Source organism: Schistocerca gregaria, chromosome 10, assembly GCF_023897955.1.
Source record: "Schistocerca gregaria isolate iqSchGreg1 chromosome 10, iqSchGreg1.2, whole genome shotgun sequence".
NCBI lineage: Eukaryota > Metazoa > Arthropoda > Insecta > Orthoptera > Acrididae > Schistocerca > Schistocerca gregaria.
In genome coordinates, this window is record NC_064929.1 from 86,928,277 (window position 1) to 87,064,328 (window position 136,052).

Sequence of the window (136,052 nt, forward strand, 5' to 3'; positions counted from 1 at the left end):
GAGGAGTTTTCTTTGCTTTAGGTGGAGTTGTTTCCTCTCCTGATCCCTACGCTTATCTGCCCTTTGTTCCCTACGTTTCTCCGTCCTAATTACTCTTGCCATGATTTTTCTCTCCTCTTTGGGGTCCAAGTGTGGGAGGATGTTGTGGATGAGTGGGTTGTTTAGGATGGAACCTACACCTTTGCGGTCGGTTCGCCCTATGGTGAACGCTGTCCCTGTTTGCGTGACTTCAATTTCGACGGTGTCTTCCATGTCCGAACGGGAAAGAAAAGCAAAGTCAAGAGCTGCCAAAGATTGTCGGGCGTCACCTTCGTTGGCACCGTTATACGTATCCGGTGCCGCACCGACCCTATCGCCTACCACGCGCGGGTATCTGGCCAATGACCAGGCCCTGGCGTGTGAATACCCTACACCTCGGGGGAGCAGGTGAAGCACCTGCGGCAGCGAAGACGCTCGAGCCGGCCGGAAAAGCGGCCGACGGCAGCGAGAAGACGCGCGCCAAAACGCGCCCGCCCGCAACTCGCAACACGCAACGACGATTTTGCCCACAAGCTGCCGGAAAACCAGCCGCCTGTGTCCAATTCTTCTCGCAACTCCGCTCCCGATTTGAGAAAATCGGAAGCTCGGAAGCCTCAGTGCCCGTAAATGTCAGGCCTAAGCGCAGACAAACGAGCGACTGTTCCCGCAAGCGGGTTCCTATGGCTTGGTGCAGTACCGTACGCGCTCCTGCAGCCCAGCACGCGATCACCGCACAGTACGGCTGTCACCAAGCGAGTGACTGGCTACCAAGCCGCGGAGGTCCTGTATATATAGAGCGGGTAGAGGGCACCACCACTCGTCACGTGATGTCAACAGTAAAACTACCTCTGACTGGCGTCATTACTCTCGATCGAAGGTAATCGATTGTCACATCTTTGATGCAAGGTTGATCGCCATATTTTATCTAACTTCAAACCTTCTTCTTTCTTGTTAAAATTATTGTGGTGTTTAAAAATCTCTATCGCCTCTCTATACATACGTGTATGATAATGCGATGTCTTAGCTAACACGCTTGTCTCGCTAAATTTTATCTCATGGTCTCCGTCTTCGAAAACATGTTCTGCTACAGCTGACTTATCCGTGTGTCCCAATCGGCAGTTCCTCTTGTGTTCAGTCAGGCGAGTATTGATACTTCTTTTAGTTGTTGAAGTACAATGTTGGGTTGCAAGTCTTGTACCTGAGGGTACACAAACTGCTCTAACATGTCCAGATACACTGACCCATTCACTGTTTGTTTCCCAAACAACGGTCCAGCAATACTGTCATGAGATCCCCAAATCCGAACATTATACCCCTTAATTCTACCTGATAAACGAAAGGTTGTCTCACCTGAGAATAAACATCTTTCCAGGAAGCTGACATCCATACCAATACACTGCAGCAGATTGTTGTCAGCGTGGTTTGTTGTTCGTCGCCAGATGTTGCAGAATTTGCACTTTGTAAGCACACAGACGAAGACACTGGTGAACTACACGATGTAATGTTGATCGAGGTACATCAAGTTGCCTACATGCTTCACGAATTGGCTTACATGTGCTTCTGAGTAACGTTTGTCTGATGTACACCACTGTGTCTTCTGAAACTCTGTAACGTGCACCGCAAGAATGTTTCAGAACACTTCCTGTTTCCAGAAATTTCCTATACTATTCCTTGTTTTCAAATCAGGTGGATCACGTTCATACACTGGACGATAATTTCTTTGCTCAGTAATCGGCGATTTTATTTCTGCAAACCACGCTACTGCTTCCGCGCGCTGCTGTGGAGTCGCCATTCTCATTCCATACGACCATGCTGCACTTGGCGCTTGTAACGTGGGGATATAAATTCTTTGAGATGCTCTACAATGTGGTGCATTTTTCATTGTCGTATCTACTGTGCTTTTCTCTCCTGTGCCCTTGAAATCAGGGAGGTTTGAGTGGGACACCCTGTATTTTGACTGGAGAACGCCTGTTCACCCTACCCCATACTATGTCTTTCTCGTACTGTCCAGATTTAACTTCCTCGGATTTTCATTTATATGGTCCCCTCAAGGAGGCATTAAGTGGGATAAAAATTAATCAATAAAAAGGTTGTCAACGTATCTGTGGGGAAAATGGCTCAGCAGCAAGACAAATAGTGCCTTGAATCAGGTTTTGTGTGTGTGTGTGTGTGTGTGTGTGTGTGTGTGTGTGTGTGTGTGTGTGTGTAAAAAATTAGTTCTTCCTTGGAACAAGTATATTTATATTTGTGGGAATTACGTTTTTCCTAAATAGCCACGAATTTGATTTCTCAGGAATACCGTTTGTTGCTTTAATACAGATCCTCCAGCACACTCCTTGTTCTTTCTTCATTTTACTCTTTTCATTTCCTTGCGGAAAGTCGTTCAGGGCGAATGAACTTTTATTGGGCAATATTACCCGTACATGTTACAATATACTGAGCGGGCGTCAATATTTTTAAAGCTCAGCAGTATCCTTCAACATTCTGCACGCAAACCATCAGTACCATTCTCAGAGTGTTTGTATTATTCCGCAATACTCAGTATTGGAAACCATTTAGAGACAAGGACTGAGGAAGACATGGCACAAACAAGTTAAGGCGACCACACCGTGGCTCATGTCGAAAAAAAATGGATTTTCATTCTATTTTGATAGATCAAGGTTTTATTTAAGTACTCTGAAAGGATTTTGATGAAAAATTTTTTTTCGAGCATTTAAAGAACATTTCCCTACCAAGTGTGTTTATTTGCCACGTACAATCCATTGGCAAGGGCATGGCTGCAGGGAGAACATTTTGTTCAGTGATCAACTTACATCAAACACCAAATAAATTTGAAAAACTGACTGCACCGTCTTTCTCTTTGTGCTGCTGTTATTACAGCAATTAAAACTATTTTCAGAGACTTGGCTCATCATGACCTAATGAGATGTATGCATCAGCAGACACACAACCCAAATGAATGTTTCGACAGCATAATTTCGAACTGCCTTCCTAAAACTGTATTTGTAGGCATGCATAGAATGAAACTAGGAGTTCATGATGCTGTTATTACATTTAACTGTGGTACTATTGGAAGGTGTAGTGTACTGAAAAAGCTGGGAATTAATCCTGGTGAAAATATGATCACTGGGCTGCAATGTTGCGATAAAATGAGGATAGCTGATGTAGACAGGTCTGCATCTAATATGGCCAAGAAAGCAAGACAAACATCCAGGAAGGTGAAAAAGAAGCTGGAAGACCTGCTGGAGGCCAAAGAAGGGCCATCATATGCAGCAAGACAGTTTTAATTAACTGTAAGTAACAAATTTCAAAAGTTTTTTTCTTTGAAGTCAATTTGCCACAAATTAAGTTTTCAGTACATATGCCCCTTTATATCAGAAACTATCATAGATAAATGAATGAAATTTTCAGTCCTCACATAACATAAAAAGCCACCTCTGGTACTACATTCATTAACATTCCCCATTAGCAAGTTCGCAAAAAAAAAATTTCTGCAGAAAAAAATATTTTTGTTAGTAAATTTAAAAAAGTATTTCTTAAAAACTATAAAATGGATGAAGTAGATTTTAGTACAGTTGACTATTAGCATCATGTAACCTACAGTAAAAAATATTAAGGTCTTGCATCAAATAATTTTTTTTCAGAAATGGGACAAATACTTGCCTAAATTAACATGGGTTAAATAGGCAGGGTGTGGTCCCCTTAAACAGTCTCCTCCTCCTGTTGGCAAAACCAGCAACACCTCAGCAAGACATCAGCAACTGCTTGCAACAGTCTGTTCGATCTAAAATATTGCCCAGTCATCCCGCAGTAATAGCGTTTATTGAAGCAAAATTGATGACAGCGCTATTGCTGCTACACATTTCCGTGAAATATGGCCCTTGAAAACCCACCTTGAGACCTGTTGTGCGATGACTAGAAACGCCCAATGCTTAGAGCGAGCTACACCACTGCAGATTTGCGAAGCAGCAGAGCCATCTGTGCGCGCAAAGACGTATTACGTTGCGATTGTAAGCGAGTGCAACGAAAACTTATAGATTTCAAAAGAAAAGATTGTTTCCTGAAATTAGCAGTAGCTGGAACAGAGAGAAACAAAATGCCTATCGTATGGCAAAACGTGTAGTGAGCCCAAGTCTGCTAAAAGTATAGAATGGTAAGATTGCGCTCACATGTAGTGTGTGAACAAGATCGCGATATACAAAGGAAATCCCAACATCTTGGAGTGTTTGTAATATGTGAAGCATGACGTGCTGCACCAGGAGTGATTAAAGTAATCAGCGCAATTCTGTGAACAAAATTGATGTTTGTTGGCACCTTGAAATATCGAAAAAAAGTCGTTGAAAATATATCCCAAAGTTAAAAACGTAGTTAAGCTCATATACTTCCCAAACTACAAGCAATTTATAATGAGGAAAGTGTTGCTGCTCTTTACTACCTTCACTGTAGTGATGGGCTTAACTGTGATTTTCCGATATCAGTGATTTCTGTGAATGCTACTTTTAAGTATCTGTTATTCTTAACTGTGATTTGTCGCAGTTAAGGAACGTAGGTCGTGTATCCCTCCGCCACTGCTATTTCTGTGACTCCTGCTACTTCGGCGACTTACCACCGTATGAAAAAGTTACATCTGCCCACACAGAAAATTGCATCTCAACAAACCTGTCATTGGTAAGTAAGTTTTACATTTGTTCTTCCGTTGGCTTTAATTATGTATTAAAGAAACAACTGTGAAAATATTAATAGTGTAATTAACATGTAAGTAGCCATACAGTAGCGTAATAGTTCACGTTTAGAAAATGAATTCTAACATATTGTTATGTTCACAGGTACCCGAACTACATTCCAGTTACTCAGTAAATTGATAACTCAAAATATCATTGTCACCAGATCTGGAGAAATTGCCACTGCGTCTTTAGACCGTTTTCGTCAGATGAGAGGTAAGTTTCTAAGTGTTTCGATGGACTTAATTACTTCAGTGACATCGTTCTTGCAAATGTGAAATATACCCCATTGAGTGCCTTTCATTACAGCAAATACTATTAATCTACTCTGTCAATTAAATTTTTTGTAATTAGTGACAGCAAAAATCGCTTAATAATCCTTGTGATTTTGCAGACACAGTTCTGACTCTTGATTACTGGCTGCTTTACGTATTTATCCACATCAAGGCTTTTGAGAGAGACTTGTGAAGATTCAAGACAGCTCTTAGAGGATTTGCAGTTTAAAAGTGACATAATTGTGAAATAAGTGTGCAGATGAGTGATTAAACTGTGTTTTATTGAAGTTGTTATGCAGTTTTAAAGGAATAATAAATGTTAAATACAGTGAGTGAATAATGAAAATCTCATTTTCCACATGTTTAAGCCGTCCTATACCCGTAATTTTCCGCCACTTATTTACTGGTAAACACTAGTTGGAGAGTGACATGCCCCCCCCCCCCCCCCCCCCTTCTCCACAATCTTGGTGTGACACTGACCTGTAACATGCATTTTGAGGCTGTTGATACGAAGATGGGAAGTACAGATCTTCCAGTTAAATCAGTAATAGCTTAAGTGCAGTACTTGAAAGTAACACAGGAAAAGCTTACTTGTGTAGGTGGTAGTAGTGTCGGCAAAAAGTTCGTGTGTGTGAAGTTGCCCTGTAGAACATCAGGTGTAAAACTTTTATCCCGAGTCTTGAACTGTGTTGGAATAAAAGTGAGGCATTCATATGACTCAATAATGCTGTTTTCATTTCGCTACACTTATACAGATGTCTGAGTTCTGCTGTGTTAACATTGGAAAGTCCTGTAGGCATGTGGAGTATTAACCAAAACTGTCATATTGGAAGCAGAATCACATTTGTTACGTTATTGATATTTTCAGGAGAAAAAGGCAATGTTGCTTCTTATTAATATAATACATTCAGAGTCACAGCTGTGTTTGACCAACCATAACTGATGCTGAATGTGCATGTCATCATATAATGTGAGGGGCTTATTTCAATAGTGGCACAATTCCATTTCCTCCACTTTTCTGTCATAATGCTTCTGAAATTAATGATCCAAACAAACATTAATAAAGGTTCATTTCTGGTATCTCAACTGCAGATTTTTCAGCGCTCATTTAACTTTACGACTCCGTATCTCAAAATGAACAAAAATGGACTTGTGCCACTAATGAAATAAGTCATTCATATGCACACACAGCACACTGATCTCGTGAGGCACAAGGCTCTCATGACGAAGTACGTACGTCGTTCAACAGATGGCACTAGGAAAAGAATGTTAACTACGCTTTTTAGTTGCTACTTGCGACTCTTAGTTGCGACTTGTCACTGAAGTCGCAGAAACCAGTACGGAATTCGGCCAACAGATGGCTCGTGGCGTTGAATGTGAAATGCTACTTGCGACTGAAATCGCAGTTAGATTTTGTAAAGTTGTTATTGTGATATCTGTGACTTCTCAATCACTGTGATTTCTAACAGATACGTGATTTCTAACAGATACGCGATTTCCTGCACACCACTACTTCACTGACTAATCCTATTCGTTTCTGAGTGTAGAGGTATATGCAGATTTGTCTAAATCTCGTGTTTATCGCTAATGTTCGCACCAACATCATGGACACTTTTTTTCTTCTTTTTCATTAACCTGGAACTGAATTCGAATAGCGGAGCTTTATATACTTCTCCCGAGAAGTTCATATTCAACTGCAGCAGCTTACCATAGCTATATGTTTCTACATACATTCAATTGAATAGACTGGATTAGACCATAGCACCAAACGCTGTGGTAATTATATTTCACAGCCCTGGAGATGGGGGAATATATGCTAATGTTCTGGACTGGAATAGAGAATCAGAAGCAGCCAACAGATTTTGTGATGTAAGCTAGTTAGCTTCATGACTCTTACTGAATCAAATTCTTCAGAATACCCGTGTTTACGTACTTTTTACAAGTGTTGGAAATGTTTCGAAAATTGGACGAACTGTATACAATCCACAGTCTCAGTAGTAGTGACGAACAGTTTCCTTGTCAAAGCATATTTTTTATGGGGACAACTATGATAACACAGATGTCAGTACGTTTCTCAGGTACGATCTGTAAACTTAGAAAGTCTGTAAAAATATATTTAAACATAAGGAAAATGAGGCATTCTATATCAGATTCTTCGAATAAATATATTTTTTTATGTAATCAATTTCCATTTTGCTGAACTTTGAATAAATCACACACATCAGAAGCCTAACAATAGGTATGTGGGGAGAAACACGTTATGGCATCATTATGTCTATAATTTTCAGGGCTAGCGAGGTTTGAGACATTCAAAATTACAAGTCATGGAGACTGACCCCGAAATGTAATCTTGGAGCAAGGCCTTTAAAGTTAAAGACAAACTGGTGTTGCTTAGCCTCTCTGACGATGTTAACTCTAGTAAAGCAAAGAAAAAGGTCTGGAAGTATTGTTAATGCTTTGGGTATGACCACATTTGCTGATGTTGCGCGTTATTTAAAAACACACCATTTCAAAATAGACAACTGCGAACGGGACATTACATGTCCCGTGTGTATTTTGGTAGGACAAAAGGACACACAATATAAATGCGATATGTCAGGTCACCTTACACTACGTCATCTTCCAATTTAGCTCCTTCGGATTTTCATTTCTTTGGCTCCCTCGGGGAGGCATTACGTGGGAAAAACTACAGAGACAATACGGTGCTGAAAGTATTTGTGCGAATATGGCTCAACAGCACGACAAAGATTTCCTTGCATCAGGTTTTGAGAAGTTACATCACTGGAACATGAATATTTACATTCGTGGGAGTTCTGCTGAGAAGTAGTAAAAATTCAGCTTTGTCAGTTTGTCTGCAATTTCTCAATGTTCCTTGCAGCTGGTAATGTATATGAGGAATGAGCTTTTAGGTTTGGAGATGGTGGGACTTACAGGGAGTAGGTAGTGTTCTACAGCACAATGCACATAAAGCAGGTTGCCACATTGAACGTGTGGTTTTATACTGCCAGATTCACTTTGATGTATGCAAACTTATTACCGAAATGCCACAAACGACGTTTGTATTTACCGAATAAACTGAGGCTGTTTCCATTTCTGAAAACAGAATAGCTATGCGAGAAATTATTTTACACGTGTGTTTGCATGCGACAACAGTAACACAATAAAATATTTACTCGATTAGTACTGCAGGGTAGTTTGATGTTTAATTAGCGCTAGTTAAAAAATGTATGATGATCTATGTAGTTATAGCTTAAAGCAGGCAAAACACATACATATATGGATAAAGTAATAACGAAAGTTTCTAAAAAATGTTTGCTCTACTGTTGTGGGCAACGAGATATGTAGCGTTCCCACAACAGTAAGGAATTTGATTTCTCAAAGTACCACTTTGTGCTTTAATGCATATCCTCCAGCACACTCATTTCCCTTTGGTAATTTTACTGTTTTTCAGTTCGTTGCAGATGTTGTTCAGAGAGAATGAACTTTTGGTCTTGGCAGAAACTACCTTTTTCTTCCCCTTCTTCAAATACTGCTCTTACACGGGACAATAGGCAATATAAAGAGTGCAAGATTCTCCTTCAATATGCTGTGCCCAGTCCGTCAACATCTGTCTCAGACCGTCTGCATTATTGCACAGAACTCACTATTGGTAAGCATTTACAGATAAGGACAGCGTAAGTTATGGCCCGACCATGCACAGTGTGGAAAAAACCAACAGCACATCTGCAATACGTCGCATTACTTGCAACAAGTCGTTCAGTTAGCAATACTGCCCAGTCATCCCGCAATATTGCCATTTACTGCAGCAACACTAAAGGCAACATTATTGCGAACACAAGTTACCATACAATACGGCACGAGTAGACACACCCATGGGCGTGTCTAGAGCAAGCTCCGCCACTGCATATATGCATACCAGCAGAGCCATCTGTGCATGCCAAGATGTATTACTTTGCAACTTTGGGCTTGTATTGTATTAATGCCACCCAGAGGCTTGAAGAAAGCATTTAGGAAAGAAACTACATTTATGAAAGTCCTGGTAATAGAGAGAGAGAGAGAGAGAGAGAGAGAGAGAGAGAGAGAGAGAGAGAGAGAGAGAGAGGCCTGTCCATCGTATGGCAGAAAGCTAGAGTCTGAAACAGGTAATAGACTTCGCTCACATACTGTATGAAGAAGCTTGCTGCATCAATCAGGACAACATGCACAATTATTTTATTGTCCCTGCCTTCTAGTGATTGCGGGTATTCCATAATAACCTTCGTCCCTCGCAGTCCCAATCCTTTCCCGAACTATAAATGATCGATGCAAAGGAAATACAGTACAAGGGACATGGAATGCGTCTTGATGATGTAGTGTCTTTAGTCGGACATGACTTCATGGTAGCGTTAATACCGACCCGGGCGATACTTCGTGAATAAGATTACTGAGTGCATAGAAATGTTGCAATCATACTAACAGCTGAAAAACTTCTAAAATAGTACATCATTCAATTTACTTAATCAAAGAGCATATTTTCTTTATTCTTTTGGAACGACCACATTTCTTCTACATTTGCTTGTGTTACATGTTACTTAGAAACACACCAGTTCAATATAAACAGTGGTCACTGAAAGACAGGACATAATATGTCACATATAATTTCGCGGGACAAAAAGTGACGCACTATAAATATACAGGACAATCCCCTAAAATATGGGACGTCTGGTCACCCTACAGTACGTCATCCCACTACAGTCCAGATTTGGCATCCTTGGATTTTCATTTATTTGGTCCCCTTGAGAAGGGGCCTTGCATCAGGTAGTTCTTTTAAGGACAAAAAACAACTAATTCATGAATAGGACAAATATATTTGTGGGGATTACGTTTTCATAAACAATCAGGAATTTGATTTTTTTAAGTACTGCTTGGTGCTTTAATACACGTCCTCCAGCACACTTTTTTTTCTCCTGTCATTTTACTATTTTCATTTCTTTGTGGAAAGTCGTTTGGAGCGAATGAACTATTCTCGGTCTCGGCAGAAACTGCCTTTTATTGTGCAAATATTGCCTGTACACTGTACGATATGCTGTGAGCTAGCGGAATTATTTTGAAAGCTCTGCAGTTTCCTTCGCTATATTGTTCACTAACTGTCAATGACACCCTCAGACGGGCTGTATTGTTGTGCAGTACTCAGTACCATTTACAGATAAGGTGGTGGTGGTGGTTAGTGTTTAACGTCCCGACGACAACGAAGTCATTAGAGATGGAGCGCAAGCTCGGGTTAGGGAAGGATTGGGAAGGAAATCGACCTTGCCCTTTCAAAGGAACCATCCCGGCATTTGCCTGAAACGATTTAGGGAAATCACGGAAAACCTAAATCAGGATGGCCGGAGACGGGATTGAACCGTCGTCCTCCCGAATGCGAGTCCAGTGTGTTAACCACTGCGCCACCTCACTCGGTTTACAGATAAGGACCGAGGAAGATATGGCCCGAACATGTTAAACAGTCTCCACTTTTGGTGGACATAATCAGCAAAAACCCAACAATACGTCGGCAACTACTTGCAACAACCCATCCTATCTGCAATATTGCCCAGTCATCCCCCAATAATGGCGTTTATTGTAGCAACATTGATGGCAGCACTGTTACGGCTACACATTGCTGTAAAATATGGCCCTTGAAAAACGCACCTCGAGGCCTGTTGTGCGATGACTAGTAACGCCAAATGCACAGGGTGAGTTACGCCACTGCAGATGTGCTAAGCAGCAGAGCCATCTGTGCGCGTGTACACGTATTACATTGCGACTGTGAGCGAGGGCAACAAAAGCTGAAAGATTAAGAAAAAAAGATGGCTTCCTGAAAGTAGTAGTAACTCGAACAGAGAGAGAGAGAAACAAAATGTCTATCCTATGGCAAAACGTATAGCGAGCTGAAGTCTGACAAAGGCATCAATTGCTAAGAATGCGCTCACACTTACTGTGTGAACAAGATCAGCATATAGAAGGGGACGACGTAACTAATTTTCTCCTCCTCTACACTGGATTTTACCCCAACCTGTGGAAGACTTTCCATGTCCTGCTGTTCCCTAAACCTAACAAACCCCCCTCTGATACCTCTTCCTATCGTCCAATCTGCCTCATCTCCATGTTCAGTAAGGTCTTCAAGGCCATCCTACCGCAACCTTAACCAGCACCGCCTCCTTCTTCTTACCCAATGTGGCTTCTGGCCTTCCTTCTCCGCCAACAACCAGCTACTTAACCTTACCAATCTTCTTTCCCTCCAATTTAACTCCCGTCACTCTTCTATCTTTGTTTCCCTTGATCTCCAGAACGCCTATGACCATGTCTTCAAACTTCAGACCTATGCTCTCCCCATCAACTTCGTCCGTCATGTTGCTTCCTTCCTCTCCCATCGTCCCTCCTATGTGACTATCCACAATTCCAACTCCCGTACTTACTACCCTTCTGCCGGTGTGCCCCAAGGTTCTGTCCTTTCCCCTCTCCTCTAACTCCTGTACACTGCTGACACGCCCAAACCTCCCCCTCCCGTTCATCTTCTCCAGTTCGCTGATGACACCACCTTCCTAGCCCTTTATCGTACCCTTCAACGGTCCCAACGTACCCTCCAAACGCACCTTGACCAATTCACCGCTTGGTGCAACCAGTGGTTCCTCCATGTTAATCCCTCCAAGACCCAGGCGATCATCATTGGCTGCACCACCCGCTGCTTACCCCTCCACGATTTCTACCTCACCATTTATTGCCGTCCTATCCACCTCACTCCTATCCTCAAATACCTTAGCCTCACACTCGACCGCCGTCTCACCTGGACTCCCTATCTCCTTACCATCCAAAACCAAGCTTACAACCGCCTCCGCCTCCTAAAACTGCTGTCCGGCCAGACTTGGGGTCTGCATCTTTCCACCGTGCTTCACACCTACAAATCCTTGATCTGTCCCATCCTCTGTTATACCAGCATCGCTTGGATTTCCGCCCCTCCCCGGTTCTATAAAGCCCTCCAAATCCTCGAACGCCATGCACTTTGCCTCGCCTTCCACATCCGCCTTCCATCCCCCATGCACATCTCTACGATCTCATCTCCTTCCCCCACATTCTCCTTTTCCTTTAACACATCCGCACACAATATATTGTCCGCCGCCTTGATCCCCCTCATCCCCTGGTTTCTCCCATTCTCTCCACCGCCAACCAGTTGCCGCACCTTTACCATTGTGTCCCACCCTCTGTCCATCTCCACACCCTCCACCTCCTTTCCCAGCACAACTTCCACCGTCTACACCTCCTGGATGATGAGCTTCGCCCTGACATCTACCCTTCCTACCAACTCTAGCCCCATCATCCTGCCTCCTCCTCAGGGCTCCCTCTCCTCCCCTCCCTATTCCTGAGTGGCTTCCCCCCCTACTCCCCCTCCATCTTTTGTGCCTCCTTTCAGTGTCTCTGCACTCCATCCTGCCCTGTCTCACCTCTTCCTTTCCTGCCCCACATGTCTCCTGCCTCTTCCTTAACCCACTGATGCCCCTCATCTCTTCATCCTGCTGCTTCCCCAGCTGCCCCATGCTCTCCCCTCCTTTTCCATCTGCTGGCCTTTTTCCATGGCAAGTCCCACCTGGCAGTTTTATTCTTCATCGTGTATACTCCAATTGGGTTTTAAGTGTGTTGTTCTGGAGTGTTTTTACTACTGTGGCCGACTTTTAACCTGTGCCTGCGCATTCAGTGTCTTCTCTGTGTTTTAAGAATCGCCAACTGTCTTTTTAACTTTCTGGTGACATTTTTACCTGTCCCCCATGAACGTCTACTTGTCAGTGTATATTTTACCTCCATTTTCTCCCCTTACTCTGTTTTATGTTCTCCTTTTTTATCTCCTTACACTCCTGGAAATGGAAAAAAGAACACATTGACACCGGTGTGTCAGACCCACCATACTTGCTCCGGACACTGCGAGAGGCCTGTACAAGCAATGATCACACGCACGGCACAGCGGACACACCAGCAAATGCAGTGTTGGCCGTCGAATGGCGCTAGCTGTGCGGCATTTGTGCACCGCCGCCGTCAGTGTCAGCCAGTTTGCCGTGGCAGACGGAGCTCCATCGCAGTCTTTAACACTGGTAGCATGCCGCGACAGCGTGGACGTGAACCGTATGTGCAGTTGACGGACTTTGAGCGAGGGCGTATAGTGGGCATGCGGGAGGCCGGGTGGACGTACCGCCGAATTGCTCAACATGTGGGGCGTGAGGTCTCCACAGTACATCGATGTTGTCGCCAGTGGTCGGCGGAAGGTGCACGTGCCCGTCGACCTGGGACCGGACCGCAGCGACGCACGGATGCACGCCAAGACCGTAGGATCCTACGCAGTGCCGTAGGGGACCGCACCGCCACTTCCCAGCAAATTAGGGACACTGTTGCTCCTGGGGTATCGGCGAGGACCATTCGCAACCGTCTCCATGAAGCTGGGCTACGGTCCCGCACACCGTTAGGCCGTCTTCCGCTCACGCCCCAACATCCTGCAGCCCGCCTCCAGTGGTGTCCCGACAGGCGTGAATGGAGGGACGAATGGAGACGTGTCGTCTTCAGCGATGAGAGTCGCTTCTGCCTTGGTGCCAATGATGGTCGTATGCGTGTTTGGCGCAGTGCAGGTGAGCGCCACAATCAGGACTGCATACGACCGAGGCACACAGGGCCAACACCCGGCATCATGGTGTGGCGAGCGATCTCCTACACTGGCCGTACACCTCTGGTGATCGTCGAGGGGACACTGAATAGTGCACGGTACAGCCAAACCGTCATCGAATCCATCGTTTTACCATTCCTAGACCGGCAAGGGAACTTGCTGTTCAAACAGGACAATGCACGTCCGCATGTATCCCGTGCCACCCAACGTGCTCTAGAAGGTGTAAGTCAACTACCCTGGCCAGCAAGACCTCCGGATCTGTCCCCCATTGAGCATGTTTGGGACTGGATGAAGCGTTGTCTCACGAGGTCTGCACGTCCAGCACGAACGCTGGTCCAACTGAGGCGCCAGGTGGAAATGGCATGGCAAGCCGTTCCACAGGACTACATCCAGCATCTCTACGATCGTCTCCATGGGAGAATAGCAGCCTGCATTGCTGCGAAAGGTGGATATACACTGTACTAGTGTCGACATTGTGCATGCTCTGTTGCCTGTGTCTATGTGCCTGTGGTTCTGTCAGTGTGATCATGTGATGTATCTGACCCTAGGAATGTGTCAATAAAGTTTCCCCTTCCTGGGACAATGATTCACGGTGTTCTTATTTCAATTTCCAGGAGTGTATATATGTATCATTTTATTCGTGTTTTAGTTGTAGTGTCACTAGGCTGAAGAGCGGCGGATTGTGCCGCTGACAGTCCTCCGCTGCCCATATGGGGCAGGGGAATAAAATCCCAATTTAAAAAATACGAATTTTCCATTCGAGTGTTGGATTCACTCACTTCCTCATTGAGGACTCGCACTGCCTGGGCTACTCTCAGTGAGTATCTTCGACGTGCAAGTGGCCCGCCCTTTCCTTGCTGTGTTGTCTGCACGTTGTCAATACCGCTCGCTGTCCAGTCGTCCAGGCCTTCGCCTCCGCCTCCGCCTCCGACTCCGCCTCCGCCTCTGCCTCCGCCTCCGCCTCCGCCTCCTCTCCCCCCTTGCTCCAACCACCATCATATGGAGCTCATCTCCACACCCCTTCCCATCCTTCCTTCTCTCCCTGTTCACCCTACCCCTCTACCATTTTCAGCTGTAACCACCCCCAACTTGCCCTGTCCTATCAATGTCGCCCCATCGACATCTACCGATTTTCCGCCGCTACCTGTACTGCCTCCGACAGGCTGCAAGCCAGCACGGATTTCGGCTCGACGTTCCACAGTCTCTGACACCCACGCCCGATCCCTCTGCGTCATCCGCTGCTCAGGGTGATACTGCACCCCGCCATCTCCTCCTCCCCCAGCCCCCTCCCCACCCTCTCGTGACCACGAAACCTTAGAATTGCCCAAATGTCGAACCTTCCCCCAACATCTCCTCAAAGAAAACCCCCAATCCCTGTGACCCACCCAACCCCATGGACATGACCCCAACCCCCACCTCTGCGACGCCTGCCACCCACACCTTTGTCCTCTCCAATCCAGACCCTCAATTCCTTGATGCCTGCTCCGTCACCCTAACCATCTGCAAATACTACCCCAATGACCCAATCTCCCTTCTGATTCCTTGCAAGGACTCGATCCTCATTAAATCCCCCAATACTTCATTCCACGACGATCTCCTCTCTCACATCACCCATATCCAATTTGGCTAATGTGCAAATCCTCACCCTCTACCACACCCTGTCCTCTCCCCATCATCCTCAACCCCCCCGACGTCCGCCAACCTTCACTGCTGTGATCATGAAGCTTAGCCCGGTGGTCACGGACACTGAAGTGTTGGCAGAACTCAACTCCTGGCCCAATATCGAAACCCACTCGGCCCGTCGCATCTTCAATGATGCCGGGCCAACTTATCTCATGTGGATATTCACTGAATCCTCCTCCTCCATTGACCGCCTCCTCACTGAGGGAGCCCTCATCTACAATTGCCGTCATAAGGTAGACCCCTCCCGTTTCCCAGTCTAATCCTACCTTTTGCAACGCTGCCTCAGACACAACGACCATGTTACCTCTGCCTGCAAGAACCCTGCTACTTGTCTCCACTGCAAAGCTTCTCACTTCCTCAAGAACTGCCCCAACCTCACCTCTCCCCCCTCCTGCAACACCTGTAATGAACCACATCCTACCTACTCCTTTGAAGTGTAAAGCGAAACCACCTCACCATCCCTGTCCATCCTGTTGATAACCCCATCCATCTCAACAACTCGCTCCGCCCTCCACCTACTGCAGAGGACATCATCCGTTTCATCACCATTGTGCTCCAAAACATCCACCCCTTCCAGCGCTCCCACACCCTTTCCCAAATCGCCCTCGCTGCCCATTCCATTTTCCATCTTACCACCTATGCCACAACCAGACCACTTCACCTTCACCCCTCTCACCACCATAGTCTCCCTCCCATGGCACAACCATATCCTATACCACAATATTCGCTCCCTGACCACCCACAAACTCCTCTTCCTCCACACCCTCTGTCAGCACCGCATGGATGCCTTCGTCCTCAATGAAACCTTCCTTCAACCCCATATCTCCGTTTCCACAGCTCCTTACACCCTTCACTGCACCAATAACCCATACCTTCTGGCGCATGGTGGAGCCGCTATACGCCACCTCAAACACCTCCCTGTCTGACCCCAAACTCTCCTTAACAATCCTGCTGAGCATCTCACTCACAGCCTCTTCTTCCCCACCCTTACCATCACCTGTGCCACCATTTATGTTCGCCATCACACCCCGATCCTATATGATTTCCTGGCCAACATTGACCACACCTTCTCCACCTACGTGGTTGCCGCCAACCTCAATATCCACAGCCATGATCCTGCCGAACTCCAGCGGTGGCATCAGTTTCTCACCATCCTCCCCTGCCTTAGCACACCTGACCCAAATCCAACACCACTCCCAATGTGGTTCTTGCCACTCCCAACCTCCTTGGGCGCATCACCGCAGATATCCATGACCTCATTGGCAGTGATCATGCTCCTGTTCTCCTCACTATCTCTAATGGTCGCCATCCTCACAACACTCCTCGCCCCGACCTCCCTCCTAAACTTGTCCACGATTACACCTGTGCCAACTGGGATGCCTACCGGGACTTCGTTCACACCCAGGTTGATGCCCACGACCTTACCCTCCAATCTCCTGATGACATCTCTCGCACTGCTGCACCAGATCTTGTCTGACGCCATCGCCACCCACATCCCCAGCCAAGCCATCCACCCTCACCACCCTGCCCTGCCTCCACAGTCCGTCCTCCTTCGAGAGTCCCGCCACCTCTACCGCTCTTTTCTCTGCACTCAAGACCGAGATACACTTACCTGCCACTGGCAATTACAATGACACATCCACAACCTGCTTACTGCGAAGAAACGACGTGTCTGGCACCAGACATGTACACAACTCAACACCACGCTCCCCATAAACTCTTCCAAGTACTGGTCTGCTTTCCACCGCCTTACTGGGAACCGCCCCACCCCCAGTACCCTCTCCTCCTTGATGACCGTCCCTTTCCTGACAACCTCTGTAATGCCAACCACTTTGCCTCTCACCTCTCAGATGTTCTTTTTTCCATCCCAGATGATCCTCACTTTGATTACTCCCTCTTCCCTGACGTCATGGACTGTATGAATACCTCTGTTCCTCCCCTTGCTCCTAGCTTCCAGTACTTGGGCCATACGCCACCATCTGAACTGAACACTCCCATCACAACACAGGACATCAGCCTCACACTCCGCAGTAAACGCAACACTGTTCCCAGCCATGACTGCATTACCTACCACCACCTCAAACACTGCCCTCCCTCCTTCCTATCAGTCCTTGCCACACACTACAATGTCATCCTTGCCACTGGCATCTATCCCGACCTGTGGAAAACCTCCCGTATCCTGATGTTCTCCAAACCCAACAAGCCTCCAACTGATGCCTCTTCCTATCGTCCTATCTGTCTGTCATCGATGTTCAGCAAGCTCTTGGAATCCCTCCTTTCCCGGTGTATCCAACAACATCTTCGCCAAAACCACCTCCTTCCCAACACCCAATGTGGCTTTCGACCTTCCTTCTCTGCTGATGACCAACTCCTCCGCCTCACTCATCTCCTCTCCCTCCAGCTTAACTTCCGTCGCACCGCCCTCTCTCACTCCATTTACCCCTCCTATCAACTCTGATCCTCAACCACCTCCTTTCCTCTGTCCTTTTCCCAGGCACCCTCAGCCCCGCTTCCATCCTCCTTTTTCCCCACCTCCCCTCTCTCTGCCCACTTCTCTCCCCCACATCCTTTTGCATTTCCCTCCTCTACCTTTTCCCATTCCCTCTCGCTGCTGCCCTGCCCCTACCCCCTTATGAGTCCTCTCCCTCCTTTGGTACCCCCTTTTTTGTTTTTTCCTCTCCTCCCTCCTTGTTTTCCCCCTCCTCCAGGTCGCCCCCCACCATCTACCTTTGGCTCAAGAGTGTCATCTTTGTGCCGCCATTTTCATGCAGCGTTTGACAGAGCCTGCTAGTAGGAGCCTGCTTGACAGAGACAGCTTGACAGAGACAGCTTGACAGAGACAGCTTGACAGAGACAGCTTGACAGAGACAGCTTGACAGAGACAGCTTGACAGAGACAGCTTGACAGAGACAGCTTGACAGAGACAGCTTGACAGAGACAGCTTGACAGAGACAGCTTGACAGAGACTGCTTGACAGAGACTGCTTGACAGAGACTGCTTTACAGAGACTGCTTTACAGTGACTGCTTTACAGTGACTGCTTTACAGTGACTGCTTTACAGTGACTGCTTTACAGTGACTGCTTGTTTTACATACAGCGAGTGTGTGTTTCACATACAGCGAGTGTGTGTTTCACATAGAGCGAGTGTTGGTTTTACAGCGAGTGTTGGTCTTACAGCGAGTGTTTTACAGTGAGCGAGTGTTTTACAGTGAGCGAGTGTTTTACAGTGAGCGAGTGTTTTACAGTGAGCGAGTGTTTTACAGTGAGCGAGTGTTTTACAGTGAGCGAGTGTTTTACAGTGAGCGAGTGTTTTACAGTGAGCGAGTGTTTTACAGTGAGCGAGTGTTTTACAGTGAGCGAGTGTTTTACAGTGAGCGAGTGTTTTACAGTGAGCGAGTGTTTTACAGTGAGCGAGTGTTTTACAGTGAGTGTTCCATGTTGTGTCTTTTGGGAAGTGTTGGGAATGGCCATCATACTGTCGCTGGGTGTGATTTTTTATCTCTTGCAAACAGAAACCAGACTGTCGCCATGTTTTTTGAATCGTGTGTCTACTATGTTCCTTGTCTGATTCCTGTGTATTTTATGAATATTGCCGACCCCTTTGCTTTCTGTTTTAACTTTCTGCACTTTTCCACCATTTTACACTTTATGTCACCGTTTTATCGCCTGTTTTTCTTGTTTCATTTCTTCTTCCGTTTTTAAAAATGTCTGTAGGCTGCAGAGCAACGTACTAAGCTGCTGCCAGCCTGCTCCCTTCAGGGGGAATGAAAAACCAATAAAGGAAAAAATAAAGATGAATCTTCATGAAAACATGTACATTTTTCCTCATATATCCCTGCCTGCCATTGGTTGCAGGTAATCCTCAATTCCTATTTCCTTCCCTCTCCTCTTCTCATCCACTATTTAAAATACAAACTATAGATACAGATCAAATGGTTCACTGTTCAAAAATAGCAGTGGCTTGACATATTATATAAGAAATAGCACTGCCACCATTTACTTTAAACAACTCTATTTGAAGCGACGAGTTTACATTTTCTTTCATTGTCGGGCTTCTTACAGTCAGTACATTTGTTGTATGTGCCTTGGCATTTTGTCAAAGTCCTCATGTTGGCAAATAGTACATTGACTCCAGTTTAGCGTTTCCATCAGGAACCAGCTCATTTCGATTATGATATAGAACTTCACTACTTCTGGAAAGGCACAGTGAATAACCCATAAGGTACTAGTTTTATAAATGTGAGAGTAACTGTCCGTCACCATTTCACACCTAACACACTGAATCAAATGTGATAGTGATTGGTGTGGAAGAAGCTTAAACCGTGAGGAGGACAATACGCTACTTCAAAACAACTAAATAGGTAGGTAGAAGTGATAACACTCGATAGCGATATTTTACTATAAAAATACAGCGACCAGCCATTTTTTTAATTCGTTTTATTTAAGCCAATAAGCATTTCGGGATTGCACCCATCTTCAACTGGCAAATTACATGTATCTTCAGTGGTACTATATCGACAGCAGTTTGGCTGCTGCAGCTGGCCTGTGCAAAAGCAAGGACTCCACTCGTTTACTTCAATTTCGCGAGTTTAAAGAATTAATAGTAGGCACCAAAATAGCCTGTGATACTGCAAAACTAACTCAGAATGATCAGATTAACCTAGGCCACAAAGTTAACAATTTTATCACCAAACAAATGGAGAAAGCAAATAATAGTAGTATAAAGCACCATGACAGTACAATACTTATAAGTGATAACAAGAAACTAACTGACAAAGCTTTAGTAGTAAAAGCAGATAAATGCAATGCTATTATTGTAATGTATGAACATGAATACGTAAACAAAACCATTGAATTTTTCAGTAACAATAATATAGTAGAAATTTAGTCTGAACCTACTCCTAAGTTACAGAATAAACTTAAAAATATGATGAAAAAAGTAATTTCCTCTTAAATGCAAAAGATGTACATGAATGCAATGTTATGAACCCTTATGCACCATGCCTATGAGCAGCACAACCTAAGACCCATAGAGTCAACTGCCCATACATCCAATTGCTAATTCTTAGAGCAGCCCAACTTATAAATTCAGCAAGAAACTGGATAAGATCCTTAGCAACACATTCAAATTCGAAGAGAGATACTCAGTAAAGAACAGTTATGAACTTATCAATTGTCTAAAGGTAATTCAGATTTCTGATACTGCTAGGTTTGCATCACTTGACAACACAAACCTCTACAAAAACTTACCAGTCAAAGAAACAATAGAAATAATTAAAAACAATTTACTTAAACATAAAAATTTGGAATTACCAGAAATATATGAATTCATTGATCTATTAACACTAGTACTATCACGGAACTACTTTTCTTTTAGTAACAAAATGTACCAGCAGAAAGAGGGCCTGACTATGGGTAGCTGCCTTGCCAGTTTGCTTGCTGATATTTTCATCAATAACTTAGAATGTAAATTTTTTAAAGAAATCCCCCAGATATTAAACAAGATAATTTATTACAAAAGTTATGTTGATGAAATAATGTTATTTGATAACCTTGCAAAAGAAATGAATAAAATAAATCGAAACATCATCATCACTGTAGAACACCAAACAGAAGTAGGTTTAAATTTTCTGGATCTCTGCATAAGTAGCTCCAACAACAAACACAAATTTCAAGTATACAGGAAACCGACATACACAGATAACACAATTAATAAATAATCCTGGCACCCAGATAAACATAAGATGGCTTCATACACAGCAATGCTAAACAAATGCACAAAATACCACTAGAACCAGCTGACCAAATAGAGGAATTAAAACACCATCAAATCAATTATTTACAACAATGGTTACCATCGAAAATTAACAGATGATCTAAACTTTAAGATAAATCCCCACATAACCTAATACAATAACAAAACACCATTGAAGAATACCACAACGAAGCCAAAAGAAAATATCTAAACTTGCCAGTTGTAAGAAAACTGTCATATAAAATAGTAAACCTGTTCTAAGGAACAGATATCAGAATCAGCTACTGTACAAATAAAATAAAGGACAAAGCTATCCATAACATTAAAAATAATACCAAACGCACAACCAATCAGGAATATACAAACTTAACTGCAACTCATGTCCAAAAATATACATAGGCCAAACAGGCAGAAGGTTCAACATATGTTTTGAGAACACATGGATGCTCTTCGTTTAAAAACCTTAAATAAATCCATATTTGCCCGACATGTAGCAGAAGAAGAACATCAAGTAACAGACATATCCCATAACCTACAAGTTCTCCACCTGGGCAACAAAGGAAAAACCTCCTAGAAGAAATCAAAATTTATTCACATAAATATGCATCTGCTTCTGACATACTTAACGACCAAACAGAGTTACCAAACCGAATATTTCTGAAAAACTTCCACACACTATTTATTAAACCACTTACTAAGCACAATCAAGAAATAATCTAATATAAACCCAACAAATTCATGTAATAATATACAACATAAAATCTTAATTCTATCTTTTTTACATTGTAAATGCAGGAATTACTGCTTTGTATAAATGTCTTATGTTAGTTTATTGTCCTCAATACAGCCTAAGTAACAAAACAAAACTTAGTATACATCGTAATTAGAATACTTCTATCACCCAAGTAATGTTTAGTAGTTTAGCTAGAACCTCAAAACATTCGTAAAATATAACTCTGTCCATAAATAAACTGCTTGTATGAAGAAGAAAAAAGAAAAAAAAAGAGTCAATCCACAACATGGCGGGTAACGCAGTGAGCCTGCGTAAAATACGAGACAAAAAGTGTTTGTGGTGTTACAAAAAAGAAGAAAAGCCAAGAAAAAACGAGGACAGGAGAATGTAAGTAAAATGAACAAATTATAGTGTGTAATTTTAAACTCGCGAAATTGAAGAATTGAAGTAAATGATTGAAATCGTTGCTTTTGCACAGGCCAGCTGCAGCATCCAAACTGCTGTCGATATTGTACCACTGTAGAAACTGAAGATACATGTAATTTTCCAGCTGAAGATGGGTGCAAACCCGAAATGCATATTGGCTTAAATAAAACGCATTAAAAAAAGTGGCAGGTCGCTGTATTTTTATAGTAAAATATCATTATCTACGGCCCATGGAACTGAACAGTCCAAATAAAACGGACAAATTGTTATTGTGAATCAAGGCCGCAAAAAGTTTGTTCGCAATGTGTTCTTTTAAGAGGGCTGTTCAAATAGTAAAGTGATTTTTCAAATTGCGCGGGCAAGTTACATTAGATTATCGATCTTTTTTGTAATGTCCCCAACATATGTTCACAGTTTGAAGCACAGTCTAACATAACAGTCGCGACACTCACTGCTGCAGAACTTGTTACCGTTTAACAGCTCGAACGACGCTAGCGCTCCAAGTGGCAAGGAAGGAGAATCAGATGCGTCGTAAGCATAGTGTGTGTTTTCCTTCCTTTCCTTTGTGATTTACGAAATATTTGAATTATTTTATTGCCTCCAAGTGTTTGTGTAATATTACAACCCATAAATGGTTCTAAAATAAGTGCAAGTAGGGATAAAACTAATGAAACCAGTGGCAAGTTACAACACATTCGCTAAGAAATACTTGTGATACTAAATAGAACTGTGTTAGACTGTGGTATTAAGTATACAGCATACTTCTTGTTTCTGACATAAAAATTTAGACATGTTTCAGTCTGATCGGCGATTTTCGATTATTATAAAAAATGGAGCACAGAATTTGCAACAAATTTTGTGTAAAAAATGAAATGAATTCCTCTAAAACACCAGGGAATAAAGAAATGTTTACAAGACGAACCTCGCACTGGACATCTCAACACATCGACAACAGGTGATAATGTCGAAGCTGTGAAGATAATTGTTTTGGAAAATCGTCGAATTACCTTAAGAGAAGTTCCTCAGGATGTTGGCATATCGGTCAGATCGTGCCATGCAATATATTCGGATTTTATAGGCAGAAGATGTACGTCAGCGAAGTTTGTTCCAAAACTTCTCAATTTTGATCAGAAGAACCGTCGCATCAGCATCGCTCAGGATCTTTTGAATAACGTCAATGATGATCCTGATTTGCTCAAAAGCGACGTAACTGGTGAGGAAATGTGAGTTTACAATTATGACGTCGAAATCAATGCCCAATAATCCCAATGGAAGCATCCCGGAGACCCAAGACCGACAATGCAACCCAAGTTTGTCGAAGTTTGGTTCACTTATTTTCTTTTTTTTTCAATTAACGGGGCGCAGTACATCATGAATATTTGTCTCAAAGTCATACGGTCAATAAGGAGTATCACCTTGACGTTATATGCAGTTTTCGAGAAGCAATATGCTAAAAACGTCCGAAATTGTGGGAAAACAATTCATGGCTTTTGCATCACGACAATGCAACTGCTCAATTCATCGTTGCTTCTGAGAGAAGTTTTAACCACGAACAACACATCATTCCACAGCCACCATATTCACCGGATTTGGACTCCTGCGACTTTTTCCTGTTCCCAAAACTAAGGATTCCTATGAAAGGACGAAGATTTTCAACGACCGAGGAAATAAAAACTGTGTCACTGGAAGTACTCAAGGCTGCACCAAAAAGTGTTTAAGAGAACTGCTTCGAGGATTGGAAGGAGCGTTGGCAGAAGTGTGTTGTATCTCAGGTGGATTACTTTGAAAGGGCAACATGAATATTGGTGAATGAATAAATATTTTCTCATAAAAATATAAAGTAACCTTACTCTTTGAACACACACTGTACAATTCGTTGCACGGGCAGTCGGAGCTACTACAAATTGTAAAGTAGGAAACAGCAGCTCTCAGAAAGATCTACACAGAAGTCCACAACAGCATAGGATTATCTTTTACAGTTATCATATAATCACTTTTTTTGTCTTAATTGCACCTGGTGTAGCAAGCCCGAAAGACATTACAAAAATGGTGATTGTTTATGAACCATGGAACGTGTGTTCTAGCAGAGTTCTTTATATAATTTTTTGTATCTATATTTTAGTATGATATCGAAATTTGTACTACATGTTAATTAGGCAGCGGGTTGCTGCCTGAAAACTTTTCTTTATATAGCACTGTAAAGGTAAACAGATGAACAAAATTCCATCAAACTTATGTCACGACAATTCTGACTGAATTAACCTTCAAATAAATATTTAAATCGATGCGTTCTTGGTCTAAGTTGTGATGACATAGACATACAAAGACGTTGTTCAACTTTTAACGCCTGATTTTGTACGACGGGTCAGCAGTGGGGACAGCGCTAATCACAACCCGTGCTTCTCCGATACTCACTCGAAACGAAATCACACATAAAAAAAACAGTACTAGTAATCGATGAAGAGCTTTCGGAAGTAACTAAAGGTTGCAATCTGTCTACGTAGTAACATACAGTTATGCTCTGCACAGACTAACGGACCAGATTTTCATCCGCAGTCGGTAGAAGAGTATTGATTGGTTGGTTTGTGGGATTAAAGGGACCAGACTACTATGGTCATTGGTCCCTTGTTCCATAGAAAACTAAAACCACCCGAAGAGAATAAAAAACGAACAACAGGGAAGACAGCAGACAAAACAGAACATGAAATACTCTTACAGAGACCAGACAAAACAAATTAAAACTCACAGAGTGACGGTGGTTGGCCGACCGTAGAGAAAAAGAGGAAAAGCCAACCACCAAGAACACTTTAAAAACTCAGTTTAAAATCAGAGGCTAAAAGCCAGAATCAACACTAAATAACAAATACGCAGATTAAAGGATAAAAACCCCCTGCCCGAATAAAACACAAAACCAAGTCCACAATGGCAGAGTCATCTGATAAAAGAGCAGAGAGCGTGTCAGGCATTGCAAAAGTCTGCCTGAGCACGGTTAAAAGGGCGCACTCCGACAGAATATGGACCACCGTCAAGGACGCCCCACAACGACAAAGAGGGGGATCCTCACGACACAGTAAATAACTGTGCGTGAGTCGGGTGTGGCCAATGCGGAGCCGACAAAGGACGACTGAGTCCCTGCGGTTGGCTCGCATGGATGACCGCCACACAGTCGTCGTGTCCTTGACGGCATGGAGTTTTTTAGGGGTGGTCAGACCGCGCCATTCAGCATCCCAAAACAAGAGAACTTTGCGGCGTAAGACTGCCCGCAAATCAGCCGCCAGGAGGCCAATCTCCAGAGATGGTGCACTTGTGGCCTCTTTCGCCAGGCGGTCAACAGTTTCATTGCCGGGTATACCAACATGGCCTGGGATCCAAACAAAGACCACAGACCTGCCGCTACGGGCGAGAGTATGCAGGGACTCCTGGATAGCCATCACCAGACGAGAACGAGGGAAACACTGGTCGAGAGCTCGTAAACCGCTCAGGGAATCGCTACAGATAACGAAGGACTCACCTGAGCAGGAGCGGATATACTCCAGGGCACGAAAGATGGCGACCAGCTCAGCAGTGTAAACACTGCAGCCAGCCGGCAACGAACGTTGTTTAGAATGGTCCCCTAGAGTTAGTGCATAACCGACGAGACCAGCAACCATCGAACCGTCGGTGTAGACAACGCCAGAGCCCTGATACGTGGCCAGGATGGAATAAAAGCGGCGTCGGAAGGCCTCCGGAGGGACTGAGTCCTTCGGGCCATGTGCCAAGTCGAGCCGAAGGCAAGGGCGAGGCACACACCACGGGGGTGTACGCAGAGGGGCCCGGAAAGGAGGTGGAACAGGGAAACACCCAAGCCAGGAAAGAAGCTGTTTGACACGTACGGCAATCAGACAACCCAACCGGAGCCGACGTTCTGGCAGATAAACGACTGACTGCGGGAAGAGGACACGATAATTTGGATGCCCGGGCAAGCTAAAACCATGGGCAGCATAAGCAGCCAGTAATTGTTGGCGTCGTAACCGCAATGGAGGGACACCTGCCTCCACAAGTATGCTGTCTACAGGGCTGGTTCGGAAGGCACCAGTGGCAAGGCGTATCCCGCTGTGGAGGATTGGGTCCAGCACCCGCAACACAGATGGGGTTGCTGAGCCATAAGCCAGACTCCCGTAGTCCAGACGGGACTGGATTAACGCCTGGTAAAGCCGTAGGAGAGTAGATCGGTCGGCGCCCTACCTGGTGTGGCTCAGGCATCGCATAGCATTTGGATGTCGCCAACACGCCTGTTTAAGCTGCCGAATATGAGGCAGCCAAGTCAACCGGGCATCAAAAAACCTTCCCCAAATACCTATGTGACTCCACCACTTTAAGAAGCTCGCTGTCAAGTTACAGCCACGGCTCCGGGTGAACAGTGCGTCGCCGGCAGAAATGCATAACGCAGGTCTTGGCTGCGGAAAACTGAAAACCATGCGCTACAGCCCAAAACTGCGCCTTGCAGATTGCGCCCTGTAGCTGACGTTCAGCAGCTGCAATGCCAATAGAGCTGTAGTAAAGGCATAAGTCGTCAGCATACAGGGAAGCGGAGACAGTATTTCCCACGGCCGCAGATAGCCCGTTAATAGCTATTAAAAACAGACACACACTGAGAACAGAACCCTGTGGCACACCGTTCTCCTGGACTTGGGAGGAACTATATGAGGCCGCGACGTGCACGTGGAAGGTACGATACGACAGAAAATTGCGGATATAGATCGGCAGAGGGCCCCGAAGACCCACTCCATGAAGCGTAGAAAGGATGTGATGACGCCATGGCGTATCATACGCCTTCTGCATGTCGAAAAAGACAGCAACCAGATGCTGACGGCGGGCAAAGGCAGTACAGATGGCCGACTCCAGGCTCACCAGATTGTCGGCGGCGGAGCGGCCTTAACGGAACCCACCCTGAGATGGAGCCAGCAGGCCTCGAGACTCCAGTACCCAATTCAAGCGCCGGCTCACCGTCCGTTCTAGCAACTTGCAAAGAACGTTGGAGAGGCTAATGGGACGGTAGCTGTCCACCTCCAAAGGGTTCATCCCTGGTTTCAGAATGGGGATAACAAGACTTTCCCGCCATTGCGACGGAAACTCAACCTCAACACAAATGCGGTTGTAAAGATCGAGGAAGCGTCGCTGGCAGTCCACTGAAAGGTGTTTCAGCATCTGAGAGTGGATGCTATCTGGCCCAGGAGCGGTATCAGGACAAGCGGCGAGGGCACTTCGAAATTCCCACTCACTGAATGGAACATTGTACAATTCAGGATGGTGAGTGCGAAAAGAAAGACTCCGACGTTCTATCCGCTCCTTAATGGAGCGGAAGCCCAAGGGGTAGTTGGCAGAAGCGGAATTCATAGCAAAGTGCTCTGCCAAGCTGTTTGCAATGACGTCGGAGTCAGTACAAACTGCTCCATTCAGTGAGAGCGCAGGGACACTGACAGGGGTCCGATAGCCATAGAGGCGGCGAATCTTGGCCCAGACCTGCGATGGAGTGACATGGAGGCCAATGATGGACACATACCGCTCCCAGCACTCCTGCTTGCGTTGGCGGATAATGCAGCGGGCTCGCGCACGCAGCCGTTTGAAGGCGCTAAGGTGGTCGATTGAGGGATGTCGCTTGTGACGCTGGAGCGCCCGCCGGCGAGCTTTAATCGCTTCAGCGATCTCAGGCGACCACCAAGGCACAGTCCGCCGCCGAAGGAACCCAGAAGAACGGGCAATAGCAGATTCGGCGGCAGTAACGATGCCGGTGGTGACCGATTGAACCACTGCATCAATGGCATCGGTAGAGAGAGGCTCAATAGCGGCAGTTGAGGAGAGCAAGTCCCAGTCAGCCTTATTCAGGGCCCATCTGCTAGGGCGCCCAGAAGACTGAAGCTGTGGCAGTGACAGAAAGATCGGAAAGTGGTCACTGCCACAAAGGTCGTCATGCACTCTCCATTGTACAGACGGTAAGAGGCTAGGGCTACAGATCGAAAGGTCAATGGCGGAGTATGTGCCATGCGCCACACTGAAGTGTGTGAAGGCACCATCATTTAAGATCGAGAGATCGAGCTGCGCCAATAAATGCTCAACGATCGCGCCTCGACCTGTTGCCACCGACCCACCCCACAGATGGTTATGGGCGTTAAAGTCGCCCAGTAACAGGAAACGTGGAGGCAATTGAGCTATCAGAGCAGCCAGGACATGCTGCGCTACATCACCATCCGGTGGAAGGTAAAGACTTCAGACGGTAACAGCCTGTGGCGTCCACACCCGAACAGTGACAGCCTCTAATGGTGTGTGGAGAGGTACAGACTCGCTGTGAAGAGAGTTCAGGACATAGATGCAGACGCCACCAGACACCCTTTCATAAGCTGCCCGGTTCTTATAATAGCTCCGATAGCCACAGAGGGCGGGGATTCGCATTGCCGGAAACCAAGTTTCCTGCAGAGCAATGCAGAGGAAAGGGTGAAGGCTGATAAGTTGGCGGAGCTCAGCTAGATGGTGGAAGAAACCGCTGCAGTTCCACTGGAGGATGGTGTTGTCCATGGCTGAGAAAGGCTTGACGGGACTGGGAAGGGAGATTACGCCGCTGGGTCACCTGCTGCCTCCGATTTAGCACCTGTGATAGTGCTTTCCATGGCGTCTGATGCACCGGCGAGATGGAAGTCCTCAGCGGACGCCAGAATCTCCACCGCATCCTCAGACGCAGAGCTGGAAGGTTGCGGTGGGATGCCTGACACCACGAGTTCCTTGGGCTGAGAGCTCTTCTTGGGTTTCTCACGCTGTTCCTTGGGTCGCACCGGCTGGGAGGGCTTCACCGATTCAGTCTCCGGGACGGAGGGGGATCGTGAAGCCCTACGACCAGCTGATTGGGGGCACTTACGCCATTGTCGGTCGTCAGCCTTCTCGCTGGCGGAAACCTGGGAAGGGAGGGACCCAAGGGACCCCTTGCGAGCGTGAGAAGCCAAAGAAGTTGGAAACTTCTCTGGCTTAGAAGTGGGGACGGACGTCCCCGATGGGTGGGATGGTGTTGCTCCTGAGGTAGGTGGCGCAGGAGCAACCCGGTGGGTAGAGCCCTCCACTGGCGAGGGGACAGGAGGAGTTTTACTACTCGTCGATCCGGCCACAATTGGAGAAACAGACGGGGCTAGCACAGGTGTTGTAGCAGCAGCGTAGGAAGATGTCATTCTCACAGGATGGAGTTGGTCGTATTTCCTCTTGGCCTCAGTATAGGTTAGTCGGTCCAGGGTCTTGTATTCCATGATTTTATGCTCTTTCTGGAAAATTCGGCAGTCTGGCGAGCAATGTGAATGGTACTCCCCGCAGTTGACACAGATGGGAGGTTGGGCACATGGAGTATTGGGATGTGATGGGCGTCTGCAATCTCGACATGTGAGGCTAGAAGTGCAGCGAGAAGACATATGGCCGAACTTCCAGCACTTAAAGCACCGCATCGGGGGAGGGATATAGGGCTTAACGTCACATCGGTTGACCACCACCTTGACTTTTTCCGGTAATGTATCCCCTTCGAAGGCCAAGATGAAGGCACCAGTAGCAATCTGATTTTCCTTCAGACCCCGATGAACGCACAGGACGAAATGTACACTTCAGCGCTCTAAATTGGCGCGCAGCTCTTCATCAGACTGCAAAAGAAGATCCCTATGGTAAATAACTCCCTGGACCATATTTGAACTCTTATGGGGTGTGATCGTAACGGCAACATCCCCCAACTTGTCACAAGCGAGTAACTGTCGTGACTGGGCAGAGGATGCCGTTTGTATCAGGACTGACCCAGAGCGCATTTTTGACAAGCCCTCCACCTCCCCAAACTTGTCCTCTAAATGCTCGACGAAGAACTGAGGCTTTGTGGTGAGAAAAGACTCCCCATCAACCCTCGTACAAACTAAGAAGCGGGGCGAATAACTGCTACTGCCATCCTGAGACTTACATTCCTCCCACGGTGTGGCCAGGGAGGGGAACGTTTTCGGATCGTACTTATGAGCGTTAAACTGAGCCCGAAAACGCTTAGAGACTGCTGGCGGCTGGCCACCAGCGAGAGACGATGTACGACGCTTCATTGCGGGTCATCCATCCTGATGCCACCTACTCCAACCAAGGGCCCTCCCCACGGGCGACACCCAACCACGGCAAGAGCCACCTGGCAGGATGGCCGTTGCCAGGAGTCCCGATACCCCAGGAGGATAGGCATCTACTCCTTGGCATACGTGGGGAGTTAACGGCGCAGGCATCAGTAGAGCAATCCCTGTGTTGTCAGGGGACTACAACCAACAGGATACATGGCGGCCCCACCACAACGGACTGGCTACCGTGCTGGATGTTAGGTAACGTGTGGTCCATGGTCGCCGTCGGTGCAGAAAGAGGCACTGTACAGTGCAAGGTGTTATCTGCACGCAGAAAAAGAGTCATGCCCAAGAGATGGAGAGCGGACAGGACTGCAGGTCAACGGTGTATAAGCTGGCGAAAGGTCTGATCGTAAGATGGACACAATGTACCAAGTAAGCCGCCCTTCCCCAATCGGCTCGCTCTTCAGAAAATTTTGAGAGATGGAGGTCAAACCCAACAGGGGACCATCATATAAGGCCGAAAAGTTTGAGACTCCTTTCAGTCGCCTCTTATGACAGGCAGGAATACCGCGGGCCTATTCTAACCCCCGAACCCGCAGGGGGATAGAAGAGTATTACTATCTGTCAATATTCATACCTTTCTCTATCACTTGTCAAATAAAATGTCATTAAGAGTTCCTACAACTCAGCTACAAAGAATCAGGCATCTACAAACATTGCTGTTGCAAAGCTTCAAAAATTTAGATACTGAGCATATTTTGTAAAGTGCTGAACCATACAAAAACGATCACACATGTCTTATAGCTTTGAATAGAGAGCTACAAATTACAATGTCACAAGAATTTAAAATTCTTTAAGTAGTTTTCAACGCCAAGTATGGGCGCCTTCTTCAGAAGAAACTGTTACTTTACCTAACAATATCACAGAAAGGTACATTAATAGCAGGTAGGCATTAGAACAAACAATTTTTATGAATTAAATTGCATAAAAATACTCACAAATGTTTGAAAGCAAATTGGAGCGATATCGCTCTAGCCAAAACTTTAAAACCACGATTAGAATATTTTCCTACCATAAATCTGCCGTAGGAGGGGTTACAGAGAAGGGAGGGGGGGGGGGGGGTAAGTGACTGCTCCCCAAGCCAAACAATCAGCAAGCTCATTACCTGAGTTACCCACATAGCCAGGGACCCAAAGGAATTCAATGGAACAAGCAGCATGGTGAAAATCAGGGAGATGGTCGTGGATGGCTAAGACCAAGGGATGGCAGGTAAAACACCAGCAAATAGCCTGAAGGCCACTCATTAAGTGCATACATAACAAAACGCAGTTGACTTGGGACCATGTAATAAACATAAGGTCCTGGGAAATTGCCGTAAGTTCCACAGTAAACACCCCACATGTAGTTGGCAGGAGATGATTCTCCGAGCCAACAGAAGACATGAAGGCATATCCAACCCTATCAGCAGATTTAGAGCTATTGATGTAAAAAAAAAAAACAGCAGCATCTCAAAACTCCCATACAATTCGGCAGAAAAAACAATGGAACACCATCGGGGGAACGGAATCTTTCTGACCTCAGTGGAGATTCATCCAAATATGGGGTCGGGGAACAAACCAAAGGGGGCTGTTCGGGAGGGAACATGGGAGACAGGACAAAGAACGAAGCTGAAAATCACAGCAAAGAGATGCAAGGCGGAGCCCAACCGGTAAACCTGCCTGAGGGTGGGAATCAAGTGAGCAACATCCTTGGTCTGGGAACAGGAGAGATAGGAAGAATAAGTGGGAGAGGAATGGACAGCGATTGCATAAGAAACCAGAAGCTGGGACTGATGAAAAGAAAGGGTGGGGGGATCCCAGCTTCAACCAGGAGACTATCAACAGGGCTAGTAGCGAAGTAACCAGTGGCAAAATGGATACTGCGATGGTAGACCGGATACAGGAGGCGCTGTGTGGAAGTAGCAGCTGAACCATAAACTTGACAACCATAGTCCAAGTGAGACAGCACTAAAGCGCGATAAAGGCAGAGAAAGGTGGAGTGGTCCGCATCCCAAAAGGTGTGCGCAAGGAAGTGAAGGACATTGACTTTACGGAAACATCCTACCTTCAGAAGTCTGATATGAGGCAGCCAAGTGAGCTTGTTGTCTAAAATAACACCCAGGAAACGAAACTGTGGGACCACAGGTAATCATTGTGCATCGAGGTAGAGCTCCAGGTCCAGGTGGACCATTCTATGGTGACAGAAGTGGACCACCGGCGATTTTAAAGAAGAGAATTTAAACCCATGTGAGATAGTCCTTGCAGAGGAACGCCTTATAGCTCCTTGGAGCTGCCGCTCTGCAGAGGCCATTGAAGAGGAACTAACCCAAATGTACGAATCATCCACATACAGAGAAGGGGTGTCTGACTGACAAGGCGTAAAACGAAAGGTGGAAGCTTCTGCCTGCTGTTTCTGGTGAAGAAAAGCAATTGGATAGGAGGTTGATGCTGATGCTGTTGCAAAATGTGTCACAAGATGTTCCGCGAAAATCAAAGGTCTGTGCAAAGGCCATCTGGGAGAGTAAGTCCCAGGGCTGTAGACTGCTGAAGGCAACCTTGGAGACAGCGACATGTAGCCCATACACGTGACATAGGGACAATAGAATGGAGGGAAGAAACAAAGCATTCCCAACACAGCCATTTGCTCTGTTTGATTAACTAATGGGCTTTCATGCAAAGGTGTTTAAAGGTAATAAGGTTGACGGTGGATGGGTGCCTCTGAAGGTGTTGCAAAACTTGATAGCGATCACAGATGGCAACTGCAATGGCCAGTCTCCACCACGGGACGTGCCGGCGGCGAAATAGTCTGGATGAACATGGGATAGCAAGGCTAGTGGCGCGAACAATCGCTTCAGACACATCATGGAGGATGTCATCAATACAACTCAATGTAGAGAGGCCAATCGGTGCATTTCAAAGACCAACGAGGTAACCTGTCCATCGTGGAGCGGGAAGTGAACAAGAGAATCAACAGGAAGTGGTCAATATCGCAAAGGTCGTCATGTGGCGACCAGTGGAATGAAGGTAGGAGAGAGGATGAAGAAAGAGAAAGATCAGTGGCAGAGAAGGTGCCATGACTGGCAATGAAATGAGAAGGGGAGCCATCATTAAGAAGGCATAAGTCGTGGTCTGCAAGAAACTGGTCTATGAGAAGACCCCAAGTAGATGGAAATGCACTGCCACACAAGGGATGGTGAGCATTAAAATCCCTAGGGGGGAGGAAGTTACCAAAGAAGGGCAGTTAAGGCAGCAGGTGTAAGAGTCCTGTCAGGGGAGAGATAAAGATTGCAAATCGTGACCTCAGAGTCCAGGTGTACCCTAACACCAACTGCTTCCAATGTAGTTTGAAGAGGAATCCACGTGCTAACAATGTCCGTACAGACCAATGTACAAGCGCCACCAGAGGCCCTCAGGAGGGCGACCCGATTTCGACAGATAGCATGGAACACATGGAGGGTCAGTGAGTGGTCATCAGTAAAATGAGATTCCTATAGGACCACACAGGTTGCAGAGTAAAACGAAATAAGGGATTTCAACTCCGGCAGGTGACAGTAATTCCATTCGATAACCACAGAATGATGATGCAAATGGGGGGTGAACAGGCTAAGGCCAGTCATGCCACCGTGACAAGGATGGGGTGACATCCATGAACAACAGGTCAGAGTCAGGTTGCAAAGGTGGGTACGGGACCTCTGGCAACGCCAGAGGCTCCTTGTTCTAGGATGTATGTTTCTTCTTCTTTTCTGTTTGAGATCAAGGAGGGCTGTGTGGTAAAAAGGAGACAGCAGCAGCAGGATCTGGAACTGAAAGAGATTGGGCGACCTGGGGGACCACAGACTGTTGTTCTTATGGTCGTCGTGTGGCAGCAGACCATTGGCTGGAATGTGCCGGGAAGGGGGATCCTGGCACTCCTCCTAGAGGGTAGCCATGGGAAGGAAGGCCGAAGGGTCAGAAGAAGCAGCACTGAAAGAATTATTTCCATGGAAAGAGACGGCCACAGAAGAACAGCCAGAGTTCTGGAGCCATATGTGTTTCATTTGCATAACGTCCACCCTGATACCAACCACTCAGATCAGGGGCTCTCCCCACGGACGCCACCCAGCCATGGCAAGGACCATCTGGCACGGCAGCCATTACTGGGAGTTCCGATGCTCCAGGAGAACAAGCAACCACTCCTAGGCTTACATTAGGAGGGCACAGCTCAGGTATCAGAAGTGTGATCCCTGTGTTTTCCAGGGGCTCAACCAAAAGGGTACATAGTGATCCCACCATATGGGCTGGCTACCATGCTGGCTATGCAACCTAGCTAGCATCAGACAACAACATGAAGGAAAACGTGGAGGAATTAGGAGGGCACACATCAGAGCCACTAGGTAAGGTGCTCTTCCCCAAATGGTTCACACTACGAAATAGAAATTTAGTAATGGAGGTCAAACCCCAGAGGGGGTTCAGATAATGCCAAAAGGATGAGGTAATTACGCAAAGCCAACATAACCAGGAGGATAGTGGGGCCAACATAAAAATGGACATCAAGAGAGGGAGAAGAGAGGGCGAAGGGGAAGGAGCACGGAGAGGAAAGGAGGGGGAGAGTGGAAAGGGAAGGAAATTAAATGCAGCCGGAAAAGGAAGGAAGGCTGGAATAGCTCGGGGGCCCCGTGCTCGCCACGCACATACTCGCGAAGGACCGTGAGCTCCGTTGGAGGGGGGGGGGGGGGGGGGGGGCAGTGGGAAAAACCGCCGCAATTCCACTGGAGGATGACATTGTGAGACTGGAAAGGCATGGAACATTCAATGAGCCAGTTTACACCTCGGGTTCACCTGTTGCCACCAACTTATTCGCTGAGCATTCCATATCCATTGTGTCTGAGGGTCCGGTCAGATCTAGGTTCTCAGCAAACGACATCCTCAGACACAGAGCTTGTAGGTAGCAATGGTGTGGGTGCCACCGCAATTTCCTTGGTCTTAGGGGTATTTTTTTGGACTTTTGTCGCTTCTCCTCGCTTCCAGCGAGAGGAGCTGAAGAAGACTTGCGCTTCTGTTGCTGAAAAGTGGGGACTGGTTTTCCCAGTGGTTCAGGGGAGTGCTCCCAAGGTAGGTGATGCGAGAGCAACAAGGGGGCAAGTACCCCCTACCATCAAAGGGGCAGGTATAGCCTTCTGGCTCTGAAAGGCGACTGCAATTCATGAGGGAGGGATATATGCGTTGACATCACCACAGTAGACCATCACCTTGATGTGTGTAGAGCGTTATACATGAGTTATGTAGGAGTAGTTTGCATGTCTGTATGCTGTGGGGCATGTCAGAGCATGTGTTCTGTGATTATATATATATCCATCAGTAAATAAATTACTCCCAAACCAATAAAGTAGGCTCCTTCCTCTCTCCATCAGCCTAGTGATGATGGCTGAGTCCTTCTACCAGCAAACCCTAGGAAGAGGTTGCACCTGGAGGCTTAGGTTAGTGGTGGAGAGCTTTGTTTGCAACAATTTTCTTGCATTGGTAGCGAAATCCCAAGTGACCTTTCTTTAATGCCAAAATTCAAACTCTGTGGCGGTTCCTAGGAAGACCTGGACCTCGATAAGAAGTTGAATCTAGGTAGTTGAAAGGATAGTGAACCCCTTTTCTTACCTATATGAAGTCGAATCATGTGACTAATGCAGTAGCCAATAGGAGTGCAGCATTCTAGGGGTGGGCAGTGACGAACACATCTGCCTGAAATTGCTTTAACAATAAAGGCCAGTCCTTTTCTCCCGCCATTTGCTGAGGTGTGACGCATTAGCGCACCTGAATTTGAACTTGTCGCCATTTTCCTGGGCTAGGGTGGCGCGGCACTTTCCTGCCAAAATTCAATCTTCCCGCCAAAATGCGCCATCTTGGATAACGGTGCTTGCATCATCAGCTGAAGTCATCGCCGCCATGTTGGATGACGTCATCGGCGCCATCTTGGATAAAGGTACTTTGTCCCCAAACATACATTGCCCCAATACTGGAGTTCAGTTCCATGGGAACCATGCCGACCAAGAACAATGGCGAGTGTGTCTGCCAGAGGACTAGCTGAATGATGATGTCTTAGACACACACAATACTTGGGGTCATTATGGCACTGCAAAATGCACTGGCAAAATACGTAAATATTGTTATTTTCCCCAACCTGAGACAGGTGCAAAGTAAGTGTATTTTTTGCCAGAAAGTGAACTATTCCAACATCTCCAAACGGATAGAACTACATCCTATTTGGCTAAAAACCCTCTACAAAAGGTAAGGCGGGAATTAAATATATACCAGATCTGTATGGCCATGTTTAGTTATCCGAGTGGCATGTAGTATGTATTGTAGCAACTATTATTCATTTCTTTAGTTGTTTGGAATTTGGATTGATAAATATTCTCCAAAAAGAAGTCATCGGAATTTGAAATGAAATGGATGTCAATTTATGCCATAAGGAAAAACATAAACTATTATTGTATGAATGTTATATGAAGAATGTATAAACGAGCACTAGTAAAATGTGTACTCATATAATTGGAATCCAACAATGTAACGAAACTGTAATTTACCAAAATGTGTATGTGTTGTATGTGTAAAGTACACTACAGAAACTTTATGTAATGCAACTGTATGACAGACACTCAAAAACAAAGCACAAGAACATATGAAATCTGGCTGCAAAGGGTGCGCGTGATGTATGTGGATGTGGCACTATAAACTAAAGATGGGAATGCTTTGTGCAACACGAATTTTCGGTGCTCGACAATGTAGTAAAAGTAGCAAGACTCTTATCTTGTCGACAGATGTCGGATATACACTGAATAAGTGAGGGTGACTAGGTGAAATAAATTCCTCAGGCTGCTGATATGGAAACCAGTTGTCACCGCATCGAAGATTTCACAAAGGATCACGCCGCTGGACACGAGCTTCACGAAACTGTGCAGTCATAACTACTGTAAACGAAAGACACGTGCGTATCGGAGATGCGAACTCAAACTAGGACGATAACAGATGTTGAGCTGTGCGTGTATGCTAAACACGGCATATATGCCGAATGGCAACTGTGGGACTGTGCGGTTACAGCAAGCACCTTGTTAGGAAAGAAAACTTACATATGTATGAGTTAAAAGGAGCTGACATGCATATATAAATTGATAGCCATACAAGATAACTCGAAAGGCCAAAAATAAAGGCTATACCCATACCGGCCAAGGTTATCAACACTCAAAAAGAGAAATAAGCTCAGACACTGTGCACCTCCGTATGACGTCAGTGCACTGTGGGAGAGGCAATTATGACGACTCATTTTTTCCCTCCTTTGTTCTTTTCTTTTTATAAATATAAGCTCTATCTACACATGTAACTATCAGTTTAATACATCATGGCTGCAAAATACTAACACAATTTTTTTCAGCCGAATGGAAAATCTGGTAGAAGCCGAAATCGGAGGAGGTCAGTTTGGATTCCGTAGAAATATTGGAACACGTGAGGCAATACTGACATTATGACTTATCTTAGAGGATAGATTAAGGAAAGGAAAACCTACGTTTATATCGTTTGTAAACTTAGAGACGGCTTTTGACAATGTTGACTGGAATACTCTTTTTCAAAGTCTGAAGGTGGCAAGGGTAAAATATAGGGAGTGAAAGGCTATTTACAATTGGAGTTTTGCTATTTGGGGAGCAAAGTAACTGATGATGGTTGAAGTAGAGAGGATATAAAATGTAGACTGGCAATGCCAAGGAAAGAGTTTCTGAAGAAGAGGAATTTGTTAACATTAAGTATAGATTTAAGTGTCAAAGTCATTTCTCAAAGTATTTGTATGGAGTGTAGCCATGGAGTGAAACATGGACAATAAATAGTTTAGACAAGAAGAGTATAGAAACTTTCGAAATGTGGTGCTACAGAAGAACGCTGAAGATTAGATGGGTAGACCACATAACTAATGAGGAGGTACTGAATAAATTTGGTTGGAAGAAGGGATCTTTTGGTAGGACATGTTGTGAGGCATCAAGGTATCACCAATTTAGAGGTGTGTGTGTGTGTGTGTGTGTGTGTGTGTGTGTGTGTGTGTGTGTGTGTGTGTGTGTGTGCGAGAGAGAGAGAGAGAGAGAGAGAGAGAGAGAGAGAGAGAGAGAGAGAAAGTGGCAAAGATAATATTTTGATAAAAAAGAAGAGAGGAGATATGCTCTTCAGTTGATTAATTCCAGCACCTTCACCTGTTTGTTTGTGTGAGTGGTAGTCAGCAGATTATATGACTAGCTCCATTGTACCAGTATTGTTTAGAAATGTGTGTACCAACTGTACATTAAAACGTGTTATAAAAGTTATTAGTAAGGTCAACTTTATTTGTATTTACATCAATTACATCCGCCTGTTCATAATGCCACCACTGTCGAGAATGCTGCATCCGGAGTTTTGAAGCAGATGAGGAATTTGTCCGAGCAGCAGAAGGGCGATCCATATCCCGATTATCATAATCGACACTATGCACAATGGAAATAATGTGAAGCAGTACATAACTCAAAATCTGAACATTGATCTCAAATATATTGACTTTGAAGCTCTGTTGATATTAGTACCAGTTAAGGTTCGCCCAGGATAATGTGTGTTCAGATTTAAAAATTAGCTCAGATTTCTTTCAGTTATTCAAGCAGCAATTATTAATCAGTTTCTATTACTGTATTAACTTCTGTAGTCCTGTCTCCTTCAGTTCCGTGTTATATTACTGTATATTGATAATATATACTTTATGGGCCGTCTGACTACAACTGAATGAAACACAATCTCCATGCCATATGGGTTTCACCTTCATTCTCTGCAAGGCATCTTCAGTGGCTCAGAATATGTACATATTTTTGATATTTAGCTTCCATTTTGGTCAATGTACGTATAGGTTATAAACAGTTTTGTTGGTTGGTTTTTGCTATCGTGTAGTAATATTTTGAACTGTACTTACAAGCTGGATGGACAATTTTCTACATATTACACAACTATTCAATTTTGGTGTCATTCCTCTTCTTATACATGTAACTTGCATGAGGTTTGTGTGTGTGTGTTCAATGTTTTTCAGTGTTTGTTTCAGGTTTGCCTGGAATTGTGTAGTTGGATCTGACTTCAATTTTTGTGTGGTGTTGGTATTTATGTATTCCTTGGTTTTTGTGGTGTATTGCTCTTCATGTGAAGAAAAACAACACAATTGTGAAATAAACATAGAACTGACATGAGAAATAGTAAAAAATGAAATAAAAGGCATAAGAAAACAAACACAGCAGACACGCCATAAGAACAACCAAACAGAAGCAGCCACCACAAAAAGATTAAAACAAAAGTTAACTATCAACAAAATATTAATAACAAGAGCAGACAACGTAATTTAACAGTACTCATGGACAAAGAGCAAGACATCACAAAACCAAGGAACACACACCAATTCCAATACCACACAAAAACTGAAGTCAGATGACAACTACAAAACATCAGGCCAACATGAAACAAACACTGAAAACATTGAAAACACACTCAGAGACAAACAAAAATATTACATGACACAGAAAATCCCACAAGCAACACTCAGCAATCAACCAAAGGTACATAAAGATAGAATGCCAATGAGAGCTTCAAGAAAGCCCCAGCACACTGCGGTGGCCTGGTGTAATGTTAAGCTCCCTCTATACAGCTTTGGCATTTCCGTGGACTTACTTGTTGAAGAATGCTGGTTCTGCTTCCTTGCAGCGCCGATGTCTTCTGCTAGCACCGGATGCTTCTCTGAAGATTTCACTGCTAGGAAGGGGAAATTTTCACTCTCCCACTCTCTCTTCTTATTTAAAAAATACGCTACTCTTGGAATATCAGTCAATGCACCAGAACATATTTATTTCCACTTCGTACAATAAAAAAAACCTGCTAAACTTTATGATGAAGCCCACACATTACCAGGCACCCAGAATCAGTTAATTACACATTTTTCAACACAATTAATACATAAGATTTTATTGTGGCTGACTATCCAGGTACTCTCAACAGCAGTTCAACGTCTAATAAACAGTCACTATTTTGAGTCTCTCCATTTGTTTTTTAACAATACAATGCTACATTATTCTTTGCAGCCGGCCACAGAGCTTCCGGCCCGTATTTGCTTGTTCTTGGCAGGTCGCACTGAACACTTGCCAGCGCTGACAAATTATCTCCCTTCCAGTTTCGCCTGCACAAACAATAAATGGGTGCAGTATCCCATGCTCATCCTTACACCCTGCTTTAAAATAACGTGTGCTCGAAACAGCTGGAACACAAGTGTCTCAAGACTTTCGTAAAATTCTGGGGACACTACAATACCACATAGCCAAACAACCCCAAAAGTTAATTACAAAACACTGTAGAGTGGAGAACAACAGAATAGTGATAAACACAGGAAAGCTAATAGAACAAACATCCCCATAACCAGAAACTTGGAGCACAAAGACAGATGTGACATACATTAAACAGAGTCCCACTCAACATGAGAAACCATGAAAAAGAAATGAGTACAATCATTCAAATAGATAGGAATAATGGGCATGACACATGTGTAGTACACGGACTCAATCAAAAAATAAAAACATAAATACAAACCAAACACAACTTTTCAGAATACAAGAGAACTCACATCCTGCAAACTTACAAACACACACAATGACGACACTGCACAGAAAAGACCAGATGCTACACCACGACTTACACACACACAAATTAACACACAGAGTTGGAAACATCCTAAAGGGATAGGGCTTCCAAATAGCATAGAAGACTGGGAAAACCCTCCAATCACACCTAAGCCAACCAGCTAGCAAGACGGACAAATTCTAGCAATCAGGAATATATAAACAAGAATGTCAAAGTTGTGATGCAGTGTACATAGGCATGACATGCAGGAATTTTAAAACACGATAATATCAGGTATTGGTAGTACGAAACAAACCATTCCATATTTGCAGAGCATTTAAAACACCACAGCCACCATTCTACAAACATGGAACAGGAAATGAAAATAATACGAATAAGCAACGATGACAAACGTCTTATACAAACACACGAATACTTCCACATTCAGAAAGCCATAGCTGAAAACAAACATGAACAAACACACATTGGCACAGGCTCCCTGCTACACTTCATAAAAGAAATGATAATATATATGTATTATCTCGGCCCCTTTGCCTTCTGGAGACACACACACACACACACACACACACACACACACACACACACGCACGCGGGCACACACACGCACGCGGGCACACACACGCGCACACACACGCACACACACGCAAACCTCATGCAAGTAGCATGTATAAGAAGAGGAACGACACCAAAACTGGAATAGTAGCGTAATATGTAGAAAATTGTCCATGCAGCCTGTAACTAGAGTTCAAAATATTACTACATAATAGCAAAAATCAACCACCAGAACTGTTTATAACCTATAGGTACACTGACCAAAATGGAAGATAAATATCAAAAATATGTACATATTCCAGGCCACTGAAGATGCCTTGCAGAGAATAAAGGCGAAACACATATAGCACGAAGATTGTGTTTCATTCAGTTGTAGTCAGACGGTCCATAAAATTAAAATTATCAATATACCGTAATGCCACTACTCATTTGCTAAGCCAAAACATAACTAGTTTTGTTTTAAATAGTTCTTCCAGCTAAGCAGGCACGGTTCTATTCTGTGCTCATAATAAACATATCTTTGGATGCCTCAATTTGAAACTTTTCATCTACTGTTCAGAGGTCATACACCTGGGTTGTGAGACCATCCCTACTTGCAGTGCAGATATTCACAATTTACAAAACCTAGGGCAATGCGATGCACACTGTGAGACATCCTACAGCAACCAGGTATTAAACTTCTAGAATGAAACATGGTTAAGGAAAAATAAACACAACAAATCATTAACTGGAGTCTAACTTTTAATAAAATAATTCGGTATATACAATGCCCAAAATAAGGTACATATCAAAATTTATGATCTTGCACTGCAACATTAGCCACCATACAAAGTAGATAGAACTGAGGCGGACAAATTATTTGTGCACACTGCATTTTCATTCCAGTTCAAATTAATAAATATATATATATATTTACATCCTATAAAATGTAGCAGAATGGAACTTTGTCATATTCTGTCCTCTGCTACTGCCCAAGACAGTCTCTCTTTCTTTTCCTCTGTAACTCAATTTGAGTCACAAATCACATTATGCATACATTAAGTCTCTAAATATGAAGTAACCTAGATACCACAACATGTTAATATCCCTTTTCTGGCTCCTTAATTACCATTGAGAGGTGGTCATTTACAACTACAACCAAATTAATACACAGAACTAAACATACCATACACAATATATAAGAATAACCAAATAATTTCAGTATTGTATTTTCAGTAATAGGTATCAATTACATCTAGAGAGAGAGAGAGAGAGAGAGAGAGAGAGAGAGAGAGAGAGAGAGAGAGAGAGAGAGAGAGAGAGGGGGGGGGGGGGGAACGCAGGGAAGAAGGGGATAAGGAAAGAACATGTAAAAAAAACAAACACCTCTTCAAAATAATGGACATATGTTTATTCTCGCTCTCTCTCTCTCTCTCTCTCTCTCTCTCTCTCTCTCTCTCTCTCTCTCTTGTATAGATCGCTCTTTCTCCATCCAAAATGTGACAAGTTATTATTATATTTCTTGTCTGCATAGCTATGGATACAAAATATAGTGCAAACAATATTTGAGGAACTATGCATTAACAAAACTAAAACCATCTATAATGCAAGAGCTATTATCAGAAAACTGATGTTATCTTTCTTTAAGTCACATTTTTCACAGATACCTAAAGCAGAAACCCTGAGCTTGCTGCAGCACAAACAGCAAACCAAGTAGTGGAAAATTGAAGTATCAGTATCACCCAAACAACACCAACAGAGAACACAACTACAAATAGTTCATCATCTTGCTTAAGATATTAATCTGCTAATTTACTTACTCCTAAGTAGCACTGGAGATACAAAAATTTTCTTTAATAAGTGGAAAAAGAAAAACCTCTTGTAATAATAATACAAATACTTTCTTCTTCTGATATACACTACATGAAATGGAAGAACTGAGCCCATATTTTAGAAATATTTATCAGCATGGTGATTACATTTATGAACAAGTCTCCTGCGAAAGAATTTACACCAAAAATCTCAGTCAGTCAGTCTTTTATTCAATACCGCATCTTACTGTCATTGAAGTATTTCTCCCTCCCAGTCATTAAATGAAGAGTGTATACAAGGTGACTAGGTTTATAAAGGAAAAATCACATCTGGAAGATGGCAATTGTAATGAAAGGTGAAATGGCAGTGGTAGTACAACCAACACATGAAGAGGATTGGGGGGCAGAAGAGCCACAATAAAGTCAAAAAGGCAGAGAGAAACACTACATAACACATGCTCCAAGTTTTCTGCAGACTTGTTATCTCCACATGAATCTGCAGGAAAAGTACAACTAGCACAACCCTGCCCAAATGTGTAAACTTACACTTTCTCAACATTTATAAATTCTGTGTCTTAGTATACAGCTATAAAATTGAATAATGGGTTAACTTACTGTGTGCTGCGATCAACACCCCACGAAGACAAAAATGGGATCTGAATATGGCACTTATTAAATAACTGAGATACACGTGTTTTGGGAGACTGCCCCTGATGTAGTCAGAGAACAGCAAAATGTTTAATAGTTCCCTAATTTCAACCAGGGCCTTTTTTACTGCTTGTGGCTGTTTCACACATTCCAAATGTCAGAGGAAGTTTACTCAGTTATTTGTTCGCAGAATGAAAATTATATCACGGCAGATATTGTCATCAAACTTTAAAAACTGACCCAATTTTTTTTTTACATATTATTGAAAGTATTATCAAAGGACATACATGAACAGCATGAACACAGACTGGAAAGTAAGTTTACATGGTCAAACATTGACAATGTCCAGAAACTGGGCTTTTTAAGGGACAATATGGCTTAATACAATTTATATATATACTTACTCTATTCTACGTGTGGCTAAGCTAAAATGTAGCAAGGAAAGTGCCTACAACATAACAAAAGAATAGCTGAAGAAACGAATTTTTTTTAAAAGAAACACTTGTCCTCAAGCATTTGAAACATAGAACCACCACCTAAATGATGTACTTGAAATAACATAAAAGGGGATGAGGAAGGAGGTGGGGGGAGGGGGACAGAGGGAGTGTGTTGGTGAGGAATGAAAACATTATACATTAAAATGGGTGATTACTGGCATCATAGCACTCCTGCTACATTTGATGAAATGACGTCATGATCCGGCCACAACCTCTGCTTAGCTTACATACAGACCCTTCATAAACCAGCTCTACAGTGGGTACTGCAGAGAATTGTATTTCTTGTAGCAAGCTGTTAGTTTCTTATTGCAATGCTCTCTAAATGCACCTGCTATACTATGGCCTAATGTTTTGCTGGAAGCAGCCAGTCAACTGTGCCATTTTTCCACGAGTTTGTCTTCTTCACATGTCTAATAATGGTCTTTCTAGTAATACAAATGTTCAATTATCAAAATAAAAAAAAAATAACAATGTACTAAGTGCTTCGTATACTCTTGAGATTTCACAAAGATAGAAACTAGCCTTGGACAAGCTGCTCTGTCTACACAGCTCACAGCTGAGTAGTATGCAAGTGCTTAACTGCAGCATAAACTACTTATTGCTTAGAAATAAGGCACAGAACAAATCTCCAAACATTCTAAACTTCAATCATACAATATGTAACATGAGCTAGTTCACAATTAACCATCAATGAACCATGTAAACAAAGTATTTGCTGCCTACAAGGAAATATGTTTATTTTTAAAATCTCTTAGACACACAGTTTTAATAGGCAAGCCTTTTTTTATTGCTTTTAAGACCCCTACTTTGCAAACATATTTGTAAATCTGCCATAACAAATACAAACACACAACTGACTGAGATGGCTTTTGTTACAGAAAAAGCATAGAAGGGGAAACCACAACTCATCCTCCAAAAATGTAAAATGTTTTCTATTTGGAATTATTTAGAAACTTCTATCATGCTCACAGAATCAATATGCCATCACACTATTCTTGGAAAGGCAGGACGCTATTTGTTTTCAAGAACAGTCATACACAATACTTGAAATACCCTACACAAAGCTAACCACTGAAAGAAAAGAAAACGCACATGGAAAGGGAAAAGGTCAGAAAGAAGCAATAAACTGGCATCAGCAATCACATTTTGACAAACATTCAAAATGATATTACACAGTTATTCTACTTGTGACCCGCTAAAAATCACCTACAAATGTTCTATACTGATGAAAGTATTACCATTAACTGTTAGCTCTTACTTTCATCACATAATGCGTACATTGCAGCATCAACATTCCAGCCAGAGGAATGAATTGTGCAAGGACAAAAATTATGCATAGTGACACTCATTTCCTAAACACTACTTTAGGACTGTTTGCTTACGAGGGGGGAGGGGGAATACATCACTTATACTACTGCTAAACGTAAGTTGTTCAAATTCCACAAAATGTTTTCATATTAGGACACACATTAACTTGCCCAGAAACTGATTTCTATCACAGGAGCAAGCACGCATGTACGTAATTAAGCATGCATGCATGCACTAGATACCATATACAATTGAAGCAATTAGACTTCCCCGGTTGGTTATTTCAACTACAAGTTATTGAGATGAATGTATGTATTTACTTTACATTAGATTTTATATATTCCCTTATTCAATACTCACAGTGGATACAACTTTAGTCTGAATAGTCCCCTCTAACGATTTTCTAAAGCCAAAAGTAAAATTCCCATAAAGTCAAATCCATTATTCATTTTTATGTATCATACACTACACACCCAGTAAGAATACACAACTTTCCAAAATTTGTTTGGCAGGGAGCAATTTTAATTCTGCAGGTTTGGCTCTTCTGTCATTTTTAAAACCTGGTATGTCTTCTGTTTTCTCCCTGTTCTCCTCTTGCCTCTTACAAATTGCTATAAGCTGCAACCTCTTCCCCATCTCATTTCATTCGAACTGATTACTACTCAGGGGAAGGGCACTTTCTATACTTTTTAACCTACCACTTCTGTAATGACCCAACGACCTCTCCTGAGGACACCGCATCTAGAATAGTGACTTGTCAATCGCCACCTTCAATCTATCCTACTACCAGCACATGAAGATGAGACTGCTCAGGATTTTCTATTTCTAAGTATTTGAGTTGACACAACCAAGATGAGTATAATCAAATTTAACAGTCCTTGTTCATGCTTAATCACTACAGCTTGTGCTTTATTTCCTTTGAGTATAAGGAATAGTATGTGACTATGTGACTAGAGACATAAATTTCACTTGTCTTTTGCAGAATTTTGTTCCGTTTTTAAAAAGTACAGATATTTCAGGGTTTCCATAAGAAGGCACTTTGTGTAGTTTTTCTTAATTAATAAACCTGACATTATCGCTACAAGACAAAATGTGTATGAATCAGACAATTGTGTTTTCACCAAAACAGAGGAGAAAGTTTCAGATAGAGAACAAAGTTAAAGACAATTTTAAACTCTCAAGAATCATCTCCCAAAAATTTAATTACTGTAATATGACAGACACACACATTGCATCGCATCGCATCACATCACAGTTCCTAAACTGCAAAGTGCTGTCAATATCTACAGAAACCTTGCTTCAAAAACCTACTTGTTCCTAAAAATGTGTTAAACTCCATATATACATATCAATAAACTGTTTTAATAGCTATGCAGAAGAACCCTACAGGCACCTGCATATGAGACTTTGGGTTCCCAGTATGATAACTTGACTCAAGTCAACTGCGAATCATCCATTACCCATCAGTCACCATATCATGATGAAGATGAGACCTGAAACACATCTTTATGAACAAATAAGATCTTTGAAATATATTTTTTCATTGTGACCACAAGTTAACACAGTGAAAGTTGAGTGCTCTCTCTTTTTTACACCATTCGACAAATGTGTACTTGCTATACAATAAGGATCACCCTGGAAAAATTCTGCACCTAATACTGAATCAACAATCCATCAATCCCAGCTTAGCAACAGTAGTGTGCTGAGAAACACTACAGTAATATGGTTGTAAAAAATACACAAATAACAGAAAATAAAGGTAAGAGATAAAGGTAAAAGTATAGAGCTGTGGTTTACAGCACTGCTTACAAAATGTGTTCACAATTTCATAAAATTGACATAACAAGGGTCCTCAGCAGAACAAATAAATCAAGTACGGCGGACGAGCTGCGCCGATGAGTGTCCCACCCGGCGAGACCGCGGCAGGACCGAGCGGCGCTAGGACGGTATGTCACCTACGAGCATTCCGTTGGGCTGCTGCTCCTCCACCAGCAGTTTCCGCAGCTGGCCCGGCTCAACAACCCCGCGCTCCGTCACTATAGCAGTTACGAGTTCCGCAGGGGTCACATCGAATGCCGGATTCCAGCAAGCTATACCTGTCAACAGAAAACGGCAGGTAAGGTGAGCCCCGTGCATCCAGTGAGGTACAGAAACTAAATAAAGGTTGTTTATAAATGAATATCGGGGTTTTAACACTTTATAATATTTATTACATTAAACTTAGATATAAATTGTGTGTCAAATGAAAGAGCAACTCCAACAGTTTTACCTGCCTATTCAGGGTGTTTTAGTTTCATTTCTAAGACAAATTATAGATTCAGGTATATCTTTTGAAGAAGGCTCAATTACGTGGGCTGAAACCTAGGTAAAGGTTGGCTTCGTTACCACAATTGAGGCTGATAGTTTCTTATATATTATAAATGTTCAATGTGTGCACCATATGTCACACAAAACACATCAAGCCTAGAACCGAGTTCTTCCTAAATGTTGATAAGTGCATCTTCAGTGAATGTAGCAACAGCTGCTGCTATCCGGTTTCTTAATTCAGGGAGGTCTGGGGTAGCGGAGGCACGTACACACGATCCTCGAAGCCCCAAAGGAAATAAATCGCATGGCGTTAGGTCGTGTGAACGTGGAGGTCACGCAAAGCAAGCCCTGTAATTGCGCCCCTTGTGGCCTATCCAGCACTCAGCTACCCTTGATGTGTGCTGTGTGACTAATGGTGCTCACATTGAACATTTATAAGGTCCTTGGTAAAACTGAGTTGCTCTTTCATTTGATATGTCATTTATACATGCAAGTTTAATAAATATTATGAAGCGTTAAAATCCCAATATTCATTTTAAACACCCTGTACAAAGCAACTGTCAGCTTCTCGAGGGTGAAAGTTTATAGTGCAAACAGTGTGTGACACCTCGGTCATTTGCAGCCGTGTCGAATAAAGACGAACTGCACTTATCTGCCCCTATGGGACTGGAAGCACGATTGGAATGCAAAATAGCTCTTTTATTGGCCCACATCATCACACCACAGTGCAGTTCAACTTATTTTCAACTGAAAATACTGTCCGACATATTGTTTCATGCTACAAAAATTACACGAAGGTGTAATGTACAGCACAACTTGAGGTGTAAAATATGTCTGATTGTATGGCAAGATACTGTTACTGTGAGTGAAAGTTTGGCATCTGTATATACTTTATCATAATACTGCATTGACACAAATGATTTGCACTCAACTGTTTAAAACACGATAAATTGCTCGATTAAAAATGTTCTGCTCTTCAGCAGAACAAAAAAAGTCTTATGTTCTTTTGCTGTGATGATGCGCCATTTTCTAATCCACAAAATGCCTACTAGAGTAGGCGTTAAGCTTTGTTTGATGTATTGAAGGGCTATATAAAATGCATTTTTAGCATCAAACAACAAACAGGTAGGAATACCAACAATGTAGGGAACGGCGAATCCTTACTTACCATAAAGAATACATATTAAGTTGCAGACAGGCACAATTAAAAGACACTTACTGAAAGCTTTCAGTCACAGCCTTCATCAGCAAAAGAGAAACACACACCACTCACACACATCAAGCACCTCGGGCTGGAATGCATTTGATACCATTCCACCAACTCTCAACCTAACCTAGGTCCCAGGCTATGCTACATATCAGTTTGTTGCTACCTCTAAGATTTTGTCTTCACATCCATTGACACAGCCAAATTGTCACCTTCCAACCCACCTTACAATTCCCTACACCAGATATTAATCTGTCACAACGGCCTACATTCAGAAAACTAAGAGAGGCCCAAAAGTAATAGTGTCAATGTTCTCACCGAGCAGGCCGAGAATCAAACACAGAGCCCCTCGATTGAGGATTGGACTATTTACATTAAGTACAGAGGCATTTAAGACTCAATTCTTTCCACAGTCTATATGTGAATAGAATAGGAAAAATCCCAAAAACTGTTACAATGGGAAGAGCCCTCTGCCACTTCACAGTGGTTTGCAGAGAATGGATGAAGAACACATGCCACATCATTATAGTATGGGACAAAGGAAACATCTGGTGTCAATAGGTACAGTAGACCAAAATGTTTTATCAAATTGTAAAAGTCGCGAAAGACTTAATAACACCTTCAATTATTGCCAGTTAAAGAAGTGGTGCCAATTCATTCATTACATAACAACAAATTCTTATAATATTTAACTACTGTCTCACTCCCTGTCTAGCTCATATACGGTGCTGTGGCGACCACTATCTTACTTCCTTTTACAAAACTGAAGAAAGTGAGAATTTAAGTATGTCAAATTCAATGTGTATAAAATACTCTAGCACGTCACAAGAGTATGACATTTATACACTCTCTTCATTATAAGAATAAACCTGATGTAAATAAATACAGACATTACTGGTCAGAAGCCATAGCACATGTATACTGGTGGTGTTACGTTCTTGGAAGTAGGTCCTATTATATATTAGATATCTTCTTATAAGTTATGTCAAATGGAACATTAAGATATTTAATGTATTAACAGTCATCAATATTTTTCTTAATCGTGCTTTAGCTATGTAGTTTTTATTTCAAAAATCATGTATAGTCACAGTCTCTGAACTGTTGTGCTCTGATTGTTGCGCAGATAATACGCAGTGTGAAAATGGCTGAGCCTGCTTCCTGCTCCAGAGTGAAACAAGTGTATAACATGGTTAAAAAGTGCTGAGAAATAGGCTGTTCTTAATGTTTTTCATAAATTAACAGAAAGTCAGATTTGAAGTTTTCTGAGGGATTGTGTTTGATACAGTTGAAGAGCAAATACACATTGGATGTATAATGGAATCGATAGCATAGTAAACTGATAATCTGGATCAACAGTTCAAGTCGTGCCTTGGTCATTCTTTTTTTTTTTCCTTGTTCAATTTTAAATACTCACATCTCGTAATTGTAAAATTCATCATCATTTTTTATGAATAACGCATATCTTTTTGTTTCTAATTACATATTACATATGAAATTTCTGTTCTCATTTGAAACAAATTATTACTTAACGATATTTTATGAAAGAGTTTTAATAAAGGTTGCTTAAATTAAGAAAACAATATAATTTTAGAACAAATATGAAAAACCAGAGACACTATACCACAGACGTAGTCCCTCATGAACCAGAATGACAAGTGTCACAAGAACATGAGAAAATCATTTTCACAGCATCGAGCACCCCATACAAATGCGATACGTCTATATTTGCCACTGTATCATTACAATATGAAACCAGATAAACTGATCTGGAGCAAGTTAAGGACGCCACGAGAAGTAACACGACTGTTAAGCTGCCCTACGTACTGAAGCTAAGTCATGCAGCTGTTTCACGCATCACTGCCAAACGCTGCCGGGCTATAGGACGGAACCTCGTGAAAGAAGAGGAGAAAATGTGTCACCTGGGTGGCTTTGTTGATACTGTTGCTGATCGACTAGTTATCAACATAGCACATGACAGTTCCAGAACTGAAATGTATTTCTTAGATTCAGTTAAGGAAGGAGCTAAGAGATTATCGGACAACTGGCTGTAATTAACACTTTCAGTGGCTTCGGTATTCAACAACACTGCGAAATCCCTGCAGTATGCTTTTGCAAAACTCATAGCTGCCCAGAAAAATTACCTTGGGTTTAAGCTAGAAATTTTCTTAATTCTTGATTGTAATTAGAATACTATGTTAGGTAAGGACGAGGGCATTTTATACTTTCTGTCTGGTCACCTAAGAAGCGTGCGGTAGTGCTGGAGTTTTGCCAAATACTATTTCATTCTCATTAAACATTAAATTATATTCCAAGCTATATTGTTTATTTACTCTTTTCTTCTTACATCTGAAATGCAACTGCTCACATCACTGCAGGTTAGTTGACCAGCTGACTGGCCTGTGCTGTCCATGTTTAATGTGCCGGTAAAGCAGTTGTCCCGCATTATCGCTCAGTCTATGTGCATGTAACGCAGCATAAAAAAATATCCTTATGATTAGTTGGCTGTACTCGCCCCACGGAAACGAAATTCAATGAGATTCGAGCAGACGCAAAAGAATACACGGTGTAATGTTTACATTGGGTTTATTCTAGGATGAACAGAATATAGAAGATGTGTATATTGTTCTGTTTCCAGACTGTTGTAGGATTGGAATCTGGCTGTATAAACAACTTTCCTTCTGCCCTTTATTTGGTGTTTGGAGTCCTGGAGCTGACAGAAGAACTAGTTCCACTGTTGTTTCAGTTCCAACCTCAACTGTGAGGCTGTCCTCCAACTGGTTGGTTGGTCTCATTCTCAAGATGGATGCAGACAACATGAACAACCTTCATGTTGGCTGCAGCTTGAGGTTTTCATATAATTGGACTCTGCAACTGAAGATAATCTACACACAAAATTCTATTCCAGAACTTATTTCACATGTGGCAGTACTATTCCCTTCCTCAGTAAATTATTATCAAACACACTGCACACAAGCATCAACAAACCTGAGACGATTTCAACGCCACAGTACAATATTACATAATATGCCACCACAGGAGGTGGTATGCATCTACTTCTGTTATGAACAGTACAGAAAGCTTTTTAATACAAACAGGTGAGATACTGTCGCACCAATCAGTGACAATTTGTTTAAAGCCCAGAATTTCTGTCATGGATTAGCACTGCCATTTGCGTAAGCATCTGCGTTGCTCAGTTAACAGCTAGAAGTTGTTTAAGGAATATCAACATATCTACATTAAAAGCAAAACGTGATTGGAAATAATTAATGTGGTTGACAACACTGTGCAAGAACATACAGCACCCTCTGTGGGTGGCAGTTAGGTCATACTGTGCCATTAAATCGGTACCAGTTTGACCTCCCTGCAGTGCTAATACAAGTGTTGAGAGCATCTGAAGAGAAGCAGTGTTTCTCAAGTACATTACTAATGTGAGCTGTATGACAGATACGCTGTCAAATTTTGTACAAAGCTTGGCAAAACCACTACTGTGATGTAATAAATGTCACAAGGGACTTACTATAGAACAGTCACTATCCAGAGCACAAGTGCTGAGATGATACACGTCCTTTTTAGCAAGTAGTAGAAAGCGAAGCTTGTGTGGGAAGACTTTCCACCTTGAGGACAGGTGACAATGTGGAAAGCGTTTAAGTGTCACATGAGGTCAGATTGTTGAATGACAACAGTTATTAGCAGCAGCAAAGGATGTAGTGAAACTGTTTCACACCATGTTTATGTTGTTGGTGCTCCATTCCAACTGGTTCATGGGTGTCATCTCAGCATACTGCACATGAATTGCTTGTCATTGCAGATGGACTGTCCATGTCTGACCAGACTGTCTTGAGGGGCAGGAAGCAGAGAGCAGGGGGCACGCACCGGACCCAGATGATCACTCCTGATTGCTGGTACATCTCGTGGGTGACAGTCTCACTGCCGATGGGGGCATCACCTGATCCACCTTTTCTGGTCATTGTGTCATTCAAAGTAAGACTAATCACTGAAGACAATTCTAATCCAATCAACAAGTTTCCAACATGAAGACAAGTGACAGCATATCGGACTGCATATGTGCCAATCCAAACAGGTAACCTACATAAATTAGTATGTTATAAGCCCTAAATTAGTATGTTAGGAGCTCTCAATGATCATAATACAGAGTGTTACAAAAAGGTACGGCCGAACTTTCAGGAAACATTCCTCATACATAAAGAATGAAAATATATTATGTGGACCATGTGTCCGGAAATGCTTACTTTCCATGTTAGAGCTCATTTTATTACTTCTCTTCAAATCACATTAATCATGGAATGGAAACACAGCAACAGAGTGTACCAGCGTGACTTCAAACACTTTCTTACAGGAAATGTTCAAAATGTCCTCCATTAGTGAGGATACTTCCATCCACCCTCCTCCGTCGCATGGAATCCCTGATGCAGCCCTGGAGAATGGCGTATTGTATCACAGCCGTCCACAATACGAGCACGGAGAGTCTCTACATTTGGTACCAGGGTTGCGTAGACAAAAGCTTTCAAGTGCCCCCATAAATGAAAGTCAAGAGGGTTGAGGTCAGGAGAGCGTGGAGGCCACGGAATTGGTCCGCCTCTACCAATCCATCGATCACCGAATCTGTTGTTGAGAAGCGTACGAACACTTCGACTGAAATGTGCAGGAGCTCCATCGTGCACGAACCACATGTTGTGTCGTACTTGTAAAGGCACATGTTCTAGCAGCACAGGTAGGGGCACATGTTCTAGCAGCACAGGTAGAGTATCCCGTATGAAATCGTGATAACGTGCTCCACTGAGAGTAGGTGGAAGAACATCAACACATCACCAACAATGCCTGACGATGACGTGACTGCACAATTGCGTGTGGATTCTTGGCAGCCCACACATGTTGATTGTGAAAATTTACAATTTGATCATGTTGGAATGAAGCCTCATCCGTAAAGAGAACATTTGCACTGAAATGACGATTGACACATTGTCGGATGAACCATTCGCAGAAGTGTACCTGTGGAGGCCAATCAGCTGCTGATAGTACCTGCACACGCTGTACACAGTACGGAAACAAATGGTTCTCCCGTAGCACTCTGCATACAGTGACGTGGTCAACGTTACCTTGTACAGCAGCAGCTTCTCTGATGCTGACATTAGGGTTATCGTCAGCTGCACGAAGAATTGCCTCGTCCATTGCAGGTGTCCTCGTCGTTTTAGGTTTTCCCCAGTCGCGAGTCATAGGCTGGAATGGTCCGTGCTACCTAAGACGCCGATCAATTGCTTTGAACGTCTTCCTGTCGGGACACCTTCGTTCTGGAAATCTGTCTCGATACGAACGTACCGCGCCACGGCTATTGCCCCGTGCTAATCCGTACATCAAATGGGCATCTGCCAACTCCGCATTTGTAAACACTGCACTGACTGCAAAACCACGTTCGTGACGAACACTAACCTGTTGATGCTACGTACTGATGTGCTTGATGCTAGTAGTGTAGAGCAGTGTGTCGCACGTCAACACAAGCACCGAAGTTAACATTACCTTCCTTCAATTGGGCTAACTGGCGGTGAATCGAGGAAGTACAGTACATCCTGACGAAACTAAAATTAGCTATAAATGTAAAGTAAGCGTTTCCGGACACATGTCCACATAACATCTTTTCTTTATTTGTGTGTGAGGAATTTTTCCTGAAAGTTTGGCCATACTTTTTTTAACACCCTGTATAGGACACTCGCTGACTGAAGTATAATTGTCTTTGGTGATAAGGCTTACTTCAAATTGAGTGCCACTGACCAGTAAAGACCTATCTGGGGATGACCAAAAGAGTAGTGGAACACCAACCTAACTGTCACCCGCCGTACACCCTGACAACCAGAAGTGACGGTCTGGGCCCCTTCGGTTGTCATCCGCGGCACCCTAACGGCACAGCATTACATCGACAATATTCTACACCCAATTTTGTTGCCCTTCGTGGCAAGCCATTCTGAACTTAAATTTCAGCAAGATAATGCCTCCCTATATGTTGTGAGAATTTCTACTGCTCAGCTTCGTGCTTGCCAAATACTATCTCGGTCAGAACAGTCCCATCTCTCTTCTCAATTCAGAATGTTTGGAGCGTTAATGGCAGGGCCCTCTGACCATCTCACAATTTTGACGATCTAACGTGCCAATTACACAGAATTTGGCACTAAATCCCCCTAGGACAACATCTGAAAACCTATCAATTGATGTGAGCCGATTAACTCCTTGCATAAGGTCAAAGGTGGGCCAATACATTACTGGATTGCTCAATTTAAGAAACACCCCCTCTCTTGAATAAATCATCCATTTTTTCTGAAACTGTAATAATTTGTATTTTGTAACATGTACAGCACATCTATCTATTTCCAACCCATTTGGATAATTCCTTCACGATGTGTCTTTTTTGTCTTATGAGTGTATTCACTTTGAAAGGTCTGGCAGTTACTATAACACAGGTGTTGTGATTGTAAGAAGCATTGGAAATGTAGAGGTCAATATCCAAGAAGGTTGCATGCTGGGCTACAGAGGAGCGACGGCAGTAGATGAGAGGCCAGGTATTGAGGCCATACTGAAATGAGGGTGGACTGTCTTCATCCTCAGTCCATATTAAATGAAGGAGCCCAGGAATCAGACAAGGGTTTTGGAATATTGGGTGTCTAGGAAGGTTCAGCTAGACAGTCCAATAACAAGTTGGCACCCAAGGTCGTGCTGCAGATTCTTTTGTATATGTTCCTCTCAAAGCTGAAATAATCACTTGTAGGGATACAATTCACCAGAACATGTCGATCTGAAGGCTGTAGAATGTTGGGAGAGGAAGTGTTCCACGGTGGCGGGCTGTGTGCACCGGGTGTGGTGGCATTAAGGAGTTCTCACAGAAAGATTCTCAGCTCCTCTTGTTTAACAATTCCAACCAATTGCCTGCTGTCTACCTTCCCATATCTAAGACGTGAACCCGTTCACTCCATCTCTCAACCTCCCCCGCCTGTATCCTGTCTTAGGCATGTCCAGGCCAACCACAGGCATGACCACCTGTGAAAGCGGTCATGTCGTATACTAGCTCTGCCGTACCTGCAGTGCAAATGTATACCACCAACCAGTTACCCATACAAGTGAATAAAGTGATTGGCTAGTGGCCTAGAATACAGGCCGACTACTCTGTGGCGGAACTTCTGAGGACAACATTGTCAATTTCAATACATACTTGACAATCTGTGCCACCTAACATCTTCATCTACATCCATACTCCGCAAGCCACCTGACGGTGTGTGGCGGAGGGTACCTCGAGTACCTCTGTCGGTTCTCCCTTCTATTACAGTCTCGTATTGTACGTGGAAAGAAGGATTGTCGGTATACTTCTCTGTGAGCTCTAATCTCTCTGATTTTATCCTCACGGTCTCTTCGCGAGATATACATAGGAGGGAGCAATATACTGCTTGACTTCTCGGTGAAGGTATGTTCTCGAAACTTTAACAAAATCACGTACCGAGCTACTGACTCTCTCCTGCAGAGTCTTCCACTGAAGTTTATCTATCATCTCCGTATCCGTTTTGTGATTACTAAATGATCCTGTAACGAAGCACGCTGCTCTCCATTGGATCTTCTCTATCTCTTTCATCAACCCCACCTAGTATGGATCCCACACTGCTGAGCAGAAGGTATTCCTATTTTGAGAAAAGGCGTACAGGTGCAACTACCTGCCCTGGATGTTACAAGCAACATCTTTGAAGAAGAGAAGATAGATTTGATTGAAATGATACAGTACCTTTCAAATGATGACCCCACACAGTTTTACACAAACAGCATGAACTTTTACTATCTTTTTGCTGATAATTGAACCACAGTAATTCAAGCTTTTCAATGCTGCTTCTACTACACTTAACTCACAAATAAAACACATTAATAGTGCAATTATGACCATTAATTTACCTAGTATACTCAAAATTCATTTTCGCCAAACTCACAATTTTGGCACTAGGAGCCTTTTTTTTTCTTCAAGTCTTTGACTGTAGACAGGCTCCAACTCCCTCTCTCTACATACTTATACATACATACATACATATGGCTTTTGTCTGAGAAAGAGATGCAAAAATGAGACCTAACATCTGCCTGACCAAAAAACACTGCACAATTTTGAAATACCTAAAACTTACACTATACTGCACGTTGACTTTTAAGCTGCACAATCTGAACATCCTCTTGAAAGTGCCAGAAAATAATGTTGTGCATAAACTGACAGTAATAACTGGAGGAGGCCAACGACAAACTGTAAGAACACGTGTACTCACTCTGTGCAGCACTACCGCTGAACACATGTCTCGTGCAGTACACATCCCACCATGCCAAAACAACAGTTCTGTGGTAGCTTTTCGACGAGATGTTGCATTATTACATTGCAGTCTACAGACCACAAAATCTCCTGAGAAGGAATACAGTCTCATTGGGTTCCCTACTCCTGATATAACAAGACGTTGCAGTCAGAAAAGAGGATACCAAAGCAGCAGAAGTCTGTCCTCCGTTTAGTTACCAGCAAGCATAGTCAGGAATGAAGCTGTGAAAAAGTTCCCTTAAGCTATCTCAAGAGCTAACTGCACCAGAAGAGCAAACAGGCTACGAACTGTCTGTACCAGAAACCAGCATCTGGAAAGATGGGACAATATCTGAAGAATAGCTCCCTCTGGTCACACAAAATAATGAGTCAGTGACTATGACGCCAATTGAATCTGTTCTAGTAGTAGTAGTAGCTTTATTCATCCGTAGATCTCCTTTTACAAGGATATAGGACATGTCAAAGTATTTACAAATTTATTAAAAACAAAGATTCCAAGACTTACCAAGCGGGAAAGCGCCGGCAGACAGGCACAAGAACAAAACACACAAAGACACACACAGAACTGTCTGCCGGCGCTTTCTCGCTTGGTAAGTCTTGGAATCTTTATTTTTCCCATGTGGAAGTTTTTTTCTATTTTATTTACAAATTTAGATCAATTTAAAATAAGCTAATTCATGTACACATATATTTATAGAATTCTACTTAGAGACAATCTTTAGATTTTCTCCTGGTATATAATACTTTGTTTACAAATAACTTATTAAATAATGTAATGCCACATTGTTCACTCATATCTCACTATCAGTCACCACACACACTGTTCCGTAACACCACACACACACACACACACACACACACACACACACACACACACGCTGGCGATCTATGGGCCATTGTCTAAGCCATTGTCTATATCGCATGTTCTCACCTGCTATCCTGTAAAATTGAGTCAGCACCCTTCCATAATGAGTGAGGTGTTGATCTCAGAATGAGGAAGATGTGTCATAGCTTAGGAGTAAGTATTTCCAGAAAGGAAAAAAAAGGGAAGAAAACAAAGTGAAAGTGTTATGTGGAATGCTGGATATTTTATAATAATAATAATAATAATAATAATAATGTCGATTATTCCCATTTAAAGAGAGCATTTGGACTTTAATTCCTTTATGATGATTGTTTATGTTTTTTCTGAGGCCCAATTCTCTTCATGTGTTCACCGTGTTTTTTCTTTCGCTCCGCTGTCCATTTGCATCCTGGTCTCTTCTGTGTTGTGGTGTCAAATTTATGTTTTTTGATGATGTTCCTGAACTCAGTTCTATTTTCTGCATCGTTTACTGTTATGTGTGCTTGTCTGAGGTCCTCTTCAACTTCTTTTATCCATTTTGTTTTTCCCCTGCCTGAGTTGATGACTTTAAGAATTCACTTTGAAATTCTGTTTTCATTCATCCTGTGGATATGTCCGTAGAACTGCATTCTTCTTTTCCTTACTGTATCTGTAACCTTGTCTGTGTATTTATATAATTCTGATGTTTGTCTCTTCTTCCAGATTCCTTGCTCTTGTCATTATTATTATTATTATTATTATTATTATTATTATTATTATTATTATTATTATTATTATTATTATAACATTTTTATCAAATCCCTATTCTGTTTTAGCTAAGTAATCCTTCAATGTATAAAATGTATTGTATAACAGATACTTTTTAGCTGCCTTTTTAAATAAGTGTATTTTGGCAATTTCTTTAATCTCTTTTGGGAATTTATTGTACAGTTTTATTCCTTGGTAGAAAATGCTGTTTTGAGTTTTATGTTTATTTTTTCTTGGTAAATGTAAGTTGAGTCTCTCTCTTGTTGTTGGTTATTATTCTTATGGCTCTTTTCTGGAGTATGAAAATTGTGTTCATATTTTGTGCACTTGTTCCCCAAAAAAGAATTTATTGTACATATGAATAATATGTAACTAAAAAACACTGCATGTTACACACTGTATGTCTGGCACAGACTTACCAAGCGGGAAAGTGCCGGTAGATAGGCACAATGAATAAAACACACAAACAGAATTTCGAGCTTTCGCAACCGGCGGCTGCTTCGTCAAGAAAGAGGGAAGGAAAAGGAAAGATGAAAGGATGTGGGTTTTATGGGAGAGGGTAAGGAGTCATTCCAATCCCGGGAGCGGAAAGACTTACCTTAGGGGGAAAGGCTTGTGTCTGTGTATGTATGTATGTATGTATGGATGGATGTGTGTGCGCGCGCGCAAGTATGTACCTATCCTTTTTTCCCCCTAAGTTAAGTCTTTCCGCTCCCGGGATTGGAATGACTCCTTACCCTCTCCCTTAAAACCCACATCCTTTCATCTTTACTTTTCCTTCCCTTTTTCCTGACGAAGCAGTTGCCGGTTGCGAAAGCTCGAAATTCTGTGTGTGTGTTTTATTCATTTTGCCTATCTACCAGCGCATTCCCACTTGGTAAGTCTTGGAATCTTTGTTTTTAATATATTTTTCCCATGTGGAAGTTCTTTTCTATTTTATTTACATCATCATCATATATATGTATATACAGGGTGTTTCAAAAAAGACCGGTATATTTGAAACGGCGATAAAAACTAAACGAGCAGCGATAGAAATACACCGTTTGTTGCAATATGCTTGGGACAACAGTACATTTTCAGGCGGACAAACTTTCGAAATTACAGTAGTTACAATTTTCAACAACAGATGGCGCTGCAAGTGATGTGAAAGATATAGAAGACAGGGCAGTCTGTGGGTGCGCCATTTTGTACGTCGTCTTTCTGCTGTAAGCGTGTGCTGTTCACAATGTGCAAGTGTGCTGTGGACAACGTGGTTTATTCCTGAGAACAGAGGATTTTTCTGGTGTTGGAATTCCACCGCCTAGAACACAGTGTTGTTGCAACAAGACGAAGTTTTCAACGGAGGTTTAATGTAAGCAAAGGACCGAAAAGCGATACAATAAAGGATCTGTTTGAAAAATTTCAACGGACTGGGAACGTGACGGATGAACGTGCTAGAAAGGTAGGGCGACCGCGTACGGCAACCACAGAGGGCAACGCGCAGCTAGTGCAGCAGGTGATCCAACAGCGGCCTCGGGTTTCCGTTCGCCGTGTTGCAGCTGCGGTCCAAATGATGCCAACATCCACATATCGTCTCATGCGCCAGAGGTTTTCTATCCATACAAAATTCAAACGCGGCAACCCCTCAGTGCCGCTACCATTGCTGCACGAGAGACATTCGCTAACGATATAGTGCACAGGATTGATGACGGCGATATGCATGTGGGCAGCATTTGGTTTACTGACCAAGCTTAATTTTACCTGGACGGCTTCGTCACTAAACAGAACTGGCGCATATGGGGAACCGAAAAGCCCCATGTTGCAGTCCAATCGTCCTTGCATCCTCAAAAAGTACTGGTCTAGACCGCCATTTCTTCCAAAGGAATCATCACGCTATCTGGACATTCTTCGTGAATTTGTGGCGGTACAAACTGCCTTAGACGACACTGAGAACACCTCGTGGTTTATGCAAGATGGTGCCCGGCCACATGGCACGGCCGACGTCTTTAATTTCCTGAATGAATATTTCGATGATCGTGTGATTGCTTTGGGCTATCCGAAACATACAGGAGGCGGCGTGGATTGGCCTCCCTATTCGCCAGACATGAACCCCTGTGACTTCTTTCTGTGGGGCACTTTAAAGACCAGGTGTACCGCCAGAATCCAGAAACAATTGAACAGCTGAAGCAGTACATCTCATCTGCATGTGAAGCCATTCCGCAAGACACGTTGTCAAAGGTTTCGGGTACTTTCATTCAGAGACTACGTCATATTATTGCTACGCATGGTGGATATGTGGAAAATATCGTACTATAGAATTTCCCAGACCGCAGCGCAATCTGTTGTTGACAATTGTAACTACTGTAATTTAGAAAGTTTGTCTGCCTGAAAATGTACTGTTGTCCCAAGCATATTGCAACAAACGGTGTATTTCTATCGCTGCTCGCCATTTGGACTTACCTGTCAAAGTTCTTTCATCATCATCATCATCATCATCTTATCATATTATCATTATTATCATCATTATTATTATATTTGCTTTTACAGCCTCACTGGACCACTTTAGTCCATCATTTCCTGGTCCTCCTCTTCAGTAAGCACATGTTTTGTCTTTCTTAACTGCCCAGTATCTTTTCACTCGTTCTGATCTTTAATGCCTTTCCTCATCTGTAAATATCCTTTTCATTGTGAGCTGTTTGTCTACTATTAGTTTAACCCTACCCTTCAATTGTTCTGGACGTGTTGGCACACACCTTTGTACCTGCCCGTGTGCTCTGAATGTGTTTATGCGCGCCACAAGTCCTCCTACCTTGTACTCTGAACGTGTGTACGCCTTAGTGACTCCTGTGTCCTCCTGACATGTTGAGACATGCTGCCGCTTCTTCCCCTGTGGCCTCTGTATGTTCGAGCCGAGTGCCTAGTAGCTGTTCAGCATTCCGCCGGCACAGTTGAAGTCTTGAGAGTGTTTGCAGCTCTGTTCTCGTGTTGCAGTTTTCGTCTGTGGTTTTACTGACTGTTGACACCGTTAACGTTTTAAGAAGAAAATGACACGCCATCATGGTTGTACAGACGAAGAAATCGTTGAAATTTTCACTAGACGCGACAGTGAGAATAAAATTTTTGACAGTGATGGTAGTGATTATTCAACTGAATCTCGAAGTAACAGTCCTGTGTTGTTTAGGGCAAGATGCAAGTGTTTTGTCATATTTCCTGATATTTTTAACGGAGGAACTGATGAAATTTGTAGCAGATGAAACCAACATATTATATATGAAAGACAATACGCCAGGATCAGAGCATTCTCATTTGTCCAGATGGAAAGAAACAGGTTTCGAGGAACTGTATTCCTCCGTCACTGTTTGTATGCTAATGGCTCGTGATTTTGGAATTTAGTGAGCAGCCCCTTCTGTTTAGCACGTCGTCTGTCTGCACGTGCGGCTCACTACAAACTTTCTATGAGATTTTTAACGCTTTAGCTATTTGCTGAGGACGTAGAGCATATACCATTACCACCAAGTTTCTAATCACACAATGATCACCTTTCAGCTTTGTGACACGAGCCATGGCTAAATGCACCAGTCAATGATCTAAAGACAATGTATTTGTATACATATAGCTGGCAGCTTTTTTGAAGTTTTCACCTCACTGATGGAACTGAAAACGACAAAAAAGACTGCCAGCTATATGTGTGCGAACACGCCGTATTTAGATGTCAACCTCCGCTAATGAAGAGAGGGAAAGCAGTGATTTGCACAGGATGTAAACATGAAGTAGGAAAACCTGTGAACACAAAAGATGCTTTGTAGCCACGTACGGCCAACGTGGAACCGGCAGAGGACAACTAACTCCCTACGAGAGGCCTGCATGGAAGACTTCCACACATTCATAGTCTCCTTAATGACGTGCAGTTTGTTGTGTGTGTTGTTATGCCATTCTGTCTCCCAAAGCCGGAAAACGCTGTGATGTAAGACAGAACACAGGTCAGCTTCGGAGATGCCTATCTCCACACGCGGTTTCCGCGTCGCCTGTTTGGCCAGCCTGTCGGCAAGTTCGTTGCTAGGGATTCCGACGTGTCCTGGGGTTCACACAAACACCATGGAACGGCAGGACTGTTCCATGGCATAGATGGACTCCTGAATGGACCCTACCAGAGAGTGGTGTGGGTAGCGCTGGTCGATAGCTTGTAGGCTGCTCAATGAATCAGTACACAGGAGAAATGACTCACCAGAGCATAAGTGGATGTACTCAAGAGCACAAGATATGGCCACCAGCTCCGCAGTGAAAACACTGCACCCAACTGGCAGGGAGTTCTGCTCAATATGTCCTCTGTGAACAAATGCGAAGCCTACATGACTATCAGCCATAGAGCCGGGGGGGTAAACCGCTTCAGACCCCCGGAGCACGTCGAGAATCTAGAGGAAGTGACAGCGGAGAGCGGCAGGGTTAACAGAGTCCTTAGGTCCATGCAAAAGGTCCAGACAAAGCTGCTGTGGAGGTGTATGTGAGCAGACCACAAATACAGGTGGTAAAGGGAAGCACTCCAGTTCAGGGAGAAGGGACCGCACTTGAACCGCGATCGTTAGCCCCAACCTGAGACGCCGATGCGGGAGACGGACTGTCGCGGGTGGGAAAATGAGATGGTAATTCAGGTGCTCAAGGGAACTATGAATGTGTGCTGCCTAACTGGCGAGCATTTGCACAAATCTGATCTGCAGTGGAGAGACACCAGCTTTCACCAGTATGCTGGTCAAAGGACTTGTCCTAAAAGCTCCTGTCACTAATCGAACCCCACAGTGGTGGACAGGGCCGAGTAAATGCAATGCTGAAGGTGCTGCCGAACCATAAACCACACTCTCATAGTCAATTTGGGAATGGACAAGGGCTCTGTAAAGCTGCTGCAGCGTACAGCGATCTGCACCCCAATTGGTTGCTGCTTGGGCAACAGAGGGCATTGAGGTGCTGCCAGCACTACTGCTTAAGCTGACGAAGATGAGGGAGCCAAGTCAATCGAGCATCGAAAAACAGTCCTAGGAATTGATATGTCTCCACTACAGTGAGTGGATCGTCATTAAGGTGAAGTGCGGGTTCCACATGAACAGTACGCCGCCAACAGAAGTGCACGACCCACCACTGAAAACTGGAAGCAGTGGGCTATAGCCCGTGACTGCACCTTGTGGATGGCTGCCTGGAGGCTCCGCTCAGCTACAACAGTACTGCAACAGTACTGGAGCAGGAGTACGAAATGCAAAAGTCGTCTGTAAACAGAGAAGGTGAGACGGATGGCCCGACAACTGCTGCTAGACCGTTAATGACCACTAAAAATAGAGACGCTCAATACAGAATCCTGTGCAACTCCATTCTCCTGGATATGGATGGAACAATGAGCACCACCAACTTGGACACGGAGAGTACAGAGCGACAGGAAGTTTTGGATAAAAATCTGGAGTGATCCCCAGAGACCCCACTTGTACAATGTGGCATGGATATGATGTCAACAAAGTCATGTCATATGCTTTACATAAGTCAAAAGAGACAGCAATCAGTTGTTGCCATCTGGAAAAGGATGTTTGGATCAGTGGTAGAGCGACCCTGGCAGAAGCCGCCCTGACATGGAGTCAGCAAGCCACGTGACTCCAGGACCCAACACAACTGCCGACATACCAGCAGCTTACAAAGAATGTTGGTGAGGCTGAAGGGGCGATAGCTATCCACATCAAACGGGTTGTTGCCGGGTTTGAGCACCGCAGTGATGGTGCTCTCCTGCCATTGCGATGGAATGATGCCGTCGCTCCAGAGCCAGCTGAAGATGACAAGAAGATGTCATTTGTAGTCAGACAAGAGATGTTTAATCATCTGGCTGCGGATGGGATCAGGTCCAGGAGCTGTGTCAGGGCAATGTGCAAGGAAACTGCGGAGCTCCCACTCTGTAAATGGGGCGTTATATGATTTGCTGCAGCGTGTAGTGAATGAGAGGACGTTCCCTTCCAGCTGCCATTTGAATGTGCGAAAGGCTGGGGGATAGTTCTCAGAAGCAGAGGCTCAAGCAAAGTGCTCGGCAATTGCATTTGCGTCGGTACATAACTTGGCATTTACGTTAACACCAGGGACAGCTGTTCTTGCCTGGTACCCGAAAAGACGTTAAGACATTTGTTTTTGCCCAGACTTGGGAAGGTGGCATGTGGCACTCAATCGTGGAGCCATATCTCTCCCAACACTCCTCCTCCCGTTGTTTGATAAGGTAGTGAACGACTGCCTTATGCCTCGGGCACCCTAAAGAGCGAAGGATTGCATTTTCTGCCACAGAAACAATTGTGCTAGTCACCTGTGCAATGATCACATCGATGTTACTGTGTGGGGGAGATGCAGCGGTGACAGCAGAGGTGAAAGTTCCCCAGTCCACCTTGGTCGAAGCCCATCTGGGCAGGCGTCCGTGCGCCTGACGCTGGGGCAGTGACAGGAAGATGGGGAAGTGGTCGCTACCACACCGGTCGTCATGTACTCTCCAGTGGATAGATGGGAGAAGTCCTGGGCTGCAAATTGATAAATCAATGGCCAAGTAACTACCATGAGCCACACTGAAATGTGTGGCGGCCCCAGTATTTAAGAAGCAGAGGTCAAATTGCGACAGTAAAGTTTCGACATCTCTGCCTTGGCGAGTAAGCACGGTGCCACCCCACAAGGGGTTGTGGGTGTTAAAAATCTCCCAAAAGTAGGAGAGCTTTAGGGAGTTGATCAATCAGTGCATCTAATACATTCAGGGGTACTGCACCATCTGGAGGGAGATATACTTTGCAGACAGTTATTTCCTGTGTCGTCCTTATTCTGACAGCCACAGCTTCAAGAGGGGTTTGAAGAGGCAGATGTTCACTACAGATCGAGTTTAGGACATACACGCAAACTCCACCTGACACGCCATTATAGTCGCTACGGTTCCTGTAATATCCCTTATAGCCGCGGAGGGCAGGAGTCCACATTGCTGGGAACCAGGATTCCTGGAGGGCAACGCAGGTAGCAGGTGTAAAGCTCAACAGCTGCAGTAGCTCAGCCAGGTGGTGGAAAAAACCACCACAATTCCACTTGAGAATGACATAGTGAGACTGGGAAGGCACAGAACATTCAATGAGGCAATTTACGTCTCAGAATCACCTGCTGCCACCCATTTATTGCCTGAGCAGTCTATATCCATTGTGTCTGAGGGTCTGGCGAGATTTACGAGTAGGTCCTCAGTGGACGACAAAATCTCCACTCCGTCGTCAGCCGCAGAGCTTGTAGGTAGCAGTGGTGTGGGGTGCCACCACAATTTCCTTCATCTTAGAGTTTTCTTCTTGGATTTCTCTCAACTTTGCTAAGAACTGGTCTGTTGCTTTGCAGAACAAAATTCAAAGTTACCTTTGGCACAAGTCACAGGTATCAATATTCAATGAGTTGCTCACTTCCTTGGAACATCGCACTGTTCTGCTAATGCCAGTGATCTCATTCACGACAGTGCACATGTGTGCTCTGCTGTCAGCATGATAATTGATGACGTAGCAGCTAGAGGCCGTGCATGTCCTAAACAGGTGTATGTAACTGATTGTGCAATATCTCATTTTAAAAACCGCTTTCAGCTTTATGAGCTTGGTCAACTCTGTAGTACATGAATTAAGACAAAAAAAACTGATATTTTCAGCAACGGGTCATGTAAAAAGGACATGTGATGGGTTCGGAGGTATCTACAAATATCTTGCAACAAGATCTAATCTCCATCCTGAAGCTGTTGATGCTTACGATATGATACTGGATTTGTATACACCATATTAACAGTAGTAACAAACATGAAACTCTTAATTCTAAATGATAGTACATTAAGGGAATTCTTTTTTTTTTTTTTTTTTTTTTTGAGAGAGAGAGAGAGAGAGAGAGAGAGAGAGAGAGAGAGAGAGAGAAGTGGTCAGTTATAAAGCCTGTGGTAGGAATTCAATCAAGTCACTACTTGGTTGCATCCTGGGGTGGCACATACATTGCAAGAATAGTTCTCCATGAAATGCAGCCGGTTACTGTGTGTAAAATGCAGAGACCACGGCATACATTACAAGACTTTGTAGTGAGCAACACTTTCTTGTGTGTATGACAATCAGTGGTGGGTAGGACAGATTCCGGAAATAAGGGTCTCTCATGAGCTGCAAGATATAACTCTCCTTTATTACTCATAATCCTACTAACACTTTCAAATGGCCCTCATCAAAAATCAATGTGCAGTTCCCATTTCCCAAGAACTGCTCTTGTTGGATCATCCTTGTCCGTGTGCAAATTCAGCTTGGCTTCAATGAGAAGCAGATGAAAAAACCGAAATAACTCTTTCCAATAGTGCAGTGTTGACTGTTACATTGCAGGCTATTTTAATTCATGGAAAGTTGTGAAGGAGTAAAATCATGACAAAAGACAATAATAATTTGTGAATACTACCATAAAAAGAAAAATGGGTATAAATATTCTATATTTCATTTCTGTTATAAAATATTTTTGAACAAAATTTTGAATTGTTTTCCCAGTCACTTATAATGTAATTATTCTATTCAGAAATAGCAGTTTTGCATGACATTTACTTAAAATCAGTGATCAATTTAAGTGTCCATGATTTTCTGACCTTTCAACCTGAAAGGTAGACCTAGGTCTACCTTAAAAGTTTCTTAAATTTTGATCAGACAAGTATTGCCCACTCTGATTGCACATTCCCTAAGTACAATGACCAACTACCACATCATGAAATTTTTAAACATTTAGGATGGGGGTTTGGAGAAAATAATTTCTAAATAACCAAAAAATTTCAAATTCTTTTCATCTGTATGTACAAATATTTTTACAGTTTAAGAATTTTGTGTATTAATGTCATAATTGACAGTCATCAGTCCCTCCACTTCGTCACTTCTCAGAACAGTTAAAATACTGTGACTATTCATATTTTCGAGACGATTTTGAAATTCACAAGAAAGCTACAAATTTTCATAGTGTTTTTTTTTTTTTTTTTTTTTTTTTTTTTTTTTTTTTTTTTTTTTTTTTTTTTAAGAAAAGAAACAGCTATGAAGGGGGTATGTATTAATCATGTCTCATAATATTGGGAACAAAGCATTTATTGAAAATAAATGCTGATCTCTACCACTTTCGGTTTCTTTATTACAATTTTTCCTTTTGTTATGACATTTTCACACATACTCTCATTTAGAGAGGTCTGTAGCATTTTAACAAATTATCAGAAAATCTAAATATTGTAGTTTTGGAGAGTCATCTTGTGGAACTTCAACATATATCTTTTTCAGCAAACTTTGAAATAGTGATGTGACACATTCACTCTTGACCTGTCGGATTCGAGATTGCCCAACATGTTTAATAAAAATCGTAGGTAATGCAATTTCATCAAAAAAGGGACATGCAGGGTTTGCTCAATATTCCCATTCATTTGTGGGGAGTATAGCTATGTAAACAACTACTCTGTGTATTCCATCATGAGGGAGAGGCTTCAGGGATGTGAAAGACAGGTTGTACACCTGGAAAAACTCCTCCTTGCAGGCTACTTTTCAAAAGTATGCCAACAACAAAATATGACTAGTGCTAATCTACTCACATTAATAATTATATGAATTACTTCTAGATTATTTTATACAGTATATGTATTTGCAACAAAGCATTTACTTTGAAAAAGAAACACCACTTCCAATGATACTACACTAATCAACTTTTATCTGTCTGTAACTTTCAGCAGATCACTATTTGCTGTCTGTAGAGGCTGACAATTGTAGGTACAAACAAAAGGGAGGAGTAGAGAACAATGAAACAACTAAACAATCCTAATAAACTTGGGTCCAGAAATAAAATGCAACACATGGTCATCATTCGTGTGAAGGTAGGCTCTACCACACATCTGCACTGATGTCATGTTGCACATGACTGCCACTCAGCACGCATCTGCATTGGTGTGTGTACACATTCATAAATCCCAGGTGCATTCTGAATGCATCGACAGCATCCACAATGTGTTTCTGGAGTTCATAGCAAGGATCTAAATATCCCCATCACCCTACACACACACACACACACACACACACACACACACACACAAATTAAGTGGGTTCAAATAATGGGGCACAGGAGGTAAGGTATTGATGAGTCACGTAACTGACGAATACACTTCTTGTTTAAGATTAGTGCTACATATTCCTGAACACCATCATAAAAGCGTCCCACTACACACACATTCCTTCACCAAAAATATCATCATCCAAATAGTCCATTAGTTTGTGTTGTAGGAAATTAAGATACATGTGACTACTAAGTCAGCCGTATCCAGGAAACTGTCACAGTTTCCGGACTTAAGTTTATTAGGATTATTTTCCACTTTCACTGTCCTCGACTCATCTCTTTCACTTGTACCTATAATAGTCAAACCCATATACAAGGCATTACAAAAAGTTATGGTCAAACTTTCAGGAAACATTCCTCACACACAAAGAAAGAAAATATATTATGTGGACATGTGTCCGGAAACGCTTACTTTCCATGTTACAGCTCATTTTATTACTTCTCTTCAAATCACATTAATCATGGAATGGAAACACCGCAACAGAACGTACTAGCGTGACTTCAAGCACTTTGTTACAGGAAATGTTCAAACTGTCCTCCGTTAGCGAGGATACTTCCATCCACCCTACGTCGCATGTAACCCCAGATGCAGCCCTGGAGAATGGCGTATTGTATCACAGTCGTCCACAATACGAGCACGAAGAGTCTCTACATTTGGTAGCGGAGTTGCGTAGACAAGAGCTTTCAGATGCCCCCATAAATGAAAGTCAAGAGGGTTGGGGTCAGGAGAGCGTGGAGGCCACAGAATTGGTCCACCTCTACCAATCCATCGGTCACCGAATCTGTTGTTGAGAAGCGTACGAACACTTCGACTGAAATGTGCAGGAGTTCCATCGTGCACGAACCACATATTGTGTCGTACTTGTAAAGGCACATGTTCTAGCAGCACAGGTAGAGTATCCCGTATGAAATCGTGATAACGTGCTCCATTGAGCATAGGTGATTAGGTGATGAAACTAAAATGAGCTCCAACATGGAAATTAAGCGTTTCGGGACACATGCCCACATAACATCTTTTCTTTATATGTGTGTGAGGAATGTTTCCTGAAAGTTTGGCCGTACCTTTTTGTAACACTCTGTATACCCAGACTCAAAGTCTGTTTGATACTAAAACTAGAAGTAAAATCCAATAACTGCTCGAGATTGAAATATACAAAATACTTAAATATACTCACACTAACCTTGTGCCGCTATGCGAACATCTCCCATGTGTGTCATCTCCTTCTCTGGTCTTTCCTCTATAACAATTCGCTCACCACTAGGGATGCTGAAGTCGATGGATGTAAGAGGCGCTGCTACGAAAAAAGGCACGCCGTGGTACTTTGCTACCACAGCTATCTGAAACAGTTTTGCAATGACCGTAGTGCTGTAAAATATTATGCTTGTATTTTATACGTGGGAAGTGGGATAGGGTGATAACAGAGTATAATTTACAAAAATGGGACAAAGGATTTGAGATTCATATTTCCAGACTGTGTATTTGTTACTTATGGTCTTCAGTCTGAAGACTTGTTTGATGCAGTCCCCCCCGCCCCGCTCCACAACTGTTTACAACAACACTTCCTTCCATTACAAGATTCACATTTCCTTGGTGTCTCACAATGTGTGCTATCAACAAATCCCTTTCTTTTGCTCAACTTTTCAACTTTTTCCTCAGTATCACCAAATTTCAGAAGCTTCTAGTCTCCTCATGTCTGAACACTTCAGCACCCATGTTTCACTTCAGTAAAAGGCTACACTCTGTACAAATATTGTCAAAAAAAGACTTCATAACAAATTTTTCCTAGATGTTAACAAATTTAACTTTCTACTTGCACGTATGGATGGATCGACATTTATGGCAATTGACAGCTGTGGAGTATCACCTCCTACCTTATCTTAGGAAGCCGCCTACTTTTTTTCAGTGTCCTCCTATAGCACTACACCTCAAACAAGCAAATGTTAAAGGCTGCACACCTCTCATACACCTTCCCTAGCCTGGGAACTTCGTTCTTGGTGTTCCATTCTTATTTATCCTCTCTTAGTTCTTCTACATGCTCCACATTATCCACTTTTCCTCACAGTTACACCTATTTTCCCAAAAATTTCGAATACCTTGAACCATTTTACACTGCTCAACACTTTTTCTATAGTCTGATTAAAATTACTTGATAGCTGACGCATCACACGTTGTTGCTGCTATCCTCCGATCAGAGTGCTCAACGTCACGCCCAAACTGTTCACCACTGCCAAACAGCCATAACAATTAGTTCACTTCCAATTTCTTCTCTAGCTTTCCTTCTTGACCTGCTTGTATTTAAAATCCTGAATCTGGCCCTTTTATTTTGTATTTTATCTCTCTCTCTCTCTCTCTCTCTCTCTCTCTCTCTCTCTCTCTCTCTCTCTCTCTCTCTCTCTCTCTCTCTCTCCCCCCCCCCTTTTCTCTCCTTGTGGCACCTCTAATCTGCAATCAAATGCCAACCAGGACTGCTCATCCATTGCTTGTAGCAGCGAAAGTGTAGTTTCAGGTAACCAATGACAATGAGAGATAACAGTCTGCTTTTACCAGTAAAGCTCAAACTTCACTGGAGAAGACTATTATCGAAACAAACATTATGAAATATTTCTGTCTTGAGTTTGCTAGTAGAGGTTAGCTGTGAACAAAGATATCTAAATTTTAACAGATTGTCGATCGTCATCTTCTCAGATACATTACACACCATGCAGATGTGGTTAGGTTAGGACACTAGTTTAAATTCAGGGCTGCAAGACCCGTTGCCTCCCACAGTTCAGTAACTGGTCAATTAAAATCAGATTGACAAATCATTTTTCATTTCTGTCATACATTGCGGCAACCACTTCCATCATTCTCCCTTGTTACACATTAATAGCATCTGTGAAGTAGCCCACCCCGTTCGTACGTCACCTATACTTGAGCAGTAGATGGCAGTGGATGTGGCAACACTGTATCGGCAAGTGACAAGACATCAAATATAAAGTAATTTTAATCTGACTATAGACTGACAAATCCTACGAATGTGTCTCAATTTTTCTTAACTGGCCACTACTATGACATGTGAAATTGCCCTTGCCTGGCTCCTTATAGGGCATTTTCTTGATGTGGCGTATCCCTACTTCAATACCACATTTTAAATGATTTGAGGGGGGGGGGGGGGGCATCTGATATCTTTTAGAGACGCGTATGGGCTGCAAAGAAGTCCAGTTTTCTTTCTAAACTTGTAGGCAAATAATTTTACAGCAATAGCTCACTTCAGGTGAAACGTTTTAACAACTGATTATCCCATAAGACGTGTTTTGAAACAATGTTGAAACTAAGGTGTACCTCTGTATGTGCAATCTGAAAGAATGACTTTATGAAATGAGACAGAGGGAGTAATCTAGGTTTGTTATTTGGACAGCAAAATAAATGACAATGTCTGAAGTAATAAATACTAACAAAGAGATAGAGGAGCTGGCCAGTACTTACCTCAGCTCAGTACAGCCGATAGATACACAAAAAACAACCAAAAATATACATTCCTAGCTTTTGGAATAAATGTTCCTTCATCAGGGAGGAGAGAGGGGAAAGAAAGGGAAGAAGGGAAAGTGGATTTAGTTACTCACAACCCAGGTTATGAAGCAACAGGGAAAGGAAAACAGGGAGGGTAGCAAGGATGGAGGCATGGTTGTCAGAGGGAAGCCAAAGATATTCTATTGTAAGTACTGTGCCAGCTTCAAAGCAAAGAGAATGCATACAAAAGTAAAGAGGTATGTAGTATAAAGATAAACACAACTATGTAGGATGAAAAGATGTGTGAATGGCTAAAGAGGAAAGGGAAAGACGAGAAGACTGAAGAGTAAATGGGAGTGAGGTTGTTTAACATAGGTTCAGTCCAGGGGGATGGCGGGATGAAAGGATGTGTCAGAGTGCAAGTTCCCATCTCCGCAGTTCAGAGGGACTGGTGTCGGGTGGGAGAAGCCAAATGGCACATACGGTGTAGCAGGTTCCTAGGTCCCTAGAATTATGCTGGAGGGCATGCTCTGCTACTGGGTATTGGACATCTCCTAGGCAGACAGTTCGTCTGTGTCCATTTGTGTGCTCAGCCTGTTTAGTTGTTGTCGTACCGATGTAAAAGGCTGTGCAGTGCAGGCATGTCAGCTGATAAATGACGTGTGTAGTTTCACACGCCTGTCTTGAATTGTGTATGTTTTACCAGTAGCAGGGCTGGAGTACGTGGTTGTGGGGGGATGCACGGGGCAGGTTTTGCAATTGGGTCGGTTCCAGGGGTAGGAATCGCTGGGTAGAGAAGGTAGTCTGGGAATATTGTAGGGTTTAACAAGGATGTTACGGAGGTTAGAGGGGCGACGAAAGGCAACTCTGGGTGGTGTGGGGAGAATTTTGTCAAGGGATGATCTCATTTCAGGGCGCCAGGTGGAAATGGCATGGCAAGCCGTTCCACAGGACTACATCCAGCATCTCTACGATCGTCTCCATGGGAGAATAGCATCCTGCATTGCTGCGAAAGGTGGATATACACTGTACTAGTGCCGACATTGTGCATGCTCTGTTGCCTGTGTCTATGTGCATGTGGTTCTGTCAGTGTGATCATGTGATGTATCTGACCCCAGGAATGTGTCAATAAAGTTTCCCCTTCCTGGGACAATGAATTCACGGTGTTCTAATTTCAATTTCCAGAAGTGTATTTCTACTGAAGTTGCCTTTGTATGTTACTTTGTAATACTAAAAGAGATGCCTGTTTTTATGAATAGATTTACTGTACAGTACTTGTTTTTGGCAAATAAACATGTACAGTTCGATTATCCGAACAAACCTGCTTTCCGAACACCCATGTCCCCCAATTACTTCAGACAATCGACACTCTACTGTACTGATAAACTGAAGTTGTGTGGGCAAGCAATGAACCGCATTTAGGCAACTTTAAAAAAATAAATAGACAAAATAAATAAATAAATTTATCGCCAAAGGATAGCAGTCAAATTACAATCTATGAGTGTTTTCAAATTACTTAAGCCTTTAAACTGTGCTCATTCTCTGGGGTAAAAAGAAACTACATTTATATCACTGAGCACAAGAAGGAAGCTTACTTAATTATTTCTCAGTACAAAAATACACAGTTTTCTTTTTCTGATCAAACTGTGCAGTGTATCACCTACACCTGAAGAACAGGTGGGATTAACGTCATTTTGATCATAGCTAAGGAGCTATTCTCATGCTGGAGAACCTCTGCGATACTGGTGCAAGTTTGGATGGGGAACAACCATGTGCTGAGGTGTGGGCTGGAATTTATATCAGTGACGGAGATTTACTGGGGTATTCTGCGCAGCTCTGGTTGCCGCAGTACCAGTGCGGTGAAGCGGATGGATTATTTACCTAGTAAGCAGGAGATCCAGTTTTGAAACGCACTGCTGGTCATAAATTTTAATTCACTGCTTCTGCCTACATCATTATTGTAAATCTATAACTGCCTATTCATTAATTTTTTGATACAACAGCACATGTAACAGTAGAGATTGTCATCCAGCGAAAGAAGAAAATTCTGGAAACTTTATCAGATTTTTTTGATTCACTACCAGGAGAACAAGGGCATAAGAAATAGAAAGAAGCGAGAGTACTAAGTTGCATGAAACGTAAGTTTTCAAAATTCTGGATTAACCAGAGACATTGTGTCATCTCCTCTCCCTCATTGTAAGTAAATTTGCTGCCTCATTAGGGATTTCATTTCTGTTTACGTCTCTCGAGTTTCCAATTTTAAAAACCTTATTTTTTCGCTTGGTTGCCAACACGACATGACGGGCCTTCAGACACATGACTGTTGTAGTAATCATATGAAAGACTGTTATAGCGTTTCAAAATGTGAGCTAGTTTTAGGTATTCTTATTATCACATAGAACTGGTGTGACAGTTTCACATTTTGAAGAAGTGACATTTTCAAATTTTGAAGAGCCCCTCTCAAACCAGCACATATCAGTGGCTGCTTATTCCAATTATTGATCTCTTTCTCTCTCCCACTGAAACTGCTTTTAAAAATTCAGTGAACTGTAGAATCTACCTAATGAGGTTCTATTTCAGATTAGAAATTGTTCCACTTCAGCATTACGGAAGTTTTGTGCTATGATCGGTATTTACTCAATTATAAAATGAGGTTTTTTCCCAAACTCGCCAGTAAAAAATACAGGCTCGCCTTACAGTTGCAGATTAAACTTTTAGTGCAGAGGTTAACATTTTTACATATAATGGTCATATTACATTTACAAATGCAGTTTTGCCTCTTGAGGTCAGGTGCTGACTTATTTTGAAGAACTCAGAAAGGCAGGACTGGACAAATAAAACTCACGTTCGAACAGGGTCAAGATTTCCCAAAATGTCAAACTGCTTATTACAACATCGATGTTGGACGAACAAACATGATATTCGACTCGTGTGGTGCTAGTGCAAGAGATACATGAGAAACTATGAACTAGCCACAACAACAATCTATTGCTCTGCGTAAAAAATTGACAAATCTGTGAAACACGGGACGAAATAGCACTGTAGAAACTGTGGGAGGTCACGATCAGCTCACACCTGACAGCTAGCGATCAGCTGATTGTGAAACGTCAGCTGGACAAGGAGCACTGGGCAACTGATTGTTATTTGCCGATATGCAGACGATCCATGCAATGAATTTTTCTTTGCTTCTTAGTTTTACTCTGTTGTTGACAGAGACTGTACGGTTAATACTGACTGCTTAATTGAATTTTTTTTTTTCTTTTACTATGTCATATGTACACCACACTACCTGTCATCAGAAACAAAGTGTTGAATTTAATTGTGCATGCAGTCTTCTTCCATATACGGACACGATATTTTTTCACTAGTGGCTCAGTTCAAACGTATGCTAGTGACACTGGATTAGTGCTGTTACACGAGCAGCTGACTTGATGCAAATAGCCAAAGGCCAAGAATCCAACACCAAGCTTCCTGATTGTCCGGGTGATGCTGCATCATACTTACAGCTCAAGCACGAACTTCCAGCCTCAGATTTTTATCGTGATGTATCTTGTGGAAAAACCAGCCTGTTTGTGTCAGCATCGCTCCACAGACAAGTATTTCAAACTCTGCATAGCTTGTGAAACCCTGGAGTTAAGGTGAAGGTGAAGGTGAAATCAATCTGCAGCCTTTACACCTAACCCGGAGAGGAGAATAAATTCCAACAGTTTGGTCCGCATGTGTACAGTGTCAGTGTAGCGAAATAGCATGGTATGCGCACTCACCAGTACTCAGCTTCCCCAACACAACAGTAAGATTTACACACATACTCTCTGACATGGTCAGACCATTGCCGCCGCCGACCCCCCCCCCCCCCCCCCCCCCCGCCTCCCTCTCCCTCTGAAGGGCAAGGGCAATGTTGCTTACTACCAGTCATGGACAGATTTACACATTGGCCGGAGGTGATTCCAGTTGATAAAATCTCCATCGTAACTCTAGTGGTCCTATTTATGTCACAGTGGGTTGAATATTTTGGATGCTGCTCCACATAAATATGTACAACGGGCAAAAAATCAAATCCAATCTACTAACCAAAATGAGCAACTTCTGTGGGGCAGTTCATCATTGTATTGCAGCTACCACCCTCCCAGTAATAGCAGGGTAGCATGGGTGCACTGTAACATAAGGTGGCCGTAATCTGCCACGAGCTAATCTGGACGTCAACCTTGCTGGAGCTTCGGACAAAGTGCAAGCCAGACCTGGACGCATCACCAGCTCAAGCAGTGCACGGTGAAACCTTACGCCTACCAGGCGAGTTTGTCGATTTGAGTGCCGTACCAAAAGGTGGAACAGACTCCCCGCATTTCACTCACAACCTAAGAGAGAGAATCCCACAAAGCTACCCAAGAGCATCATCTCCACATAGTGGGCACCAAACTTTTGTACATAAGGAATTACGCAGATGTACACGTGATGCTACACAGGGACAGTGCAACCAGTGTTAACACCTCTGTATGCAGGCCCCACAAGTTGTCACCAGAGGTGAAAGAACATTCAAGAACATTCAAGATCACGACCATGGGAAATGAAATGCTGTCTCTATGAACTGTGTCGAGCCAGAACAACTTGCCGGTATCCATCCCTGCCCCACCGAGCTTCATCTCTCGACTGTTGCAGTGCAGCCACCTCCAGAGCCCCCAGCGACAACGCCTGCTCAGGAGACGCGTTATGGTTGCAGTGGGCACTTTCCAGTGAAGTATACGGACGACACAGAAGACAACGCCCCATTCTCCAGTGGGTGGCTGCATAGAGACTGCAAGAGGTCACAATCGGCTCACGCCTAACAGCTAGCCAATTGGAAAAAATCAGATTCAAGGAGCACTGCCCATTGACTGTTCTTTGTTGAGGTGCAGACGTTCTGCACAGTGAACTTTTCTTTGCTTCATACTTTTTTACTTTTGCTCGGTTGTTGCTGGAGACTGTTTGCTTAATACAGATAGCACTTAATTGAAGATTCTCTCCCCCCCTTTCTTTCACTGTGTTAAATGTATGCCAATGTGTCTTTAGAAATAAAGTGTCGAGTTTAATAGTGCATGCAGTATTCTTCCATATATAGACACAATATCGATTCATTGGTCTCGCACTTCAAATTGACTCCAGTGACAGCTCTAAATTCTATCATCTTACACACTCTTATTATATTTGAACAGTTTTGCAATAAAAGTTTTCATACATGTGTGGATATCGTGTACAAACATTAATGCTGCCAATTAAGTAAAGGTAACATTCAAAAGTGGAAATGTCCTTCAAAAAACACTACTCGATTCTGAACTCAGATTAATATTTTATTTGATTACGAGAGACTGGAAAGACTAATGAATTACTAAATGGGTTGCAAACGAGAAATTCAATTGCTGTTTATGTGATGGTGGTTAGTGTATTCAACTGCTGTTTATGTATTAGAATACAGGGTAAAAATCTTACCAGTGTTTAATAGGCTTTAGAACAGTATGGTGACACTCAGATGAAACAAGACGTAAAATTAATCCACAATGAAATGTCTAACAAATGATATAAACTAACTGGAACTGTTTTCACGAGAATAAATTACAGCGACAAGATCCGTTGTGGCAACAGTACCAACAGATGTCACTAATCACAGGATGGAGCAGAAATTCAAGAATTGCACTGAATCGTGATGCAAGCTTTTATTTATGGATTAATTGCTGTTATTACATAAGACTTGCACTCTAAAAGATACTGCAGTCCGCATTTCAAAGCTGCTTAAGCACTGAACTACAAGAAGTTTAGCTGAGAACTATAGTCTGATCTACAAACGATAGCGGTTCGCCTGTGTCGAGGCACGGATGGGGACTGCACTGTGAAGATACCGGGCGACAGTTGCAGTACACAAATGCACAAGGTTTCTGCTCGAAGAAAGCGTATATCTTGCAAATTATGTCTCTCGCTTGCCTTTGAAGAATAAATAACTTAAAACAACTTGCAACAAGTGGAATCGAAATTCACTAAACAATTCGCTACAACCACATTTAATGCTCACATTAGCTACACCATTCACAGCACAGCAGGACATACTGAAAAATCGTTAGCTGTCGGAGCATGCATGACGTAGGTACGCAGAGCAAGACTAAATTCGACTAACGTCGTTCGTGACTCCAACTATAGGATGAGTGCGGGGAAGGAAGTAGTGAGTGGGCAGCAAATTACATACTACCAACCGTCGGAATCTATACTGCATACTTTGGCTTTTTTAGGAACATCAAACCACGTTTAAAATGCAGTTTGTCGGAATCCATTTATTGTATAAGTAACTCTAAAATTGGACAAATACTCAATAATAGTATTCATTTCTGTAGGAGACTGTAAAAGTCTCAATACGGCCCAATGGCATACCTACGTGGTTAGTGCTGCACTGTCGTTCACACTCACCGCGACGTATGACGAATGAAAGTAGGTGCATCAGCTGCTGGCTCTAAGGAGTCAATGAGAGAGTGGCAGGCAGATGCTATGTTCGGAAACAAGACACACTGTAATATTATCACATCAGTAGAATGTAATCAGATACACATTTGGATAAAAACAGTTGTGTTCTCTCGTCCCACGGTATCCGTAACCCCAGAAATGGCAACATATTGAAAAGAAACAATGCAAGATAGGACTGGATGGTGTTGTTCACTAGCCAACTGATGATGAGAAAGCAGAGATATAAGAGGTGCATTCAAATTCTAAGGCCTCCGAATTTTTTTCTAATTAACTACTCACCTGAAATCGATGAAACTGGCGTTACTCCTCGACGTAATCGCTCTGCAGACATACACATTTTTCACAATGCTGACACCATGATTCCATGGCAGCGCCGAAGGCTCCTTTAGGAGTCTGTTATGACCACTGGAAAATCGCTGAGGCAATAGCAGCACGGCTGGTGAATGTGCGGCCACGGAGAGTGTCTTTCATGGTTGGAAAAAGCCTAAAGTCACTAGGAGCCAGGTCAGGTGAGTAATGAGCATGAGGAATCACTTCAAAATTGTTATCACGGAGAAAATTTTGTGTAATGTTAGCTCGATGTGCGGGTGCATTGTCTTGTTGAAACAGCACACGCGCAGCCCTTCCCGGACGTTTTTGTTGCAGTGCAGGAAGGAATTTGTTCTTCAAAACATTTTCGTAGGATGCACCTGTTACCGTAGTGCGCTTTGGAAAGCAATGGGTAAGGATTACGCCCTCGCTGTCCCAGAACATGGACACCTTCATTCTTTCAGCACTGGTGGTTACCCGAAATTTTTTTGGTGGTGGTGAATCTGTGTGCTTCCATTGAGCTGACTGGCGCTTTGTTTCTGGATTGAAAAATGGCATCCACGTCTCATCCATTGTCACAACCGACGAAAAGAAAGTCGTATTCGTACTGTCGCCGTGCGTCAACATTGCTTGGCAACATGCCACACGAGCAGCCGTGTGGTCGTCCGTCATCATTCGTGGCACCCACCTGGATGACACTTTTCGCATTTTCAGGCCGTCATGAAGGATTGTCTGCACAGAACTCACAGAAATGCCAACTCTGGAGGCGATCTGTTGAACAGTCATTCAGTGATCCCCCAACACAATTCTCTCTGCCTTCTCGATCATGTCGTCAGACCGGCTTGTGCGAGCCCAAGGTTGTTTCGGTTTGTTGTCACACGATGTTCTGCCTTCATTAAACTGTCGCACCCACAAACGCACTTTCGAAGTATCCATAACTCCATCACCACATGTCTCCTTCAACAGTCGATGAATTTCAATTGGTTTCACACCACGCAAATTCAGAAAACGAATGATTGCACGCTGTTCAAGTAAGGAAAACGTCACCATTGTAAGTATTTAAAACAGTTCTCATTCTCGCCGCTGGCGGTAAAATTCTATCTGCCGTACGGTGCTGTCATCTCTGGGACGTATTGACAATGAACACGGCCTCATTTTAAAACAATGCGCATGTTTCTCTCTCTATCCAGTCCGGAGAAAAAAAAATCGGAGGCCTTAGAACTTGAATGCACCTCGTACATATGGCCACATGCTAATTTTTGTTATTTTGGCTTTAAGCATGTTATACCCATAAACCAGATTTTTGAACCTTCCCCACTCCCTGTAAATGTCACATAATGGTAGAATGATCACAGTCGACCACATTTGCCAGTTCCAAAATACGCTGTCGCGTATCACAGTGGATTAACTCATTTAAACGATCTCCATCAAATCTCGAAGGTCTTCCTGAACGTGGAGAGTCACTAATGGTAAAACAATCATCCTTAAAATGAGAAAACCATTTTATTGCCATGCAACGGCATTATCCTCATACAATGATTCTGGCTGCCTCCACTGTTGTCACCCCTCTATTGAGCTCAAAAAGAAGGGTACGTAGGAATGTTCCTATTTCTAGTGTTCACAGTTCCACTACCTATCTCCAAATGATAGAATGGCTATATGTAAACTCCAATAGCAATATTCAACTACAAATAAAAAAATGACAATCGCTAAACAAGCCCATACCAACTGAGATACCAATACACTAAACAAAAAAATACAAACTAATGTACCAGCCTAATACTTGGTGCAATCAGTGAGTAACTATTTTGTTGCTTGAACTGCCAGTGAACACACAGTCCCCAAACCCACACTAACTCTCACCTGGTATGTACCAATTTTGTTCGCAGTGTCACCGTTGGCAGCCACACGGTCGGCGCCCACGACGACAGCCGAGATGGAACGCACCTTCATCAGAGCTGCAACCATGCTGTCACACACCAACGTCGCCGGGATCTGCTCGTGTACGAGTTCGTATGCGGTGAGGCGGGCACCCTGGTTGTATGGGCGAGTTTCGGTGCAGTATACGTGGTCTGTTGAGGAAAGAAGAGAAACAATGTAAAATATATCCTCAGTCGATGTAGATCGACTGCATTTCTTGTTAGCCAACTCAGCTGACTGTTGAATATGATAAGCAATTATTCGAAACTTGTATCTAAATTATGCTTCACACATAGACCCGTGTTACATTATTTTGGTTTTACATCCAACTATATAGTACTATTTTTGCATCCAAGTGGGACTTTTAAGTTGAAGTTACACAGAATTGTGGGACAATCAAACCTCTCCTGAAAACACTAAAAATACAGGACACATACAGCACACTATTTTTCTGTCAATTTTCAAGTCTCCATAAACACATTTGAATGTTAAATTAATGGCCCAATTACCTTTCATGCAACTTATCCCTAGGTAATGTAGTCAATGAAACACAATATAATCTGAGCAAAACTAATATTAGCATAAAGTCTGCAGTTTCTATACATTTATTAAATGCTTCAAGCTGATGAAAGAACAGAGCACCACAATCTAATGACTCCAATCAAACATTTTAATCTAGAAAACAGAGTACTGCATAAACTTTGAAATACATTCCTTTCACCATAATTTTTATATTCTAGTTATTCTTTATGCCATATCTTTATTTCCATACCTATTTATTTCTCAGCTATCATGGAACTATATGACAATTATTCAGTTATTAAATGGGTCACTATCTGTAGCAGGGCATAGATTACACATCATAGAAAAAAAAATAATACCAGAACTACAATGCAGCATCATGTTCTGAACTAAATAACTAGGAAGAGCTGTTTTACAGAATAAGAGTAAAAAGTATGCCACATGTACACATTTTCCAACTTAGATCTGAAAATTTTATTTATTGCCCAGATTTTTCTATGACTTGTATTTGAAGCTTATTGAAAATGGAACCTGCAGAATAATATAAATGCACACCCTTTTATACAACAATTAAGCAAGAGTTACCCAAGTACAAACCGTTTTTGTCCTGTGTTGATCTCTTTAGGTACTGCATGTAGTGAGGTGGTTAAGTTAGGAATTAAAGAGACTTTAAAATAGGTCCAGTTTAAGTTTCTGAACTGCCATTGCAAATATTTCTAAGCTGTCTAGCTAAGAATGTTTTTATAGAATACCATAACACCCCTGAAGAGGATAACACATACTCTCTTATCCTCACATTTTGTCTCCTCTTAGAGTGTCGTTACAATACCAAGGAGAAAAATTTCTTAAGAAGCCTATAAAATTATGGGACAAATTGGCTGCCCAAGTTTACTTCCAAGGGAGAAATTATTAGTACTGCCAAGAGACACACAAAAAATTGTAAATGTCATCTTATTGATTAATTATTCGACAAAAGCTGCTTTATAGTAATATTTCATTCCATCAGACTAGTTTCATGCATTGCACATCATAAGCAATATCTGTATTGCACAAAACACACATACTTCTAAAATTAAGTTGCTTACAGTGCATTTTGTTGTGTTTTATGCACGTATGGTTTTTCAATTCTTTTACAGGTGACGATATCTAGCATATCCCAATGACAATATTTTGTAATGTTCATGTAATCACATGATTATATGATTTACATATACATATATGTAACCAGCATATGGTTTTTCTTTTTGTAAAATATATGCAGTTGTCAACGCCAATTGGTGTACATGCAAAGATTACTTTCGGTACACATCATAGAATATATACAGTATAATGCTGCTTCTAACTTGTATTATCTGTGTTAGCAAGAAAAAAGAAATGTGTTTTCACTGAAGTATAGTAGCAAAATGTTCAATGATTTCTTTTAGTGAGCAGTTCGTTTTAGTAATGTCAGCACGAATGAAGATTTCTCAGGTCTCCAGCCAGGTGGTAGCATTGATATCTTCTCGCTACGTTTCGGGAAGTGTCATACTACCCACCTTCTGGCGAACATGGGTAGTATGACACTTCCCGAAACGTCGCGAGATATCAGCGCTACCATCCGGCTTAGAGACCCCGAGAAATCTTCATCAATAGTTTATGCCGAGAAAGCCTACAGTCACATATAATGTCAGCATGTTTCGTTGTATATGTGAAAAATTTATTTCTTTCTTCCAAAATATTTAGTTAGCTATCTTTTTCAGAAATACGTAGGACTGACAGGCATTGTATTGTGTCACTGGTTGCGTGGTTTGTTGTTCTAAGTGTGTACTGAATAAAGAGAGGTTTATGCCACTTACACAGAGATGTTCTTCAAATCTTGATTTGAAATTTCATCGAGTTTTTCCTGTGTAAATTTTTACAGTTATTTATATGTTAAAATGCGATAACTGTAAGAAAATGTTCGTAGGACAAAATTTCAAGACAAGATTTGAAGAACATCTGGATGTAACTGACATGAGACTGTCTTCATTTAGTACACCCTCAGAATAACAAAATCGTGCAAGCAGTGCCAACACAGTGACTAACAGTCTTACATATTGCTGAAAAAGGCAACTTACTCAATATTTTGAAAGAAATAAAAATTTTCCACATATATAATGAAACATGCTGACATTTTTTTGAAATGAACTGCAAAATCTAAAAAAACAAAAAACAAAAAAATCATCAAAAGTTTTTCTAGTACACCTCAACAAAAACACATTTCTTTTTTCTGCTAACAGAGACAATATATATTAGTCCTAGTATTATATATGTTCTAGGAAGTATACCGAAAGCAATCTTTGCATGTACACCAACTGGCAATGACAACTGTATATATTTCATAAGAAATTCCATATTGTGATTACATATATCTACATACAGTCAAGTAACAATATGTTGAAAAGGATAGTTGCTTGTTACCATATTGCAGAGATAATGAGTTGCAGATAGGCATAACAAAAAGACTGTAAGGAAGTGAGCTTGTGACCAATAAGGCCTTTGATGAAAATACACTCACTCACTCACACACACACACACCACACACACCACAGTCTCTGGCCACTTGGTCAGACTGGCTTCATCAGCTAGAGAGAGAGAGAGAGAGAGAGAGAGAGAGAGAGAGAGAGAGAGAGAGAGAGAGTGTGTGTGTGTGTGTGTGTGTGTGTGTGTGTGTTTTTGTCTCTTTTCGATGAAGGCCTTGTTGGCCAATAGCTCACTTTGTGACAATATTTTTGCTGAGTCTACATTCGACTTGGCGTCTCTGCCGCTTTTTCATTGCACCTGTGTGTGACTCCACAGCTCCTCTATGTGGTGAGCGAGCAGAAATCTGCTCTTCCCGTATTACAGGTTGGGGCAATTAGAAATGAAGTTCAGGGCATTCAAAAACACAGCTGAAATAGGACAACCTGTTGAGTTGCTTATTCTTTCCATGTTTTCATTTTACTAAGGATACACCTTCAAATCATTTCCATGAAGGTAAAAGAAATAGGACACTCAGAAATCAACGAGAATGGTGTAGAGTTCAATTTATCAAAAAAATTTGGACTGGAAACACTACATATGTTGCGTTCAAGAGATCATTTCTTTTTATATTTGTATCTCATCCAGTGGACACGTGCTCTAGTTGCACTGCATCTCGTACATGCAAATACTATAGCAACCGTGCACTCAGTTTAAGAAAAAGAGCACAAATATAATGAAAGTGATTGATTGTACAAACTATTCCACATCCTTCACAAATTCACACTCCTACTGGAGAGAGAGCTATCCTACCCAGCTTGCCTATGGCGTGCAGTGCCCGGATGATGCCGAGGGCCGTGCCGTAGCCCGCAGTGGCCAGCGAACCCGTGTTGCAGTGCGTCAGCACCCGCAGCTTGTCCGAGCTCCCACACACCTGTGCCGAAACCACCGCCTGTGCTCCCAGCTCGCCGATGCGTCGGTTGTCCGAGATGTCGCGAGCCAGCATCGCCTCGATAGCGTCGACAAACCTGCAGTGGTTCACCCAAACCACTTTAAAAAGGAAAATACGGTTGCACAGCATAGTTAAAAATAATTGAGTCCACTGTCTCGATTTACAAATGGTGAAACTAAAGCCGCAAACAAACAAAACTAATAACTTTACGCACATTCTGCTCACTGTTGCCACAGCTGTCAACAGTTTAAGGTGTACACAAGTCGTCACCTCGGCTGCCGTTAGTGGTGCGTATGCAAGGAGGGGCGAAGAGCAGTCGTCAGGAGTGGAGTACCGCGTGATACTCCAACCGACGGTCTCATTCAACTGCGTCAGTCCGTATTTCGCTATTGGGGGTGTGCATACAAAATTTACTGTCAATTTTGTGTTATTTTAGCTACATTGAGGATACTTAGCTACAGTTGCATTCAATATGGGGGGCAATATATATGAAAGTGTTACATTAAGAAATGACAGTGACAATACCAAGAATATAAACTTTTCTATGGAGAGTCGGAAGAAGGAACACTGGCCCCGTGTGGTGTTTAATGCAGCATTGCATTACAAGAATTGGCAGCAGTCCGAGTATGTGGTACAGGGCAGAGGCAGAGACCACTGTAGTGATGGCACACAGTATTCAAAAATCCCTCTCCCCGCATCACACAGCCACCTTCTTAGTTGCACACCACTATAGCAGCAGTTGAGGTGGTGATTTTCATGTATCTTAGAACTAATAAACTTCTTACTACTATTCAAAACACACACACACACACACACACACACACACACACACACACCAGAATATGTAATTGTGGGTTACAAACCTGATACCTGGGTTCAAATGAAAAGGCGAGCAGCATGCAGGAAAAAATTGCATCATCCATCCGCTGTAGCTTAGGAACAGAAATTTGTGAAGCTGCAAAGAGCGTGCAAAGATTTATGTATTAAGGTGATGCACAAGTTCACAGTGTTATTGTTTTGCATGTCGGTGTTCTGGCCGGTGTGGGTTTATTTGTCATTTGCCATTATTTATTTTTAGTTCACTATTGCTATTCAGAGTTTCCATATTGTCATTTGGAGATAGTGAGCAGAACAGTGGACACTAGAAAATGGAGTGCCCAGTGTAGAAATTTTAACATTTTTGACACAGTCTTCTGTTTTGAGTTCAACAGAGGGGTGACAGATGTGGTGGCAGCCAACAACATTTGCACCTCGTACGGTGATAATGTAACGGGACAGCGCACAGCAAGAAAATGGTTTCCTCATTTTAAGGAGAATTGTTTTGATGTTAGTGACTCTCCACATTCAGGACGACCTTCAAGGTTCGATAAAGATTGTTTAAACACATTAATCTGCAATGACCCACATCAGTGTACTCGAGGACTGGCAAATGTGACGAACTGTGATCATTCCACCACAGTGTGACATTTGTGTGCAGTGGGGAAGGATCAAAAATTGGGGTGCACGGGTGCCACATGCTCAAAGCGAAATCACAAAAATCAGCATGTGACCATACATGGATCTCTGCTTGCTCATCATTAATTGGTTCATGAATAACACTGACCCTTCCTATCTCGTATTGTTACTGGCGATGAGAAATGGTCCCTTTATGTCAATGTAAGGAAAGGGGAAGGGAAAGGAATGGCTGATCTCGAACAAAGCAGCAACTCCCCTTATAAAGAACTAGGTGCATCCACAAAAGATAATGTTCTGCATCTGGTGGAACAGCGACAGTGTGGTGTACTACGAATTGTTTCCCAAGTTGTAACCATTACTGCTGAAATTTCTTGTTAACACCTGCGATGTCTCGCAGATGCTGTCCAAGAACAGTGACCGGAAAGACTGTGTTAAGTGGCACTATTCCACAGTAGCACCCCACTCGCTTTCTGGTAGACTGACAAAACACATTATAAAGTAGTCGGGCCAGGAAGTCATTCCGCACCCACCTTACTCTCTGAGCTCATGCCCTCAGATTTTCATCTTCTCCGCTCTCTATTAAACAACCTGCGAGGAACTTCCTTTCCGCACGAAAATGCACTCCAAACACGGCTCGACGAGTTCTTCGACTCGAAACCACTCGATTTCTACAGCCGCACAATTAAAAAGTTACCCCAGCGTTGGCATATTATTGATAAATAAAGTCTCTGTTACGTGCATCTGCTGTTTTGATTAAACTTACAGAAAAATGCTATAAACTTATGCACCTAACCCATATACATGTGGGACAAACTGGGTGAGAATTATCCAGTTTTATAGTAAATACTAAATGAAGAATTTTTAGTAGTACAAAAAACTGTCAACACACATTTAGATACAACTGCAACCAACTGTCTACCGAATGGAGTGAGAAGGGTGAGGATCAAAAAACTCTAAACGTACCTTTACAGGCACAAAAACATAAAAAGCAACGCTAAATAAATAAAAGAAATGAGGAAAGTCCTACAGATAGGGTTCGGTGTGGCCGAGCAGTCTGCACAGCCAACCGTCCTTCATGGGATCCGAGTTTGACCCCAAAAACTGCCAGGAATTTTTTCACGGCGGAAAGATTGGAATGTGGTGAACTCAGCTTCATGATGCCAACCGAGGGTCTGCTAAAATGACAACGGTCGGGGCAGGGGCAGCAGTGCAGAGACCCCGCCGTACATCTTGATGACACCCTCAGTCGAGGACGACATGGAGGTCAATCGAACTGGAAGGGCCCGTCTGTAGCTAGAACAGTGCTTTCTCTTTCTTTTTTCTCTAGATAGGAAGCACTACAAATCACCGAGCATAAAAGATACTTTTTTTTTTTAATTGAAACTTCCAGAAACTGCGGACTCTGGCACCCTAAGTTGCACACATATTCAACAACGATTTGCATTTTTAGTGTGAAACATTGCACTGTCATGCAAAAATAGGAGGGAAACTGGAGTCCCCAGGCACGTTCCACAAGGGAAAAACTCTTAGCAACAGGCACTGAACTAGTAACAAAATTCTAGTGTGTGTGTGTGTGTGTGTGTGTGTGTGTGTGTGTGTGTGACAGAGAGAGAGAGAGACAGACAGACAGACAGACAGACAGACAGACAGAGAGAGAGAGAGAGAGACCTAATAACCATTTAACTAAAATATCAAAAACTGTTCAAAGCATTCAGAATTGCCTAATGTGGCACAAGAATGAACAGAGAGATTTAAAGTAGCATTAGCCTAAAATACGTGAGGTTTCTTATTTTCTCAATTGTGAGCACGGAGGAAAATGTACACATTTTTTCAAGAAATGTTATCCATTTCATTCAAGATACCACCTGCTGTGGTTATCAGCAAGAGGATTATATTACATTAAGATAACTCATCACAATAAAATAAATGGACGTCAGGAGGACAACGTATTACGTGACGACAAAATTTTTGCACGACACTGTACAACACAACAACTACCTGTCTAGTAGAACTCTGGACAGTTGGAAGTCTTGTCTTCTGCAGCTGCCTTTACTTAATAATTGCTTATTACATCTTACATAGCCAGCTGAACATCTGCACTGACACTCATTCTCTTGGCTAATCAGGTGTGCAGTACACTAAAAATGTTGAGATAGATATTGCACACACTGCACCCTGTCTATTAACAAGTCATTCAGTTGCATACGAGCTCAATGAGAAACTCTAATTTTGTAAAAAAAAAACTTTACATTTTTATATTGTAACTTAATGGGGGCCGTAATGAGGGTGCTAATCGTGGTGCACCGGAAGCAGAATAGGGCAGCCATGAAATCTGTCATTTGTGTGGACAACTGACTGCTCTTTGGCACAAGTCCCACTAAGTGCCATGTGCCAACCAAAACTTTCTACTTTAAGATCAGTAGTGTATCACATGACAGACAACATGTAAAAAGGTAAAGTAAGGCACTGAACATTTTTGTTACAAGAAAATAGTTACTCATTATGTAGCAATAATCCACACAATTTTTAATGCCTCAGTAGAGGAACTCAACACTGAAATAATCTATATCAAATGCACACTTATTTACCTGAACATTCACATTGAAACAAAAGAGAACCATTACCCGCCACAACAGAAGCTCTTTTCATGCGCAAAAAGATACTTTCCTTTATGAATCAGGCCCTTACCTTCTTTGAAAAAATCTAAGATGAAAACATGCCTTATCATAATCACGACTTCTTTTTTACATGTGAATCACATTTAATTTTTGTTCATCACATCTCAAACCACAGAGGTCTTCTCCCCCTCTTTTTCCCAGTAACTACACGAACACCAATGAAGTGGTGGGGCAAACTGTATCCAGTAGCACAGAACTAATACCATCTGCTGCTCCGATTTCTTTACACGTAGTTTCATACAGCAAAACAGATAATCTTACCAATACTTTGAAGAAAGAAAGTGTACAGGTAAAAGGGAGAGAGGAAGGGTGTGGGAAGGAAAGATATGTATAAGGACATCATGTGGAAAAGGAAACTTTGATACACCTTGTGATTAGGTATCTTTATAAGCAAAGCTTCCAAGAGGAAACACTTCGCAGTCAGATATTCCGCAGACTTTCAATAAGACTAATTCAAATTCAGAAACATAAAAAGCCATTTCATACCTTATCTAATGTTTTTAATGACAATGGACAAACTTGAGTACAGGCTAACTGATTTTTCTCCGAGTGGTTTTAAAATTTCAATAATCGATTTTCCTCAACTCATAAATTAAACCAGTGATCTGGCTTCTTTTAATAAAGAGGATAGAGGAAAACTGATGACACATTATTATAACAACACACACACACACACACACACACACACACACACGCACACACGCACACACGCACACACACACAGAGAGTGTGTGAGTGTGTGTGCACATCCAAAACAGCAACCCCCACTCCCCCTCAATCATGTGTGTCTTCAATTATTCAATTACAGACACACCAGTGATATAGACCAAGCACTAGGTTTCCTTGTAGCAGCCTATTCTTCAACAGTTCACTTCACAATCTGGTTTACTTTACAAAATTAGCAATAGCACAGCCCAATGACTAGAGTGTCAAGTGCTACACTAGTGACGATGTTGAGGGGTAGCGAGACAAAGGAAGAAACTGCTAAAGTTATACTCAGTGACCATCTATATCGAACTTACAGAACATTAGAATTTCTGAACCACCGGCACACACAACAAACAACAACAGATATACTACACTAGTGACGATGTTGAGGGGTAGCGAGACAAAGGAAGAAACTGCTAAAGTTATACTCAGTGACCATCTATATCGAACTTACAGAACATTAGAATTTCTGAACCACCGGCACACACAACAAACAACAACAGATATACTACAGCTGCAGCAGCACGCCTACTGCGTGACTTTTCACTAGAGTACCTCGCTTTCATCTCCTCAGGTCCGATGCTGTCGTCCGCACCCAGGCTGTTTATGAGCGCTATTAGCTCCTCGGCAGCGAGTTTCATGTTGACGGCCGTGGGCCGCGCCGAGACCAAGTAGTTGAGCTTCCCTTCCACTTCCTGACGAAGAACTTTCTTGTCGTCGAAGGTCTCGCCCAGCAGCTCGACGGCCAGGCTGAGGCAGCCCACGATCGCTATAGCCGGTGCTCCCCGCACCTACACCCACACCATTTATGTTCAGACCACACGAGGTAGAGATAGAGAGAGAGAGAGAGAGAGAGAGAGAGAGAGAGAGAGAGAGAGAGAGAGTGTGTGTGTGTGTGTGTGTGTGTGTGTGTGTGTGTGTGTGTGTGTGTGTGTGTGTGAGTGCGCGTGAGTGCGTGTGTGTGCGGGCGCACACATGTTAACAGTACATGTAAGAGGCATCAACTATATAAAAAAGGAGAAAGAAAGGTAAGGTTAAATTCAATACATCCCACCATCCGTTTCTTACATCAATATTCTTCCCTAAGGGTAAGACTGACTTTTTGAAACCGCCTAAACGATTGTTTAAGATAGGGTGCCAGGTATGAAATCTTCTTCTACATCTTTTGTGCACAGTGCGAGAAGAATTTATGCTTTAAATATTTGTACAACTATCATTACCCAATAGACTGTATCTACAAATAATTTTTTACACCATGGCTTAGCCAATAAAAACAGATATCATCATCTTTTCTTTTTATAATCACTGTATGGGCATTTTTAAGATTTAAGTATTAAAATGGATAAATAAAAATAATTAAAATTGCATGGATGAACATTAAAAATAATAAGAAGAAGAAAGAGGAAGTAAAGAAAAATAAAAACAAATTAAAAAAGTTAATACAATGATTAAAATGATGCCACAAAATGATATAAATAAATAAAATCATATTTAATTAACTGAACAAAAATAATTATCACAGTTATTTTCATCAGCGTAAAAAATACAAACATGTAATACCACATCAATTCCATGCACAAAAGCATATTTTCAACCCGACCATCTCAGATTTGTTTCATATTTAGTGCATTCAATGATCAAGTTAAGAGACAGAAAACTACTAATTTGTAGCGGTATATGACACTTGTAAAGAAAAGGTAAGAGATGGGAAACTACTAATTTTTAGACATGTATGACAATTGTGAAGAAAGTTACAAGTCTGTAAATTTACATACATCTGTCTCAACATAAAGGACAATTATTCTGGTTCTAATTGAGGTACAACAATGAAACTTGTATCATTGAAAAGAGTAAAGGTTTACACTAATGTCCAACTGGACGAGTTTCTATGAATTTTTATAATGAATGCTTGACCTTGAATTTCTCAAATCACTCCATGTTCAATTTGTATTGCCCAATGTGCTGTTATACACAGCAAGATGGTAGACTAACAGTTCCATGCCAAAAAATTTCAGATATTTTCGCGCAGGACACATGGTGTATTTCAATAGAATTTGTGTCTTTGTAGTAAGCAATAAATGCATGAATTATTCTGAGAAAATCCCCGTACTTCATCCTGAATTGTGAAGGAATAATTCTCAGCAAAATCAAAACAACAAGATATTCATTTATTTCGAGTTATCCTTTTGTGATTTTCAGGAACTGTGACTGCTGCTTGGTGATAAACGAGTGTGATAAGAGCTGTTTTAAGCTTTATGGAAACACCTTAACGATATCATCTATTGATTTTGTTACAGTCTCTAGAACTATCGTGTCTGTTGTTAACGAACACTTACATGTAATTTCTTCAAAGCGATTCATACCATACAGTCAAACAGATTATCAGTCTTTTACCACTTTGTGGGTGTGCACCTAAGAAACAAGCTGGAAGTGGAGGATTGCACGTAACAAGTGCTACACTGTGTTTCAATATTATGAGAAGGAAAGTTGCTACTCAACATATAGCAGAGATGCTGAGTCGCAGATAGGCACAACAAAAAGATTTTCGCACTTAAAGATTTGGCCAATGGCCTTTGTCAACAATCCATTATGGATTTTCCATTGTTCAATTTTTGCTACACAGTGTTTGTATGCTAGTGAAGTGTGTGCTTCACACTAGTTCTTTCAGTTTACACCCTTCAAATATTAACTTAAAGTTCTGGTGTGAAACACAAAAACAGCACGAGTCCCGCTGACATTGGCAAGAATACAGTGCTTTGGTCACAACTCACAAAATTTTGAGAATCCAATATTTACATCTGAATCGGTCATTTTAGAAATAGTGTAACACCATAAATGCATATTTTTCAAGAAGAAAAACAACTATTTTTAAAAGATGTTCAGCACACCTCGGAAGTTGCTTCACCCTTTTTAACGAGAATAGTTAGGTGAGTAATTTAACACGCAACATAATCTCCAGATCCTATCAGACCAAGTCAAAACAGTGATCAATGTGACTCGGAGTGCCTGTGAAAATTTATCATTGAAACATGCTATTGTAATCAACTTATTAATAATTTTACTTTCAAAAGTTATAAAATACAGACACACTGATTTACACAGAAAACTTACGCATATCTACTCACCAAGCGGCAGCAGAACACACACATAAAAGAAGGTTGTAATCTCTTCTGATACAGTCCCCAACAACCAGTGTTCCTTTTCCTTCATCCCTCTTCCCTTTCAACCCTTCTGCTGAAGGAGCCACTGGCCGTGAAAGTTTGTCTAATTACAACCTTCCTTTACATGTGTGTTCTGCCACCGCTTAGTAAATAGGTTTTTTTATCTAACTAATTAAATTATTTTGTTGAAAATTGATTGTTTTAGTTCTCATAAACTTACAGAAATGTATGACATTAGTAATATATTACCTTAACATAAGCATTACTCTGAGGCATCTAACTTTTTTTTTAATTATGCAAGAAAAATAATTTGTAATTTTATGACCTGACAACGGAAATGTAAGGCTGAAAACAATTACTTCACATTATCAATGATTGTCCAAAATTTCAAGGTAAAATTGTTGATATTTTACAGGAATATACTGCAGGATGATTGTGGTGTCACCGCCAGACACCACATTTGCTATGTGATAGCCTTTAAAACGGCCGCGGTCCGGTAGTATATGTCGGACCCGCGTGTCGCCACTATCAGTGATTGCAGACCGAGTGCCGCCACACGGCAGGTCTAGAGAGACTTCCTAGCACTCCCCCAGTTGTACAGCCGACTTTGCTAGCGATGGTTCACTGACAAATTACGCTCTCATTTGCTACGTTATTTGCTATGACCTAGCAAGGCGCCATGATCAGTTTCTATTGATATTGTAAATCATGTACCATCGAGAGCGACGTTCGTCATTAATGGATTACAGTTAAGTATTCCACCAGCTACGTGCGTTTTTCTCAATTCTAATTCCCTTGCCATGTTCCAAGCCTCACGCAAGACTGCGCGAGCTGAGACGCGTGCATTTTGGCCTCCTTTAGTAACCCTGTGTTGGCTGTCCTGCCAACCACAACAATGATCTTCAGGTCAGCACGTTATGCTTCAGAGGTTGACAGCTCTCTGTTGTAGGCCATTATTTGCAGTAAATCCACATTTCACTTCCAAGTACACCACAGGATGACTGTATGTTCCACAACACTGTTGATGAATGGTGACTCAACTAATGCCTTTGGATGCCAAGATGAGTACTTGAAATGCTTATTTGTAACAATACGAGTGAAAGAAAGTTGCTACTCACCATATAGCGGAGATACTAAGTCGCAATAGGCACAATAAAAAGATTCACACACTTCGGCCATTAACCCTTTGTCAGCAGCACACACACACACACACACACACACACACACACACACACACACACACACACACACACACACACACCTGCAGTCTCAGAGAGCTGAAACTACACTGCAAGCAGCAGCACCAATGCATTATGGGAGTGGTGACTGGGTGGGGGTAAGGAGGAGGCTGGGGCGGGGAGGGGTAGTATGATGGGAGTGGTGAACAGTGAAGTGTTGCAGTTTAGACAGAGGGCAGGAGAGAAGGTGCGGAAGGGGGATGGGGTAAGTTGCGGAAAGGAAGGAAATAAAACGAAATGAAAAGACTGGGTGTGGTGGTGAAATGATGACTGTATAGTGCTGAAATGGGAACAGGGAGGGGGCTGAATGTGTGAGGACAGTGACTTGTACAAAAACAAATCTCCCGTGCCTTAGCTTTCCAGTCTCCCATCACCTCCCACAGTCCAACAGTCCAGCCACAGACGAGCATTCCCCTCCTAACTCAGTAACATCCGGGTCTGGAGCAACTGAATTACATTCTCTGCCAGGGTTACAATTACCTCTCGTCTTGCCTTGAAATGAGAAATTTCCTACCCACTATCCTTCCCATCCCTCCTACTGTGGTATTCCGTCGTCCACCGAATCTAGACAGGATACTCGTCCATCCTTACACAACCCCTGCTCCCAACCCCTTACTGCATGGCTTGCATCCCTGTAATAGATCTGGATGCAAGACCTGTCCCATACATCCTCCTACCACCACCTACTCCCGTCTGGTCACTAACATTACCTATCCCATCAAAGGCGGGGCTACCTGTGCCAGTCATGTGGTTTACAAGCTAAGCTGCAAACACTGTGCTGCATTCTATGTAGGCATGAACAGCCACCGACAAAGTGTGGCCAAAAAACAAGTGGACCACCCTGTTGTTGAACACGCTGCCAAACATGATACCCCTCATCTCAGTGACTGCTTCACAGCCTGTGCCATACGAATCCTTCCCACCGACACCAGCTTTTTTGAATTGCGCAGGTGGGAACTTTCCCTGCAATACATCTTCCGTTCCCGTAACCCTCCTGGCCTCAACCTTCGTCAGTCACTGTCCTCACACATTTAGCCCACTCCCTGTTCCCATTCCAGCACTGCACCCAGGCTTTTAATTGATTTTTATTTTTATTTCCCTCCTTACCGCTACTTACCTCAACCCCCCTCTGCAGCTTTTCTCCTGCCCTCCATCTAAACTGCAACACTTCACTGCTCACCACTCCCACCACACTATTCCTCCCCCTCCCCGCCGCAGCCTCCTCCTCACCCCCACCCAGTTGCCACTTCCATCATGCACTGGTGCTGCTGCTTGCAGTGTAGTTTCAGCTCTCTGAAACTGCAGGGGTGTGTGTGTGTGTGTGTGTGTGTGTGTGTGTGTGTGTGTGTGTGTGTGTGTGTGTTTATTGTGCCTATCACGACTCAGCTTCTCCGCTATATGGTGAGTAGCAACTTTCCTTCTCTTGTATTCTTTACATTCCATGCTGGATTTTCCATTGTTTGAAATGCTTATTTGTCTCTCAAAATATGTTCGCTCTCCAGTGAATTTACTATTTTCTTATATATAGGAGGAGGCCACCAGTCCTTTAAGTCAATTACACTTTCAAAGACCACCTTAGTAGCCATGAACTTCCCAGGAAGCCTTCACTTTATTATTTTGCCATGAACTTCTTTTGGGAAATAAATTTGATCATGCTTTGACAAAAGCCTCTTCACCACACCAAAATTACGGACCTGCGGAGAGAAGAATATCCACTCCGGGAGTATAAGTGCTGAATCTTACCAATTAAAAACCTTATTATGGTGTGATTTTGGGTTGACCACTAAAGTGGTCTAGTTCCTTTACATCCTTCAAACTGCAGGTCCTTTATTACACTGGGTTTCATCATAGAGGTAAAAATAATCACCTGATTTTTCCATCATGAATTTCAAAAACATCAATGGTCAACTGAGGCAGATAAAGCAACAATTGCACCAGAATATTAGGTAGTGAAATATTGTGTGTGTTATAAGAATCAGATTTTCCCTTTCTTTGCACAGATTCACTGAAGCTTGAAGAGTACTGTCAAAATTTTTAGTTCTTCTTTTGTGGATCATTAATTCTGCTTCAGCAATGTTCTTTGCTTCTCATTACAAAATTGGGACTTCAATTTCTATACCAAAACTACTATCTACTTGAGCCCTTGCAAAATTGAAGTGAAAATGTTCTTTGAAGTATTTAGCATAGTACTCATACATAATGTCTACATCCCCCCCCCCCCTTAACATCTGAAACATGATTTCCAAATTTAACTTTGCAACTAGATAATGCTTCACCCTGGAAGAATAATAAGCCAGTTTTCTAGGAAAAGACTCAATATGTTGTTGAATGAGCATCTCACTTTCGACTGGCTTTGAATTTGCTGTGGTTTTCTTCCCCTCCTAAATCTACTGGAGACTTACTGGCTAGCAACAATTCTCTTAGACGATGGAGTCTACTGGCATCCTTAAGATTGTGGAAAGCCATAAACGAATTCTGCAGACCACTTTCCTTTCATCACTGTATATGATGAAGTACTTAAAGCTGTGACTATGCTTAATGGATAACAAAACAATTTTTAGACCGATGAGGTCTTCGTACATTGTTACAGGTGATGAAACCTTGTAATTATATATATCTTGTTCCTCTTGAGACCTTGTAAGTATATATCTTGTTCTTCTTGATCCTGAAATTATTAAATCTAACATATGTCTGCTGATGACATATCAACATTAGCAAAACACACTTTCTCACAATTACATTTCTCAACCGTTTTTCTTTCCGGAACTGTTTTTTCTGCATTATCTTCTGTATTCACTTCTTTGAACAACTGCCTCTTTTAATTACAGCACTCTTATATTCAGCTTTACTCCTCACACCTCTCATAAGTTTTGTAGAATTTTCCATTACCAAAGAACTTTAAAATAAAACTGCTATCAACTTGCACCTTATAATCACACGAGACGGAGGTAGGAGACGGATACTGGCAGAAGTAAAGCTGTGAGTACCGGGCGTGAGTCGTGCTTCGGTAGCTCAGATGGTAGAGCACTTGCCCGCGAAAGGCAAAGGTCCCGAGTTCGAGTCTCGGTCGGGCACACAGTTTTAATCTGCCAGGAAGTTTCATATCAGCGCACACTCCGCTGCAGAGTGAAAATCTCATTCTGGAAACATCCCCCAGGCTGTGGCTAAGCCATGTCTCCGCAGTATCCTTTCTTTCAGGAGTGCTAGTTCTGCAAGGTTCGCAGGAGAGCTTCTGTAAAGTTTGGAAGGTAGGAGACGGATACTGGCAGAAGTAAAGCTGTGAGTACCGGGCGTGAGTCGTGCTTCGGTAGCTCAGATGGTAGAGCACTTGCCCGCGAAAGGCAAAGGTCCCGAGTTCGAGTCTCGGTCGGGCACACAGTTTTAATCTGCCAGGAAGTTTCATATCAGCGCACACTCCGCTGCAGAGTGAAAATCTCATTCTGGAAACATCCCCCAGGCTGTGGCTAAGCCATGTCTCCGCAGTATCCTTTCTTTCAGGAGTGCTAGTTCTGCAAGGTTCGCAGGAGAGCTTCTGTAAAGTTTGGAAGGTAGTAGACGGATACTGGCAGAAGTAAAGCTGTGAGTACCGGGCGTGAGTCGTGCTTCGGTAGCTCAGATGGTAGAGCACTTGCCCGCGAAAGGCAAAGGTCCCGAGTTCGAGTCTCGGTCGGGCACACAGTTTTAATCTGCCAGGAAGTTTCATTCCTCAAATTCTTCTGTGTAATTGTGTGTCCTCCTCCTTTAAGAGAATGGCAACAATACATTTTAGACTTGAAATCCATTTTTTACTGGTTGAAATGAAAGTAGCTGACTGACTCTTCACACAGAGAAATGTTGACCAGTTTGTCAGAATAACTGCGGCTCCTATTGGCTGTTGTTCTGGAGGAGGAGGTTATGGCTATATGGCCACTTACTGCATTTTGTTAATATAGTGATGTAGATGAAATAAATTTTAATTGATTGATTAATTAATTGAGAGGGTATGGGACCAAATGGCGAGGTCATCAGTCCCGTGATTCCAAAGGTAAAGTAGTTTTAACTTAGGGTTAGCTGAAGGATTTCCATAAATTCAACAATCTCTGTGTATGAAGGTTTCTTGTGTTGCATAATGTTCTTTCATATTACTGTTAGAGCTTCTTGTATGGGTATGTTTAAGTAAAAGTTGGCGATGTTAAGTGATATAAACTCAGCATCTTGGGGAGCTTTCTGGTTCTTGGGGAGCTTTCTGGGTCTTAGTTCTTTAGCTAGAATCATGCTGTTTTGTATGGAATATGTTGTTTCATATGTATAATTTTTCATTAGTATGTTATTCAGTTTTTGTGACAGTTTGTATGCCGAGCTATTTATAGAGTTGACCACAACACACACCAGGTTTCCATTTTTGTGTATTTTTTTCTGTGCTCTTAGGTGTGGTGCTTTTGGATTTATGCATGTAAGGTATTTCTTTTCAGTTTCTGTCAACAGGAAATGTGTGTTCTTTAATTGTTCCTTAATTTTACTTTGAAATTGTTTGGCTGCGTCTTTTTCAATATGCTGAATATTATTAGCAGCAAAAAATTCATTTGTTTTTTCTATGTCTTCTTTTTCTTTCATCACAACTAATGTACTGCTTTTGTCTGACTTTACAACTATGGATTGGTGGTTTTTCAGTTTATCATTTATAGATTTTAAATTTTTTTATCAGTTATTGCATATTTAGATCTAAACTTATCTTTATTCATTTCTTTCTCAAGATGCTTGCTTACTTTGTGACCTATTGCTGCTTTTGTATTTGAATTTAATTTTGCACCATCTGCTCCACTTTTAGTTGGAGCTATAACCACGAAAGGCTGTAGAATGTTATCTAAATAATACAACTTGGTTAGGTACAGCCATAATAAATCTGGAGGTCAGTCTGAACACCAGTGTTTCACTAGGCACAGTCCCATTAACGGAGTACACTGTTGCCTTCCTCCAATCTCTCCACAGATCAAATCATATTAAGGTCCTTTTGAACACAGGTAAAATACAATGACATTTCCACGAACACTACTGTAAAATGCATTTTTAAGTGTTGTTACAAACAGAGACCTCAAATAGATCCAAATGGGAGTACTGTTGTTATGGAAGCCCAATAAAATGCTTTGTTGGAACAGCTACATGGTGGACAATATGTGGTTATCAAATACGATGGAAACTGGTACAAAGGACACATTTCCCAGGTACCACTTGAATTTAAAGATACTGAGATTAACCACATGTCCCCTGCTGACCAACAATTCCTTCCATGGCCCAGTAAGAAAGAAACTGTTTGGGTCCCCACCTCACGGTTTTTATTCAGCAGTTCACTATGGTGGTAAATCTGGATGGTATGTGTAAGAGGTACTTTTACTTTATTCATTGCCAGTGAATAAAGTGAGTTCAGATGTTATTTTTGGCAACTAACATTTCTACCAGATTTGTACACATTTCAGGAAAAAAAACCAAGATGAGGTTCAACTGCCTTCACCTCCTAACCCCGACTTTAACAATTGTCAAATATGATGGTCTTTGCCACGGAGTCACCTTTAAGCGAAGTTAAAAAATCCTAATTGCATTACCAGATGTTTTTCATCATTATTTTTAATTAATACTAGGACTAAAGACTTACAGTGCAAAAGCCAAGGTCTGTGCTGTTTTCCTGCACAAAGTTTTGATTTTTAAAAACTCACAAATATAAAAGCACAGCATTGTAAAAGTTTGTTTCTAAACATTTTTCACAAAGATATGAACAATGTATCTTACTTTTTACACGTTATATCAACTTAGGGGTCTAAATATTGAATGCACAAAAAGAATTGAGGTCTGCAGGTCAACACATTACTGAGTAGTAAGTCTCTGAAAATATGGAAACTGGCGCCTTACTGATGACCGAGTGTTCACCCTCAAGCCAAACACTTTGAGCTGCCACTCTAGGGCCAATCTATGATTGACTACCTGGTGTAATTTTATCTTATTAATGGAAACTACAGTGAAAATACTATGACAATTTAATCTGACCTCAAAGCATAGGTGTCACATACAACACTGTGCCTCAACACCGTTGTCGTCATCAAAGCTAACACAATTTGGTTACAGTTGTTGCAGTTCATTCCACTATGGATGTTCTGTGCCTGTCACTCCCATCCCTCCTCCCCAGGAGTTTTCCTTCTAGGAACTTTTTTTTTTTTTATGAAGCTGTTGAATAAGGTATCCAATTCATTTAGTTTTTTATTCTCTGTGTCATGTTAAGAAATGTCCATTTCTCTTCAACTTCCGTTATTATTTGTTTGTTAGATTTTCTTTCACTATAGGACGGTTTTGTGCCTCTTCCACATACCCACACCCCTGTCGTTCATAACTGTTTCTTTTCTTGCTTCCCAGAATCCACCCTTAACAAGTGCAGCTTAAAATGTTCAAATGTTTTGTTTCTTAATTAAGGTAGATGATTACTAATAAATTATTTATGAAGGCTTGTTTGGTCACTGCAATTCTTGTAATATCCATTACAGACCCTACTTCTGTTATTACTTTCCCAGTAGCATAAGTCCTTCAGTTGCATTAGATTATTATTTCCTGTCTTAATGTGGCCATTTCTTGGTTGCCCAGTTATTTTATTTTTGTTTGTGTTTATCTTGAGTTATTGGTTGTCCAAGTAACCACACAAAACTTTTGAAATATAGTTCATTTCCTTAAAGGAAGCACCAGGGATGAAAGAAATGACAAAGCACTTTCACACATTATTTACATGGAAATCTTTGTCCCAGTTGATTAACTCACTAATCAGTCATACTACCACCGCTTACTTAACCATCAAATGCAAAAAGAAAGATGTAGTCAAGATCTACAGTATATTATTACATTTTATAAAAAGAGCAGCAGAAAAAAAAATATTACAATATAGCAGATTTATGGGGACACACAAGGCAAATATATGGGCTATATTTGATGAACATTTTGTGTACAATGTATGTACCTGCGTCATATACAATTTACCACACTGCCATTTAATTTTATAGAATCCTCCCACTTAATTGTAGCAAATATTACTACTATGTACTTTGGTACAATACCTCATGTATAAAAGAAATCAGTTTATCCTATCACATTCTTGTCCTATCTTTCAGTAGATGACCTTATGTTTGAGGTTTTATTTCATTTGATATAGTGACTATCACGGCCTGAACATGTACCAACTGACATGTCAATGTCAGTTCACCCACGAAATCTTCCGGAAACAAAATTTTCTTTTCATGTCCAGAATCTTAGTTGTGCAATTAATTTCACCTGTCTATTTCTACGAAGGAAAACTGATGTCTATATTATACTGACCAACCAACACAATTTGCAGTATTACAGCTGCCATCCTTTCGGCACCACGCTGTCAGAAGTGAGACTGGGCAGTAATTGTTAGCATTGGACCTATCCCTTTTTTATGCTGCGGTTAAACCAGTATAAAAAGGGATAGGTCTGATGCTAGCAACAACCACCCAGTCTCACTTCTGCCAGCTTTATACAAAATTCTTGAATAGTTATGTATTCAAGAGTAACATTACATATTTGTAAAAATGAAGTCCTAAAAAAATGTCAGTTTAATTTTCAGAAAGGCTTCTCACCAGAAAATGCCAAAGATGCCTGCACTGATCAAGTATTAAATGTTCTGAGTAACCGAACATCACCCACTTGGATATTTCGTGATCTCACAAAAGGCTTTTGCCTGTGTGAATCATGAAATTCTTTTAGATAAGATTAAGTATTGCGGTGCAAGTGGGGCAGTACACAAATGATTTAATTCATATTTACCTGGAAGAATGCCCTGCACAAAAGCGTGTAATCAGAATAATAGCTGGCACTCGCCCAAGATCACCCTGCAGACATTTATTTAACGAACTCGGGATATTCACAATACTTTCACAGTACATATATCCACTTATGACATTTGTTATTAATAACCCATCCTAGTTCAAAGATAATAGTGAAGTGCATAGCTACAACACTAAAAGAAAGCTTGATCTTCGCTACTCTGGGTTAAATATCACTTTGGCACAGAAAAGGGTGAATTATGCAGCCACAAAAATATCTGATCATTTGCCAAATAGCATTAAAAGTCTGACATGCAGCCAACCAACTTTTAAATACAAATTCAAAGAATTTCTGAATGACTGTTCCTTCTAGTCAACAGATGAATTTTTAGATGTGAAGTAGTAACTAAAAATAAATAAATGAATACAAAATTAATTAACCATATTGTGTAAAGAAAACTCATGACACACACACACACACACACACACACACACACACACACACACACACACACACACACACACACAGGTCATGGTCATATCCTCTCAGCCACAACCAATCCGCAAGGAAAAAGAAAAAAGAAGAAAAAAAATTAAACTCAGCCTCTGCTAAAGATTTCACAACTTTCTATCAAATCCTATCACAGTAAATATTCTTCTCCAAATGAATGGATAAGTGGGAAACTATTCTTGTGAAGATGGTTCACACTTTTCTTCGTATTAGGTTTGTCAATGACAGTGCAGAAGAGACGTCGAACAGAATGGAAACTGTCTTGAAATGAGGGCGTAAGATGAACAACAACATAAGCAAAGCAAGGATAACGGATTGTAGTCAAATTCAATCATGTGACACTAACAGAATCAGATTAGACAATGGAGCACATTAAGTAGCAAATGAGTTCTGCTATGGGGGGCAGCAAAATATATGATCATGGCCGAAGTAGAGAGGATACAAAATATAGAAAGAAATTAACTAACATCAAATGTAGATTTAAGTGTTAGGAAGTCTTTTCTGAAGTTATTTGCCTGGAATCTAGCCACGTGTGGAACTGAAACACGGACGATAAACAGTTTCGATAAAAAGAGAATAGATGCTTACAAAATGTGGTGCTACAGAAGAATGCCACAGATCAGATGGGACAATCACGTAACCAATGAAGAAGTAAACAGAACTGGGGAGACAAGATATTTGTGATGCAACTTGACCAAAACAAGGGATTTGTTGATAGAACACGTTCTGGGATATCCAGAGCTCACCAATTTAGTACTAGAGATAGATAAGCTATGTACACTCTATGTCTGTAGATAGATAGATAGATAGAGCGTGTGTGTGTGGGGGGGGGGGGGGGTAATATCGTAGGGCAGAACAAGATATGAATACCGCAAGCAGATTCAAAAAGCTGTAGGTTGCAGTAATGATTCGGAAATGAAGAGGCTCGCACAGGATAGTGTAGCATTGAGAGCTGTGTCAAACCAGTCTTCGGACTGAAGACCATAAAAACAACAAAACAAAAATATTATTGCTGATATCGTTATTATTATTAAAAATATTATTTTGTGAACATTAACTTCGGATAGAACATCGTATGCTATTTCTTTAAATTATTAAGGCTGAAGCTATCATATCGCCATCGCTCATTATCGTTAACTGAAGCAATGTCAACACCCAAAAAATTAAGCTGTGTAGACAACTATGACGTACAAATGATGTGAGAGTCTACTAAAGGGTGAGTAAATACATGAAACACTTCCCGGCATCATTCAACTCGCGTCTAACTCTCAAATGTAGACTGCCTGTAGCCTAGTTATTTAATGTCGTCAGTCATTTTAATGTTGCAAAAACTGCAGTGACGTCTATAAAACTACTTTTGAAGAGAATTTTCACCCTGCAATTACATAGAAAGCACTGTCATCAATTCTTACTCTACCTTATCTGACGATGGTTCAGTTTACTAATCTCGCCTTACCGGGCTGAGACAACTTTACCTGCATCTTATTGATCGCCCGCCAACCATCTTCCACACCACAGAGCATCACATATTTGGATTCCCGTGGTAGCAACAACTGATCGAGTATTTCCAGTTTTCCCGCATTATATCGTATAGATTCTAACGCCATTTCCACCCTCCCCAACAACAGAAGTAATACTGACAAAACAGTTAAATACGGCACTGATTCGAAGAAAGGAATTAGTACCGCGTGTTGTACAATGCTGCCAACAGGTATTCAAAAATAGACGATCGACGTGTATCCGCAAGTACCGTTGTATCTCCAATACAGCAACCGCACCTTTATTTTTAAATATCCTTGATATTTAAATCGAAAATATAAGCTAATTCGAAAAATCCACTGCCCATCTGATAAAAATCTATTCTAGACGTGTGGCTTATCAAATGGGTGGAGTCGTTTTGTAAGTAGGGGACAAGAATTCTTAGAATAGTTAGACCATACGTATACACGTAAGTTCTAGATAATTCTGCGACACGCTAGATAAACCAGTATTCGATCTGAAAGATCTGCTGTTTGTTACGTACTACCAATTTGATACTGTGTTTTAGGAACTGTTTATGGGACTGAGACCCAATGAGAAAACAATGTTTGTAAATATGCAGCAGGAATAAAAGTAATTTACACCATCGATCTGTTAGTATTGTTTTTATATAACAATAAAATAATTTTTTTAAGACCTTTGGATTATGTTATTCATCTCTCGGTTACTGGCAATAGTTGTATGTGGTAACATTATTCCGTGTCTATCAATGTAGCAGATGCTGTTGTCATTGCAGGCAAATTGAAATGACTGTATTTCCTTAATTTACAATTTAAATATCTTGTTTATATAATAAATAAATGATTGCATTATTTGACATACTGAGTTTGCCCGGGGCTATATATCATATGGCTTATTTTGGCTGTATTTGGATATCAACAACTGTGCAGTACTGGTACATTACAGGGATGAGTAACAGACTGAAAATAAGAGGGCACTTATAACTGAACATGTACAGCTGCTGATGTGTGTTGTATTTATCCTTCAGGTTTTATTTTGAACTGATGTTATGGCTGAACATGTTTTATGGAAGAATACACATTGCCATTCAAACAAATTCTGAGTTAAATTTAGATATCTTCAGCATGAATAGAATCAAAAAGTAAAGAGATAATTTGTTATCAATACAAGTTATGTTTCTCTTATTTTGTTGTCTTCTTTTTTAATGCACACCCTGACTTGTTCTATTCCCTGAAGAGTCTTCTTGATGGAAATTACAGGACATAATGCGTGGATAAAGTGCCAACAGTGACTGTCAGTTTCTGTTAGGATCTTCTTTCTGTTCAATGCATCATTAAAACTGTGAATTCTCCTCCATAAGCATTGGCAGTTGTGAGATAGCAATCGGTTGTTACAGTCAGGTGCCTCACCACAAATAAAATTTATGCACTTACAACTCAGATCATACGACCCATTAAAAATATATATATATTTGTGATTATATATCAACACAAATATTCATATAAACAAAGCAAATTAATTTTTTGTAGCAAAAAGTGGATCTGAAATTGGCCTCTTAACTTTTCTTCGTCACTGTTGTTAAAATAGAGTTCATTTCCATTTCAAGCTGATCACAATTTGTGCTATTTTTTTTCCTCCCTCGTAAGTATATCTTTAGTGGGCTGAGTATCAGCTATGAAAACAAGGGACAGATACAGTTCATATTATGAACCTTGTGCATAAGGTGTAGAATAATCTTCATATACAGCAACTCTAAGTGATTTTTTCTGTCATTCTGTTCTACAGCCTGTTATCTACAGATCTTACACTTTTCTGTTCCTAAGATTAATCATACAGTAACGAAATGGTTAAAAAATGTGCTGACTGCATTCAGTTTCACGGCCATGTGTCCTTTAAAAAGTCATCCATTCAGTCATTCATAGTGTTCTATGAACTTAACAAAGGAAAACCTTGAGGAATGTGAAATAAGTGGAATATGCATTCATGAAAACTGTGCAAATCAAAGAAACTGAATATTTACATGCCATTACAAATACGCCCTCACTGTAGTGCTTGACACTATTTGTGCATACACCAGATAAATATAATTTAGTAGATGAAATAGAAAGCTGATGCTTTAAAGAAGAAGAAAAAAGCTACTTTTTTCATTACATTAACTGTTGTTTTATCTTCTACTAAATGGTTGCTATTATTTGCTTGATTACAAAGTTTATTATGGATATATTATCTCCAAGTGAACATTCAGAGTCATGTTTACAACACAACTCGTGGCTCCGCAGTGAACCCTTAATGTGAAACACAGCTATCACAGATTTTCAGTCCTCAAATCTTGATAGATAATTTGTAGAATGAGAGGCAAATGAAATATGTTTTTCATTTCTTTTGAACTAGTAGAAGTTTCTAATAGTTTAGATGCACATTACGTGGGAGCTTGTTGGAATGGGTTGGGTTGTTTGGGGGAGGAGACCAGACAGCGAGGTCATTGGTCTCAAAAGATTAGGGAAGGAAGCCGGCCATGCCCTTTCAAAGGAACCATCCCGGCATTTGCCTGGAGAAATTTAGGGAAATTACGGAAAACAAAAATCTGGATAGCCAGACATCTGATTGAACCGTCGTCCTGAATGAGAGTCCGGTATGGAGCTTGTTGAATACACTTGCAGCATAGCACCGTAACTCCCCTCAACCTTAGAAACCACATATACAAAATGCATAAAACAGAAACTTGTGTGGGGCAGGCAGAGTTCCCTCGACATGATAACTTCGTGAAGGATCACAAAGTCGTGTTTTTTCCACATATAATAATAAAGAAAAAGGTTCCCTAGATAAAATATCAGAATTAAAGTGGTTGATGCTAGTCAGACTGGAGATTGGTAATTATCTGTGCTCAACCAGTATCTATTGGAAGATTAAGGTAAGATAAAGCATTACTCCAATGAAGCGAATACAGATAACTATGAGTGCATGTCTTATTTGTAAGCTGCTAAAGGAACTTTTTTTTAATTTTATAGTTTTATATATATATATATATATATATATATATATATATATATATATATATATATATATATATATATATATATATATATATATATGATAAATGAAAATCGAAGGGCTTAGTAGTTGGATACCTTGTCTAGCAATCCATAGATGTCGACCTTATAATAAGCTACTGAGCATTGCTAGTGCATTCGGCATTAATCAGCTTCTTTCTATGGCTTTTAAAGTTATTCAAAATACAGTTGAGTCAAATTCACCTTTGAAGTTCTTTTACTTTACACTAAAATTGGTATGTTATTGTTACACACACACACACACACACTCTCTCTCTCTCTCTCTCTCTCTCTCTCTCTCTCTCTCTCTCTCTCTCTCTCTCACACACACACACACAAATTAATACTCACTCAAATACTTATTTGCATCCAACATTTTTATCAAAACTCTTAGCAGAACAGGAAACTACCTGTGGTTTGCTTTGAGAAACCACTGGAGCTATTCAGGTTCTAAGCCCAACTACACAAGACACCTCAATACCTACAAGCATCTGGCATGAAAATAATGCAGTGCTCAAGTTATTATTATCACATAAATGGTTAAACACTGCCAAGTCCCCAAATAGACCAACACAAGAAGGGGTCCAGATTTGGCCATACTGTCCTAGCACATCTGGGCACAAAGTGATGCACTGTAAAACTAAACCAGGAAACAGATTACAATGTAAGCCACAAATGCATATAAAAATATACTTTAGAAAAAGCACCTATAAAATAGAATTCAACTGGCAACATCAAAAACCATATGCAATGCACAACTGGCATTGAATTAAGAAAATAACAACATTCAATGACTCAAAGCCACTATAGGAGCTGTGTAAACTTACCAGGTCAATTACTCAATATCCAAACTTGTTTACTATAAGCATATAGCTCTGAATAGTATTCACTATTACTGTGTAACCATTTAACTGTCCTTGTAGGCCATCTTTGGTGTGCCTGGACTTTTATTTTATACAATTATTATTATTATTCCATTCAACAAATTCTGTTTTTGACTTCATCGTGTCATACCAAAACAATACAAGTGAGGTTTTGCAATTTGAGTATCCCAGTGGATAAGTAGCAGTATGCTGCCAGAAGTGTTTGAAGTGTTCATATATGCACTTATTGATGAGATCAAGCTGATCCCATACAGAAAAAAGAATATCAGACAGTTTTTATCAAGGTGGATAGTTTATCGGTGGTACATATCAATTGGCCACGAGGAGAACTTATGTTACTTTATTGTAGTGTAATGATTCCAAGAGATTAGGAGAAGTAATTTCAGTTGAGAGAGATTTCTGAGCACAGATTACCCTCGAACATTAATTACTGAAGAGGATGTTGCTACAGCATGAAGGTTGATAGTGTCATACTGCAAGACAGAGGAATCTTACTGCATTACATTCTCATAAAATGAGAAAAGCTTCTGTGTGGTACAGGAGGAAATGATACATAATGTATTGTAGTGCAAAGAAATGACAAAAAAACTGAGATATGTATTTCACTTCATGAACACCACTTTTACAACTGACAAAAATTAGCTAGAGCCACTTGGGAAGCTCTAGTCTAGATGACTAGAAAAGTGACCAGTAGTGTAATCTCACCTTATTTACTGTCACCATAATGCACATCAGAAGACAGCACAATTTTCAGACATATTCCTCTCCTAGCTGCCAGCAACCTGTTAGATTTAATCTTCCTCCCAACACCTTGCAATGAGTGATACCTTCTACCTCAACTTTATTCATTGTTGCTGTAACCACACATTGTAATGTTTGATAACATGGAAGCTATCTGCCATCAATCGTAAACAAGTTCTCAGAGCAATTGCAATTGGCAGTCCCCTTCCACTGGTTCAATGAAATCAGACTCAGAACAAATTTTCTTTAAGATAAAAGTCAGTACAGACACATAACGTTAGAAAAATGAGTTTCATACTAAGAAAGCAGCTGACCTGCCTGGCAAACCTACCAACACTGTCCGTATACAGGGTGTTACAAAAAGATACGGCCAAACTTTCAGGAAACATTCCTCACACACAAATAAAGAAAAGATGTCATGTGGACATGCGTCCGGAAATGCTTAATTTCCATGTTAGAGCTCATTTTAGTTTCGTCAGTATGTACTGTACTTCCTCGATTCATCGCCAGTTGGCGCAATTGCAGGAAGGTAATGTTGACTTCGGTGCTTGTGTTGACATGCAACTCATTGCTCTACCGTACTAGCATCAAGCACATCAGTACGTAGCATCAACATGTTAGTGTTTATCACGAACGTGGTTTTGCAGTCAGTGCAATGTTTACACATGCTGAGTTGGCAGATGCACATTTGATGTATGGATTAGCACAGGGTAATAGCCGTGGCGCGGTAAGTTTCTATCGAGACAGATTTCTAGAACGAAGGTGTCCCGACAGGAAGATATTCAAAGCAATTGATCGGCGTCTTAGGGAGCACGGAACATTCCAGCCTATGACTCGCGACTGGGGAAGACCTAGAACGATGAGGACACCTGCAATGAACGAGGCAATTCTTTGTGCAGTTGACAACAATCCTAATGTCAGTGTCAGAGAAGTTGCTGCTGTACAAGGTAACATTGCCCACGTCACTGTATGGAGAGTGCTATGGGAGAACCAGTTGTTTCTGTACAGCGTGTGCAGGCACTATCAGCAGCTTATTGGCCTCCACGGGTACACTTCTGCGAATGGTTCACCTGACAATGTGTCAATTGTCATTTCAGTGCAAATGTTCTCTCTACGGATGAGGCTTCATTCCAACATGATCCAAATGTAAATTTTCACAATCAACATGTGTGGGCTGACAAGAACCCGCACGCAATTGTGCAATCACGTCATCGACACAGATTTTCTATGAACGTTTGGGCAGGCACTGTTGGTGATGTCTCGATTGGGCCCCGTGTTCTTCCACCTACACTCAATGGAGCACGTTATCTCGATTTCATACGGGATACTCTACCTGTGCTGCTAGAACATGTGCCTTTACAACTACGACACGACATGTGGTTCATGCACGATGGAGCTCCTGCACTTTTCAGTCGAAGTGTTCGTACGTTACTCAACAACAGATTCGGTGACCGATGGATTGGTAGAGGCGGACCAATTCCGTGGCCTCCACACTCTCCTGACCTCAACCCTCTTGACTTTCATCTATGGGAGCATTTGAAAGCTCTTGTCTACGCAACACCTATACCAAATGTAGAGACTCTTAGTGCTCGTATTGTGGACAGCTGTGATACAATACGCCATTCTCCATGACGGCATCAGCACATCAGGTATTACATGGAACAGAGGGTGGATGCATGTATCCTCGCCAACGGAGGACATTTTGAACATTTCCTGTAAAAAAGTGCTTGAAGTCACGCTGGTACGTTCTGTTGCTGTGTGTTTCCATTCCATGATTAATGTGATTTGAAGAGAAGTAATGAAATGAGCTCTAACATGGAAAGTAAGCGTTTCCAGACACATGTCCCCATAAAATATTTTCTTTCTTTGTGTGAGGAATGTTTCCTGAAAGTTTGGCCGTACCTTTTTGTAACACCCTGTATACTGGAAAGGACTACATAATTGTCATTTTGGAGGCCACGATTGATGTAATTTTTTCTTCTATTACTAATGAAAATCCCATGCTTCACTTATACTATTACTGGTTTCTCTTGTAATCAACAATCACCCCCAGACCTAGTGTTACCAAGCTTCTTAAGCACTACATTGGCTCTTAAGATGACTTGATTACAGCTAAACTGCTAATAAAATGACTGAACCTTTAATCAACATGTGGTTATATAAAGGATTTGAGCACAAGTCTTCACATTGGGAACCTTTGCAGTCAGTTGATGGCATGCAATCTATCACAAGAATGGAAGACTTCAAGGTTAGTACTATGTCAACATAGACTCTGTATGTTGGTAGTTATTTTGCTCGGTCACGAGTATCCACATAGTAAGCAAGTGAAAAACAAGCAAAAGAACTCTATAGCACCTTATTACAGTGTAACTGGAAATCGTTCATTCTTTAAATACCCAGGGTAACACTACGATGTGATACAAAATGGAACAAGAATGTGAAACTAGTAGTAAGGCAAATAGAGAACTTAAATTTGTTGTGAGGATCCTGAGCAATGCATCTGTTAATGAAACAACACACACAAAACTGTTCTAGTATATGGCTTTAGTATCCGAGATCTTTATCAATGGGCCAAACAGAAGATGTTGAGGCAATTCAGACATGCCCTTCTAGGATTGTAGCACATTGTACAAATATGTAACAGAAATGAGAGTAATTGGAATGTAGGCAATACTGTAGTTGCAAAACCATGAGAACCTGTATTTGAAGTAGGCAGTGTAACCATTCCACTGCCTGTCATGTAGCTCACACGTACTCCCTGTATGAATGGAAAAGGACGAAGCACACACCGTACGGTAGTTGGAGAGTATCAGCGGTACACATATCTGTGAACAAGCATGGCTGTACCAGTTTGATGGAGGCAGACAGCACATTTATCTTTCTCAGTGCAGATGCAGATGAGTAAGGCCGGAACAATTGTTTACTCTTTCTCATCTGCAAGTGGGCACTTAACATTCTCAGTGTTGGACTGGACATTAACCTGCCCAGAAATTTTTATGAGAATCTAGAACAAATGGTGAACATTATTTTGTCAGTCCATAGTGACAATGTGTCCATTCACATGGTGGAAATAATGCAAGAATTTCTGGAGGAATTCACCTTTCAACCCAGAAACTGGTTTTTTTTTTTTTTTTTCAAATTTTCTTCCATGCTAAGATTTGGAATTTTTTTTTACAAACCAAGAAAATACATTTCTAGTTGGCAAGTCAGCGAGTGCTTACCAGCAGCCCCTGGCTACTGAAGGCTAGGATGGAATAAATCACTCCCACCGACCAAAAAAGCCAGAGAGGAAACTCGCACAGTAAATCCAGCTGTGATCGGTCTGACATTATATGGTTGGAAGCATGGAACAAGCTTTGGAAAGAATGAATGTAATGGGAAACAACCCTTCTATTCCAAAGGGCTACACTGAATATATAGACACTGACAGGGAAGATGTAGCAAGTGGTGGACATGATGAATACATCTACACGTATACTCCCCATCCACATCGTTGTGTGTGGCATAGAATACTTTGTGTACCATGCCGTTTTTATATAGGAGGAAACAATATATTGGTTGACTCTTCCAGGAACGTATGCTTTCTGAACTTCTAACGGTAAACCATACTGTGATGCAAAATGCATCTCTTGCAGCATCTTCCACTGCAGTTGACTGAGTATCTCCATGACACGTTTGCACTTACTAAATGAACTTTTAAGAAAATGTGCTACTTTTCTTGAGACCTCCTATCATTCAGATCTGTTAGAGATCGTAGACTGACTGGCAATATTCGAGTGTTGGTCGAACTAGTGTTTCGGAAGCTACCTCCTTTGTTAAAGGACTACATTTGCTGAAGAGACTGGATATTCTAGGATTGTCAGAATCCAGATGGAAGGGTTAGAGGCAAGAAATGAGTTCCATTCATCTGTAAAGAATTCGTGTTAGTATTTTGCAGCTGTGACTTATTAAACTGATAGTTCGGTAATTTTCACATCTGTCAACACTTGCTTTCTTTGGGATTGGAATTATTAAATTCTTCTTGAAGTCTGAGGGTATTTCACCTGTCTCATACATCTTGCTCACCAGATGGTAGAGTTTTGTCACGACTGGCTCTCCCAAGGCCGTCAGTAGTTCTAATGGAATGTTGTCTACTCCTGGGGCCTTGTTTCGACTTAGGTCTTTCAGTGCTCTGTCAAACTCTATCTCCCATTTCATCTTCATCTACATCCTCTTCCATTTCCATAATATTGTTCTCAAGTACATTGCCCTTGAATAGACCCTCTCCTTCCACCTTTCTGCTTTCCCTTCTTTGCTTAGAACTGGGTTTCCATATGAGCTTTTGATATTCATACAAGTGGTTCTCTTTTCTCCAAAGGTCTCTTTAATTTTCCTGTAGGCAGTTCAACCTGGTTATTGCTACAGTTTACCGATCACCATCCGAGAATTTTGAACTTTTCTTAAACAAAATGCAGTCATTGAAAATGGAGTCATTGCTAAATAAAATGGATTGTGATTTGATAATCTGTGGTGACTTCAATATTGATTTTCTCACGAATAGTGGAAATAGGGACACCATTTTGAACCTCGCAACGTCCTACAATTTAAAGGCTGAAGTAAAAGCAGCTACCCGAGTAACAGAAACTTGCCAAACAGCTCTTGGTCAGTTTCTGGTCAAGAAGAGTTTACACACCACCTCACTAAAAATTTTCAATGCAGGTTTTAGTGACAATCTTGCTCAAATATTAAGCATAAAAGTACAACACAGTATTATTAACAACATGTCTTTCAGAACAGCATATCGAAATTATAATCAGCATAATGTAAACTACTTCAACGACTTATTACTGAAAGAAAAATGGCCAGGAGCGTACAAAGTGAACGATATAAATGAAAAATTCAACACTTTCATTGATACATTAACCCATTTCTTTGAACTTGCATTTCCACTGAAAACATTAACCATATGGGGGAGCTCAAGAAGAAACAGTTGGATCACAAAGGGAATAAGGGTTTCATGCCAGAAGGACAGACTACTTCATGAAATATGTAACTCAAATAATTCCTCACCTGAAGTATGTGCGTACTATAAAAAATACTCCAAAATCTTAAGGAAAGTAATAAAAGCAGCAAAAATAATGCATAATGATGAAATCATTTATAATTCAGCTAATAAATCAAAGGCTATCTGGAGTGTTATAAAAAAAAGAATGTGGAAAATACAGACAACCTTGCAAAAATATAACATTGTCACATAAAAATAAAAAAGTAACAAACCCCTTAGAAGTAGCCAACACATTTAACAACTTTTTCACTGGTGTTGCTGATAATATGTTACAATCAAACTTTAAGAGCACCCAGGCAAACGAATATAAAATAAGTGCATGTAGAGGATCAATGTACATCAGTTCTGTTTCACAAGATGAAGTAGCTAAAACAATAAAAGGACTAATAACTTCCAAACCGGCAGGTATTGATGGTATACCTGCAACAATGTTAAAGAAGAGCGCATCAAACCTAACTGAAGTACTCACACACTTATGCAACTGCTCACTTCAGGCAGGCACTTTCCCCGCTGTGTTGAAAAGATCAAAAGTTATCCCCGTGTATAAAAAAGGGGATAAAGACAATGTAAATAACTACAGACCCATCACAATTTCCTCCTGCATCTCTAAAGTACTGGAAAAAGTTATGTATGACAAACTTATGAAATTTATAAATAAATAATAATGAACAACGTGGATTCAGAAATAAGAGGTCGACAACTGCATCAATTCCATCCTAAACCTGATGGACAAAAAACAGGAAACAATGGGAGTATTTATTGACTTGTCAAAAGCTTTTGACATGGCGGACCATAAAATTCTGCTATCAAAGCTTGAAAGATATGGTATTCGAGGTCTGCCCAATAAGTGGATCAGTTCCTTCCTGACTAATTGTAAGCAGGCAGTGTGCATCAAAACACACAAATACTGAACTAAAAAATGTATCTAATCACTTATCTGACTATAAACAATTTAAACGTGGTGTACCCCAAGGATCAGTAATGGGGTTCCTTCTGTACATAAATGATCTAAGCTTAAATGCTGATGCACACAAAACAAACATATTTGCAGATGACACCACAATTCTACTAAAAGGAGACAGTAAGTAAAGTGGACAGTAAGCACAGTCACGAAACAACATAGCAGCTGGGCACAGAGTAATCAGCTTGTAAGGAACAGTAAGAAAACCATTGCTCTAAAATTCCTCAATGTTCCTAACGAGGACATGTTTATCCCATCAGTCTCTATCAATGACGAACCAGTTGGTAACAATACTGAAACCAAATTCTTAGGACTTTGGCTGCAGAGTAACAACAGATGGAATAAGCATATTGAATATCTCAATGCAGAACTGAGCAAAACATGTTACCTTCTTTGTTCATTAAAATCATACTGTAGTGAGAAAACAATATTGAATGCATATCATGTTCCTATAGTCGCGCTATTCATCTGTGTCCTCGGTGGCTCAGATGGATAGAGCGTCTGCCGTGTAAGCAGGAGATCCCGGGTTCGAGTCCTGGTCGGGGCACACATTTTCAACTGTCCACACTGCGGTATATCAACAACACCAGCCGGCAGCTGAGGGTTTCAGTCATCATGCACTTAAACAGCTAATAGCACTTTTAAACTACAAAAAAGGGCCATTAGAATCTTGTTTGGGTGCAAGCCTAGAGACTCTTGTAAACCCCTGTTGAAGAAATCTGGTATTCCTCCATTACCATGTGTATACATTATGGAAACCCTTCTGTTCTTTAAATTAAATGTAATAGGTAAGGACTGGAGACTGCAAAAAAAAAAAAAAAAAAAAAAAAAAAAAAAAAAAAAAAAAAAAAAAAAAAAAAAACCTGATGTACATGATCACTTTACCACACAAAACACAAACTTACATATGACTCAAATCAGCACAGCACTGTGCCAAAAAGGTACTTTTCACATGGGAGTTAAGCTTTATAACAAATTTCCTGTAAGCATGAAAGCTATCACAGAGGTCAATACATTTGGAAAATGTCTAAAGTCATATTTACAGCATCACTGCTTTTCCTCCATTGAAGAATATTTAAACTTATGAAATGTGTTATATAAATACTTACGTGTAAAGTGTATTATTGTAACCTTAAATACGTATGCCTTGAAATGACTTTCAGTCTGTATATTTATAACTTGACTTGTCCAATGTCTTATGCATAATCTGCTACGTAGACAACAAAACCAATAAAAAATACAATACAATACCCCTAGTGGGATAAGCCTCTACATCCTTACATTTGTCCTCTAGCCATCCCTGCTTAGCCATTTTGCACTTCCTGTCGATCTCATTTTTGAGACATTTGTATTCCTTTTTGCCTGCTTCATTTACTGCATTTTTATATTTTCTCCTTTCATCAATTAAATTCAATATTTCTTCTGTTACCCAAGGATTTCTACTAGCCCTCGTCTTTTTACCTACTTGATCCTCTGCTGCCTTCACTACTTCATCCCTCAAAGCTACCCATTCTTCTTCTACTGTATTTCTTTCCCCCATTCCTGTCAGTTGTTCCCTTATTCTCTCCCTGAAACTCTGTACAACCTCTGGTTCTTTCAGTTTACCCAGGTCCCATCTCCTTAAATTCCCACTTTTTTGCAGTTTCTTCAGTTTTAATCTACAGTTCATAACCAATAGATTGTGGTCAGAGCCCTTGGAAATGTCTTACAATTTAAAACCTGGTTCCTAAATCTCTGTCTTACCATTATATAATCTATCTGATACCTTCTAGTATCTCCAGGATTCTTCCGTGTATACAACCTCCTTTTATTCTTGAACCAAGTGTTAGCTATGATTAAGTTATGCTCTGTGCAAAATTCTACCAGGCGGCTTCCTCTTTCATTTCTTACCCCCAATCCATATTCACTTTTTGCAGTCCTTCTCTCCCTTTTCCTACTCTCGAATTCCAGTCACCCATGACTATTAAATTTTCATCTCCCTTCGCTACCTGAATAATTTCTTTTATCTCATCAGACATTTCATCAATTTCTTCATCATCTGCAGAGCCAGTTGGCATATAAACTTGTACTACTGTAGTAGGCATGGGCTTCGTGTCTATCTTGGCCACAGTAATGCGTTCACTATGCTGTTTGTAGTAGCTTACCCGCACTCCTATTTTTTTATTCATTATTAAACCTACTCCTGCATTACCCCTATTTGAGTTTGTATTTATAACCCTGTATTCACCTGACCAAAAGTCTTGTTCCTCCTGCAACTGAACTTTACTAATTCCCACTATATCTAACTTTAACCTATCCATTTCCCTTTTTAAGTTTTCTAACCTACCTGCCCAATTAAGCGATCTGACATTGCACGCTCTGATCCGTAGAACGCCAGTTTTCTTTCTCCTGAACGACATCCTCTTGAGTAGTCCGCACCCAGAGATCCGAATGGGAGACTATTTTACCTCCGGAATATTTTATCCAAGAGGACGCCATCATCATTTAATCATACAGTAAAGCTGCATGCCCTTGGGAAAAATTACGGCTGTAGTTTCCCCTTGCTTTCACCCGTTCGCAGTACCAGCACAGCTAGGCCGTTTTGGTTATTGTTACAAGGCCAGATCAGTCAATCATCCAGACTGTTGTCCCTGCAACTACTGAAAAGGCTGCTGCCCCTCTTCAGGAACCACACGTTTGTCTGGCCTCTCAACAGATACCCCTCCGTTGGGGTTGCACCTACAGTACAGCCATCTGTAGTGCTGAGGCACGCAAGCCTCCCCACCAACAGCAAGGTCCATGGTTCATGGGAGGAATAAATTTATAACAGTCTTTAAAAAAAGTTACAGAAATAAATTATGAGCTACACAACTCGCTTTTAGCCCATAAAAATAAGTTACCATGACCAGAACACCACACACACACAGTGTGCTATTTGGTCACATGGTGATAACAGTGACATTGCTCTGTGCCCAGTTTTCATATGACACAGCACACGTTTTTCCTCAGTGTAGGTGAAATAAACAAGACTACAACAGCTTAGTTTGCATTGGACAAAATTTGTACATTTTTGTCAGAAGTATAGATTAAAGCATGGAACTTATTTATGACATCGCTCTTCCTCCAATGAATACATTCACAATTGTTACACTTCTTTGTATAATTTTTGTTCTGCAGCCTCCACTTTCTCACAAAACACATCTTTGTTGAAGGCTATCTGATCCCAAAAATGTATCATTTTTGCCCTGCGAGTACACCTGTAAAACAGCAAGATAGTGCACTCGAATTCTGTACTAAGTCACGACTAGCCTTGCACTCCTGCATACTTCAGTAAGAGAGAAGAAGTATCAAGCAACTGCAGCCACCATTCACAAACTCGTCATAGTGGCAGAACTGCAGCAGGAAGCAAGGATGCATATGATGTGACAGTGGTGACTCAATTTGTTAAGTATGCAACGTGCAATATTAGACTCATACGTGCTCTGTTTCTGATCTCTAGGAAGAAGGGAAATTGAGGAGTGGATATAGACTGTACTGGAGGGGGAAAGAGGACGAAAAAGACATCTAGTAGCAGTAGTTGTGAGAGGAGGGTTGAAAGAGTTGTTGAAGGCAGTAAATGACAGAATGATTATCATCAAGAGTGAAACTGAAAGGGTAGGATCTGGAAATTATGTGTATATATGTACTACAGGTTGTATGTTCTGCTAAAGAGGGAGGGGGACTTTAAAAAAGAAATGCAGAGACACTTAACTGAACAGAAGATTATGACAATGGGAGAGCTAAATGCATACAAGAGCATGGAAAAAGAATTGTATAGGGAAATAGAAGAGAGAAAATTGTTAGACTTTTTACAAGGAATGGTTTAGCAGTAACCAACATTTGGTGTAAGAAGAAAAAGTCCTGCTGATTTTGTGTGAAAGGCAGAATTTGAGCAGGTATACTTTTACATCTACATCTGTACTCCACAAACCACCGTGAGATGCATGGCAAAGGATACATCCCATTTTACCAGTTACTATGGTTTCTGTCTGTTCCATTCATGTATGGGCTGTGGGAAGAATGAATGCCTCTATGTGTGCAGTAATTATTCTAATCTTATACTCATGATCTGTGTATGAGCAATATGTAGAGGGTTGTAGTATATGCCTAGAGCAATCGTATTAAGCCAGTTCTTGAAACTTTGTTAATACACTTTCTTGAGCTAGTGTATGTCTGTCTTCGAGAGAGGGCCAGTTCAGTTCCTCCAGATCTCTGTGACATTATCCCACGGATTAAACAAACCTGTGACCATTAGTGCTGCCCTTCTCTGTATATTTTCAAAATCCCCATTTAGTACTGTCAAGTACTGGTCCCACACACTTGAGCAATATTCTACAATACATCAGTCTATCACCTGTTTTGACACAATGAAACTAACTGAAGAAAACTAACTAACATACAACAAACTACCTGCAGACAATATTAATAAAATAATTAAAACACTCAAAGGAATAACATTCCAAAATTACTTCCAATTTGTAAAGGAATTTTACTTGCAAAAAGACAGGCTTCCAATGGAATCCCCAATTTCAGAGACACTTAAAAAAAATACTCATCAACCACATACAAAACACAATCTTTGATACAATTATCACAAAGAAAGGATACAAAATTGTGTACTGGCACAGATGTGTGGGCAGTATAATCTATATGGTAGATGAACTGACAGAGAAAATTAGTAAACTTCATACAGATATAAACAACATACATAAAAGTATTCAGTTCACAATGGGAAAAGAAAGACACAAAAGCAAATACATTTCTTGAATATAACAATAAACACATATTTGACATCTTCAGAAAGCCAACAGCCACAGACATAATTATACATGCATCATCCAATGTTGTTGCTGATGTGGTCTTCAGTCCTGAGACTGGTTTGATGCATCTCTCCATGCTACTCTATCCTGTGCAAGCTTCATCATCTCCCAGTACTTACCGCAACCTACATCCTTCTGAATCTGCTTAGTGTATTCATCTCTTGGTCTCCCTCTACGAGTTTTACACTCCACGCTGCCCTCCGATACTAAATTAGTGATCCCTTGATGCCTCAGAACATGTCCTACCAACCAATCTCTTCTTCTAGTCAAGTTGTGCCACAAACTCCTCTTTTCCCCAATTCTATTCAATACCCCCTCATTAGTTATGTGATCTATCCATCTTATCTTCAGCATTCTTCTGTAGCACCACATTTCGAAAGCTTCTATTCTCTTCTTGTCTAAACTATTTATTGTGCACATTTCACTTCCATACATGGCTACACTCCATACAAATACTTCCAGAAACGAGTTCTTGACACTTAAATCTATACTCGATGTTAACAAATTTCTCTTCTTCAGAAACGCTTTCCTTGGCATTGCCAGTCTACATTTTATATCCCCTCTACTTCAACCATCATCAGTTATTTTGCTCCCCAAATAGCAAAACTCCTTTACTACTTTAAGCGTCTCATTTCCTAATCTAATTCCCTCAGCATCACCCGACTTAATTTGACTACATTCCATTATCCTCGTTTTGCTTTTGTTGATGTTCATCTTATACTCTCCTTTCAAGACAGTGTCCATTCCGTTCAACTGCTCTTCCAAGTCCTTTGCTATCTCTGACAAAGTTGCAATGTCATCGGCGAACCTCAAGGTTTTTATTTCTTCTCGATGGATTTTAATACCTACTCCGAACTTTTCTTTTGTTTCCTTTACTGCTTGCTCAATATACAGATTGAATAGCATTGGGAAGAGGCTACAACCCTGTCTCACTCCCTTCCCAACTACTGCTTCCCTTTCATGTCCCTCGACTCTTATAACTGCCAGCTGGTTTCTGTACAAATTGTAAATAGCCTTTCGCTACCTGTATTTTACCCTGCTACCTTCAGAATTTGAAAGAGAGTATTCCAGTCAACATTGTCAAAAGCTTTCTCTAAGTCTACAAATACTAGAAACATAGGTTTGCCTTTCCTTAATCTTTCTTCTAAGATAGCAGTAGGTGGTTCAAACCACTGATTAGTGGCTGTATGTTCTCCTACCATATGACTCCAGCACCCGCTGCACATGGATTGCAAGTGGCAGTGTTGCTCATGGACAATTGGAGAAGAGGCATTCCAGAAGTGGACGAGCAACAGTGCGGTACACAGGTGAATTCGAATTTGTCAGGAACTTACACGCACAATGCACCCTGAGGAGTTGCCCCCGGATGGTGAGTGGTGGTTCCTCAGACTCAGCAGACGATTGGGTATGGGGCTGGTCCTGTAAGCACCTGCGGGGAGCCTTGTCCCCACACGGTGGATAGCGTAAATAACCTTCAGGTCAGACGGCCTCACTGACCCCTCTAGAGTCTAGCCACGAATGCACAAAATCCCTATATAACTGGAGCAGACACGCCCTGTCCGCTCCCCGAGACCTGAGGCTGAGGCACTCGACAATATTCGGTGCCTTCGAGAATCTGGCTTTCCGGTCTCGCAGGTGCAGTAACCGTGACCGTTCAAAGTCAAAAATGAGGCCCAGAAACCTCACTCATTCCTTAAAATGTAATAGTAGTAATAATAATGGTTTATTTGTCCATAATAACTTTTACAGTCGTGGACATAGTCAGTACATACATGAACAATAATAATAGTTTAGTAGTAGAAATAAAGTACATACAACATTAAAAATCTTTGATGGAGTACAAACATTTAGCAATTAACAGCTGCTTTAATTTTATTTTAAATATGTTTCCTTTTAACATTTTTATGGTATTTGGCAGTCTGTTGTAAAAAAAATCTTCCAGCAGAAAATGGATTATGATCGGTTGCTTTTTTATTTCTGAATTTTATGTGGTAATCCTCTTTCTTCCTTGTATTATAACTATGGATATCACTATTTATTATACTGTGCTCCATATTTTCTTTTACAAACAGTATAGTCCGTAGAACATATAATGAATACACTGTTAGTATATTATACTTAATGAATTATTCTCTACAGGGTTGACATTTGCTAATATTCACTATTATCCTAATTGCTCTCTTCTGGGCTCTAAATGCCCTATCCGTGTATACCGTTTGTGCCCCGCCCCAAATCTCAATACCGTATTGTAGGTGGGAGAGTATAATAGCAAAACAGATTTTCCTTGAGACTGGTAACGCTATTATGCTAGAAAGGCGTTTTAGCAGGTAGGTATTACACGAGAGTTTTTTTACACGTGTAGCTGATGTGCTCCTTCCATGTAAGATGTTCATCAACTGTAATACCCAGGAATTTATATTTATCAATTGTTTCAATTGATAACTCTGGCTCAGTATCCACTTGTCTTGATTTGTAATCCATTAGAATTCTCTTTTCCTTTTTTAATCCCAATTTATTTTTAGTCATATATTCTGTGATGAGGCCACTGTTCTTCCTATTATTTTGCACTTCTATGTGTTTTGGAGGGCCCCAGCTTATGAAGGAGGTGTCGCCAGCATAATTCACGAGGTCTGCATGTTTTGGAATTATTATATCATTGATGTACACAATGAACAGAAAAGGCCCAATAATACTTCCCAGAGGGACACCACAGTTAAGAATTTTATAAGGTGATTTTACTGTAGAATGGTATCCCTCGTATTCAAGTCAGGTAAATTAAAAATACAATAAGAACAATTAAAATGTACACACATACTTACACACTCTTTTCTGCAGAAAAATGAAAGCCGGCCATTGCAGACCACTCCTCCAACTGCTGCAGTGTAAGTCACAACAGAATTGCTGTTACAACACTAGAGGAAGAATAGAAAAGAGCAAAATTGTCCACAAACGAGGAGACTTATAGGTATCCTTTCCGTAGATGTGACTGTTTACGGCTGTGGCAAAGAGTGTAACACTTAAAAACACTGCCCTGAAAGACACCATTCTGCTGCTCAAAATGATCTGACAGCACGTCACCGACTCAAATTTGAAACAGGACAGACGGCTTACGAAACCCCCACTGATGCAGTCGAACGAGAATACCGTGTCTCCGAGTAGTGTCTTACGCGTTACTCATAGCAAAGATTATGCCAATACAGATAAGTGTACGTAGGAAAAGACTGCCAAACAGACGCCTCTAGTAGTGCCAGGTTGTCGACAGGGGACCGAAATCTCTGGAATCCACAATGAGGGCGGCTAAGGAGTTGTCCGATCTCTGACAATCAGAAAGATGACAGGTAACAGTTCATCAGGGTACTTCCTGCACAGCCTGTTGAGACGATACCCTGGTAACTACTGGAACACGAGCAGTCCTCTCCCATTCTGCCTCTCATCGCGAGTCGGGGAAGTGACCTGTCTGCCTTATCAGATTAAAACATTTGATGACAATTTCCTTTTACGGTGGCCGCAAAAGCAAATCACGCAGTACCGGATTTACTCATGACTGGGTGTAGTGTCATGTGTGTCAGACATGGCTGATCCCAGCTCCCACATGGAGAAATGGAAGTTTTAGAACTCAGAACTGTCGAATCCGAAGTCCAACATGCCAATCTCTACAGTCGCATGGTAGCGGCGAAATGTCAGATCCCAACTGGAATTGTCAGTTGTTGTTGTGGTCTTCAGTCCTGAGACTGGTTTGATGCAGCTCTCCATGATACTCTATCCTGTGCAAGCTTCTTCATCTCCCAGTACCTACTGCAAACTACATCCTTCTGAATCTGCTCAGTGTATTCATCTCTTGGTCTCCCTCTACGATTTTTACCCTCCACGCTGCACTCCAATACCAAATTGGTGATCCCTTGATGCCTCAGAACATGTCCTACCAACCGGCCCCTTCTTCTTGTCAAGTTGTGCCACAAACTCCTCTTCTCCCCAATCCTATTCAGTACCTCCTCATTAGTTATGCGATCTACCCATCTAATCTTCAGCATTCTTCTGTATCACCACATTTCAAAAGCTTCTATTCTCTCCTTGTCCAAACTATTTATCGTCCACGTTTCACTTCCATACATGGCTACACTCCATACAAATACTTTCAGAAACGACTTCCTCACACTTAAATCTATACTAGATGTTAACAAATTTCTCTTCTTCAGGAACACTTTCCTTTCCATTGCCAGTCTACATTTTATATCCCCTCTACTTCAACCATCATCAGTTATTTTGCTCCCAAAATAGCAAAACTCCTTTACTACTGTAAGTGTCTCATTTCCTAAGCTAATTCCCTCAGCATCACCCGACTTAATTCAACTACATTCCATTATCCTCGTTTTGCTTTTGTTGATGTTCATCTCATATCCTCCTTTCAAGACACTCTCCATTCAGTTCAACTGGTCTTCCAAGTCCTTTGCTGTCTCTGACAGAGTTACAATGTCATCGGTGAACCTCAAAGTTTTTATTTCTTCTCCATGGATTTTAATACCTACTACAAACTTTTCTTTTGTTTCCTTCACTGCTTGCTCAATATACAGATTGAATAACATCGGGGAGAGGCTACAACCCTGTCTTACCTCCTCCCCAAAAACTGCTTCCCTTTCGTGTCCCTCGACTCTTATAACTACCATCTGGTTTCTGTACAAATTGTAAATAGCCTTTCTCTCCCTGTATATTACCCCTGCCACCTTCAGAATTTGAAAGAGAGTATTCCAGTCAACATTGCCAAAAGCTTTCTCTAAGTCTACAAATGCTAGAAACGTAGGTTTACCCTTCCTTAATCTAGCTTCTAAGATAAGTCGTAGGGTCAGTATTGCGTCACGTGTTCTGATATTTCTACGGAATCCAAACTGATCTTCCCCGAGGTCGGCTTCTACTTGTTTTTCCATTCGTCCGTAAAGAATTTGCGTTACTATTTTGCAGCCGTGACTTGTGATTGGCAGTAGTGTTTGCAAAATGCTGTGCCAGCATCCGAGCGGTCTCTGGGTGTTGCTTGAAGACATTCCTATTTCTACACTGCTGCTGTCAGTAAAGTACAGCTAGAGTGTATGGGATTCCGAGTCTGTCAGACTGAAGGAAGATGTTGAAGCAATTCCGAGACACTGCTGTTAGATTTGTCACAGGTGAGTTTGATCGACACACAAATATTACAGAAATGCTATATCAACGTAAGTGGGAATCTCTGGAGGGAAGATGAAGTTCTTTTTACGAAACTCTTGAGAAATAATCTTCATTGAGATTGGGTTCTCAGCTGTGGCATATTGTTTAAATGGTTTCATAATGCCTTCAGCTGTAATTTTTATTTATATGTTGTACTGTTATAGAATTTCGATTGTAGACCGCTGCCAAGTATCTAACACAATGTGTTACCATCAGTTAATGGTCAATTACAAATTATGTCACATGTTTAGATAAGAAAATGCAGTCCAGTATCACAGCAAAATCATACTGCCATAGAAGACATACACAATGCAGATCCAGTAACTATCTGTACTTGTTATAATCTGGAGAACTGGAAGAACAGGTATTATATACAGAAAGTTCACTGAATGTATATTGATGACCCCATTTAACGATACCAGTTTCAAATCTTATCACAATTTTTTTTAAAAAAAAGAAAGGCCAAGTCACATAACAAAGTAAGTTACATTAACACCAGCAAAAGCATTTTAAGATATTCGACTGAAATATACTTTCTCTCAATTTGTAAAAATATATTTATATCGTACATAATTTTCACTTTAGTTTGAGGAAAACTGTTAGTTCTTTCACTTCCAAAAATAGATCTGAACTAAACTACAATGTGTTTTTTTCTTCCACAGCCCTCCTTTCCTACTGTTCTCATTATCTATTTTTGCTTTCTATTTATTAGTTTATGTCTCCTTTTTCACATCCCCCCTACCACCCTCATTTTATCTCTTCTTCAAACTTCGCCTTATCCATCCATATATATCTCTTCTGGCACTGTGAGTGCAGTATTGCTCACATCACCAGGTCAATATTTTTCTTTGAAACTGTGCATTGTGCGAGTGTAGAGTACAAGGGATTTTTGAGAGCTGCTGTCACGAGTCGTAATTCGTGGACCTAGGTTTGATTCCCACCGGTATCACATTTTTTTTCTTCATTTTATTTTATTTCTTGCAATGTTAAACCATTAATTATAAAATTTAAATATAATTAACCAATTCAGCTTATATACGTAAAATGAAAAATTCAATTTGGTTGCGATTGCTACCACTGTAAGTCAAACGGCCACCACATTGGTAAAATTTTGCACGAGCCATCACTGTCCAAAAACAAATAATTCTTCTTCTTCTGGTCAGCCATTCAATGCCTCGACTACAAAGGGCCTGGCTACTTTATTCTTTTCATTATTTATACTCTTAATTTAATGTTGTCTGCTGTTGTGCCTGGTTACTTCCCAAACACTTGCCTTGGGTGTTTCCTATCCTATCTATGTTGTCATCTACACAAACAAATTGCTTACACAATTCCTAAAGTTTAGCAACAGGGATATCGAGAGCACTAAAACTCATCGCCAACGTGAGGTGGCAGCTAAATGCAGTATCCGCAGATAATGTGCAAAGTATAAAAACCCCCTAAGTTATTCATTTATTCACATATCACATTCAATCGCATGGAGGAGAGAAATGTGAAACAAAGTTATACACTCATTGACAGAAAACACCATTGCAACCTATTTACGCAAACTGTGTTAACAATAAATCATGGCTAGGAATCTATTGACACTGGCAACTGTGGGAATTACTGCTAGAGTAGTTTATTAACATATATTAAGGATGTTTAACAGTTCCTATTGCAGGCTTCTATGGGTTGTAGAGAGACTCGGTTGATAAAGTCCCAATAAGAAACACCAGCGTACAGAAATATACCATTTGTATGTAAACCCCGTGGTCTAGGGGTAGCGTCTTTGCTTCATAATCAAAACGACTTCGGTCCCGGGTTCGATCCCCGCCACTGCCTAAATTTTGATAAATAATCAGCATTGGTGGCCGAAGACTTCCGGCATAAGAAGTCAGCCTCATTCTGCCAACGGCCTTGTCAAAGAGGGCGGAGGAGCGGATAGAGGTTCAGGGCACTCTCTTGTCCTAAGGGTGGGAAATTGCCCCTAAAGGCGGAAGAATCAGCAATGATCAATGACATGAGGATGCAGAAGGCAATGGAAACCACTGCATTAAAGACATATAACGTGTAACCACAGGACATGTGCCTGTAATTGAAGAAGTGTCATGATGATCTCTCCATTGGCAAAAGATTCCGGAATAGTCCCCCATTCGGATCTCTGGGAGGGGACTGCCTAGGGGGAGGTTACCATGAGAAAAAGATTGAATAATCAACGAAAGGATAACGTTCTACGAGTCGGGGCATGGAATGTCAGAAGCTTGAACGTGGTAGAGAAACTAGAAAATCTGAAAAGGGAAATGCAAAAGCTCAATCTAGATGTAGTAGGGGTCAGTGAAGTGAAGTGGAAGGAAGACAAGGATTTCTGGTCAGATGAGTATCGGGTAATATCAACAGCAGCAGAAAATGGTATAACAGGTGTAGGATTCATTATGAATAGGAAGGTAGGGCAGAGGGTGTGTTACTGTGAACAGTTCAGTGACCGGGTTGTTCTAATCAGAATCGACAGCACACCGACAACGATACTTCAGGTATACATGCCGACGTCGCAAGCTGAAGATGAACAGATAGAGAAAGTATATGAGGATATTGAAAGGGTAATGCAGTATGTAAAGGGGGACGAAAATCTAATAGTCATGGGCGGTTGGAATGCACTTGTATGGGAAGGAGTAGAAGAAAAGGTTACAGGAGAATATGGGCTTGGGATAAGGAATGCAAGAGGAGAAAGACTAACTGATTTCTGTAACAAGTTTCAGCTAGTAATAGCGAATAACCTGTTCAAGAATCACAAGAGGAGGAAGTATACTTGGAAAAGGCCGGGAGATGTGGGAAGATTTCAATTAGATTACATCATGGTCAGACAGAGATTCCGAAATCAGATACCGGATGGTAAGGCGTACCCAGGAGCAGATATAGACTCAGATCACAATATAGTAGTGATGAAGAAAAGGCTGAAGTTCAAGACATTAGTCAGGAAGAATCAATACACTAAGAAGTGGGATACGGAAGTTCTAAGGAATGACGAGATACGTTTGAAGTTCTCTAACGCTATAGATACAGCAATAAGGAATAGCGCAGTAGGCAACACAGTTGAAGAGGAATGGACGCCTCTAAAAAGGGCCATCACAGAAGTTGGGAAGGAAAACATAGGTACAAAGAAGGTAGGTGCGAAGAAACCATGGGTAACAGAAGAAATACTTCAGTTGATTGATGAAAGGAGGAAGTACAAAAATGTTCCGGGAAAATAACGAATACAGAAATACAAGTCGCTGAGGAATGAAATAAAAAGGAAGTGCAGGGAAGCTAAGACAAAATGGCTGCAGGAAAAATGTGAAGACATCAAAAAACATATGATTGTCGGAAGGACAGACTCAGCATACAGGAAAGTCGAAACAACCTTTGGTGACATTAAAAGCAACACTGGTAACATTAGGAGTGCAACGGGAATTCCACTGTTAAATGCAGAGGAGAGAGCAGATAGGTGGAAAGAATACATTGAAAGCCTCTATGATGGTGAAGACTTGTCTGATATGATAGAAGAAGAAACAGGAGTCGATTTAGAAGAGATAGGGGATCCAGTATTAGAATCGGTATTTAAAAGAGCTTTGGAGGACTTACGGTCAAATAAGGCAGAAGGGATAGATAACACTCCATCAGAATTTCTAAAATCATTAGAGGAAGTGGCAACAAAACGACTATTCACGTTGGTGTGTAGAATATATGAGTCTGGCGACATACCATCTGACTTTCGGAAAAGCATCATACACACAATTCCGAAGACGGCAAGAGCTGACAAGTGCGAGAATTATCGCACAATCAGCTTAACAGCTCATGCATCGAAGCTGCTTACAAGAATAATATACAGAAGAATGGAAAAGAAAATTAAGAATGCGCTAGATGACGATCAGTTTGGCTTTAGGAAAAGTAAAGGCACGAGCGAGGCATTTCTGACGTTACGGCTAATAATGGAAGCAAGGCTAAAGAAAAAGCCAAGACACGTTCATAGGATTTGTCGACCTGGAAAAAGCGTTCGACAATATAAAATGGTGCAAGGTGTTCGAGATTCTGAAAAAAGTAGGGGTAAGCTATAGGGAGAGACGGGTCATATACAATATGTACAACAACCAAGAGGGAATAATAAGAGTGGACGATCAAGAACGAAGTGCTCGTATTAAGAAGGGAGTAAGACAAGGCTGTAGCCTTTCGCCCCTACTCTTCAATCTGTACATCGAGGAAGCAATGATGGAAATAAAAGAAAGTTTCAGGAGTGGAATTAAAATACAAGGTGAAAGGATATCAATGATACGATTTGCTGATGACATTGCTATTCTGAGTGAAAGTGAAGAAGAATTAAATGATCTGCTGAACGGAATGAACAGTCTAATGAGTACACAGTATGGTTTGAGAGTAAATCGGAGAAAGACGAAGGTAATGAGAAGTAGTAGAAATGAGAACAGCGAGAAACTTACCACCAGGATTGATGGTCACGAAGTCAATGAAGTTAAGGAATTCTGCTACCTAGGCAGTAAAATAACCAATGACGGACGGAGCACGGAGGGCATCAAAAGCAGCCTCGCTATGGCAAAAAAGGCATTTCTGGCCAAGAGAAGTCTACTAATATCAAATACCGGCCTTAATTTGAGGAAGAAATTTCTGAGAATGTACGTCTGGAGTACAGCATTGTATGGTAGTGAAACATGGACTGTGGGAAAACCAGAACAGAAGGGAATCGAAGCATTTGAGATGTGGTGCTATAGACGAATGTTGAAAATTAGGTGGAGTGATAAGGTAAGGAATGAGGAGGTTCTACGCAGAATCGGAGAGGAAAGGAATATGTGGAAAACACTGATAAGGAGAAGGGACAGGATGATAGGACATCTGCTAAGACATGAGGGAATGACTTCCATGGTACTAGAGGGAGCTGTAGAGGGCAAAAACTGTAGAGAAAGACAGAGATTGGAAAACGCCAAGCAAATAATTGAGGACGTAGGTTGCAAGTGCTACTCTGAGATGAAGAGGTTAGCACAGGAAAGGAATTTGTGGCGGGCCACATCAAACCAGTCAGTAGAAGAAAAAAAAAAAAAAAAAAAGAAAAAAAGAAAAAAAAAAGAAAAATAAGTTTGAAGATTGGACCGTGTGGCGATACCTGTAAGACACCGCTAGCCCACGCCTCTCGCGGTGTGCGTTTAACCCCATTTAAATGACGCGCCAAGCGCGCGCCCAGCGGCTGTACGATTAATTAAATAATCGGCGTGCTAATCACAGTTGAAATCTCTGGTCCAGAGGGACGTGAAGAGGCTGTGGTCCAGAGAGAGAGTAGAGTCAGTCGAGTCTTGTTCAGTCTTAAGAGTCAGTCGAGCTAGAAAGTGTCTTGTGAAACGATCATTCTGTGGATAATATTAGTTTGATGATTTCTTTTATATGTGTTGTGTTGTCTTCTTCGATGAGTAAAAAAAAAAAAAAAAAAAAAAAAAAAAAAAAAAAAAAAAATAGGTAAAATAAATTTTTGTGATGTCCATCAATAAGTTCATTCCAGTAAAAATAGAACCACTTCCCTTCACCTTTATTCACCCTTTTTTCTTTCTTTCCTTTCAACAAATAAAAACAAAAAATTACCACCCTCCCTTTTTTTTTAATTCCGGACATCACAACCACTTCTGGATCTCCTGCTTCTCCGTATCCACACACAGCACAGCAAGGACAGTGAGCTCAGAGCAGTGTGCTGTATAGAAGCCCACGGCTCGGGCAACATTTTGAGTATCCTTCGAACAGTCCACTATAGCTGTGTGTATAAATCTGAGATTTGTAAAGGAAAGATAGGAGAACAAAACACCTACAAACCTGAGGGCTATGGAAACCTGTCCAGCCACACACACACACAATGCAGCGCTTCTACCTTTAGGTGAGTTGTCTCCTTTATTCCCATAAATAATTCGTCACTGTCAACCAGAACTTTCCGTACATTATTGCTTACATTTTCTAATATCCACCTTGTGCCAAAAATAAACACGACAGTGCTGTTCATCTTTTAAACAGTGTTGTAAATTGATGGTGTGGCCTCGCATAGTATCGAGTCTTCTGTTTAGGTAATAAACATTGCTTGTGAGAAAAGTGTGTTTGAGAATGAGGACACAGGATGCAGCAGAAACAAGTATATACAGGGCATTCAGAAATTCCTGTTACAAACTTCTAGGACTTGCAGGGAGGGGTGAGTACATAATATTTTGAACGGAAACCCACATCTGGTACCATTTCTGTTCTGTGACAGTGTCAGTTCAGAAGTTTAACTCCTCCACTACTGCTTGAGGAATTTAATTAGGTGTGACACAGCACAATTAACATGTAACAATTCGAAAGAAAACATAACTTAACCACATTTGTTAGTACTAACACATAAACATTACATGTTTACGTCATTCCAAAACGAAAAGGAACCCATCATACGGTACATACAGAGCAGTTCTTATGCATTACAACAGCAGCTGAATGTGGCCATCACCAATGCTGCTGCAGACATTGTACCGGAGTGTGTTCTGTTACACACTCTGCATCCCACTGGGTGTGCCTTCAGTTTCTAGTGCAGCAGTCAGAACTCCTGCCAGCAGACCTTCCCCCCCCCCCCCCCCCCCCCCTCTCTCTCTCTCTCTCTCTCTCTCTCTCTCTCTCTCTCTCTCTCTCTCTCTCTCTCTCCAGGCGTGTCATACATTAAACTTTTCATAAAACCCCACAAGTACTAGCCCATAGGAGTTAAATCCAGGGTTTGTGGCGGCTGTGCAGTCGGATGACCTCGGCCTACTCATCTTTCACTGTGTCACCTGTTGAGATATCTCCAAACTGTGTGAGAGAAGTGAAGTGCACCACTGTGGTAAAATCACACTTCCTGACGGACATGCAGTAGCACAACGTCCAACAACAGGTCCAGTATATTTTGTCAGACGATCGAGTACCCACGACCGGGTAGCACGAGTGGGAGGAGGTACGGCCCAATCACAGGACTGTCCAGAATACCTGGCCGCATGTTAATACCGAAACAGTGGTGAAATCCCTGAACGTCTGTGGCTCGAGGGATGTTTGTCTGCCCAGAGATGGTCGTTTCACTCATTCGGAACACAGTCCCTTGTACACTTACATTAATCTGTGACCAGAACTGAAAATGGGTGTGTCAATGCCTCGGTGCAGGAACCATGTGCAGTTGTCAATGCATTGTAAGAGATCAGTTGGCTCATACTGTATACCATTTGTAAGTGGTACAGATGTAATTGTTGCTTGTACAGAATGTACCAGGTGATACTGTGACAAACATCCATCGCACACACTCTCGTTAGAGCACTCTCTGACAGATTCTCTTTGATGCGATGGAGTATGTCATCTTCAAATTTGGGCGTGCGGCATTGCTGTGGAGCACCACAGACCTGTCCTCCTCACAATTAAGGTTTTCTCAGAACTGATGCGCAGCTCGGACAAAACACTTGTGCAATGGTGTGCCGCATTTCAGAAAGTGATTCTGATACAGTTGACTAGCAGCTCTCCTGTTACTTTGAGTTTCAACACACACGAGAAACACACGTGTATATTCCGAAAACCTACCGAACCACGTTTACATTACCGGAGACGCACAGGCATCAATTAGGTCATGCAGCACAGCAGACATTAAGTAAAATCAGGTGACTCTGATGTAGTACAAGTCATACTGACTATGCTATTGCATATCCACACAAGCAACTCTGAGACTTTTCTGTTTCCTACGCAGATGTGGATCCATTAAACATTTGAAATAAAACCGTGTTCTATAATGGAAATGGTCAATCACAGGTTCCTATTCAAAATATTATGTAGTCACTCCCCTCTACAAGGCCTAGAAGTTTATAACGGAATTTCTGAATGCCCTGTATATCAAATCCTCCTTTCAGATCTAGCTGTGGGCCAGCCTCGCAGATGTCCAATCTGCAGTTGGGTGTGTCAGGTCTTTTTCGTTTATTAACAATTTGATACACCTTACTGGAATAATAGAAATTCCAGGATAAAAATACTACAAAAAAACTACAAAAGGCTACCAATTTTAGCTTTCACGAGTCACAGAAACACAAAATAAGGTGTTTTTCATTTTCTCTCAGAGTATTAGTCAGTCAAACAGTCCGATACGCCCAATATTTCGGCAATCAGACGTGTCATTGTTGTCACGTGTGCAGCCAAAAGGACACCAGCTGGAGGTGCACAGGTAACTTACGCACGCTCCTCGTGTGGGCTGCTCAGTTTACAGTCCACACCCGAGGGTGCACGTCGGCACACCAGCTCGGCTGTGGCAGCACGGGTGCAGATACTGTGATCGCTCTGGCAGCCAGTTCGTCGTGTTTGGTCTGTAATTAATATCGGTGCCAGTCTCCGAGACTACAGCCACAGTTCTGGTAGACGAGCTCAACCCCAGTGCATAGTCCCGTGGCCTCTTCAGGGGGTCCTGCCCTAGTATTTTGACATTTGTGCCAAAATCCTGGTACGTTTGTATTTCTTCGTACCAATCTCAGACAAACAGTGCTCTGTGACCACCCGCTTATTACAGTACATTAGTGGAGTGTGCCACTGGTGTTCTGGCAGAAATCTTTGACGGTGCACACATTTTGTCCCGTATGTGTCTCGTTACATTGGCACAGGGTCTAGCCCCCCTGCAAACCGTGGTCATCTTTGGTGCACCTCAGTAATGCCCGAGTTTTATTGGGTGGGAAGTTTTTATTTGGCGCTCCTTCAGAATTGCAACTGACATTTCTCAATAGTTCACCAATATACGGTATAAAGTAACTGCCTCCACAGCCACTGTCCCTAACGCACGTCAGTGCAGTGGCACTTAACTCTGAAGTACGCACGTTTGTACGGTGACAGTGGACAATTTTTGCTGCCACTATTTGGGTGGTGCAGGGAGGGGAAATGAGGTGAGGTGAGGAGAGGACATAAAGGGGATCACCAGTCTTCGCAGCGACGTCCCGGATTAAATCCCAAACCTCGCCAGTGTCTTGTGAAGTGCCAGTACGGATACCGTCAATGATCTGTCTGTCGGACGGAGATGTCGGTGGCCCCCTCGGTGCCATTCGAGAGGAGCTGGCTGTATGCTAGCATTCAGTTTCACTCTCTCCCTTCCGTTCATCCACTACAGGACAAACCCGACACCAAATTGTACTAGCACTTCTCACCGATATCAGAGGATATTTTTCTGACACTATTTCGATTTGTTCTAGACCCCGGAGGAGACACTGAGCACTCGCGACTGTGTGCCCTGTTTATTAGTGACTAGTGCTACCGGGAAGTCAGTTCATCAGTGTACTCAATACTGGCGACACGTCATCGTCGAACTACTGTGCCTGCTGGACTCTGAACCGATACTGAGCTCGTAACCTGTTCTGTCACAAAAAGGTATGTCCAACAGTGGGTGCATCTGGTCTCTGCTGCTTTACATATACTAAAGAAAAAAAAGTGATAAGCTCGAATGTTACTTAAGTCTCTTTAGTGCCGTATTTCCATGCAAACAAATCAATTAGTTTTTTCGCCTCATTTTGTTTATGACATGTTATTAATTTTACATTGAAGATATTTAACTGCCACTCTCACGTGATGATAAAATTCGCACATAACTCACCTTGCCGGTACCTACACGGGGTCGTTTCTCTGTGCGGCAAACGGAGATAAGACACATTCCGACAACTGCTTTTAAAAACAGTGTCCCTATTTGGTTCTTTCTGCCATTCTCAAAACTTTCACACACATTCATTGTGAAAGTCCTGCGCACAAGATGAGTGATGCCCAGAATACAGAAATATGCGCGAGAAAAAGCTACATTTTGTACACAGAGCAGTCACAAACTGAAATGCACAACAAAAAGACAAGGTGTAATGAAGGACACACCACAGATAACTTTTGTGTGAGGGAATATTATTGTTGACCATCACATGATGGGTCTCGTGCTTGAACAATTAACCACATTGATTACTGGGTTTTCTACAAGACGAATCTTCATATAAGATACATCTGTCTGGTAAGCCAAATTCTCAACTCCATAATATGTCACGGCTGGTGGACCTGCAGAGGTCCATCCGCATTGTGTAAATATCGAGAGGGTTCACTAAACCACCCCAAATACACATTACCACTCATAAATCGCTGCAAATGAGCCATTATTCCCTGCTAGTCCAAGTGAGATGGTTCTCAGGCTAAATTCTTCATCGTGTGGACATTATTGTCCCCAGTTCCTTTTCCTCCAACTTACTCTCCGTGCCACTACTTTGTTGCACCTACTGTTCACCTCTTAACATTAAATGTATCTAGATGAGCTTATCAGCCTCTTAGGCTTGATCCGAAGGTGAACGTGTTTGGGAAGCCATGTGGCCTCGAGCTGAGAGCACACTATGACCAAACCGGCTGCCATGGCCTCTCCGGGCGAGCCATGTACGTTAGCAGAGGACCGGGAACGGGGAAAATCCCTCAGATGGGAATTTGGACGGCTGTTACTCTCGTGGCCTTATTGCAGGAGATGTGCTGAGAAATGGCAGTGTGTCAGACAATCTTAAAGACAGCCTAGTTGCAGCTCTTTGAGATTTGACAATAGCTCCATCAAATATTAGTGCGACCTGAATACATCAGTGATCTCAGATAAACGAGGCTCATCCAATAGCACAACAACATTTCAATATCTTTAAGGGGGTAGGGCATCAGATGGACCGACTTGTAGCAGGAGAGGCACCACAAGACATTTTAATTCCCATGGTCTTTACTTTTACAA

At 41.7% G+C, this 136,052-nt stretch overlaps 1 protein-coding gene, 1 long non-coding RNA gene and 1 other non-coding gene across 5 annotated transcripts; 2 read left to right on the forward strand and 1 right to left on the reverse strand.

Annotated features, from left to right (window-relative positions):
* Positions 1-4,592: 4,592 nt before the first annotated feature.
* On the forward strand, positions 4,593-5,158 carry LOC126293714 (uncharacterized). The gene is made up of 3 exons (XR_007552350.1): positions 4,593-4,686; positions 4,845-4,955; positions 5,134-5,158. It is a non-coding gene; the product is annotated as an uncharacterized LOC126293714 (long non-coding RNA).
* A 37,168-nt stretch (positions 5,159-42,326) lies between these two features.
* LOC126293710 (methylthioribose-1-phosphate isomerase) lies at positions 42,327-105,734 on the reverse strand. Of its 3 annotated transcripts, none has more exons than XM_049987023.1 (6): positions 104,570-105,734; positions 90,941-91,176; positions 85,415-85,620; positions 81,536-81,744; positions 70,572-70,728; positions 42,327-47,945 (listed from the first exon to the last, which is right to left on the reverse strand). In XM_049987023.1, the coding sequence occupies exons 1-6, from the start codon at positions 104,699-104,701 to the stop codon at positions 47,788-47,790; spliced, it is 1,098 nt and encodes a 365-aa protein (XP_049842980.1). In that variant the 5' UTR covers positions 104,702-105,734; the 3' UTR covers positions 42,327-47,787. The 3 variants fall into 3 exon arrangements, with proteins under 3 accessions (XP_049842980.1, XP_049842979.1, XP_049842981.1); XM_049987022.1 differs by having other exon boundaries at positions 85,406-85,620; positions 104,570-105,732; XM_049987024.1 differs by having other exon boundaries at positions 47,857-47,945; positions 70,566-70,728; positions 85,406-85,620; positions 104,570-105,731.
* Positions 105,735-115,747: 10,013 nt separating this feature from the next.
* On the forward strand, positions 115,748-115,821 carry Trnat-ugu (transfer RNA threonine (anticodon UGU)). Its single transcript has one exon. It is a non-coding gene; the product is annotated as a tRNA-Thr (tRNA).
* The last annotated feature ends 20,231 nt before the right edge of the window (positions 115,822-136,052 follow it).

Coding starts and splice junctions, on each gene's coding strand:
- LOC126293710 (XM_049987022.1), bottom strand. CDS start 104,701: ATGGCGTTAGAATCTATACGATATAATGCGGGAAAACTGGAAATACTC. Junction 91,177..104,569: donor GGGCGATCAATAAGATGCAG/GTAAAGTTGTCT, acceptor GTGTGGGTGTAG/GTGCGGGGAGCACCGGCTAT. Junction 85,621..90,940: donor CCTGAGGAGATGAAAGCGAG/GTACTCTAGTGA, acceptor GAACCACTGCAG/GTTTGTCGACGCTATCGAGG.